Source organism: Lonchura striata, chromosome 1, assembly GCF_050655825.1.
Source record: "Lonchura striata isolate lonStrDom1 chromosome 1, ASM5065582v1, whole genome shotgun sequence".
In the NCBI taxonomy this organism is placed as follows: Eukaryota; Metazoa; Chordata; class Aves; order Passeriformes; family Estrildidae; genus Lonchura; species Lonchura striata.
Window position 1 is genome coordinate 102,206,926 of NC_140703.1, and position 103,424 is coordinate 102,310,349.

At 38.2% G+C, this 103,424-nt stretch overlaps 2 protein-coding genes across 4 annotated transcripts; one reads left to right on the forward strand and one right to left on the reverse strand.

Annotated features, from left to right (window-relative positions):
• Positions 1–25,951: 25,951 nt before the first annotated feature.
• CTPS2 (CTP synthase 2) lies at positions 25,952–83,061 on the reverse strand. Of its 3 annotated transcripts, XM_021532338.4 has the most exons (19): positions 82,825–83,061; positions 81,185–81,390; positions 79,667–79,837; positions 79,299–79,399; positions 77,399–77,515; positions 76,997–77,080; positions 74,411–74,491; positions 72,919–73,070; positions 72,530–72,662; positions 70,344–70,432; positions 69,522–69,616; positions 68,629–68,691; positions 67,959–68,002; positions 41,595–41,691; positions 39,748–39,803; positions 38,919–39,015; positions 37,412–37,556; positions 29,206–29,316; positions 25,952–27,581 (listed from the first exon to the last, which is right to left on the reverse strand). In XM_021532338.4, the coding sequence occupies exons 2-18, from the start codon at positions 81,366–81,368 to the stop codon at positions 29,247–29,249; spliced, it is 1,779 nt and encodes a 592-aa protein (XP_021388013.1). In that variant the 5' UTR covers positions 81,369–81,390; positions 82,825–83,061; the 3' UTR covers positions 25,952–27,581; positions 29,206–29,246. The 3 variants fall into 3 exon arrangements, with proteins under 3 accessions (XP_021388013.1, XP_085441234.1, XP_085441222.1); XM_085585108.1 differs by lacking the exons at positions 25,952–27,581; positions 29,206–29,316 and adding an exon at positions 34,669–34,901 and having other exon boundaries at positions 82,825–83,016; XM_085585096.1 differs by lacking the exons at positions 25,952–27,581; positions 29,206–29,316; positions 82,825–83,061 and adding exons at positions 34,669–34,901; positions 82,476–82,615.
• Positions 83,062–83,159: 98 nt separating this feature from the next.
• SYAP1 (synapse associated protein 1) lies at positions 83,160–102,015 on the forward strand. Its single transcript, XM_021532335.3, has 9 exons — positions 83,160–83,382; positions 86,478–86,596; positions 88,836–88,902; positions 90,286–90,359; positions 90,652–90,791; positions 92,327–92,472; positions 96,307–96,365; positions 97,325–97,469; positions 98,909–102,015. The coding sequence occupies exons 1-9, from the start codon at positions 83,175–83,177 to the stop codon at positions 99,034–99,036; spliced, it is 1,086 nt and encodes a 361-aa protein (XP_021388010.1). The 5' UTR covers positions 83,160–83,174; the 3' UTR covers positions 99,037–102,015.
• Positions 102,016–103,424: the final 1,409 nt, after the last annotated feature.

Below are 103,424 nucleotides of genomic sequence, written 5' to 3' on the forward strand. Positions count from 1 at the left end.
GATGTGACGTGGGCCAGGGGCAGTTCTTTCCTTGAAAGAGATTCAAGTTGAATCAAATGGGGTGAGGGAAAGTCAAGTAAGGCACTCCACACCACTTAAGAGTTGAGTCACTTTTCTGGGGTCAGGCAAAGAGGACATCAAGAGGGATACCCCTCTTGTCTCAGTTTGGTCTGACTAATGTAGTTTAAATCAATTGTTCTCCAATAGCCAAGGGAAAATCCATTAAGGTCACAGAGAACTGGTGGTGAACTCTTGAAGCACAGGGAACTGTGCTGGCATTACACAAGAACAGGCACTGGTATTGTAAATAGTGGAGCAAGAAACTCACTCCCCTTGTAGGAGCAAACAGGGATGTGATTTTTCTTTCTGTGTGATATCTGCCTCATTTTAGGATCCTATACATTCAATTCACTTGGAGCTATTTTATTCCAGGGTGTCACACAACTTGCCACACAGCTGTTGTCAATTAATAACAACGGGATATCATGAAAAAATGAACAGCCTATTAGTTCACATCCTGGTTTATTTTCACGCCTCGCTCTTGAGAAAACCAACAGGCAGCTGCACTGTGACTTTGAACTGGTCCCTATTCATTTCCTACTGGGATGTGCCTGGACATCAAAATGTATTATGCATGAACAGCAGCTCAAAGGAGCCTCGTTCTTGCTTCAAGCCTGTGGAAATAATACATTGGATTGGATGGTTATACAAATAGTAGTAATTATGCAGAAATCAGCCCATGTTCCCTTGGTAATGGCACCTCATTAATTTCGCTGAAACCTCCCTAAATTACACCAATGAATTCTCCTTAAGTTTGGGTTTGGGGGTTTTTTTGTTTGTTTGTTTTTCCCCTTTCATAAGCAAATTGTGCCATAGAAAAGTAGGAAGGGGACATTTCTGCTGGGTTGCAATAGAAAAATTTCCCACCAAATAAAACAGCAGTGGTGAGAATAAGAGTTGTGATGTCTAGTACACACTAACTGCTGTAGAGAAAGTATTACTTTGACAAAAAAAAAATCAAGAATTAGTCTCAGAAGTGGCAGAGCCCAGTTTCCATGGGATTTCTGTAGGCAGTTGAATTGCATGAAGTTGCAGCATGAACTCACCATGTCAGTAAACATGACAGAACACTGCAGGGAGAAAGTAATAATTTTGATGAAAACTGCTATTAGCCAGTTGGGTTGGGTTGGTTTTTTTTTATTAGTAGTAGTAGTAGTTAATGCTAGATAATCTCCTTAGGAGACAGCCTTTGACACAGAAGAGCCTGTACATTTTGCAGCTGAAAATCAGCCATGAAACACAACTCACAAAACTCACAAGAGGCCTTGAAGACAGACAGAGCACCCCTTGGCTCTTCACATGGATCCTCTGGCAAATGGTACAATCTGAGCTCTAGTTGGAGTAAGAAAATGAGGGGAAATGCAGTGCTTGAGACCTTCAGGAGTCTGGCAAATCTATTTAAAACTAAACAGCAATAAATAAACAGCAATAATTTAAAAATTATTGATAAGGGAGCTGATGGTTGACATATCTCTGCAGGAAAAGAGATTAAGTTTAGTTTCTTCAGGAACCAGGTTAATTAAGAGATACACTTTGATTATTGTCAGCTTTCACATCAAGTTTTCCTCACATTTTGTCACCCTGTCCTGTTGATGGAGGAGGTTGGTGGGCATCTGGCAGCCAGCCAAGGTAAACCCAACCCATTCACTTTTATGTTTACTCTTTTTCAAAATTCCTGCTCTGACTATTTACTCTGATAGTCTCCATATCCAATATTCCTTATTTTCTCTCTCTTCTGCTGAGGTGTTTCTCATGTAAATATATGATCACACATGTTTTTATTAAGCTTTAGTTTTTTATTTGCTTATTTTTAATTTACCGGTTGTACTACTTAATAATTTTATTTTGCTTTGTCTTTCAAAGTCTATATTCAGTCTTTGCAACTGCAACACATTGTTTATTTAATTCTTGAGGTACACATAGTACTTCTGACAAATGCAACAAAAGTCCTTCCTCTAACAAGCTTACAGCTCAAATGATGGATGATAGAAAAGCCTGAGCTAGGGGCAATCATAGAATGATAAGACTTTCACTGTATACACTTGAGAATGAATTGACCACAGGATGTATATAGATCATCACATCCTTTATGGCATGTAACCGTGTAATCAGTGTCTGATAACAGCTTTAAGACGTCAAAGCAATGAGGTTTTAAAACAACCTTCTTGTTAGAGTTGCAGGAACAACAAAATCAGTCATCCTTAAGCTGGAGCCTCGTTGTTTCTGGAAATGACTGTGAGATGATGTTGCCTGCAGCAGTGTGAGAGTGGATTTTTTTAAATTTTACTTTTTTTCCACAGTGAGCAAGGAGGGAAAGGGGCTTTTTACGGTGTAAGTTTACAGAAGGTGAATGTCAAAGCTGCATGCATAAGGGACAGCAGCCAAGGCACAGCACCCTGGGAATGGATGAAAAAGTGCCAGCATGAGCTCTAGCAAGAAAGCAAGGTCATTAAATGCCTTTCCACTGCCTTGTCCACCTGCACCTGTGGTAGTCCTGGCCATACCTAAGAGGTGGAAGTATTTGGTTTACTGCACAAGAGATGACATTGTGCATTAGACTGATCCCAGTCGATCACAGACTAACCCAGTGGCAGCTGTCAATCTGCCTTCAGAGCAGACAGCACCCGGCACTGCTAACTTGCCAAAGCACATTAAAATAAAGTATAAACTATTTTCCAAATAAGCAGTTGTTCTAGCTTTTAGAGAGCAAATAAAAGCAGGGAGGAGAAGGAAGGTGGTCTGCAGGTCAGAAAGAGTAGTAGGGGCACATGGCCAGAAGATGATCTCACAATGACTGCGATCTGCTTTTGAAAAATAGTTTCTACTCCATCTGCACCAGTATTTTTGATGATAAATTATACTGCTGGTAGAGAGGCTAGACATCTTAAGACAAAATTAAAGGGTTTATTTGATTATACGGGGAATAAAGCATTTGTGCAGGCAAAGCAAATTAAGTACCACGCTCTCTACAGCCCTCAGAATGGTGCTGCGAGGTTAAGGTATTGTCTTTCTGCCTCCCTTTTGCACTGATTGCATTTTGCCTACACACATGCTCACATACACAAAGTCTGTCAGCTCACTGGATTTGACCTTTTCTCCTGATTTGAAATAGTCTTTTCTGACTGGAAAAAATACTTTTGTACCACTGGCAATAGCTTCCCAAATACTGGTAGTATTCATGGAACAATGACAGGGGATGGCTTATTCATTCTGTGTGTTTCTGTCCCTTATCATACTTAGAAACTGAATGCTGTTTGAAATAGATGTGATTCCTGACTGTCTGCCTCGAAAAGCAGGTATCTGAATGACAAAAGCTGAAAATGAACCCGTGGTATAACTGTAGTCTTTCAATTTTTTATTGGATTCTAGGTCGAAAATTTTTTTCTGCAGTGCTACATGGCAGGGAAGTCCAGAAGTTTCTGCCCTGCACCTGCTCGATGGCTCTGAAGCCCCAGATCCCAGGAGCCAGGCTATGGATGCAGTGACTGATGGGGCACAACACGTCCCCGGGACCCCGAGCTTCCTGAGCAGTCACCGACAGATCGACGCAGAATGACGGGATGGGCCTTGCTCCTTATCTGAGGAGTGTTTATTAGGCCAAAAGGGCCAAACTAAAACCATCCATAACTCCAATACAGAGCAAAGGCAAGGACCACAACACAGGCAGGGCAGTGGGTTTTAAGGGACAGGACCAGGGTGGAGCTTGGGACTAGGAACCTATAACAAAGTAGCAGGGGAGGAGCATAAGGCAGGGATTACAATGCTTAAACCAATAGGAAGTTCCAGGGGAGGGGAACAGTTTAACTAAACCAATGGGGCAGCGAGGGATACATAAATGACAGGGAATTCTCTGGAACAAGGGGCAGGTATGAGGGAGGACTGACAGCAAGGACTAAGCCAATGCCTCAGGGGAGGGGAGTACAAAACCAACTCTTGGAAACAATAAAATAAGAGAAAACACACCGCGACATCTGGAGTGTGCTTTCTCCCTGTTTTCTGCCGTACCTGACCTAACACAACTGAATGTTTCATCGTCTGTCACTGCACAGAAGCCAGGCAACGCTGTTTTGCTGGAGTTCTAAAAGCACATCTAAGTGCTTTGGCACATAATTGTTTCTAGAAAAGCTCTCCTCAGCTTCTCCATTCTGTGCCTACTTCACTGTCCTCTTCAAGTCACCTTTTGCAGCATGGCTGCTGAAACTTTGACATGGAGAAGGGCACCTGTTCTTTCTGCAGTCGCTGTCTACTGCCCCGTTCATGCCTATCCAGGGAAGCTGGTCAGCTTATTGCATTTTCCAGTGGGGGCAAGATGGCCTTTGGTCAGCGCCCAGCATGCAGGGATCTTTCTCTGAGCAAGCATTTCCAAGCACAACAGCAACACAAACATATTAACAAAACAGTATTTGAAATAGAAACAGGATTCTGCCACAAACACTCTGGAAAGCTCCTTTCCCCTCTCTGTTGTGAGGAGTTTGATCTCTCTGTGCACCACTTTCACCAAATGTCTTTCACAGGACACTTAGGGGTTCTGAGTAATTTCAAGAGTTTCAAGTGCATTCCTCCTACGTTTTGAATGCAGGCATAATAGTAACATCTCTTCCTTGATTTTCCTGAAGATTGTTAATGCATTTCATAGTGATTTGACTTGCTCTCTATTTCATATTTTTGGCGTCTTTCTGGCAATAAAGATGTATTTTCCCTCATGAGAGATTGAAGAGTGTTTACTCCTCAGCTCCTTAGATCTGCTTCACCTTACTCCATCTCTTTTAGGATAAGCCATTGATAACAGGGTTGGGGAAATACAGTACATTAAACTTTCTGAAACAAGGCAGGAGCAAAAAAATCCGGAGTGTGATGGTTCTAGCATGGGGTGACACAATACTGGTGCCACGTCTTGGTGATGGAAAGAAGGATTTAGCAGTCATCACTGATGAGGCACTCAGAGACACTTCTTACTCAGATCTGGAATTGGCATCCACAGCCTGTTTCCCAGAAAACCACCAGTGGTTAAACGCATGGAGAACTATATAATATGTCTCTAAATTCTTGAGAAAAGGTACTCAAAATCTCTTATGTAGGGATATAACAATCCAAACTCCCTGAAGGGAGGGGGAAATGGGGGAAAATGCAGCATGGATGAGGAAGCAAGAGGAGCAGATGGGACAGCTCCTCTTCCAGCAAGACTTTTGATCAGTGAAAGGGTCTCCAAAGCAACGGCACAACACCACTGACCGTCAAACATCACCTTGCTGTTGAGCAGATATTTTGGCAGTCAATTCTGTGGGGAGGTTTTGTCCTGAAAACTGCTTAGTCACTACTTCATGTGTGGAATAAAAGCGGAGAGCCTGAGGGAGGTTTCATCCTCACAGGTTCAAAGGCCTTCACAGAAAACATGACTGGAGGTGACATCAAACAAAGTTCTTCTTGCCCAGACTTTGCCTGGTGATCCAGCTTCCTTCTTGCCACTCCAGATTCCACTTCATTTCACTCACCTCGAATAGGTAATGCATTATTCCTTCATGTTCGTATCAGATAATGTACACCCAGAAGGTGTAGTCACTATAATACCTTAAATTTGGCTCCAGCTTAGCTTTTTTCTTAAGTATGGACTTCAGACCAACCCAAGTAACATGTAAGCTCTTTTTGTAAGGCTGGTTTTGGACTTTCCAATAAGCAAAAGGCCTCTTTGGATACAGACCTGTGTCACTGCATCTGCCTTGATTTGAAAGGAAATTATTTCTAAGCTCTTGAATCTAAAACATATTTTTTGTTTCGTAAACTTAAAAACAAAGGAAAAAAGGGTGTGTTGATAGCTGCTGTTAGGCAAGAGATCAAAATGTACTAAAATAGAGGTTTTTTAGCAGTCTGCCAGAGCCTCTGATTTTTTTTCACCTAGTAAAAATTTGGGATAGTAACAAAGACTGATTCACACTGTTACTCCAGGCAATTAAGGAATTTTTATAATGTTTTGCCACTTTCTGAAGTATCTTAAGCCATATGTAATTCACCGTAGTTCTAACATCTGTCATTTCCTAGGGAATACTTCACTGTCAGAAATTAAAATGCATTACTACTAATGAGATATTCCGATTTCAGATTGTCATTTCCGATTCTAAATATAAAAGTAATTACCAGCACATATGACCCCCGCAACTGAACAATTTTTTCATCATTCCCAGAAGTAGCATCAGTACTTTTGATTTTTCTTGTAAAAGAAAAGCCTTTACCATAATGATACCCTTATAGTTAAGTGGAAGACATTATATAGGAAATAATTACATCAGTGATTTCACAATATTTTCCACATAAAAGAGAAAGAAATACAAAAGGACAGTTATTTAAGTTCTTATGTACAGTCATATAAGGCAGCTTTTCAATTTGCTTCCAAATGCATGGAAAAAAAAATACCTAAAAGCAGAGTCTGTGAAAACTGCAGCAACAGCAGGCAATGTTTCTGCTACTTGTAAATTTCAATAAATGAAGTGTCGTTTCTTTTCATCATACCAATATCTCACTTTGCAAACAACACAGCTATTTATGAGAGAACTTTTAAAACACAAGCAGCAGGTTCGTAAACAAGCTGGATTTCAGGGATAATTTTGCCATATGCAAACCTTATATCCATCTCCTGCAGTGCTTTTCCTTTTTCAGCAGACCCCTTGCAGTAGGCAAAAATTTCTGTTGGCATCGTCATCCATCTTACTATTTGGTCCTCTCAACCTTGATGCTCTATTTTGGATATCCTGTATTTGATATAGAGTATAAGATGTCTCAGAAGGGAGTCAACAAGTAAGCAGACTCTTAAAGACTCTCTCTTTATCTTGCACATGTAATTGGAATTATCTAAATAATTGCTGCATTTACATAACCTGCTCCTATTCTGTAATTTAGTGCCTCTGCACGTCTATACATTATAATACTCCTCTGTATGGCCCCTTCAATGTTTTACAAGTTGTTTTTAGATGAGTGTTAATAAGTGTATTGATAATGGTGATTAAATAAGTAATGTTTCTTCATACTTACTACTAGGTACTGAGAAATTGTATTTTGAACAAACTGCTCTGGTTTATTCTAATAGGAAAATATCACAGAATAAAGCAGTCTACTGGATATCTGCTTAGATCAATATTCAGACAGATACTATGTCCCCTTTTCCCATTTCATGCCCACTGGAAAGACGAGAAGTTGGCAGATTTTTGCCCAAATTCTTCTCCTTTTCCTGAGGATGAAACCATGTGAGGGGATTAAGAGAGAAAGGATTTTCTTAGGTCATCAGATCTAGCTTTCTTTTATTTCTATTAGCCATGTCACACACATTTTTCCATAAAAAGACAAGTATCTAAGTTTATTTTTCACTCATATCAGTGATCATCCACTGGATAGGAACATTGGACTCATTTCCACTTGGAAATTATTCTTGTCCTTGTTTATTTCCACTTGTTCTTGTATGAGCATTTAGGTCAGTTAAACACAGTAAGGTCCTTTGGTTAGCTGCCAGAAAATGGGGTGTCCTTTCTTCTGATTCTTCTCTCTTTCTTCCCCTTGTTCTTACTCCTATTCAGAAAGGACAGATCATCACAACCATGTGCTGTGTTTTGGGCAGGACCTTATCAGTGATTCTTAGAGGGGAAATAAGACTTTTCCAGTGTCTGCCAGATCCAGCCACAAGCCCCATGTTGGCCTTCCCACAGTTACATCTCAACCTGCTCACCCTGCAGCTGCTTAGAATAACAAAGTCTTGTTCCTTCTTCCTTTGTTTCCAGCTGATGAGCTCCAGCTCACAGCAGGAATTTTAGCTACTTAGCAACCTTGTAATTTTGACTTCTATAATGTCATTATTTCTTTATTATGGCAAGATTTAAAGTAATCCTTTTGTTCCTGTACTGTTCCTTCCTCCCAGCTGTTGCCACCAAGAACTCATCATCAGTTTCTACTTTTCCTGCCAAACTCTAAGATATTTGTGTGTCCCATATCCAGTACCCAAGGAATTCAGTTCTTCTTTTTTTCTACTACTGATTAGTTCCCCTCGCCCCTTGCATTTTGTTTATCAGACATTTCCTTAGATAGCATGTACAAATTAACACACAAAACTCCAGCCCTATTAATCATTTCCAGTGAGGAAATGTTTAATGTAAGTCCAGGCAGATTGAAGCTATTTCACTCCCCTTTTATCAAAATTTAATTGAATCATGAGGGATAAGTATTAAGTTAGACTGACAGAATCTACTGTTAAGAGATGGCAAATCTACATTGTGTTTTCTACCATTCCCCATCTAGTTCCTTTCCTTTAATTATGCTTTTAGAATTATGGGATGAATATTGCCTAAGTTTCTAGTTTGACTGCATTAAGCATTTTGAATTCAAATTTGTTTATGGGAATTGGCATATTTTATCAGCAAGAATTACTGGGCTCACTTGAAAACACAATAATGCTTAATTATTTGTAAGGCTTTCTGTGATGGAATATGTCTATTTGAGCACCTATTCTGCTGAATAAATTTCCTATTTGATTTAAAGTACATTACAAAGTCTGAGTGCCACTTTTCTGCCATCATATGCTTCTTAATTTTCAAATTGTCTCTTTTTTGTTGTTGATATGCTTTTTCATTTTTATCTGATCAGTCTTAAGAATGCCTGCTTCTCTATACAGAGAAATATATGGAGAAAATCCAGGAAAATTGTGCCTCACTGTTTTTGCCATGGTTCTTCATTCTACATCTGAGAAGGGAGTTTCCTCATTCATATTGTAATTCTTAAAATGTTTTTAACTTGAAGAAGTATTCAAATATTAATCTACTCAAATGCATTCACACAAGCAAGCACAGATATTAACACAAGGGTAAAAAAAACAGCCAAAGATGTGTGTGAATTAATTGCTAATCACAATTGTACAATTGTACAATAGTACATTTGTTTTTTTTAATCTAGCACAAAAAGCCTCTCTCACTGCCATCCTTACAAGTGTCTCTATAATCACCTGAAGTGTTTAGTTGGAGAACTAGAGGATTTGACCTAGTTGCTAGATTTAAGGGAAACAAGACATACAAAGGAAGAAGCTGGAGGTTTTCAAGACGAGATGTTGCCAGGGTTACAGGAGTTTGCTCATGCAATCCTCTCCACCACACTTGAACTATTCCAGAACTGCTTCATGTGCCTGCACACAGAAATAAGTGCATACACCAAGGTCTTGAGAATGTTATTTCTAGACAAGGAGAAACACAAGATGCTGTGTTTCAACACTGTTTTCAGCTCATTTTGTTCCTTATTCCATATCAAACCAAATATTCTATGGAGAAGAGAAGAGAAGAGAAGAGAAGAGAAGAGAAGAGAAGAGAAGAGAAGAGAAGAGAAGAGAAGAGAAGAGAAGAGAAGAGAAGAGAAGAGAAGAGAAGAGAAGAGAAGAGAAGAGAAGAGAAGAGAGAGAAGAGAAGAGAAGAGAAGAGAAGAGAAGAGAAGAGAAGAGAAGAGAAGAGAAGAGAAAAGAAAAGAAAAGAAAAGAAAAGAAAAGAAAAGAAAAGAAAAGAAAAGAAAAGAAGAGAAGAAGGAAAAAAAAGAAAAAGAAAAAAATAAGAAGGATGTGATCTTTCTTTGAGGGAGCTATTCGGGTGGTCAAGATGTTTTGTTACTATTCCCAGAATGACATCATTTGAGCAAAGACTTAATATTTCATACTGGACTTCATGGTAGTACTGAAGAGTTGCAGAAAAGTAAACCTACTTTTTAGTGTGTATTAATTTATATTTCACCTTATCAATACCAAATCAAAATAAAATACTTGTTATAAAATTTTGATAAAACCTTACTCTAAAGGAGTTTTGCACTGTAACTCCTTTAGAATAAGACAAATGTTAAGATTTGAACCATGTGGAGCTTCCCTGGCCCTTCCTGGACTTACACCACAGGTCCCTGCCCCCTGTGGCATCCCTTGCCACTCAGCATCCTGGTCATTGTCATGTCCCAGTCCTGCCTGTCACTGCATCTGTTGTGAACCTCAAAAGTCACAGTGCAGCAGTTTCTCTGCTGCTCACAGAGGGATTCTGGACATGACTTACTATCTTGCTTCCTCTGGGACTGTTGGTGGATCCTGCCACTGTCATCAGCCCACCCCTACTCAGACCCTGTGGGATAGTGCCCATTGCAGAGGGCAGACTAAAGGCACCAAGGGATGACAACTCTGTGCAGAGAAAGCTCAAGTCCTGTTGGAGCTGTGATGAGAATGAGACTTCCTCTCTCATTCATTCTTCTTGACAGCTCTGATTTTCTAGTCTGGGGATCAGTCCAACTCGGCCCAGTCTGTCAGGAGCCTGACAAAATTTTCTGTTGGACTGTCCTTTGAGCAAGAAGAATTATGGTAGCATATGCAGTAGTTAGTCTTGCAAGCCAGTGGAGAGGTTTATTCTGCCTGGAAAGGTGCTTCTCTTGCCATTTTACAACCACCACACCATGTAGCTGCCAGTTCTGCTTTGAGCTTCCCTGGGCATCTACAGGGCCCAGGAGAAGCCAGCAGTAGGTGAAGCTTGATTTTATCTCAGAGACATCCAAGTAGATGTGATTTATCTCAGATACATCCAAGTAGATGCTGATTGCTGCAGATCTTAGCACACCACAGGGTGTAAGAAACTAATCTCAGTTTCCATGGGCACCCCATAAAGCATCTCTTTGCTTCTAGTGACTGTGCTTCTAGTTCTAGTCTTTGCTTTGTTTTTCATGGCCAGTCAATAATTATCCCCTTGATTGATGCAGAGACCTGTGAGGATATGTTGCGTTTGGCATCAAGCAATTTTAAAAAAAAAATCTTCATTAAGGAGAGCCAGAGATGTGGTTTGTCTAAGGCCCACATGGACAGAACCAAAAGACCTGTTACACCCCCTAGTAAGGTTGAGACCAAAAAATCTCATGTGCTGTATCTTCATTATGAAAATGCACCTCAGCAGTACTTGAGCATGTCTTACCTGGGTTTTTGTGAGAACTCTTAGTGCACTCCTCAGCACACCTAAGCTTTGAAGGACTCACACAGAAAGGGGGCCGAAACAGGTCCAGCCTGCCACAGGCACTCTGCCATTGTGACTGTACTGTGGTGTTACACAAATGTAATCCCAACAGTCCCTGTGCTGTTCAGGCATGTACATCCAAACAAAATGCAGTGTTCAGAACAGAGGCATTACACCTTGCCTTGCATCATGGCATACAGCCCAGCCCAGCTGCCTTTTGCACAACCTGGCCCCAGAGCCTCTGGATTCCTGACTCCACAAGCAACTCCCAGTGCCCAGCAGCAGAGCAGAAGGGCAGAACGAGAGCTGTGCATTCACCACCTGCCCCTAAAGGCAGCTCTCCTCATTCCCAGCCCTGCCTTGTTATGGAGCGGGGTTCCTGTAGGGCACGGAGAAGGGATTCTGAATCCCTGGAGGAGGATGAGGAGGACAAGGAAGAGGAGGAGGAGATGAGGTTAAAGATTATGCTGGACCGAAGAGCTGGGGCAGGAGAACTCATTGTATGACCTTTAATTGCATTGTTCACTGTGGAGACACATCACAGGCTTGTCACCTCTTCTCTGTTCCTGTTCCAACTGAGCACTCAGTGTTCCAATTCTCTCCTAATCAGCATCACCCTTTGTGAGCAACACAAAAAAATTCCCATTTTCTAGATATATCAAGATAATGCCTTGATTTAATCTCCTTTCTGTAGAGAAACAGAGGGAAAAGGACCTTCTTCCATCTCTGTCCCTATACTAAGAGCCGTTTAGTGCAGCATTATTGACAAAACTCAGGAAAAAATCTAGCTCGCTGCCTTCAGAAATGAAAAACTGGACAATCAGGAATAGCACAAAATCTATGCTGTCACCACTTTAAAAGCCCTTTAATGGACAGCTCTTAAACCCAGCATCAGAACAGAGGCATGCCCAGGCTTAAGATGCTGTGTGACAAGGTTACAAAACCTAGGCCACTCCACCCCCTTTATTCTGAAGTTTTTCTCCATAGTCTTGGACTCACTAAGTAACTGCAAAGACCCACTGAAGAGAGATTGTCTTCTTGAAATGAGGATCTAGTACGGCGTGAGACGCAGCACAAGTAGAACCACAGTTAAAATCCCCCAGTTGGATAGAGACAATATATGTCTGCTAGGACAATAAATATATTTTTGCAAGCATTTTTGTATTGGAAATCTTGAAAATCATGCAATATGGTTATGTCAATTCTTGGCTCAGCTACTGAAAAGAGACAACTTCATATACAAAAAGTGGTAATTTTTGAGAACCTTATTCCATGGTCTGATGGTCTTTGGGGCAGCATAAGAGAACCTGTACATGAAAAAAGAAAACAGGCAAGCAAGCAGTGATCCTGACAAATGGCATAGCAACTTATTCTAATTAACTAAATTTAATTACTGGAGTCAGACAAACTGTCTTTTCACAACCAGCCAACAAAATCAATACCAAGGATTAGTCATAGCAAATTTAGTAGTGCTGCCTGTTAGGAAAGTGGATGGACATTTCTTATTAGAAAACCTGCTTTTGATCTAAATATTCCTTGCAGAGCTTCATCTGTCTGAACTGAAATTGTCCATATGTGATATCTAATTTTGACTAATTTTTCCAGAAAATCAAAAAGAATATAACCATTTCCAAGAATCAAAGTAGTGATCAGGATACTGCTTTCTGGGACAATTATTTTCACCTTCTTAGTCTCTGCTTCAGAGGGGGTACTTAAAATGCAGTAGAAAGTGGAAGCTAGCATCAGAAACTGGAACTGTGCTTCCCATAGGGTCTAGCTAAGCTCAGCTAGGCTTCACAGTGCTCAGACACTCCACAGATGCTCTGAAGTGTTGGACAGCTGAAATGCCCAGAGGTGCAGCCCTTCCTGAGGACAGTGCACCCATTTCCCTCACTGACACAATCCAGGAAAGTTCTCAACATGCAGGAGCGTTGGGAAACTCCCCTGAACAGCTGCTGTGAGTCATTTGAGACCTACCCGGGATAAACAAAGAATTTGTACTTAATTGTACCTTAGGTGGCACTCAAGCAACCCGAGGGAGGGACCAGCTCTTTATGAATAAGGACTGCAAATCAAAATAACAAGAAATCTAAAGACTGGCCAGGTACAGCAGATTCAGACCTAGGCCTGGGACAGGAAGAAGAGGAGGCTGGGCCAGAGGTGCCAAAGGACCAAAAGCTCAAGAACTGGGTCCATGGGAGCCTCATGAGGTTAAACAGGACCAAGTGCAAGGTGCTGCACCTGCATCAGGGCAATCACCAGTATCCAAAAGAAAGCTGGACATGAGTTGGCAGAGTGCACTTGCAGCCCAGAAAGCCACCTGCAGCCTGGGCTGCATCAAAAGCAGTGTGGCCAGCAGGGTGAGGGAGGCTCCTGGCCCTGTGCCACGCAATCCTGCATCCAGCTCTGGGGTCCCTGGCATAGGAAGGACATCAGCTTGCCAGAGTGAGACTGGAGGAGGCCAAAAATGATCAGAGGGCAGCAGCACCTCTCCCATGGAGACAGTTTGAGGGAGCTGGAGTTGTTCAGCCTGGAAAGAAGGCTCAGGGGTGACATTATAGCACCTTCCTAAAGGGAAAGGTACCTAAAAGGGGCTACAAGAGAGCTGGAGAGGAACATTTTACAAGGACATGTAGTGATAAGGACTAATGGCTTTGAACTGAATGACAGTAGGTTTTGATTAGATACTAGGAGGAAATTCTTGACTGTGAAGGTGGTGAGGCACTGGAACAGGTTGGCCAAAGAGATGGTGGATGCCCCATCCCTGGAAACATTCAAGGTCAGGCTGAACAGGGGTCTGAGCAACCTGGTTTATCTGATGATGTTCTTGCTCACTGCAGAGGGGCTTGGTCTAGATGACCTTTAAAGGTCCATCTTAGCTCAAACCATTCTATGATTTTATCTCAAGACAAGCAGCCAGGTGGTATCTCTAGTCCACTTTCTGTGGAGGCTCTCACACATATCAGTGTCCTCTCCAAGGTGGTTTCCATGTGGACAAAATTCCCTCAGTGAAAGCCAGACAGAAACTTCAATGCAGTCCAAGAGGTTCCTGAGTGCAATGAAGAACTCCAGGGCAAGGGGAAGAACAGGGACTGGAAGGAAGCAGAGGTGATGGCACACCATAAGGTAGGAGAAAATACTGCTATGAGTGACAGAAAAAGATTAATATTTCTTATAAAAGCAGAATTCTAATCAATACATATTAAAATGTCAGTAAGGCAAAATAAACACATTAATTTTATTAATCCTCTTCTCTTCTAGCATGTGTGCTGACTATTCTTGGCCCAGAACAGAAGAGGCTACCAAGCTTTATCCAACCAGGCAACAAAGCCATCAATAACCCTGTCACCACTATGCCTAGGGGAATTCTCTCCTAACCCATTTAAGTCTCAGTGAGCTTAGGAATAGCTGTCAGAGCAGACCCTAATGATCTTTCTAATAATCTTTTCAGGCCACTGGGGAAGAAATAAAATTGAACATTTTATTATCTGGCTTGCTGTAGGTTTGGGCTTGGTTGTTTTTTCATTTCTTATTTGAGAAATCCAGCCTTTTAAGGACTGTCTTCAAAATCTTTCTACTCATTTTCTTGGCTGGGGCCTTCAAAGGGAACTATAACCATGATCATACATGTCTACAGAAATGACTGTTGAACCCTTTTTTGTTTCTTCCCTACTGGAGAGGAACACTTCTCCATCCCAGTGAGGAGAACTGATTTGAGTTCTTAATCAATCCTGTACCAGCATTATGTTGATTGAATATTCACTAGAAGACAATTTAACCTGCTCTGGCTTACTTTACCCTGAGGTGGACAAAAACACCTAATATTTGCAATCACCTCTGAAATTATCACAGGTATTCCAGCAGGAGTGATCTGTCCTCAGCCTCAACTTATGATGCACAAATTCTTATCACAAGTTTTTGTTCAAGAACATCTCTTTGCTGCCAAAATTTAGTCCTAGTAATAAAAAATAAAAGAAACAAACAAAAAACCAACCAACCAAAAAAAAAAAAAACCCAAAAACAAAACCACAAAAAACAAACAAACAAACAAACAAACAAACAAAAAAACAAACAAACAAAAAAACAGAAAGAGAGAAATGAGGAAAACACAACAGGTGCTGCTGTATTTCAGTAGTTGTCGAATATTCGGGCTGGAAATGTTGGGTGGCATACAAACACTGAGAGATTAACAAAGTAATCTCCAATCTTTATTCATACTAGGTTTCTCTGTAATATCTATCTGTTATGGGAGAAGGCCAGCTTATTTCCTGTGTCTCCTCTTTTGTGAATCTGAATGCTGAAAATGCATGAAAAAATCCCAGCAAAAGCAATTCAAATATAAGTTAAGTCATGCTTTGTAAAAAAGTGACATAAATTTGCATGGACAAAAAGGCCAGACACAGGGAAAGCATTAGAATGCAGCACACAGGCAACTCTCATAGTTTCATGTCAAAATAATTTAGCTTTAGTGCTCTTAAAAAGCAGGTGTCATTGTACAATACTGAATCAGACATGCAGAGCTGTGACTGGTGAGAAGCTCAGCTAGGAGTCCAGCCTGGCATTCCTGCATATTTGCTTCATCAAACAGAGCCCTTGATGTGTCTGCTACTTGTCTATAGCAGTAATGGAGACAGGCATTGCCAGTTCTACACCATCTCCCTTCAGCTTCCCTGTCTGCATGGTGGGAAAGGAGCCATGAAACAACTGCAGACACACTTAATGCTGAGAATCTCAATTCACTCTTCACAAGATAGGTTGAAAACCTGAAATCTTGTTTCAGTCTATGCTAGCTATCAGATAACCTAATTTCTTTCAGGGCAGCTTTTTAGCTGACTCGCATCTTGGTGCGAGCCATGGTGCAAGGACTGTTCTACAGCCACCTTTAGAAAACTGCTGCTGTGGTTTCAGATGTAGCAAAGGACTAATCCCACTTCAGACAAGCATAAGGAGAGGGAGGGGAGAACAGAAACCCACTCTCCTCTCTTCACCTCCAATTGCAGCATTTAATGGTGTCAGTAGTGCAGTGGTCAAGTCTGGCTGAGAGGCTCTCACATAAGTTGTTCCATGGCAAAGAAGGAAATTCAGGAGATAAAAGCCCAGGCAGGCATCCCACCTGTGATTCTGTTCCCTTGGCAGGCACACCTGGCTTTAGGGAGTGTAAGGAAACTACAGCAAGCAGTGTGAATAACTTTTTTCCCTACACTAGTTCAGTTTAGATTTGCTGCCAATTTTTTTTTTTTATTTGGAGCATTGTTACAACACTTTGATACAAGAAAATAATCACTGATGGGAGCTAGTAATTATCTGTTGCAGAGATCACAAGAAAATAAAGAAATTATAAAGCATTGGCTGTGGCATAGCCCATTAACTTGATGCCTTCAAATTCTTCTCAGCTTTCATCTCTTTATTTTAGTTATTGCTACTCCTCTCTGTGTGGCCTCCTGTGGTTCCTGATCCCTTCCATCCAAAAGGCATATATTAAACCTTAGAACAGTGTCAGGCTTTTTCCCAATGAACAATTAAAAAAAAAAAAAGAAAAAAGAAAAATACAAAAAATGGACAACTTTTTAAAGTCATTGCCTAACCTTACCCTCTGGCTTATCTTACTTCCAGCTCCCAAACATCTCCTCTTCATAAAAGAATCAAATAGGGATTATTTTTGCTTTCATACAATGTGTCTTCCTGGTCTTATTCCAACACACATTTGTTGTCATCCTTGTAGAAATAAAAAATGCAGCTGTTCTTTATAAGAACATGAAGCTTTAGCAGGAAAAAAACTCATGGGGCTCATATGTCTCTGTTCCTTCTAGTCCTAGTCTCTTCCTTTCATCCTTGGGATGAGAATACAGGCAATATGGCTGATTGAAGGACACTATAACCTTCTCTTTTCCAACCCCAGATGGCTAAAATGTTCCCCAGTTAACGCCATAAAGAGTCCTTCCTTGCAGCTGCCTTGATGCAATGACTCTCTCCATGGGACTGGTTTGCTGGTGACAGGACAGAGCTGTGTGCTCTGTGCCCCACCCTGAAAGCCTCCAGCTAAAAGAAGAGCAAGGATTTGGATATTTAAGCAGCACATGCTCTCTAACCCTGAGCCCTGTGAATAATGACAAAGTTTAAGTGCCAAAGCTCTCATAGCTTGGTACTTTCGTCATCATGAGCTATTTCACTGTGATTAATTGCATTAGTGCTTCTGTGTGTCTCATGGCCAAAACCAGCCTTGATCTAAAGAGCCACCAGTTTTGGTGACAACTCATGCCCAGATTTTCACAGTGTGCTAAAATCTTTGTAATATCTGGTTCCATTTATACTGAAGAGGAGATCGGGCCTCTTAATGGGTCTAGCATAGTGAGACTAGAGAAAGTCTAATGAAATCCATGCTGGGATATTTCATTATCTTGCAGGCAATAAAAACATCAAAACAAAGCCATTCATTATCTTTCCTATTAGGGAAGAAAACAAGTGATCTATATCATTTAGATTATCTCATTGTCCTCCCTGTTCAAAAATGATAGCAGCATAATGAACATTAAAAAAGGCAATGTATATTATTCACTTGTTTCTTTCCACAGTAAGAAAGCAGTGCCTTAGAAGGAAGAATAAGCTTGAGGGCTCAGCTGCATAAAAATTGCCTATTTTACAGATCATTGCATTGTTAAGTAACATTATAGTGTAATTTGGCCTTTGGGATATAGTTTTACATAGGGTAGACTAGCACTTGCAATTTTTTTTTAATATTCTTTTCCCCCAAATATGTTACAGATACCCAAATTCAATATTTGTATTTTCAAATCTGCACTAAGTGGAAATGACTATGAGCATACATGACAGTAGGCTGCTTCTGCACGTCAATTCAAAACCATAGTTTTTTCTAAAGTGATACATTAAACACTTCAGAATTGCTCATCTCTACTCTCTATCTTTTTAAAACAGATTACAGGGTCTTTATGATAAGAGCTCTGTCACACTGACATGCCATAAGGCTGTGATTGTAGTAAGAGACTTGGGAGGTTTAAAAAAATACAATTATTATAATAATTTTTGTCCTGTTTTCATAAGAAGAAAATTATTTCTGTGACTGCAGCATTTTTCCCTATCCCTTCCTCAGTCTGTCAGTTCTTACAATTTTCAGGAAATTTTGAAAGTGCAGCAAAGATCATAGGTGTCAGAAATGTTGAATTCCTCCAAATTTCATGGAAATAGGTTAGAAATACCTATTAATAAAGGCAGTTATTAGTGCCAAAAGACACCAGAGAGTTGGGCAACACTGCTACCAAAGCAAGCCTTGGTAGGAGCACTTCTGGCCTGAAGTCACAGGCAACTGCTCTGGGAAACACCCCTCCTCTCTGATGGCAATGAGAATGCTTAAAAAGGGCATTTAATGTGCTCCATCTTCCACAGCTGTCTAGAACACTGGGCACAAATAAAAATAACACCTGGGCTGCAGAGTCTTCATTGGTAGCATGGGAAAGAGACTCAGTATAGACACCATGTTTAATGAAGATTACACTAGAAGCAGACCCAGGCAACTCTGGAATAAGTTTAGCAGTGTTTGAATTCAACAAGGCTAGGATTTTACATCTAGGGAATGCCTTTTCACAGTTTCCATGGCATTTTTATTTCAGTTAAGCCAAAATGAGATTCTAGTCTCCTTGGCTGTGGGAAATAAACTGAAGCCAAAATATGTTGCTTAGAGGCAGTGACTGAAATCAAATATAAATTCAGAAGAATGTGTCATTACATTGCCCACTTCTAGATGACTAAAGAAAACAGCATATAAAAGAGCAGGACCATATATTTTACTTTCAGACTGGATTCTCCTACGAATAAATAGCAAAATCCCCAGCTGGTAGTAAGGACAACCAGACTGTGTGAAAACAAAAATGTTCCTGGTTCCTCCTAATAAGAAATAGCCCTACAAAGAATAGGACCAGCACACATCATTCTTTACACATCACACTTGCAATATGACGTTTTTATTTAGTAGTAGAAATTAAAACTAGGAAGCAAACAGTGATATTTCATCTCAGATAAGGAGGGGAAATTCTGTGTCATGTTCTGGAATTCAATTCTTAATAAATGTATGCATTATTAAATAATTCTTAATTTAGGCAACTAAAATGGTTAGTCTGTAGCAGCACCTCAGTCCTATGTTACAGATTCACCGTAATACACAAATCTTTAATTGTAAGTTGGCAGTAGAAGGTCCTTTGTGGTAATTTGCCTTTAAAGCAATTAAGTCCTTAATGCCACTGTAGGATAAATTTTTCCTACCATTTTTAGCTTACCTGAAGGGAGAAGGCCAAGTGTTGCCTTTGGGCACCTGAAGCTGGAAGGAAGGAATGGGAACAAAACCTCTGCCTTGGATTTCTGAAGGGTGGACCTTGGGCTGTTCAGGACACTGGTTCAGAGAGTCCCATGGGAAATAGCCCCTAGGGTCCATGAAGGCAGGACATACTTTAAATAAGAAAATTTTGATGGCACGGGAGCAGCTCATCCCTGTGTGCCAAAAAGTAAGCCAGTGAGGAAAACCAGTCTGGCTAAACAGGAAGCTTTCCCTTGAGCTCAGGGGGAAAAAAGAGAGTTTAAAGTATTTGGAAGAAGGGGCAGGCAATTCAAGAAGAGTACAAGGATGTCATTAGGTCATGTAGAGAGAGAATTAGAAAGGCAAAAGCTCAGCAAGAACTCAATCTGGCCACTGCTGTGAAAGATAATAAAAAAGTGGTTTTATAAATGCATTAACAACAAAAGGAGGGCTAAGGAAAATCTGCATATTTTGTTAGATGTGGAGGCGAACATTGTAACCAAGGGTGAGAAAAGGACTGAGATGGAAAGGCTGGAAAATGCCTTCTTTGTCACAGTGTTCAACAGGAAGACAGGTTATCCTCTGGGCAACTGGCCCTGTGAGCTGGCACACAAGGATGGGGAGCAGAATAGACACGCTGCAATCCAGAGGACGTAGTCAGTGACCTGCTGTGGCACTTAGATGCTCACAGGTCTCTGGGGACAGATGGGATGTGGGGAGCTACAGGCCTGCCAGCCTGTCCTCAGTGCCAGGCAAGGCCATGGAGCTGCTCATCCTGAGTGCCATCGTGTGGCACACACAGGTCAGCCAGGGATCACGCCCTGCCAGCACCGCCAGCAGGGAGGAGGCAAGTCCTGCTTGGCCAGCCTGACCTCCTCTGATGACAAGGTGACCTGCCTGCTGGGTGAGGGGAAGGTGTGGATGTGTCTGCCTGGAGCTCAGAAAACCCTTTGCTGCATCTCTCACAGCATTTTTCTGGAGAAGCTGGCAGCCCTGGTGGCCTCCACGCTGGGTTAGGAACTGGCTGATGGCTGGGCCCAGGAGTGGTGGTGAATGAAGAAAAATCCAGCTGGTGGCTGGTCACCCTCAAGGCTCATTATTAGTCCTATTTAATACCCTTACCAATGATCTAGGTGAGGAAATCAAGTGTACCCTCAGTCAGTTTGTAGATGACACCAAGTGGTGCAGGAGAGAGTGTTGACCTCCTGGAGTATAAGAAGGCTCTGTTGAAGGATATGGATTTTTTAGGTGAAGTAGTGTTTTTATTAGATCAAGATATATTATTGGGAAAAACAAACTAAATTTCAAGTACACAAACAAGTACATCTCCTTCAGATGACCCGAAAGCTTGTCAAAACACTTCTAAACAAGTATTTTAATTTCATGAAAACAGTTACATCTGCCACCAAGTTTGCTTCTCCTCTAATTTCACAGTCAAAGTGCTAATCCATGTGCAAAGCAAAACAGATGGTATTATTTTAGACAGCAGCAGACACTCATTCTTTTATCAAGTTATGTTCCTGAACACTACAGCAAATATTACCAGCACTTTTTAAGCCTGTACAGTAGAAACAAAAATAACATAAATTAGCAGCCTTGTAAATTAAGACTCCTTACTGTTAAAGAACAGAACAAACAGATTGGGTAAGGGTCTTTCATCTTTTTCACACTCACATATTCTTCTCACACAATGACATGACCAACAGATGTTGAACAAATCATCTTGGAAAAAGCTGTTTCAAAGGACTGCCACTGGCACATTTTAATTTTTACCTAGCTTTTTACTTTATACATTCATATTTTAAGCTATGATCTTGGTTGAACTTCTACATTTGCAGCACTGCAATAATATAAAAAGCACACAAGCATGACCTTTGTGTGATTCCTCTGACCCACCCTAGTAAGCTTTCTGTCAAAAGTCTCAAATAAAACAATCCCAGGAGTTCTTCTACACACTGCACATATTAACAAGCAATCAAGTCTCTGTTCCCCAGCAGTCAGAGCTGCATTACCCTGAGTAAAGAGCAGATCATTACATTTATAGTCTCATCCCTAATTGACTTAGTTATGTGAGTAGCAAATCTCCTAGTTCATGCCCCTCAGGAGGTGTGATTCTCTCCTGCTCACGGTATTACGCTGCTATCTAACTTTGTGTAGCCAGGAAAGCTCTGTACCTTCAGTGAATGGGAGAGAAATCTTTGTTGGTCAAAATCTTTCTTTCTTAAAGCTCATGTGGGACTGAAAGGAGACACTCTCAAGAGTGATATCCCTGTAAGTTTGTAAACAAAATTTTGGCAGTAAGATAGCATACACAGAAACATCTTTAAATTGTTAACCTGCTTCAAACTCAACTATACACTAGCACTGTCCAAATTTTGTGAAAGGTGGCACATTGTGCTCCCAAGACTAAACACAGGGGAAGTACATTAGCCAGCCACACGCCTTAGAAGTCAATGTTTTGACTGTTCAAAATTTTGGATGCCTTTTCAATTTCTCAAACCTAGAGACTCAACCAAGACATATTATTAAGCAGGTATGTTATAAAGAGTTCAAGCTCTTCCAGGTATTGGAACTATGCTGAGAACAGTTTACTTTTATGTGTACAGGCTTCCTTCTATCCCTTTTTGGGAGAAAATATATTAAAATCCTGGGTAGGACAGATGATGAGTAGCATATCCAGCAGAGGAAAAGATAATAAGCTAGTGCCTGAGGTTGTGCCTAGCAGAAGCACAAACTGGAACAGGCTCTTACAAGCCAGCAGGGACAATAAACTGGATGGATGAAGCAATGATGCAGCAACTTCCATCCATGGGAGACAAGAAAGAGGGGAGGTGCTGTCACTATGTTCTGCTCATCTGTGCCACTCCAGAGAAAAGGGTTCAAGACTTACTTGCCCAAAACCAGAAAGTCTCTTTTTTATGGCACTGGTTTAACAAATGGGAGTCCTGTGCTCTGGCTCCTTTTCCAATTACAGTTTCTGTCTTTTGTTCAGTATCTGTTTAAAATTCATACACAGTCTAAAGACATGGGCTCAGGTGCTCTCCTGTGGAGGCTCTCAGTTCAGCCACAGAGAGCACAGGATTCTCCAAGGCTTCAGGCCTGGGAAACTTAGAGAGAAAGAATTTAAACAATTATTATCTCTCTTTCTGTTCATGTTCATGTTTATAGATATGCTCTATTACAGTGTGCTGCTATTCATAGTTCACCAATAGTGTGAAAGGTTTTTACTTTGAAATCAATGAGGTCTCACCTTAGTAAGGATGCTACTCCTTAATAATAAACTCTCTTTTTCACCTTCTAGGACTTGGAGTCTTTTCCTCCTGTCCCTGACTCAACAGCATCACTCTTCCTCCCTCCCTCTCAAGGAACCTCTTGTTGCCTCAGCTGCAGAATCATTTCCTTGCTGTTTTTCCAATACAGAACCAGTGGGGATTTTGGCAGATGGCCCTGATATTAGGAGAGCCATGAACATTGGTACTGAGAACTGGCTTTAACCTGGAGGAGTGGGCAGCCCCCAGAGGAGAGGGGGCCTGGCTGCTTCAGAAACCTAGGAGGAAACTGGTCAGGTCTCCTACATCCTGGGGGAGTGCCCTGGGAAACTGTTTGTTATTTTTCCAGGGAGGGAGGCACTACAAGACAACTCATGATGACAGATTCTGCTGCTGCTGCGTCTTGTGTGGAGCTGGTCCCAGCAGGGGCAGTCAGAGATGTTTACCCAAGCACCCACATGACACACAGGGACAGGTCCCCTGGGCTTCAACAAGAAAGGGTTTGACTAACACAAAAATGGCTTTGAGGCCCAAGAGAAGAATGAATTTTGTATTCTGGGGATGTTCAGGCTGTCCAGGGGTGAGACTGCTCAACTGAGCCCCCAAAACCAGGGAGCCAGATACATCTGGCTGATTAGTAACAATGAGTAGATGGTAGTGACTGATTCCCAGTTTGGCAGCTACACCTATCAGGACCGATCAGGAATAGAACCATACCCCTCACAACAACAACAAAAAGGCTGATAGGAAGGTGAATACAACACTCATAAAAAGGCATTCTGTGGCAGTGTTCTTCCCTGGTTGGGTCCAGAACTGAATTACACCAGGTTTTAGAATGAATCTTCAAATTTTATTTCCTGAAAAGGATCTGAGGTCTGGTGCACAACAGCTGCTGTGAGAAATCAATCACGTGTAGTAAGAAGGTTTGCTCCAAATCTGCACTATTTCTCCAAACTGCAAATCTATTCTTAGGCAATGAGGATCATGTTCCAAAGGTAGTACAAGCATATTTTTATTGCTCAGATTGACTCTGTGAAATGAGGGATTATTGAAGCTGCTATTGGATGAGGATATGTTATGCAGAAACTCAGAGCAGACTATCCTAACTATTCATTTAAATATATGGAGTCTTGGATTATGCTTTAATCCAAGACTTGGCTTGGTCCTTAAGTTATCCAAAACATGCTACTGTGAGCTTCAGTAGCATCTCCCAACTTTTAAATTTCTTAAATTATTAACTGAGGGTCCATAGATGTATAAAAGATAGCCTTACAATTCCAGGAGCATTCCTGAAACACACGTCGTCCACACTTCAGGAAAAACTGGTTTTCTAGGCTCTGATCCAAATTTGTGAGAGCATGTTACCAAGAGTCCAATAAGGCAACCAATTTCTTCAAATGAATTAGGATGTTACAAGCAGGGAAAATATTCCATATACAAACAAATCATCAAAGTCTAAAGATTAAAGTACACAATTTTTACAAGATGAAAGACATTTTAATAGACTTTATTCCAGCAGTAGGTCAGCTAGGTCACAGCAGGATGTTAAATCCTGCAATCCATGAGGTATTTTAGAGAGCAAGAAACCAGACAGTACTCAAGATTACTTACTTTTATATGAATAAAGAACAATAGAACTGGTCCACTTCTATGTTCCATGAAAAGTTAATTCACATTAAAAAAAAAAAGTTAATATTTACAGCTAAAATCAAGACAATCAACCAGAGACTGGAAAAATCAGCATTTCTGGAATTGCTATTCAGAAGGAATTTCCAACTGAGGCAACATAGACATTTTCTTTGGACATCTAATAGATGTAAATATTCTGAGCCATTTTAGGGGAGCCCTACAAATATGAGCCTGCTGCATAGTAGAACATATGCAGACTCTTTTCATGTGATTATTTTAGATGAGCTCTCAATTCATTTCACCTTGTTAGCACATGCCAGTTACCAATTCAGACACAACTGAATACCTGAAACATCTAGATAGTGCCAAATAAAGGGAGAAATATCTGAGATACTAAGTTCAATGTCATCAAATTCTCAGGCTGCCACCTGAGAAAATGTCAGAAATCCCTGAACAAAGTACCAACCATGCCAACAGTGAGGACAGGGTGAAGTGATAAGAGAAAGAGGTTGTCTGGAAGTTATCTCAGAGCTAACAGCTACCAATTCACTTTGCTATCAGGGAAAAACTAAGCACAGTATGGGATAAAATACTGAGGCACAGAAATACACCACAACTCCCATGCAGATCTCTCAGGTGAAAAGACTCCTTCTACTTGTGTGCAAGGATGAGGTATTATTCACTCCTAGGTACAGAAACAACAATATAATTTGTTTACTTCCCTGTCAAGCTCAGTGAGTTTCTGCAGCATGCTGGAAGAGGCCACATGTTCTCCCAAGGGCAATGTTTTTCTGATTGCCCCTTGCTCCATCTCACTGCCTTTCTCAGCAGATTTTGGTCACCTCACATATGCAGACAGCAAAGTTGTGTGCAGTGGCAGCTGTAACACAGCTCTCCTGAGGAGGTTAGCCCAGGTTGGGAAGTCATTTGTTGCTCTTATACTTGACTCTCCTTTATCATCCTCCACATGATTTTTGGGCAGGAAGAGCCTGCCCTTACAATTGTTGACAATCTGTCTTTTTTTTTCCTGAAAACTTCCTTTAGCTTTGGGCTGCAATTCCTGCTTACACAGGTTCTTGCAGAGAACTCAACCTCTGCTTTTAAGGTATTGCTCAACACTTCCAGTGTCTTCCTGGAAAGCCAGGGCTGAGATGCCTCTGCAGGATTTCCGGAGAAGTATGCCAGTCCCATGAATCTCAGGTCACAGTAAGCCTTTTTGGTACTACTCTGAATCAACAGTCACACTCTGATATTAATATGGCTTCAGAAAAACTGCAACCTAATGCAGCATCTGGCCCTCCCTCCCACGAGAACTGCCTGATGAGGAATAGTCTGTTTGGTCAAGCAAATCCTCTTCCTTAGATCCAAGCTCTGCAGACGTGACACACTAGCACATGAACGTTATGTCTCCAAGCAGTCAAATAAGGGGAAGCAACCTCATCTTCGGGGTAGTACATGTTAAGCACGTTAGGCAGGTGCTAAAGGAGCTCCCCTGTAAAGCTGACAGTGAAACAGGAACCCACGCTGCTGAGATGCAATACCAGACTGGAGACACTCAGTAAGATACAGCTCTGTCCACAGAATCAGTCAAGTGCAATACCTACCCTGCAGTCCCATCCAAACTTGAATGCTGCTCCCCTTCTTTACAAACAAGTGCAGCTTCATGTAAATGATGAATTCTTTCTTTAACACCACAGTTCACAATTGGTACCAGGATTCTTTAGCAGGTACCCAAACACTTCCAAATAACACAATTTATTGAAAATGTTTTGAAAATACATTTGCACGTTACAGACAATCTTAGGAAATTCTTCAGTTTTCACAAAGCAGTGGCCAGTGTCTCTCATTGGGAAGACATTCAGTGGCACCAATTCTGCTGTCAGTGTTTCTAAGGCACATATTCACAAACTACTTTAGGAAAGTGTGGCCATAAAAATACATTTTATGTTTCATTACCATTAAAGCTTCTTTTAGTGAAAAGAAAAATTTGCTGTGTAACCTGAGACTTTCTAGAGCAATGCACAGCTCTCAAACTTGCTGTTTTACAAAGTTGTAATATGGAACATGGTGCTTCTTATTTTGGTGTGGATATTGACTTTTGATGAATTAAAGAAGACATTTTACCCAAAACCAAAATGAAACCCAACTCTCAAAATTCAGAATTTTTCTTTATAAGAAAGTGTGCCCCAAGCATCTGGAGCCCCTCAGTTACATAGCTCAGGTTCACCTTCTGTGACAGGTTTGGTGATGCCCCACTGCTAACAGGATCCTTACACCACTTACACCTTAATGCTGCCCTACACCCAGAGCAGCACCTCTCACCTTCCTCTTCTGTCTCCGTGGTTCAAGCTCCAGTCCTGGCTTTGACTGTGTTGTGATGCAGTGGAACAACTTGTGATTTCTAAATTAAAACATTAATTCCATTCTATTCAGGAGTAAGTGCCATGATGATGGAGTGATCATAGGATGCAGGAAGACAAGGGTGAACCTTACTTAATTTGCTTCACACTTATTTACTGCAACTAACTGAGTGTGGCACAGCTGGAGCCCAGATAACACCCCAGGTTTATGACTGGTTTTCCTACAACTTTCACAAAAGTGTTAAAACTGGAGTTTAATATATGACCGTGTTTACTTTCTCTCTTACAAAATACAAATATGAAACCACCTTCTAATATCACTTCTGTAATTTTGTAGGTTAGAATTATGTTCAGCATTATCAGTCTTCCAGGAGAAATACAGCAAATGAATTTATGTGAAATCAAATTGCTTGTAAAAGCAAAGTGAAAAAACTTGTATCCAACATTAATTACTATAATCACATACAGTTGAGATACAGCAACCATTTTTCATTTGTACATATTGAACAGCAAAAAAGTAATAAAAAATATATATACAAGCTTAATAGGAAAAAAACCTGAAATGCTTTTCTACTGCTCAAGAGAAAGACAATTTTCTCTTAAATGCTTTAGTGCGTCCCCCGCTTCATTCCCAAGAATTAATGCATTTTTCTTCCTGTTCCAAGGCAAACTGAAACCAGTCAAATCTTCCTTCAAATCAAGAAAGCTGTGAACTAGTGAACTGATACATATTCACCTGAGATCACTCTGAAATATATGACAGGATAATAATGACTAACAGCTAAGGTGCAGAATTGTTTGGTAACTTTTGAAACAGCATTTACACAGAACAATTTTTGCTACAGAACAGTAAAACTGTCATCTCTAATGAGAATTATTGAACATAGTAGAGAAGAAACAGTATGAGAACTGCAAGCAGCTTACTCTTCTACTTTCTTCTATTCAATATTGTCATGTTCCCAAGTTTCTGTAACACAAAAAGAGGGAAAGAAGAATAAATGTAAAAATATCAATTATTAAAAATATTTAATCTTAAACTCAGTTTATTTCATGCTTATGTAATTTTCACTCAAATTTGTTGACTCATTTCAAAATAGTCCTATGTAATAGATGTATTTTATCCAAAGTGAAACCACAAAGCCAAATATAATCTACAGGCGTATCCAACTCTGATTAACAGGTAGAATTAAACATGAGATAAAATAAAGCCAATGCTTTTCTCATTCTTTGATATCTGGATTTAGTTATTTAATCTTTTCCAGAGTAATTCTGTTGAATAACAATTGTTATCCACTTGTGACATGTTCAAACTAAATCAGCTTGGCTACTGATAACCACTTAAAAGCATGTCAAAAGTGCATTTGTCCAAGCACTGAACAAGTCACGCTGCAACAGTAAACAGAGAACTACCATTCATAAATTCTACTGTGGAAAGCAAGGGCTTCTCCCTTGTGTTGGTCTTAAGAAACAGAACCATTGTGATGCTTGGAGGTGGAAAGGATCCAGGTAAGAGTGAAAAGGAACATCTTGTCTACTTTTTGGTTATTTTAAGGCATCAGTACTGTATGTACATGTACCAGGTCATTAAATCTCTTAACATTCTGTTCTTTGCTCTCATGATTTGGGGATGGATCATTATCTTTAACATGTAGTACAGGAGAGCAAAAAACAATTCAATTGAAAATCACAGAAGAAACCCATGCATCTAAGGACTGAACTCCAATTTCTAGGATCTCATGCCATTATTTGGATCAGGAGACCATCAGGCAGAAATGCTGGTTTCATGTAGCCTTAATTGTCTGCTTGGCACAGCTGCTTAGTGTCAACACCATGTGAGACATAATCAGAGGGGAAAGTTGTGTCCTCCTTACAGAAGTGCTTAGAAATATCAAGAAGCTGAATGAGAGTGTCATGCCAGCCCCAGCTCTGATGAATCTGCATAGGAAAAATAAAGTAGGACCAAATTTCAAGCCCAGATCCTGCAGAGATCAGGTGTCTGACAGGAAATACAACTTCCAAACTAAAAGGAAATCTATTACTACCATGTTTACAGCTGAATAAACAATCAATCCAACATCACTCTGGCAAAGCCTATGGCAAACAAAGCTATAATTTTATAAAACCTGTTTGTATCTCTACCATTCTTCAGATCAAATACAAGTATTTATGTTGGGATGTCTTCATCATATCAATGCATCAGATGCAATTACAGATGAATATTAAGGCAAAATAAAAAGTAATGTCTACACAATGTAGTTGAAGTTATTCCAAATTGTAAACTGAAGACACAAAAAAATAAAGTATAATTTAAAGAATTATTTTTAATCTATCTTCAAACACTAACGACTTGATTTTGTACAGCATCCTACATAAAAGACTTTAAGTACCCAAAATACTTATCAGACTTTAACATCTCAATTTCAGAGTTAAGCAGCAGAAGAGGAAAACAATTAAATGCTACAGACAAGAAAGAAGACATAAGATCTCAGAGGGGACTTGAAACAAATGCAAAAATTAAGTTAACTTTATCTCCTGTTTTAAATCTAGAATAAATCAGTGTCATAAAGCACTATCAAAACATTTCAGTTTACCTCAATAGCATCATCCATTTCTGTGCTCTCATATAATCATTTCAGCTTGTGTCAGAATAAGGAAACTCTTTTTCTGGAGAGCTGTCATCACTTAGGTCACTGTAGCTGTCACTGTTGGAATCAATAAGAATTCAGAAAGATCTAAACCAAGTATTTTTTTCAAGCCCTCCAACCCATGATGCATATGATCAACAATTTCCTCAAATGCAAGCCATTTCCAGAAAACTTCTTTAGGCTCAAGCTAAAAAACATGGTCTTTTAGAAACCTTCCTCTAAAGGAATGGGCTGAAGTTTGGAGTTTAAGACCTGATGTGAAATAATGCTCTACCTGATATATAGTATGTTTGATTTCTTTTTGCTTGACTCCTGTACATTCATTCTGCATTTTGCTGGTGCTGCATGTCTATGATCATGGTTAACAAGATAGATAATAACAGGTATTCAGAACTAAAATAAAAGGAATTTCTCCCTTATGGTAAAGAAGATCATTGTTTTAACACACACACACACAAAAAAAAAAAGTTAAGACAACTTTATTAGATCACAAGTCTACGTCTAAATTACAGTTCTTGCTCTTTTAGTTAGAACACAAATAATCTTCATTGCACTAAGCAATATCCTGACAGTTTTTCTAGAGGTTTTATCCCCTTTTGTTGCGTCCTGAGAGACGCAGACTGGTTTTCAGAGACCCAACTGCCATGCAAGTGATTGTTTTATGAGTGGTAAGAACAAGGAAACAGTGAACAGGAATCACCACAGTGACTGAGAGAAAGAAGTGCCCACAAACCACATTTTCAGTCAGTGTGATTGATGTCTATTGGGTCTCCAAGATTATCTTAAATTTAAGTGTGCTTCAGAAGAGCCTCCAGTCTCAACCCTTCCCTACTACACTTCACTTCTACAGTCTGTTTTCCAGATATTTTAATTTCCCCAGATGAGAAGCCAGCAAAGGCAATCCAGGGAACGGGTAAGTAAATTTGAGCAGCAGTAATTCTGGTCAGTCCTGTGACCCTTCAGAGCACAGGCCATATTCAGCACAGCACAGTGGGGACCTCAGACCTCATTTGTTGGGAGCATGATGACAGCCTTGGCTGCCAGCTCTATGCAGGCACTGACTGAGCAGCTGTCTTGTCACATCTCCCCTTCACCACACACCCCTTCATCCTCCAGACAGCAGGACCCCTCTCATGTCGTGTTCCCCATCTCTGGGCATGATCTCCTACTGAGACATCAAGCACATGGCCCACCCAGACAGAGCCTTATCAGTGTTTGCCTGCTGGGTGCTGCTCCAGGGAGCCATGCAGCCCTGCAGCTGGAGGTCTTTGATGAGACTGCCCTGTGGAACACTGAACCAACTGCACTCAGCTACTCTGCTGCTTTGTAGCCTGAATTTCACCCTCTCTTCTTCGAGGGAAAAGGACAACCGAAGAAAGAATAAGTAAAAAAACCAAACATTATGGGACGGGAGGAATGGCACCATTTCCTACCTCTGCTAGGAAAGTTTCCCACAGTTACAGTGAATCACTGTACCAAATTTGTGTAAAACAGTATGGATATTCTGTCTGTTCTAACATTAAGCATTCTGCCCTCTTCTGCATGACACACACACTGCTGATGTGCTTCTTATAAAGGGTGTGTCATATCAGGCTAGTGTGAAATGTTCCATTTGATCATTTCATCAACTGGTGATCAATTACAGTTCAAGTGAGGAAAGTGTTGTTAACAGTATGATCAAGCATGCCAGATGCACACAGACAAACACAACATCACCAACGTTGTACTTACTTTTTTCTGAAAGTACCCATGGAAACATGGAACAAAAATTCAGTATTATTAAAACAGTTTTGCATTTTCACATCACAGCAAAATAGCAAATACTGTCCACAGAACAGAGAGTGAAACTGTAGAGAACTGCATAATCTTATGACAGCATGATTTAAGTCCAAAGTCTTCAGAGAACTTATTTTTTTTAATTAGCTCTGCTGTCCAGTGGCAATCCCAGCCCAAAAACATGCCAGAGTTCTGTAAACAACACAGTATGGGAGTCAGATGCTTAAGTAGAAGTGCTCACCAACCAATGGGGTGAGTTGACAACTGCCCAGCTTCATCCCTTGGAGGCAGTCAGATGCTGATCCCCACCCAGCACTCTCCTCATAGGTCCTCCCCCACTCAGTGACACAGGCTTTAGAGGGATTTGCTCACAGAAGTAGTCAGACAGCCTGGATGCTTCTGTGATTTCACTGACTTACCACCCAAACTTCTTAAGCCTGTCTGCAGTTTGCTGAAGCTGAGGCTCATTTGGCCACTAGTGCAGAGGCTAAAACATTTAACTCAGCTAATGACAATTTTGTTCCTGTTCCCATGCTGCCCAATTTCAGTACAAGATTTGACACCAAATCCCAGAGAAGGGCTGTCATCATCACATTCTTGACTTCTGCAGTAGCACCGCAGTCTCCCCTACTTTAGGGCTGCTCTATGGAGTGTAAGTCAGTTTTATGTCTCACAAGCAGGCCACAGGGAGAAATACCCAGGTATGGATCAGCCCTTGGGCTCCAGACTCAGGTGGTTGTCAGTCTCAGTTTCAGCTGCTTGATTTGTCTACCAGAACCTGTGGCATCATCTTAAAAATAACTACTTGGGTCCCAAGGAAACCTGAACTTCAAGAGTTAGGCTGCCAGTGGACTTCTTGAAAGTAAACAGGGACTCGTGAAACTTGGCATATCTACACCTGTGTGTAACAGCTTCAAAGCAGCACTGGTGTCAGGTTTCTAAGATTTACTCTGATGTCAAACATATTAGTATCATGTGTAATCTGAAGGAAAACTGTAGGTGGCATTAACCAGAAGCAAGCTATCTTTTTACTTTGGAATAAATGTGTACTTTGTTCCAAATTACAATAAGTTGTACATAGATACTAAACACAAAACCCAAATGGATGCTTCGTGCTCACAGCTGGTAATATTAAGTAACCTCACTTAAATCTGTCTGTGAAAGTGGTGATGATAAGAAATCAAAAAAGCCCACATTTCCTTAATGAAATTATTTTTCACACTGAGCCAGCCACTGAAAAAATATGCTTACATTTTCTTCAGCAGGTTTTTTCTTAGTTTGTGTTCAAATTAATTAGTAATTCTCTTGTGCAGGAGCCTGACACCCACTTCATCTTATTTGTAACAATTCTTACAACAGTAGACTCCAACAAAAAGGAGCTACTGAGCATATCTGAGGCCAGCAATTCTAAGACCTAACCCCAACAGGTTTTTGTTTGTTTGTTTGTTTGTTTTTGTGGGACCTCAAGTATAAACTGGCGGCCAAGGAAAAAACCATAACAAAACTCAATGCAGTGTCACTGGATCTAGTTAGTCATTGTAGTCATTATGATGAAGAATATTGGTCACTTGGCTTCTGTAGAAGTACTTAGTGAACTTTCTGTTTTTCACTTGGAAAATCCAAATCAATATTCTTTAGAAATAAAGTATTTGGCAGTATCAGGGAATCTTTTTTTTCATTCATTTTTAATGTACAATTGACAAAAAACTCCTTTTCCAGAAACATAAGGTATTAAAACAATTACTACAGTAATGCTATGCCCTGTAAGGAGCCAAGCTAAGTGCACTTCTTCCTCAGTGCAAATTAAAGATAGATGAAGTACAGATAAATTTAGTACAGGCTGCAGTTTTTTAAGTTGTTTAACTTCTGAGGACTCAGCAAAAGGTCATCTGCAAATTATTATAATTTATTTCCCCCCAAAAAAGCGGAATTGTTAAAATTATTATGTCATCAAAACATTATTTTTAATAAATGCATATTTGATTGTGCAATGGTTAGAATTGCAGTCACCCTTATTCTTGGTACATATTTTTATGATCATTACATAGTCATAAAAATCATAGATATAATTTGTGGTCATAAAAATTTTATCTCTCATTTAAAATTATGGTCATCATGATACAACCCTATGATTCCATAAAATATCATTTCATTTGGGAATCCCTCAGCACAAACCCAAAACTCCCCATTTCTGACCTGTGAACTGCCTGCCCTCACATGACTGGACCTAAGATAATATCTTCATCTGGTACAGGTACCAGCAGCTCCCTACAATCACTGGAGAGAAATAGGCTCTGGCAGTGTGTAATGCATAACTGACCCACAAAACAGTTATAATGAGCTACTTGGTTCCTAAAAGTGCACTTTCACTTAACAACTGCAGAAAAAGTTTTGAGGTCACTAGCTCAGAAGGGTTTTTACTGTAAACATCTAACATTTCAATGACAAAGTTAACTGACATAACTAGCCACTACTAAGTGCCAGTATGGTTTAGAAAGGATCTCCTTTAAAACTTTTCTGTAGTTTTCTGTAAGAGCTCTGAGGGTAACAGGGCCTTTGCTGTCCCAACCATCCCCAGCTGGGACCTGCACCACTGGAAGGTCACTGGAGCCAGAGCACTTGCCTTCTGTGTGGTACTGAGGACACCATCCCCACCAGGACAGCTCCCACCCCTGGCTCCTGGAGTGCCACCTTTCATGGAGCAGCCCCTCTCTTGTTGCTCTCCTGACAATCTTCAAATCAAATTTCCATCAAATCACATGTCTGGATTTGTCCAATGGCAGAAGCATGATGCTGTGCCAAATGTGTCCTAGACTGGGGATAACGTACAGGGGACATCAGGCACCAGAATGTGTCACACAGGCTGTTTGCTGTTCTATTCATAGGTGCTTTCCTCCACAGCTGATCTGAGAGATAGCTGGACCATGCTAATGCAGTAAGCACCATATGGGCAAATTTCCTGAGTTTTTTGGTGTTTTATTTAATGCACCATTCTTTCTCTTCTCTGGCCTCTTTTGCTCCTTGTCTCTGAACACAGCTCATATGTCATTTTTCATTAAATTTTTTCTCAGAACTCCAAAGAGTACTCTGTGACTAGATGGTATTGGATTGGTGCTTCACATTAGCACATTCACTAATGCTTTGCAAAGGTTTTTTTTCTTGGCAGTAGTCAGGGTTGCCTATGCTTGCTCACTTAGGAACACCTCTCATTTTCTACATTTCCTCCCTTATACTGGATATTTGTGTTTAAATTATTTATCTTTAACTTCTTATCTTCTTCCTCCAAAGATGTCATTATATTCAGCAGAGATTACTAAATTCTCTACATATTTTTTGTTACTTCTTTGTTCTGAAAGCGCTTTCAGCTCTTATTCAAAAGACATTATTTGCAAATATAATTAATGCACTCAGGCTTACTCTTGCAGGCCACTAATAAAGGTGCTGGTTGTAGACAAATAAGAAATAAAGCCTGCTGATGCTAAACTGGATAAGGGAAAAAACCAAACCAAACCAAAACAAGCAACATGGCTTTATTGTACACCAGTGGCTTTGCAACCCATATTATGCTGTTCCCAAAGACAAGTAAGTTTTTATTAAAGTTTTCAAATTAAACTACGTAAGTCTCGGTAAAAGCCAAGAACATTACATGTGAAGTTCCCCTCTTCATCCACTTGTTTCCTATTAAAATCCTTTGTTTTCTCTTTTAAAGCAGTATATTTGTGGGTATTGTACACTTTGAGTCTCATGTAGCTTTGGTTTTCTTTGTCCTTGAAAATGTAAACTGGCAGCCTCCCATCACATTTCTCACTTCTGTATGAAATGGTGACTTCAGGATTTCCATGGAAAGGTTTGGAAAAGGCCATGATCTAAAACCATTCACAAGGAAATGAAGTGTAAGGCTTTGATGGTTGGGCACTCATGCCATAAAGCACAAGAAGCTGAAACCACAAAGGCAACTTGGTGCCCAATTAGTACTTCGGGTAAATAAGGAACAATTAATCACTGAGTTACTCTGATCCTTTGGTCAGTTTTTGACTGTCTCTTGGTGTATACACTGATGTTTCTAGGAATTAAATTCCTCCCAGAGGATGCATTCCAGTCTCAATCCAGGTATGCTCATGCCTATGTGAGCCTATGTCTAGGACTAGGCCTCACAAAAATTTAAGAGACAGCTTACTCACTTTCATTTATTTAGGGCACTCTCCCAGAAGTTGTAATGCATGCTTGAAGTTATTAGTAGCTTTGCTTATGAGCTAGGGCTTCTATCCAGGTGTCAAATATTCTAAAATTACACCCTAATTATGGGGCTATTAAATGTCCTGCAGTAATAGTTTCCTGTTAAACTCTCATGCTGAAATACATATTTCCTTTTGTCTCAGGACTTCATCATTCACTCTCTTTTTAGTGTTTATGGTAGCCTTGCATAGGTAATCTGTTCAGCTTGCTGGTCTCCAGAAATTCTCTCACAGCTTACTTTGCTCTAGTCCACAGCATGACTAAAACTCATGTGGGTGGTGCTGGATGAGGTGTGCAGAAAAATCCTCTCCTCAGATTTCTTTCAGCCTTGCTTGGACATGCCTTAGCTTCACAACTCAATGAAATCACCAGCATTCTGGGGTTTAAAGGTTTACACTGGAAAGCTTTCCACCCAGCAGGTGGGTATGTCAATATGAGTGTGTGTGCTGTAACTAACACTGCAATTCTCTCCTGAACATTCTTCTGTATAAAATCTTCCTCTTTTAGCCTCAGAATACCTTCCTATTCCAGTGATCCTTCTCAAGACACAGGGTATTGCTTGATTGCTGTGAAACTAAGTAAACAGCAAAATCTGCAATTTTATAGATTAAGTTTCGGAGTGTGGATTTTTGTCTTTGCTAAACGTTTGAGATTTGGTAGGAGTTTATTCTATGAATATGAAGAAGAAGAGTTGGCTATACATTTTGAATGATTAATTCAAGTAAATCCAAGGGGGGCAAATTCAGCAATGGCTGAAGCTTTAGGTCAGGGTTAGATAGAATACTTGTTATAATGCTAAGGGATGTGAATTAGCAGGATGCATACAGAGCACTCATTAAAAACAGTAATTTTTCTTTATCTCAGAGAAATAAATAAGGTTATGGGGCCTATTAAGTGAGATAAAGTGTGAGTCAGAGTGCCCACCAAGAGAGTAAGGCTGAAGATCACTGTGCTAGAAGACTCTGCCTTGCCAAGCACCACAAACATTTGATCTGTGTATTGCACCAGCACACCTTTTAAAAGGCAGCTAATGTTGTGACTGCTTCGAACAATAACAGGCTAAGGTAACAGGAGTGTTTCAATCAAGCTGTGGTTTGCAGATCAGAAATTCATTCTCTTTGTATGTATGTCACTGCACAACTGGGCAGAGTGAATAAAAACTGATACCCATGAAGGAGTAGGGAACCAAAACAGATTGGTCTGGTCTGGCTTGGCTGTTTTCCATTACTACTCAAACTTGAATAAAATTTCTATTTCTCTCGTAACAAACAGACCTTATTTTAACAGAATACAAGACTCAGGGGAAAAAAAAAAAAAAGCCCAACCTTCAGAATTAATAAGTTTGGTGTCTTGTTGAGAGGAAAAGCCAACATGCCAGAGTTGGATCTGTTCAATGTTATTATTAAGTAATTTTATGATTTTTTAAAATTTTTTTTTACTGTGCCCAAGGCTTCTCTCCGATTTCTTTATTATTGCTATTATATTGAAATTTCTACTGTTATTAATATCAATGAAATAGACAAGAATTAGTTAACCCTGGCTAAAAAAACATTGGTACCTTCAATAAACCAAAGCCTCTGTGTCCAAAAGACCAAGCATAGTTTTGGCTGGACCATCCAGTTCTGACCTAGATCCAAATCCTTCTGTAAGTCTAAAGGTATCCCAACTGTTTTATTTCAGGTCTGTCTCTGAAAGATAGTATTTATTATTTAGCTACTGCAAAGTAAAAATCAGTGTTTGTTGTTGTTGTTATCATCATTCAAGTACAACTAGGTAGGAATTTCACTTCATTGCTTGATCCTCTAGCAAATCTCTTTCCCTATGAAGCTATTGTCAATGGAAGTTAACACAGGAGGCTGCTATCTTAATTTGAATTTATTAATGTTTTTTAACTTTTTTTCTGATTGTAATGTGGGGCTCTGGCTTAAGCCCTAATAGTTCTGAGAAGGAAGAAGTGAGTAACTGTGCTTCCTGCTTACAGGTTATTTTACACCCAGGTATATGACAGGCCCACACAATCACAAATAAATCAATACATGAAGAACTCCTTTTCCTCTTCTGGGCTTCTGAACTGAAGGATGGGATAGTCCCTCTGAAAATGTGACTGTCAAACTACAGGCAAGCAACAAAGAAAGATTACCTTGGAGACAATTTACAGCCACGCTGCAGGTATGCATTCAGTGTCCCAGTTGCTGCTAGCAACAGTCCAAGGTATGGAGGTGAAGGTTTCATAGGTCTTGAGGAAAATTCTGGGTGGAACTGAACTCCCACAAAATATGGGTGATCTGCAAGGTAGACATCAAAGAAAATTACACAATGTAGGAAGAAGATAGTAGAAAAACTTTTAGGAAAAACCGTTATTGAAAATTTCAGACTAGTGTCTAGAAGCCAGAGCAGCACATGTCAAATTAAGGGTGAAGCAGCAGAAAACTTCTTTCCACAAAAAGCAACTGACAAACAACAGAGCAGAAGGTTAGTAAACTAAGGAAAAATCATCCTCTGATGCATAAAAACTGAATAATACACCTCTACCAACATGTAAGGGTGGGGGGAGAGTGGCACACACAAAGTTTACATTTATCATGTTATTTTCATAGTATTTTGGTTTCCAGTACCTATTTATGTATGCCTATTCAGAACAATATGCTCAAAGCAGGGAAAAACTCTAAAGTTAAATAAGTTTGCTGACAGGCTTTGTCTAGCCAAGATTTGAAGGTCTCTGCTGCAAGGATGAAAATTTCACAGATTCCCTAGGTAATACACTCTAGTAATGTCATATACTGGATGTATACACATTTCATAAATGAAACATGAACTGGGAAAAATGAAACACATGCTGGGACCTGACCAAGAATATTTGAGGGTCATGCAGGGTAATGTCACTGTGAAACTGGCATATAGATAAAATCTGTATAAGGCCAGAGATCTCTGATGACTGGAAAAAGGCAGTCACCATGCCCTTCTTCAAGACAAAAAGAAGGACCCAAGGAACCACAGAATATTCCTAACCTTCCGAACATGAAGGTCAGCAAGACTGGCACAACAACCCTGAGAAGAATCTGTCTTTGGATGCAAGAAGAGCACTGGCTTTCCTTAATTCTGACTTTAGCAAAGCTTTTCATATGGTTTCCTACCCCTTAAGTTGGAAGCTGTGGACTACAGCTAGGCCACAAAGTGTGTTAGAAAAATGGCCAGACTTCTGGATTCAAAGAAAAGTGGTGAATGCTTTGAAGTCCAAGCAACAGCATACTTGGAGGTACTGAAAACTTGACTGATGCCACTCTGGAGAACCTGACCTACATTTGAAGGTAGCCCTGTGCTGAAGCAAAAGGATGGACTACATGACCTCCCAAATCACTCGATGATTCTACACAGACAAATTGCCCTGAGCTAGATTTAGGGCCTTTTGGAAAAGGAGCACATTTGTCCCACATAATCAAATACATGCACAGTTCTTGAAAAGTGTAAGACTTTTCCTAACCTACTCTGAATTTTCACCCATTGTAATACATAAGTGGAGTTAGCAGTATCCCCCAAAATTATCTTGGCTGATAAGACAGCTGAATATTGTGTCTACATGTTGTTCAATGACCTATAGTTCATACAGTTTTAGCAGATGCAATATCACAAACAAGTAAGACACTCACTCTCCAGTTCAATAATTTCCATCCTGTTCCCTTCTGTATCATGGCCAACAAATTTCAAACCTTTCTCTTCAAAGCAATGAGTCAATTCTGGGTTCACCTGAAACATTGAAAGCAGTAACAGTGGTAGTTCTATTTATTTTTGGATTTAACAAACAGAAGCAGTTGATTGTAATGATTTTTACATGCATACAAGAATTAAGAGAATTGGGTAAGGGCTGGGAACTTGTGATTTCTTGTTTTAACAACTCTGGCATAAATTTGTAAAAGTGGACATGTTTATTACATAGAGCTGAATCAGTAATTTTAAAAGTTACTATGCAATACTCAAAAATTAAATCCAGAGTCCCTTCTGCTTGCTGCTCTTCTGAATCCAAGCAGCCTGAATTCCTCCTTTTTAAATGTCCCACTAGATGTCCACTGACCATCCCTTTGAACACAGAATTTCAGTGGTTATGACAAAAGCTGTGATGCAGCTCTTCCTTCAAACTGAGGAGCTCTGCAGTGAGCTGTCTCATTTCCTTGATAATGTTTTAACCACTCAGTTTGGATATTTTAACATCCAAATGTGAGCAGGTTTGCCACCATCACATTCTCCTCCCTTTTAAGGAAGGTTAATATTGTCTGAATCAGTTACAGCATGCACATATCTCATAGTTCAAGGCCCTTTAGAGACACTGATGGAACTACCTCAGAGAAACTCCAGGAAGTCCACCTCGTGTGTGTCTACTTGAATGTCAGTATTCTGAGTCAGTATTCTGAAAGTATTCAGGCACCTTATCCCAGATGTTTGCAAACAGAGGAGTGGACCCATACAAAGGACAGTGCTTACCTCATATCGATGCCTGTGTCGCTCCTCTACAAACATTTCATCACCATAAAGCTTCCCTGAATATACAACAAAAGAGAAATTAAAAGCCCATGTGTTGTTTTAATAGTTGCTATAATTATTCCTTGTAATTTAAACCTCAAAGAAGTCACATTTAACACTTGTTAAACACAACAAGACATTATTCATCTCACTGTGTTTTTCTGTTCTTCCTGAGTGATGACTAGTTTCTTTTAATTCACTGTTCCCTGAGTTTATTCAGGATTCATATTCAACATTCCTTGACTAGAAATAGCTTAGGCAAACCAGAATCTAAACACACTTTAGCTCATTTAAATTGTAAAGCTTAAAAAAAAAAAAATTCAGAGTGAACCAGCAATGTAAAATCTCTTCAGGGTTTTACAACACTTGCACACAAAAGATGCAGGGAAGGAAGCCTTTTAGGAGCATCTGTTCCATTTTAATAGGTTATGCATGGCACCTGGCATAGTACCTCCAAAGAACAGAGAATATTGCTTTTCTCTGTTTTCCTGATCTCATTACCCAAATGACTCTGGCAGTCTTCTTTGCGTCATCTCGAACACTCCACATTTCACAGCAACAAGGAGCAAATCTGAGATATGCAGTAAACCAGATTTTAATCATATCTCTTACTTATAATCATGGCCCAAACTTTGCTCTCAATTTACGCTACGGTCATGAGAATTACTGTCTTGCTAGGGGGTTGGTACATTAATTAAACTGCAAAGAACATCTTCAAAAATTGTAGAATAGTAGTACTGCCATTTTACAAAAATGGTGCATTTTTTAATTTTAAGGGACCACCTTTTCAAAACTATTATTCCCATCCAAGTTATAAAGCATAAGAAAAAGAAATCAGATTTCCTGATTAAACTATGATAGCTTTTTATTATTATTTCCAAAGACCTAAACAGATCTAACCAACTCTTAATACTGGTCAAGATTTACAACACATGTTAATTTTTATTAACTTTTTCAAGAGGTGTTAGGTCACACAACAACTTGTACATTGTGACATACATATCTATATCAGACATAGGCAAAGTATTACCCAGGCTAGTTAGATCACTAGTATGGGCATCTCTAGAATTGCAGATTTTTTTATTAAATGTGTATATGGTATTACAGTATGGTCTCCTGCTGAAGTAGATTTTTAAATACTCAGAAAGATACATTCCTTAAGTTTAACATAGCCAAACAGGGAATAACTCAGATCGATATCAAGGGCGGGGCAATATAAGAAATAAATACATATTTAGTCAATGGACAAGAAACTACTTTTTACAATTTTTCAGCATCATCTATATTACTACTGTATGATGGGCTGATTAATAGAAGACAACTATTACTTCAATTTTAAAGTACGCAGAGATCAAATTAAATATTTTTTTCTATATTCTGGTTGCTTTTATTTTGTTATCTGAAGCATCCAGTTACAACAAATAATTTTCCTTTTCTCTAGCAGATACTTTGCTTTCCCAAAACAAGGCTGCTTCTGAGGCCAGGCTAGAAAATAGGAAGAAATCACTCTGACCTTCCCAAGAACATAATTAATTAAACTGCCATGAAAAGGATTTCAGTTTTCTCAACATTTTACTCATTGTTTTTAAAAAAACATTGGACGCCCAATGACAGTTTCACTGCAAGTTACAGAGGCCTCTCATTTCTTTTTTTCACTCCAATTCTCACTAAATTTAAATAACAGGATCAGAATGAATGATCTCAGGGAAGCTGCCACCTGTTTGCTTAAGATTATAGCACTTTTGATTTTCCATGTTACAAAACTCCTTTCCAATATGCAAAGTCATAAGAGCAGAAAAATAACTTACTTAAAACAGAATTTTCAGTTTTAAAAACAGTCCTCCTCTTCCCCAGTCTCATTGTTCCTCCCATATCTCCAGGATTGTGTTCTGGCATGTCAATAACCTGTAGAGAAAAGTTGCTCACTGTTTCATTCAACAAATAAAAAAATCCTAAAACAAACAAGCCTAGCCCAGCAAGTTGCATAGATTTTTAAGTGGCAACTTTACATATTTTACCTCCAACCATTCTCAATCATTATTTCTCTTTTGTTTTTCTAATGTTTGGTTCTTCACTACTGCATTGTAATAGACTGACAGTGTTAACTAGTTCGTGAGAAATGTTTTCATTTAATGTTAAGATTAACAAAAGCAACTTACTAATTTCTTATTTTAATTTTTTGGGGTGGAAAAAACACCTTTCTTTTAAAAAAATATACCAAAATGTTCCAAATAGGATAACTCTGCCCAAAGCTATTCTTTGTACTAAGACAGTACACAGATTTTTAAATATTCAAATTCATAGACCAAAAATGTCCACCAAGTGATAAAGACACCAAAACAAAGTCCCTGAACCTCACAGAGGCTGAAAGATTATACTTATTAAATATGGGTAAATAACTAGGGTAAATAGTCACGTATTTCTTATATTGCTTCTTCTTATGCTAAGAGGCAGAAACAGCTGTGGTATCAAGTGGGAAGACAACCAACCTCTTTCTTGGGAAGCAGGAAGAGGGGAAGGGCATGCAGCAGCAGAGGGAAAAGAGGACACTTGTAGAGAGAGGATAATGTTGTAAAAGCAGAGTATGGGAAGAGGTGACTCCAGTGTGTGTGTGTGCTATTTCAGATTATACACATAACTAATTTACCACAGAAAATAGAAAAACATTCCTCCCCCTTCAACTCTAGTAAAGGTTTTCTCAGATTGCTGAAGAATTAACAAAATACTGGGTTGCCTTGTACTAAGAATATGCTATTTAACATAAAATGTAAATACAAGGATATACAAATACTGTGTTTGAGGACTGAAGCAGATGGGTCAAATGGCTTCTATGTGGGTCAAGTGAAATCAGGATACTGGGATTCAGGCCATGTGAGAAATCACAACTTAGTGGAATAAGTGTACTTAGTTTTGCTTAGTTTGTAAAACCTTGCAGGTCTCACAATTCAGTTTAGAGAAATCTGTCTAAGAGAGATAAAATAGTTTGAAATTGTAGAAACATGAGCTGAAGTCTTGACCTATGTACTTGTATTCACATAAACACAGTCAGTGAGAAATGTAATTGACAAAGAAAAGTTCTAAAAATACAAATATTCACACATATGGGTAATCTCAAATGGATTTATATTAACCTTAATTTGCCCTCTGAGAGTAATGAAAACAATTTCTGATGATACACTTCATAAAGTGAAGTTATTCAATTTAGGAGGGATGGTGGAAAGTGCTTAACCTTTGGCCTTATGCCAATGCATTTCAGCTGTGTAATTATCTCTGTACAACCTTATAACTTCAAAATGTTATTTATAAGCAATATATTCATTATAAAATGTCATGAGCAGGAGTTGTGATCAAACCAATGGGATATTATGGATTCTTCAATTACCTCTCAAATCACAAAAGTGAGGACTGTGCAAGACATTGAGCTAAGGCCTCCTCGACAAATACAAAAAATAAAAGAAAACCCATTCACCGAATCCTTATTATTTTAAAAGCATGACATTTACTGAATTTATTTTATTTCCTTTCATTTAATTTCACTTTTTTTCCTGAAGCAGTGGTCACAGAAAAAGAGGAGGGTCTCAGAAGTAGAGCATCTGCTCTACTCAAGGCTTCGGTCATCATCTGGGTCAGAGCCCCACATGGCACTGCCAGACCCTACAAAAATTTGGCTGGAGAAATGGTCTCACAGGGAAGGTTCAGGTGAGTTTCAACACTGTGTCTGTGTGTTTTGAGCTCTCCATCTCTCCCAATACTGTCACATTAGTAAGAAATGGATAAGGTTTCATACATTAACTTTTGTTGTCAGGTCAGAAAAAGAGCTATTTATGAATTGATACCTTGGAACTGATTTGGCCCTGTGGCCCAGATGAACTCCAGCAACTACAACAGAACAGCCCTCAGTATTACTTGTTTATGTATTACTTGACTTTCTCTGCAACATCTGTGCAAGGAGCTTTTGAAACTAAAGTGGCACTGCTGCCCTACAGCCCAACTGAAGTGATGAAAATCAGAAAAGCAATGCCATATTAATCGAATATTTTGCCATATTATACGGAATTTATTTGATCAGAAAAAGAAGAGCTTTCAAATAGTGGTCATTTTGAACACCTGTGCGACTGAATAGATTCTTCAAAGAGCTTATGTTTCCTGGCACAGAATAAATCAGCTCTTCCTATGCATTAGCTCTTTGAAGGGCAGAGAATAGCACAGAACAGGCACCACAAGCAACAAAAAAGTATCAATAGGGTGGATGCAAGAATATATAAGACATCAATTAGGTCTTTCTTACCCAAATCTCTGAAAACTGCCAACACTACAGGGATTTTATAGAGATTTTATATGTATTATACCAGACAGCAAACATGAAATTAAGAATGAATCACTGTAACACAACACAAAGCACATTCTAGATATAAAGCAGTCTGATCAGTATTAATTCATATTACTAATGAATAGTGACTTCAACTATCCATGAACAGAAATATTCTTTCAGATATCTACTGCCTGGATTATTTCACTGTTGATAGAAAACATAAAAAAGCTAATGAGAAAACCTTTCAAGCCCTGACACTCAACACAGAGCAGCCAAGGCTTTAAAAGCCCCACACTTACCATTTTAGCAATCGTGCCAAGACCATTACATTTTATCTTTGTTTTGCCTCATGTTCTGCAATGCCATTTTGAGAAATTAATCTACTCTGGTTACCTTGGCAGGAGAGGAGGAGGGAGTAGGGGGTGTCTGGCTGGGTTTTATTTGCAGGCTTGGTTTTTGAGGAGTTGAGGAGGGAGATGAGCATGACTTGAACAACTGATAGCTCAGCAGCTTTGGAAGCATGCTTTTACAACTTTGGGGTCTAGGTGGTTTTGTCTTTTTACTCTGCCCTCGACTGGTGAGCATAAGATTTATCAAAGCTGAAATAAATTACTACACGTGTAAGTGCTGATCAAAGCATCAGGAGATGCCATGGCCCTGGAGATTACCTGAGCACTGAGAAGAGGCTCTGAACACAGCACACATGAGATTGTGTAGAGGGAAAGCTGACAGGAACAGGGAATGCAGTGACAGGTACTGATGAATACTAATCCCTGCTGAACACAGCTATGAAAAAAAATCTAGCAGCACAAACTGACCAGGACTCAACCCAAACTTAAGGAACTCATTCTTTTATTGGCCCTTCCATCATTTTTCTGCTGGATTAGTCAGTAGTTGCTAGATTTGATCAAATCAATCAATCATAAAAAAAACCCCCAGACACCTACAATGGGATGTTTATACTAACATCTATTCTGTTTTAGAAACAAACTTAGTACAAATATTTTAAAGAAAAAGTTGACAACTGCAACAATACCAGGGACACTGGGAGCTTCCAACTTGGCAAGAAAACCAAAATGACAGACTTCCCCTGTTCATTAAAAATGAGGGTTACATTTTCAGTTACTGAAAGAATGTGCAAATATTACACCTAGCTCCCTTGCTGCCTTTTCCCCAGAGATGTCCCAGTTCCAAGCAAACCACATCACTCCCACCCATATGAAGCACTCAATGCTCTAGGACTGAATTAACTGACAACAAAACCACTTGCAGATTTCAGACTATTCGGTGCTCCATTACTCTAACTGAAGTAATGTTGTTTTTAAAAGGATGTCCACCATCATGTGTAAAATCAAAGCAGAAATTATCAATAGCTGATTCATGCAATTACATACTGATACAAGTAACCAGCTTGAAAAATCTTCTCTTCAATAAACTACAGCACATATCCAAACATTCCAACAAGTACCTGTTTAAATTTCTTAAAACTCTTAAAACCCCATAGAATACTACTGTCAACTGTTTTCCAGTTTGGGTCATCGTCCTCTCCACAGATTTGTTGTTTCCTATTTTAGAATTAAGTAACTGCCATGAAGCATTTATTTATTACAGGCTAAAAGCTCTCTAAGGATTCTGTCTAAGCAGAAATTCTGCTACAGAATGTTTTGTAACATTTTCTCTAGAATTCATAAAGGGTGTGGCTACTTTTCAAACAGTGCTTACTCACTCATAAGCAGAGTGCAATGAACTGAGGAAGTTAATGGAGATGTTGATATGCAAAGCCCATAAAGATATTGCTTAACAGCATTTTGAGAACTCATTCAAGTTATTCCAAACACATGTCCCAGAGCTGGCTTAAAGACTTAATTAAGCAGAAAGTTTCAGACTGTTAGCATTAGTGAAAGGCACAGGATCAGATAGTGCTGGCTATAGATATACACTGGAGTGTCAGTCACACCATGCCACCAAGGGCAGGATTTGCCACAGACTTGAATAGCTAAAAAGGATGTGCAGGAGTGCTCTCAGACTTCAGACTGGTCCATCTCACATCTTAACTAATGACTAAATACTTATTTAATTTCAGAAAGATCAGCAAATCTATAGCTAGGTGAAATCCTTCATTGTATCATATACATTTTTAAAAAAAACAGAACTCTGTCACTGCCTTTGAAGAGGACTTTTCCAGCTTCAATTCCTAGTAGGTATAATTCTGCACCTACTAAATGCCCTTAAATCTATATCAGGTATATCAGAAAGAGGAAGGCATGAAGCAAGTCTGTGTCTCTGAGCATCCTAAAGACAGGGGTGAACCTAGAGTGTGAGATAGAGCCTGCTGCTGTCTTCACCAAACACCCCACCCACAATGGTGAGACAGGAGTAATCAAACACAGCCTGGGCTGTTTGAACAGTAGTGTGCTTGGGTGGTCTCTGACTCAGAGAATTATATCCTGCACACAACTGCCATGGAAGAATGGGCTACAGACAAGCCTCATTACCTAAACTACGCAAAGCAGCCATGGAAACATGAGATTGTCCCTGGTAGAGACAAAGCACAACAGATGTTTTACCCTCAAAATTGTCTAGTATTCTGTACTTGCTCTTCCCCGAGTTATCATGCCTGAGCAAGCATCCATTCCAGTTGTTTCTCACTCATTAACAGACCTGTGTTAGTTTTAACCATTCCATTATCAGTTATCTCTGCCTTCTGCAAGCAAGACAGAAGGAAAATTGTTTACTTCAAGGAAAGGGAGTAGGAGAACTGATTATTTCAAGTGGACACTACTCCAGACCTTCACTGAGTATTACTGATACAACCTTTCAGGCAATGCTCAGTGCCATAACCTATACTCCCCTAGTACTTCTTGAAGAAATTCTGTTCATCTGCCATAAAAACCAGTTCTCACAGGGAACTTGAGGAAAGCTAGCAACTGTTTTTCATCCCATTTCCCTAAAGTAATCAGACAACCATCAGACTTATAAGAGAGACTGCCTGGATTCCTACCACTGATCCTTCACACAGAATGGCATCACCACCCATTTTGATGTTCTGTCCACCTTCCAAATTTGCTCAGTGATGATTTGGTACTTGATAACCAGGGACACAGGAACTGAGGCATTTCTTTTGGAAAGGAAGTGAATGGGCAGCAAGTGGAAAACAACAGATTGACCCATTTTAATTCTTTTTCCAGTTGTAGTGTAAAACTTCCCAGCTAAATGTAGAGCTGAGAAGAAATCCCTGAAAGATCAGCTGAAAGACACCTGTGGAGTATTTATTTTATTTCCTGAATATGGAAAAGCATCCTATCAAAAGGATAGCTATTTGAATAGAAGAAAAAAAAAAATACAAGTCCCTTATTTGAAAAGTGGAAAAAGAGACAAAAAATTTTCAAGTAAGACCTCTACTCACAGAAGAAAGAAGTGCAAATGCTATCTGGAGCGTGAAATTCATGTCAGTTTTAAGAACACAAACCTGAACATCTGTATTTTTTGTGGCTTTGCTTCTGTTTTAAGAGAAGTTACTTTATTCTCTTTTGATTCACCCTGCTCACTCATTTTTACATTATCTGACAACACACATTTGACCAAAGCTTAAACAACTTATAGCAGCTACAATGATATCACCAACTAGGTTTAGTTGAATCTTATTAATATATCATAAAATTGTGGTTTTAAACTGAAGGACAAAAATATACATTCACACTGGTTGATACTGACACAAGAAAATTCCTTAACTTAAATTTGGAGCAAACAAATGAAACAGAAAGAAAGGATTCTCTGCTACAGATATGTAGGAAGCAGCCCAGTATCACTCCTTCTAATTAGGGTATTATGCTTCATATTATGCCCAAAGATCAGTGGCTAACCATCACTTTAATGGCTGATTGATCACCTTTCAAAACAGACACCAGAATTTAAAATCTGATATTTCCACACAAAAAAAGAATTTTCTACTAGTTGAGCTAAATTGGTATCTCTGATAGATGAACATTCTATGAAAATCAGCTGAATAGAAGGAAGAATAATGCACTTACTCAGAATAAAAATGCTGATTTTTAACTCTTCAAAGAACAAAACCCCCATGGTACAATTCAAGATCCCAAAGAAAAGCAATGTAGTGAGAAAATATCCTGAAATGTGTTAAAGACACCGCTGAGCAAGCATGTTAAACCACTACAAGGCATTATGCAAGCTGTATGTCTTTGGAAAAAAGTCCCACTAAAGGCAACTGCAGACAATTGTGAAAGTAAATCTTGATCTATACCCAGTGCCAAAAATCTTGTGCCAATCTGACTCCTTCAACAAGCAGCTCAGCTGAGTCCACTCTGGAAAACCAAAGAAAGCAGCCAGCTCATGTCACCACTATAACCTTTAATTGAAGCAATTTGTTCTCATGCACAAGTCTATTCTCTTTCAACTGTTCTTTTACATCTAAGCTGTAACTTTTTAGAAATAAAACTAGATATAGATAATGAAGCTCTCATACTAATTAACAGTATAACCATGTTTCTTCCTACCTTTCACCCCATTCCCTTCTTCATTTACATTTTGCATTTTGAAACAGGCATCTCACAGAGGATCACAACCAGGAAGAACACCGTGCAAGCTAAAGTAACTGGTGTTGGAAGGTATGCAGGATCACCTTTACTGTTTAAACTGATTCATATCTACCATGCAGATATCTTGTAATATTTTACATGCATTTTTGTAATGTCTTCCTTCTCTCTTCCTCTTTGAAAGCTTCTGGTATGATTTAACTCCTGTTTAAATGTCATGCCAGTTCCCTCACCTCTACTACCTACACCCCACAACAAAGCATACAAAATGAAAGGCCCTCTAGAACTGAAGCTGACCACTTAATTTCTTAGTGGCACTCCCACTTAACTTACTAATTTGAGACATTCTAGTAATGTTAATCTTATGGATTAAGATCAGAACAGACATATTAAACAGGGAATATCTAGGCAGAAAGCCTCTGGCTCAATCACTCTAATTTTAAATACTACTCTTGTCTTCCATTGCATGCCCAGAATAATAAACATACTTTGATATATCTGGTCTTTCATGTCTATAACTTTTCCTAAATTACAGAGAACAGGAATGCTGGGTATCTTGTTAGGCATACCGTATTGACATTTATTCTTCTGGAAAGCTCTCCAGCAACAAGCAATGGGATTTTCTTTCCTCCATGAATTCAACAGCACATTACTTCCATGAGTCCTTATCCTCCCTCCCATACCTACATCATAATGTTTCTTTTCTCATTCTGGAAAAACTAAAGCAAGAGCTGGATATCATATAGTGCTCATCAAGGTACTGACTTGTAATTATAGGATTTTCTAAATCCTACAGTTCCCTACTGTAAAATATATTAGAAAAAAAGATAGCATAGGGAGATAATTACAACACAACTTTAAACAGATTATCTTGTAAGTACTTTGGTATTTCCATTACTGTCTATCCAACAACAGTAAACATCTTTTCAGCTTCAGAAAACCAAAAGGAATGTTGTATATTAATATCAGAGCAGAGATTAATTACCTTGATTACCTCTGCCAGGCATTTCAGGGATGCTTTGAGACACATGCTCTACATTACATTTAATAGCTTCCTGCTTCCACTTCAGAAGAACTTCAGTTGGCCAAAGACCATCTTGTCTGGAAGACTATTCTGATGAAACACTTATGACCTACAATACTTTTTTTTTAAATTTCAAGTAGAAACCATGATGCCTTCTTTCTGAGCAGGATCCCTCCCATCTCATTTTGTCTGTCCTACTTCCTCCAAAAACCTAATAAACATCAGTGTTCAGATCATAATTTAATTCTGTACTTCTTGTGATCATCTCCCCCAGCACGTTAACTCTATCCCCTTTAATATGAAACTACAAGAATTCTTTGGAATTTGCTTTCCTTAACTGTGTTTATAAGGTATAATCAGGGGGTCAGGTTCAGACACCATTCAAAAGGACAAGTGGCTTGACCAGCTGCACCCACACCACGTACATCAAACACTAATCACTTCCTCTCCCAAAAGGGCCCCAGCGAGCACCTCTGGGATGCCTGGATTCATGTAACAAGGTCCAGAGTTAACATGACACTACAGGCATGCCTGTGCACTTCTTGCTTGCTAACAGATCATAAAAGCAGAATTGCAAATCTTCATATTCATTTTTAGGGATGGACATAGTACACGCTTTTGAAATACAAACCAAAAGGAAGAGCTACCTGTGAGGAAGAAAGAAGAGAGAGGCAGAGAGGATGTGTGTATGCATATGGAGAACCACTAGCAAAAAGGTCAGAGGGGAAGAGAAATTGATCTTCACATCACTTCTTATTTAGCAACAAGATGGTGAAAGCCTATAGGAAAAAAATTACCAATATTGTTTCTAAGAAAGTAACATTTATAGAATCGACTTTATATTAGTGCAGATCAAGCAGGCATTTAACTAGCATGACATCAGGCAAACACACCCAGCAGAGTATTTCCTCTGTGAAACGTGTGGGTGGCCAGGTACAGATTAACTCAAGTGATCAACTCAAATGCTACAAATGTTTACTGAGCAACCAAAGGACATTGCCACATAGCCAAAGTTCCAGGCTGCATCACCACAGTGGCACACAAAGGCACCTAACACAGCCAACCTCACAAAGGCAAAGTTTCCCAGTGATACTTTGCTTATTAAATCAAACACTGTCAGACACTCATCTACATGTACTTCATTGTTTTGTACACAGCATAAATTTCCCTATTTGATTTACAATTAGTTATACATAATTCCTTTTGTAAGTACTGGAAAGGGCAAAGCTTTTTTGATAATCTAGCAAGCATTTCTACTTAGAAAAATGTTTTTTTATGAAGAAAATTTTAAGAAAAGAGAAAGACTGTAGTTCATTAACAGCAAGAAGGCATTTTTCACAGAAACTAAATGTCCAAGTGAAGAAACACAAATACTTTTAAGTTTATATATATAAATACCAAATCACTAATCCCATCCCCCAAATATTTAAGAAGAAACTTGTAAAAGGCATCAATAACTGAGACTAAATTATTTTTATTCATTTTCATTTAAGGAGAAAAATGGCATTATGAAATTAATCAAATATCAGGACTAAAAGAAGAAATAGAACTCATACACAGAACAATGACCATGGCAGAAAAAACATGAGCATTCTGCTTCTGTTCAGTGTCAAGGAGTTGAAAGACATTGCCAAGCTAAAATCCATCTTCAGGGGAAACTCTCAAATTGAAGTGTTAAAAGAAGTGGATATAAAACAGACAAAACAGACAGTAAAAAATCACCAAAAACAGGTGGTACTCATTCAATTTTGAAGAGACTGAAGGGTGAAACAGTGGATCTAGTACCTGTGGTGGATAACTGCCCATCATGACACACCCACAGCCACCCAAGTGACAAATGTCTCAATGGAGATAGAGAGACCCAGAGTCTGAACCACCTGATGGCCAGGCCAGGCAATGTAGCTGATGCTTTAACAAAAGTGCAGAAGTACAGGGCACCTGGGCAGCTGTAACAGGTTGGGACACTGCCAACAAAGATTTTGTAAAGGGAGAGACAGGTCAAGTCTGGCCAAGGGGGACTTTGGTCTAAATGGAGCTGTGGTCCCACCAAGTGAGCTCTTGTTAAAGCAAAGGTGATACCACAATATGCACTGCAGAGCACCACACACGTTGCCTTCCTGTGAAATAATTATAGGTGTGCTTAGTTCACAAATCTATTTCATCAGCTCAATCTGGGTTCTAAGAGGAAAGCAGGGTTCTCTCCTGTTAATTCTTTATCTAAAATAAAGGTCCTCTCAGTGCTATTTGTCACTTGACCTTCACGTTTTGCTGAGTTTGCAAGTATGTGGTGGAATTAATAAGTTCACTGAAAAAATGATTTTTAGAAACTTTTTCAGTTGTTTGCTTAAGTACCGGCTCTCTAATTTCTCCAAGAAAACAGATATTATTTAGCATCTCATAACTTAAGTTTCAGCTCAGAAAATACAGGTAAAAATGAGGTAAGTTGGGTGAGAAGGTGATAATATAAATATATTTACCACATACTGGTATTAATGATACTAAATCTCAAAAATGGCAATTTACTTTGTATTAGTTAATTCATACAGTTTCTTTACAGTCTCACTTAAACTTCCAGATTCACAGTGAGAGAAACAGCAAGACAAAACAAACCTTGCAAGAACTCTATTTATCACTACTTAAAATGGATTATTCTGAGAAAGAATAGAATATTTCTTTGCCACAAGATAAAAAAGTTGTACACAAAGTCAAGCTGTGCAAGAAAATCCTGTCACTGATCTGCGTCATTTGCAGACGCAGCAGGTCTGCTGTGATTTGTCAAACTAATTTTTCATTTTATGGTTTGAGCAATACTGAGGTTTTGGTGGTTCTTCCAGGCTCTTGGGCAAATGCTGGGCTTCCTTCTCATCAATGAAGACCAAAGTTAACAGTTTCATGACAAATTATGTTTCTGATGGCTACACAGGCTCTCCCTAATTAGCCAGGTCAAATGACATTGCCAATGGAAGCCACAGCTAATAAATCTGTATTATCTTTTAGTGGCCATGCAATAATCACCAAGTGGTTTTCAACCACTTGGTTATTATTTTCAAATGTATAATTTATTATTTAAATTATTTTCAAATTTATAATTCCAGATTCTCCACAGCCAGATATTAGGGCTTTTTAATACTAGGATCCAATGGGCAATAGAAGGTGACTGTGCAGAGGTGCTGGGAAAAATTGACTTCTCTCAGAGGACAACCAATGTCTGGGAAAAATGTCTCATAGGAAAAGCAATGTTTCTCCTTTTTTGATGTTTCAGCATAGCATGCACAGGTATCTTGGGGTTAACACAGGTCTGTTTCAAACTGGTGCCACCCTTAAGGTTGAGCTCCACATGGTATCTTGTGCACTGCCTCACAAGCTGAAGACACTTAAAACTTTCTTATAAAATTCTCTCCATTCTTCATTCTGAATCCTAAGAAATTACTTAAAGCTACATTTTGTTACAGTTTAGATGTTAACTCCTGTGTATTACAGGAAGGAAAAAAAAAACAAAAACAAAACAAAAAAGGAAATTACTTTTGTGTTGAAGGGAAGATTAGTCACTAACCCAAAATAAATGAAACTTGCTTTAAGGCAAATTCTACTTAATTGATAGCTGGTTTCCTCACCAGCACAGCTGAGAAGTGAATTATGGCTGAGGTGGATAATTCGTTAATTGCAGTTTACAGCAAAATGCAAATCTGCTTCTTCAAAGTTCTGCTTTATAGATATTTAAATATGATGCACTTGTCTAAACTGAGAAATTCCAAACTACCACTCCAGTTACTTACTGAACCTAGAATAATTTGGTTTTGATTTAATATTCAAATTGGGTGATTAGAAAATCTAAAATTAAGATAGGAATACAAGTACTACACCTTTCTTAGCTACAATTTCTGTAAGTAGCAACAGCTTAATTTCTTTCAATAGGCCATAATCACATACAAAGTAGTAAGAAAACTGATTGGTCTATACTGTTTGTTAGACAATTGCTACTCTTCTCATAGGCCTCATTAGTCCCTCTAATTTCTTTGATTTTTCCCTGATGTCTCCACACTTACTTGGTCAAAATAGAGAATAGGGGAAGACTTTTCTAGGAGCTTCTTGCTTCCATTGTCCTAAATTTCCTTTAAACTTTCAGAGAGACCTGAAAGTTATTAATGGTAATTTTGACAGTTTTCCTTTGGAAATAATTTAGCAAACATCTATTATATGTAGACACTAATACATCAAAATGCTAACAAGATGAGGAATTTCTATGCCAAAGGTAAAGACATTACTTTGTAGCATGACTTTTGTTATGTTTCCCATTGGTTATGAAACATATCCCAGAATACCACTAATAATCTGATTTTACAAGGTATGGCTTACCTGCAGACTTCTGATTGAGAATTAGTAACTTCTGGAGCTCTACTGGTGCATATAAGCTCCTCTTTCTCAAAGAGAGCTCCAACATTCTTACCACTGTTCTATTTATTTCTCTCTCTGCATTTTGTACTGCTGAGTCTGATCAAACCAGCAAGGCTGACCATCCAGATACACAGTGCTCAAGGGGAAGAAACTGAAAAGATTCAAATGTTTCTACAAAAAATTACCTGAATTTCTTTCTGTTTAAGGGCACCTCTCATGGTTGCTGCTGTTTTCCCCAAACTTACCTTTTCCTGGCAGAATGTAGCTGGTCATTATCTAGCACAAGCACCTTCAGCTCAGTATTGTGGCATTATCTCAGTAATTCCCTTCCACTTCAGCAGCAAAGTCAGCACAGCTCCAGCAGGGTCACAGGGACCTAAAGGGTCACTGCAGCACAATTCTGATAAAAGACCTCAATCACTGATTTACAGGGGCTTGAACATGGTTAACTGCTGAGAGCCCCCTGTCCCTACCCAGTGTACATCCACAGAAGATTGCACTCTTGTTCATGGGGTGAAAACACCAGAATACTCTTTCTTTCAGCTTCTGCTGTTTAATAGAAAAGCCAGAACTGTTCTAAAGAATCCAGAACCCAGGATTCCCCATCTTTCCCACATACACACAAAGCTAATCAAGAGGATCCTATCGTGTCACCACACCTATCACCACTCCTATCACCACACCATCATCTCAAGCTGTAGGCTTTACAAGAAAGCTACACAAACTCATATATTATCAGACTCCTGTCTGTCAAATAATTTTAAATAAATTCTAAGAATACAAAATGGATTACACCCTTCCAGGATCAAGACAACTAGATATGACATTTCTGACTCACCAGTAGGATTAGTACATTGACAGACAATAGTCCTAGACTCACATGAAAGCAGATTATAACTATGTCTAGCTAAAAAATATGCTGGGCAAGGGAGTTTCTTAGTGGTACATTTCCCCTTTTGAGATCAGACATCTCAGTGTGATGTAATCCCTAAATTAGGTGCCCATGTGTATTATCAGATGCACCTCTAGACCTCTTTTGAACAGTCCATCAGGTATGTACTGTTGAGAGCAAAAACAATGGTCTGAAAATTAACTACAAACTTGATTCCCACTCTCCTCAGGATTTTTCTTCAGGGTTAAGAAAGGGTTTTAGATACAGATGTGACATCCAGAGACTCCAGGCATCTCTATCGTCAAAGGGTAGCTGAGAAAATACCTCATCTCACCAGATAAATAGACTCACTAGTGCCTCTTGTACAGCATTGTTGTACTTATATTTACTTTGATCTACCTGAAACTCAACCAAAGCCACTCCTCCATAAATCCATATATGCTCTGCTGGAATGGAGATTTACATGTTTTTGATCACTCTAAAAAATTTCAAAAAATAAATCCAAGTTTAGTATGGAACAGAAAGGTTTAGGGTTTTAACAACTACGTAACTGCAAATTTCAGCTGCGGCACTAACAACCAGATTGCACTGCTGCAAAAGTCAAGGTTCACAAATGGAAGGATAAAACCTCTTACTGAAACACAATCTCCCTCAAAATTATCTTGTGCAATATCTACATCACAGGGAGTTTCAGCAATAAATTAGTTTGCCAGATGTGTATATATGGCAGCAACAGCTGACACATATAGTTACAATGAATAACACATGACCAATTTAAAGCTGACTACAAGCAATGCATCTTATTAAATAATTCATCCCTGTAGCAGTCGCACCCAGTCCTGTTTAGGGAGACACCTTCAACATCTCATTAGGTGTATGTCACAAGGGAGGGCCTGCAAGAGACTCTTGTCAGGATAACCCATATAGCTCAAGTTTAATTTGTGAAATGAGACAACCCTTTTACACGTCGCCACTACAGGTTTTACAAACAATGACAATTTTAACATAGGGAATGCATCACCTGTGACACATAAAGGATTTTACAACTCATCCCCAACTTCCATCTAACAATTCCATCCCTCAAAGCAATGCCATGTTCTCTACAATGGCTGTAGTGCAGTTTGCTGAACTTCTCACCCGTAATAATTTGATCTTTTTCAGAAAGTTTGTTCACTGAAGGTTCCTTTTCTCTCAGTCAGTCCTTTGTCTCCTCCTAGGCCAACAGTAAGAACCAAGTGACAACACTGAAATGTTCTATCACAACCCCCCTATTTGCACTACAGAGATAGTTCCCACATCTGCCAGCCACCACATATCTTGGAAAAATTACCCATGGGTTAGACTGGCTTTCAGTATCCCAATTTTAAAAGCCTTTTCTTTTTTGTAGACAGGTCAAGAATGTCTGAATATGACTTCCTGCAGTTGTGGGACTGATGCTCTGCAAAACTCACCAAAGCCCTTAGAGCTGAAATGAACACACACCATGGTAGCAGCAGACATGTGCATCTCTATGGATTTCATTATTTGCAAATTATCTACAGTACAAGGTATCCCATATTTCATTTCAGATGCAGCATGGGGATTGGTAATTTACAGAGGCACAGACACACATACATTCTTATACCAGCACTAGTTCGATACAAATTCTGCACTGCTTTTTTACTCAATAAGAAATCAAACTTGACACCTTGCAAGATTGCTTTGCAAATCAGATAGAACTCATATATTCCATAGAGTACCCAGTCCACCCCAATTTACTTTAATTGTCCCATCATCTTTCTCCCACATCTCCCATTTTCTCTGCTACAAAAAAGTTAACAAAGGGCTTTAATCTAGTGATGGATGTCTGTAAGCCTGAGATGATGCACAAGCACTAAGTGAACACTAAGCACAAAGCCGCTTCCTGCTCTTTCTTTTCAAGTGCTCAACATCCACAAAGGCATCTTCTCCATTACAGCAAACTTCACTTTGACAGCAGACATTTCAATACTCTGTCTAGGCTGTAAAATAAGCATCACAGAGATCCCTGAAATTGCTTAAATTAGCTGGGCTTATATACAAGTGAGTCTGGTGCTGCTACAATAAAATATACCAAAGAAAGTGGAAAAATACTGGAGGGTTAGGGTGTTAACCCATCACCAGGAGATTAAACAGGATGATTTGACATAGTCACTGCCCTCAGGTGACAGCCCCACCCCTGTGGAGGGTGCCCTATCCCTTCCAAGAGTGTCAATGAATGGCATAGAAATCCATCTGCAGACCAACACAATTTATAGTCCAGCTTGTTAAGGTAAACAAGGAGCACTGATTCACATAACATTCAGCCATCAATGGTGGCAGGAAGGATGTGACAAGGGCAAAAGAGAGAGCACCTGGGTTACCATCCCATTTAATCCATCATTAAATGCACATGACTGTGGTGCCATAAACTTCACTCCTCCTACCGCTTTGGTGGTGCCCAAACTTCAATCATCCCTGCATCTTGTGTTCCCTTACTCTCCAATGTGACTGGAATTGCTAGCTCCAAATATCCCAACAAACCAGTTTGCTAGGGAAATATTCACCAACAGTCAGTTTTGAGTGAATACTGAATCTCTGCACACAGAAAATGACACACAGCCATCACATGGATATGTGATGTGCATCCCTAAACAAACTTACAAGACATTACCAAATTAGTTCTCTTTTTGCTAATGCCTTTTTATCTAAGCAAAATAAAAATGTCAATTCCAAAAGGATACTGTACTTACTATGACTTCTCTAGACCAGGGCAAACCCAGCTGAATTATATCATAAACTGCAGGAATTATATATTTTCACACATGCAAGAAAGAGCAGCAAGGACTGGAACCAAAGTTGGATTGCTGCTTCTACACTGGAAGTCAGCTTGCACAGACATCAAAGCTCCAAGTGCTGTTCTTTAGCACAGATAAATGCTGACGTCTGCTAGTCACACATCATCTAAGGGCAGCAACAGTAACATATTATCTTCCCCTACTTTTTTCAAATTCTTAGCGAGCAACCAGAATTCCTTACACCTGGGTATCATTCTGCCATTGCTGGGCTGTGCTGGATAAGATGGATTTATTTCAGAATAGCACTTAAGTCCTACAAAGAGGTCTTCTGGAAAAAACAATGTACTGGGGCCTGTCAAACTGAGTTCTGTGACTGATTCCAGAGTTCAGAGATGCCACACAAACTGTTGGAGCAGGGCACTGCAGGCTAAATGAGAATGAAGAGGATGAAGAGTCAGGAGATCAAACTGCAAATCCCACTTCTGCCTTGAGAACAGAGGTGGTCTGAGGACACTGAATTCATCCCCAGATTTGGCACACAACTCTTGAGGAATCACCCAAAATTTCAGAGATTGGTCTCTCACTTTCCCAGGAAGACATTTCAGTAAAGCTGGTTATGCTATTTTGCAATTAGGTGGTGTTCTTTAATGAACCTTGGCAAACTAACAAGACTGATGTGCTGAATTCTGAGTTGTGATCCCTCGAAATGCAGCTTTTCCATACCACTAAGCATCTTACTACTACATTTTGTACTCAGGGAGGTGCCTTAGGTACAAAGAGAAGTCATTTGAATACTTAAAACAAATCTTGCAAACACTGTAATGTCAACAATACAGATCAGGAACACCAGCTTCCCAGCACTGCTTCCAAAAGGGATAATGCAGTAAGGATGGTGAAGCCACCAGACTGCAGCTGCAGAGAGGAATTAGCAGGTGGAGAACAGAAGCCTTAGCAGATCACCCAGTCACACAATACTACTAAAATTTGACCACCTACCAGAGGTGGAAAAGAGGATGAAAGAAGAAAGTAGAAAATATTTTTTTTATTTTGTTGGCAGAAAGAAAAAGACAAAAGGATTTATGATTATCTTATTGTCATGAACAACCATGGAGTTCATGCCCCAGTTTGGTGTATGGGACCCACCCTAACCCATACAATGCATTCCAAGCCACCAGCCCCATGGTTGCTTGCACTGCTACTCCCATATCCCACAGCAGGAGGAGAGGTTCTGTTAGGATAGACAGCAGCAGCTCCTGAAATCCTGTAGAGCCAAAAAAGCAAATCCTGTAGAGCTAAAAAAAAAAAAGGAGAAAGTGCATTACCAGCTTTGTCCTTCAGCTGGACTGGACAGATACTGGGAGATGCCTTGCCCCAGTTCTGTGAATTCCAAGCCAATGCCAAGCTTTTGCACTGAATTTTAAATCAGTGTATTTGTCCTCTCCACAACCTTGAAATTAAGTGTCAAGAAACCTGACAAGTCTTCCACTGTTAAAACCCTGTAGCTGGACACCTCCCTGTAAAATAACACAGGGAGATTGTCCTCATCAACCAAATGCCTCTGTAACTATTAAAATCTGCAATACCATGAGCACCCAGAGAGGTGAACAAGGGCCACAACTTTGGACATGGCATCTCAAGCAGAATGGGAAACAACTGCAGAAAGAGATGAAGAAATTACTAGATCTAAGTAGCAGGACTCACAGAGGAAGACTAAACTATCAAAGATTTCTGAATCAAAAAAAAGAAAAAAAGGAAGATGGGGAATTTCACTGATGTCAAAGGCCATTTTAAGAAGGAAGATGTCTGTTCTGCCTATCTGCAGGGACAGGAGAATCAAAGGGCTTAAGGGCATCAAGGCCTGTGGACACACAGAAATGCACTCTAAGAAAACCCAGAAGGGTAAGATAAGGAGGCTGTAGATTCCCCATTATTTAAGGCACTTAAGAATATATTGAGCAGACATCCAGCATAAATACTGAAGACCCCACTCCAGGGAAAAGGAAGTACTTATTTATATGATCTCTAGGGACTCTTCTAACACTCTTCTGACACTTGGAAGTGAGTGCAAACACATTCAAAAGGGCTGCTAATGCAATATTTACATAACTCATCTACCTAGGTTTGCCTGGTTTTCTCAGGAAGCCTCCTACTTGCCTGTTATGGAATCCTACACCCATACATCTGCAGTTCCAAAAACATCCCTTCTGCCCCATCCATCTCCTACAGACCCACAAAGCTCTTTGTTTAGAGTTATAAATGATGAAATGACAACTGATTCTGAAGAAGTGATGGACAGGGTGAAAAATCTAGTCAGTGGACCTGGAGCCAAGCACAAAAAAATGACAACAGACAGCAGGCAGATTAGAAACCACAAGGAGAAACCACAGCCAGAACCAGTAACTCAGCAGCTGTAAAATTAACAATGTTGGGTCATGAAGCATCAACCACAGGCTGATTATCAACTCCAGGATGTCCCACAGACCATCAATGGAAGATGATAAAACCATTGGAACATTCAGAATGGAACATTCTCAATGGAACATTCAGAACCTGCAGAACACAATAATCAGTTATAAAGGTGTTCCCAAGAAGGGACTCGTTTTCAGAACCTCACATAAAACTTTCTCATTTAGAACACTTCAGTTCTTTACCATCCACATCATGCAATGTTTTGTTTTTTAACACTAGCAACCAAAATATTATTCCACAGGAACTTCATCTTTTTCCTGTGCTAAGAAATAGCACAAAATGTGGAGAAGTGTAATTAACTACTCACACAAAGAGCAAGTGGCTCTCTTAATTTTATTTACGTATTTGGATATGTTTAAAAATACCTTATAATTGCCATTTTCCAAAAGGCCACTACAACAACAAATGTTATACATATCACCACAGGAGTCTTTATCACACTTCTCTGAGTGTAGTTCACCTTGAAGTGAAGAACACACAAATTCAAGCAAGAAGACCTCTCCAGTATCACCTATAAAGATAAATATACATCAAGTGCAGTGGAGGATGATGACACATTTCAGAGATAAAAAAATATTACTAATTTCTACTGCTAAAGTATCCTACTCCTTTGACTACTGAAAACACAATAACTAGTGCACTGACTCAATGACACATGCTAGTTTCATAATTAGGGTGGAGTATTCAAGCAACTATAAAGGTTGCCCCAATCAGAGACTCTCACTGCTGGATACATCTGAAAGCTCTGGGTTCCGAGTGAGGTAAGCATAACCGAAATATATTGGGTCTTTCAAACCCTTAAACCTAACTTAGATAATTTCCTTTCTTGGGAAAGTTGATCAATTTTACAGGGAAAAAACCCAACTCTTTTCATCTAGGTTAAGTATTACCCATTAGATGGTTAATTAAACAATGAAGAGAGTGTCATAGATATATTTCAAATTGTGATTGTTATTGTCTGTTTTGTTTGCAGTTGTTCTTCAAGACAACATCTGAGAAACATGGAACATTTACTCAATGAAAACCTTCTGAAGTATTTTACCCAGTATGCTTTACAGGAGGGCAGCACCAGTGCACTGTCCATTGGTGGGCTGAAGAATCTACTTCAGAATCAATTTGCACAGTACCTGAAGGTGAGTTTCACTCTCTTTGTATTCACTATGTTGCCATGGAATGCATGAGAAAAAGGGCAGATTACTGTGCCCAAATGGTTTCACTAAATCTGTAATTCTTAAATAAGGTTTGGCTTATAAAACTTCATTTACATTGGATATTTGATATTTGGATATATTTTATCTGTTCATCAAACAGACACTTGAGCACAGAGTTTATAACAAAGTTCCTATGAAATCAAATGCAAAAAAATCTAAGAGCTGTTCTGTTTGGGTTTGGTTTTTTGTTGTTTTTTTTTTTTTTTTAATGCAAGCCATATTTCACCTGAAATACTGTATCTGAATCTTATAAAATATTTTTCATTTCAATCTAAATAATGAATCTCGAATCTATAAAATATATACCAAAAAAATCTATAAACCAAGTAAAACAGTAGAACACATTTAAAAGCAAGAGACCTCAGGCAATTTCTATCTAGGTTAAATTACCACCATCACAAAATAAAAGAAGTTTGCCATTCCAGAACAATGCCACTGAGCTAGAGGGAGAAATACCTATATCCTGTAGCTATAAAAAAAAAAAAATCTATGTTCTGATTTTATATATATTCTCTGCTAAATCTTTCCTAAATTGCATTAGGACTCAATTTAGATTCTTCTGCTAGACTAATCTTTAAATACTGTGTTTTGGATAGCTCACATAAGCAATTTTTGCTGAAGGTCTGAAATAAGTGGCACTCCCATAAAAATTACAGTATTTTGAGAATTAGAAATTTAGTCATTTCAATTAACATGAAATAGCTTATTAACAACAGACTCTCTAAAAAACCCTAATAAAACACAAAGGGTTTTTTTCTTTTTCTGAAAAGACAGCTTAGAAATTGATTGCCAAAATGTAACAGAAATGTGATGGCAATTTCAGAAATATAATTCTTTTTATAACACTAAAGACAATTCAACATCATATTAATTTTCCCAGATATGTGGAAATGGAACTGTTCAGAAAGAGCAACACTGATGTTTTCTGTCTGGACCTCAGACATTTTCAAGCAACAAATCTTTTGGCAGATATTTGTAGCACCATAATAAATCAATATCAAAACATAACAGATTATTACAAAACATGCAGAACTACATGGTATGAACAAAAGAAAACATTTTATGAATTTAAATTATAACTTCAAATTTGGTTTATATTATTTAATTAGCCTTATCAGAGTTGTTATCAGAATATTCACTGCATCAGGATGCTACATGCACTCTTACCAGACATGACAAATAAAAGAAGCTAATAATCTAAACTAAATTTAATATATTAGCAAGATGTTTTTAACAGTGAATACAGTATTCCTACTAAAGAGGGAAAAAGAGAAAAGAGAAAATGGAAAAGAGATCCTCAGATCCTGGCCCAAAGCATAAAGAAATTAGCAACATTTTTTCAAAACGTGCATGCAGGACCCAATTTAGTTTCTAATAAAGGAGTAGGTCATATGCATATTATTTTTTACCAGTGATTATGCACCTGCCACAGCTATTTCACCTGCTCCATTTCCCAGATTCCAAATTTACCCAGAAGACTGAAGTAAGCCATCTGAGTAATACTTTGTCTTTCACAAATGGTTATACATCTTTGTCAACATTTTTGGCAGACAACAGCAGACACTGTCCTACTAGTTGAACCAGTCAAACCAGTAAATACAACACCACCAGTAACACCTCCAAGTAACACTGACTGTCACTGAATGCATCATTTCTTGGCAACATGCTTTGTAGAAAAATGCTCATTGTAATCTAATTATTTCATTCTCTTTTTTTTTTTTTTAATTCTTGTCCTATAAAAACAGGATCAATTCTCACTTGATAACATAATTAAATCATTGGACAAAAATAAGGATGGATCTGTCAGCTTTGATGAGTTTTTGATGATTGTAAAAAAGATAACTGGTACAGGACAGTGAGGCATCTGGAAGAACGAGTATCACTGCCTTGAAGAAGACCCTGGTATTTGTTTACATAATGTGTACATCTAAACCCACAGATTTGTTATTATTTTAAGGCATATGGAATAAAGATTTAACAGAAAAGAAAGCATGTTTGTGTTGTGTTTCATCCACAGTCACCAGCCACACATTCCAGCTAAAATGCCATCCAACTAGTTCAGAATTACTGTTTCTATTTCATGCTACATTTGAGGTGTTATTTAACAAATCCTGCTTTACCTGGGCTATCATTTGGACGTCTAGAGAATTTCAAATCACACAGTTTCTAAAACACGCAAAAAGAAAGATGCAGCATTCTATTTGAAGAGTGTTTCTTAGAGTATCCATCCTATCCAATACTCCTCACAGATCAGTTTCATCATTCACAAAAGATGACACTTCGTAAAACAAGCAGTTCATTTTTTTTTAAATAAAGTACTTATTTTCAATAGCAATGTAACAATGCCAAGTATGATAACTGCAACACTGGATACTAATTTTAAATTATATTTACATAAGTATGTACTTTTTTGTTATGACATGTAAGTATATATAAACTGAGTGACTTGTTGCAGTTAAAGCTCATTAACCTTATTTGATGCAGTCTTACCCTTTTCATTGCATGATTCCTGAAACAGATGTGTTTTCATGGACATTATTATTTACTTCAAGAAGAAATTAGTAAAAGAGAAATATAAAGAACAGATATTTTGAAGACAAGTAATCAGTGGATTAGGGACTAATCCTACTAGAGAACTTGGAATTTTGGACTGAATTTTAACACCAACATTATCCATTATATTGATAAATCATGTCGATCTCTTAAGTTACTTATGCACTTAAAGACTTGGCTTAATTGCAAAGCCCATGAAGTGCATTCAAGATCCCATACTACTGTAGTTCCTATCCCTGAATTTCCCCTCAATGAAGTGAGGAATAAATAAAGTACTCCACACCAGTGATGCATGAATAGGAGCCTTAAAATTATAATGTTTAAACATCATATGATTGTCCTAAAATGCTTCCAGGTCACTCTTTTACAAAACCTCTTTAGTTGTTGAAATGTGTTATTTCTTGGAATAAAGAAAATTGTATGTATTACTTGTTTCCTGGTCTATGAAAACATTCTAAATTAACAATATGGTTTGATTTAAAAAGTAAATACACCACATGCACATTATGCTAACCAAGCTCCACCAGCAACTTTACACACACACCTAAGTACAATCACAGAATTTTAGGACATGCTTTTTGCCTGTGTGAGACATACATTCCTTTCGTCTCTTAGAACAACCTTAGAAATTTTGGAATTCAATCAGGTTACTGACATCCTGAATAGGAAACATGGGCACTAGGAAATTAACATGTTTTAAGAGTGTCACCTACTGGTAAAATATACTTCTGCACAATTTCTTGAGTATATAGAAAATGCAGTTATTTTACCCAGTGCAGTAAGCTCAGTTTCATAATCCTATACAATGTGTAATTGTTCATGAAGAACAATGATCAAAATTAAAATTAGCTTTTTTAAATCAGAGAAAAAAAAGGAAAATTATTCCCAGAAAGTATTTTTTTTCTTCCAGAACAGTATTAGATGCAGTTGCAATAAAACCAACAAAGAACATCATTAAAAGAATAATTTCAAAAGAGCTAAGTTTAATAGTAGAGGAAGATGAGGAAAATGGAACAAAACAAATAACTCTTCATTCATCCAGTGAATGTAGTTCACTAGAAGTTCAAACCATAGTTTCCCTTTAAAGGACTTACTTTTGAAATTACCATTTAGGTGAGAAACTTCACACCAAGCTCTACACTCAAGCAAATTTGTTACCTTTCTGAACAGCCATCCTCCTGCAAAGAATACTAAAAATTTATCTACCATTATTTTTCAAAAAGGCTAGGAAGTAAAGCAGAAAGCTTAAAAATATATAATGGAAACACCACCTGCAAATAATCAACCAAGAACTTGGTCTCTGTTCAGAGCTCATGTACCTCCTTTATCTTCCCTTCTGAGCTAGGGCAATGCTCCAGGCTTGCAAAAGGGCATTGAGGTTCTGGAGTATGTCCAGAAAATGGCAACAGACCTGAAGAAGCGTCAGGAGCACAAGTCTGACATGGAGCTGTTGAGGAGGCTGGGGTTTAGCCTGAGAAAGGGAGGCTCAGGGGTGACCCCATCAATCTGTACAACTGCCCGACAGCAGCACGTGGGGACCGGGCGATTCTCCCAGGCAGCCAGCAACAGGATGAGAGGAAATGGCTTCAAACTGTGCCACGGGAGGTTCAGGCTGGAAATTAGGAGCAACTTCTTCTCTGAAAGGGTTCCTAAGCATTGGAATGGGCCACCCAGGGACGTGGTGAGGTCATCATCTCTGGAGATGTTAAAGACACAGATGTATGTGGTACTTAAGGCCACGGTCCAGTTGACAAGGTGGTATTTGGTTTAAGGTTGGACTTGATTTTGCAGGTCTTTTCCAACCTAAATGATTCTGTGATTCTGTGTAGTACTGAGATACAGGACTACTTGATAATTGTAGTTTTTATTTGCAGCAAAAAGGTTCAAATTTCCATAGATGCAGTCAACAAAGAGAAACAAAAGAGACTAAAATATTTTCTAAGCACTTTAGATGAAACTATCAACTTTAGTAGTACAGTTCTGAGTACTTGAATGCTTAGCAAATTAAGAAGCAACATAAGTAGTTGTGTATTTTATGATGCCCCTCAGTTCCCCTGCCAAACTACGCGTCAAGTTCTGTCTCTTTTTTAAATAATAAAAGGAAATGTAACTACTGCCTCACCAGTATCCTCCTTTTCCCTCTTCTGTTTTCAAAGGAGGGGAAACCGAAAGAAAAGCACACTACTTCAGTCCTAAGTTAGTGCACAGTAGCATCACAAGATATTATCAGTGCTGATATACTCCAATTAACTTTCTTAGATAAATGAAACATAATGAAACATCTACAAATAATGAAACATCTTAGATAATGAAACACCTACATCAGTTCGATAGTCCAAAAGCTTCAGTAATCTGTTTCTCTTCCAACTGTTTTTATTAATTATATAGGATATCTAAACAGCTTTCAGCACAAGATGGACTCTGCTAAGGCAGATTATTTAGCAGCTGTAATTATTGGTAGTGCAAATCTCCCACTTGGAATGATTTACATCTGTTTCTTGTCCAGAACTGAGGCATCAAAGATCAGATTAAGATGCTGAAATATGACTGTCAATAACCAATTTCAGAACCTTAATGCAGCTCAGAAAAACAGAATACCCATTACACATACTGCAATGATAACACTTCCATTGTAAACAAAGTATTAATCTTCTATGACACATTCACTTCATTATTTTCTTAACTTCATGTCCACACAATTTTCTCTTTAACGTATCTACCTTACTTGCCCTTGAATCTAAACTGCAAATCACCCAGTTAAATACCATTAAATAAAACTGACAATCAAAAAGCTCTAGAAATAAGGATTCCCCAGAATCAGTCTTCTGTGCTCTACCTTCTTACAATCTAAAAGTTTACAGTAAGCTTTCAACACCCGACACATTTTAAAACACACTGCTATTATGAAATTGACCCCTGCAGTGAAAGAGTACATTTTTGCACATAGTCAAGGGGAAAGGAAGAGACCTCTAACTATGTCAAGACCACAAATTTGATGCCAAAAGCAAAGTTGACCTTCACTCACCTGAGGACCCCTCCCAACACCACCAAATTCTAGCATCAAGTCTCACCTGAAACACTGAAGGTCTTTAATTTACCTTTGAAAGTTCAGACTAGATTATCCTTCCTATGCAAATAAGCAACTTTGACAAACTGAGCAAATGTTCTAAGAACCCGCTTATTTGCACATTTCAGACAGAAAAAAGTATGTTTTACTTGCAAAACCCAACAAAATTCTTTTGAAGGAAATTCATACAGAAACAGTAGGTATTGTGAGCAAACCACTTCCTTTGTCACTAGAACAAATGTTTACATCTCACACCAAGATACTGCTTTATTTCTCATATTTATTTCTGTTATTTTTCATTTTCTTAAAACCCTCTTTCCCTGATCACTCTTAAGTTTTACTACATTAATAACGGTGCAAAATCCACTCTGAAATCCCATCATCAGCATATGATGCAGAGAGCACTGCCATATCTGGGACATTGACATTTCTATCAAAAGGAGGACCATAAGATGCATGGGGAGGACAGGTTTAGTGGTTATTTATATTATATATATTTAGGAAATATAATAATTTTTCAACCCATCTCCACTTAATTCTTATCTTTCATACAAATTTTTACTTTGGTAATAGCTTGTGCTATACCTTTCAGCTCCCTTTTATATTTTATTCCCTAGTAAAGACAACTTAAGCATTATTGTCTACTCCCAGCATGAGTTTACACAAAAGGAAACCATTAGAAAAATTACAAAAATAAAGCTAAGGCAATTCACAGAAGAAAACAGGCAATGGCAAGAGACTATCAGAAAATACCTTTTAAACAGTACAGAGTAAGGACAGCAGATACCACCTCATGTCTGACCATGTAAAAATATAGATAGATTTTAGCTAACACAGAGGTAACTCTTTTTAAGGAAGATGTATGTTCACAAAATACATGCAGGGAAAAAACAGTACTTACAACTGGGTTTTTTGTGTCTGGGTCAAATTCTGTAGAATTTGCATCTGGAACAGAAGTTCAAAGTAAACACAGTACATTTGCTCTACATGCGCTACAAATGCATAACAGCTCTGTGGCATTTCAGGGCTTGTCTACATTTATGTTACAATCTCATGAGTTGAAACACATCCTGCACCACTTCTGAAGCAATCACAGGAAGCATGTGACCTCAGACACAAGTTCCCTTTTCTGCTTTCCAAAACACTTTCCTCTCAGCTCTTACTTAGCATTAGAAATTCATTGATAAGTTAAATCTCTTCATACTACTACTGAACGGCTCTTGTTTGGCCACTCTGGCTAATGAAGGCAAGTGAGAAAACCACTTCTCAGCTCTTACTTCTCACCACCAGCACACTTCAGAAAGTGACTACAGAGGTGAACTCTAAGCACATTTTCTTTTACACTCTTTAGATCAAAAAGCAGGTTTCAAACAATCCACATAACAAAGAGTTCTTATTCCTTTGCACAGAGAGGTAGCATAAGGTACTTAGCTGAAAATGATCTTGCTGCAAGAGCTAAGTATCTAACAATCTTGGGATCTGTAAACAGTTCTAATAATAGATACATATTTCACACAGAGAATAAAAATTCCTCAAAATAAATCATATTCACACTAACATACTGAGCTCACCTTCCCAATTCAAACAGTTTCTTGCAAATTCCACAACTGCTAACTGCATTCCCAGGCAAACTCCTAGAAGAGAAAACAAAAACTCCAGATTTTCCAAGCCACAAAGTAGGACTTGCTGTTCTGTCTTAAACTTGACTACTTTGAAATCTTGGTATTCATTGCATATACACAGATTTACAAAAAACCTAAACCAAAAGTGGTTGCTCAATGTAAAACTCACACTTCAAACTTGGCACAGTATAAATACATGTGAACCAATTATGTGCTTTAAGCCCTTTCAAAGATATTTTATTCCTCTCATCTATTTTACTAATAATTACTGCAAAGACAAACAGAAGCTGAAAGCCTGGGTATATCCAGATTCAAACTTCGCTGCTTTAGCAACTACTCAGACACCTAAAAGTAAGGAATGTGGAGTAGGAAGCAAAGCCTCAGAGGCATTTACACAAATAGCACATAGCTTATAGGCCAGGCGATGTCTTTAGACTTTACCGTAATAACATACACCAGTAAATAAAAAAAAAAATAATATAGCAAAGTGGTCCAAAGACATCTATGTTTTCTGCATACTGTTTAATAAAGAGAATTCTAGTGATATAATTACAATGAGAAGTAAACTCTCTCCATTTTTGTACATGCAAGCTAAACCTTTGCAGAAGGGATTGATTTTTTTCTTCCTCATATAGCAGGTGTAATACAAGACAATGCTCCAGGGGTACTTTATATGGCAGATAGTCATAACATCACACATACTTCCTTAAGACAGGATCCTTCTGTAATGTGGGAATTTGGGTTTTCTGTTGCCTTTTTTTTTTTTATTATTTTCTTAATAAAATAAATTAGCTTGCTATACATCTCCTAAACACAGTAATTTCTCACTCTAATGATCTTACCAAGAAAAGGTTTTTTCTTTGTTCTTGCCCAGGAGATAGCTTGGAGTTTGCCTTCTGTTCCCCTAATTCCAAAACCTCCTGGGACCAGAATGCCACTGTAATAACATATATAAAAGAATTAATGTGTAGAGTCAAGCCAGCAGAGGAATCCACACAACTTGAAGACTCTTGAGGTTATAACTAAGCAAGCACAATTCACAAAAGGCATGTTTTATATGACCATTCAGAATACAAAGAAATCAAATTTGGAGATTTGTTTCATCTACCTACCCCAATTCTCATCTGACCAATATCACACTTCACAGTGATTCCCACTGCTTAAATAAATATTGCTCAAAGAAACTAGCTACATATTCACTGCTTAAAATCACAACACCCAAAGTTCAGATCTTCTAATACCAAAAAAAGCTAAATGCATATAGACAAGAAACAACATCCCTTTAAAAATACAAATTTAAATCCTAGCAATGATTCTTAACAGAGATATTTGCAGTGTGCATGTTGACAACAAAAAAACCTTTGACAACTGATCTGCACTGTAAAGGATATCCAAAAAAGCAAAACAATAATAAAACAATCAAAACTCTAAACCAACAACCAAAAAAAATGCAATTTTTCTAAAAAGATTAAGCAGACTTTGAGAATACACACTGATACTTCGATTTGCTGAAGCTTTTCACCACCCATGCAATTTACCCTTTCCCATAAGGAACAAAAATCTGGATGCATGGAGAAATTATTTGATTTACTGAAGCATTTTTCATCACGTGAAATAAATATTATGGTCTGCACTTGGGATACAGAATGCCCAATGTCACTTACTCTGCTTTGCACAGTTTGTGCCATGCCTGGTGATATTTGACTGAGTTCTCTGCTTCCGTAGAACGTTCGAGTTCTGTTGAATCTATGTACTAATAAAGAAAAACATGCAATGAAATGGTCTCTTCTTCCACAGAAAGAGCAACAGACAGTATATGGTCAAGTGCTAAGAGAAATTATTAAGATTTTCAAGTGCATTTGCCAATAAACCTCTAACAACTTCACTGAAGACTTTTCAGCAAATGCAGTATTTGCTTTTAAAACCAAGTGTTTGCTCTAACTGCAGCAATCTGAGCCCTTTTCTTTGCACACAGCTCAGGAGCTGTGTCTGCCTATAGCCCTGTATGGCACCTTCCAGGTAAGCAGATTAACTAGAATGCTTTGTAACTCTGAACCCAGGTTACCTTCCTAGGGCACCCAGGGTCAAACAAGGAGTGGTGCTGATTACCTTCCTGGATTTTGGGTACCACAGCTGGTCCAATCTTATTATAAGACTGGAAAAATCTGCAGTCTGTGAGAAAAGTGTTCCTGGGTACTCTTGGGTAGAAAGGGAGAAAGAATCATTATCATAGATAATGATTCTTTCTGGAAATACTGGAAATACTCCTGGAAATACTGCATTAGAATCTCTAGAGTCCTTAAAAATCACAGATCCTGATGCACCAATAGAGTGAAGTGAGGGGATAATGTACAGCACTGCGGACATAAAAAATCAGAGATTGATTCTGGGTTTGTTAATCTGTTTTTCTCAGATTAACATTTTGTTAATCTCTTTTTCTCATATTAACATAATTAACCACATTCTCATGTAGAGTCTATCCTCCGTAAAAATGAGATCATCTGAAATGGCAGAACTCACCTGTGTGCAGAGAAAGGCAACTGACAAGGTGATTGCTGAAAGTTTCCCAGACAAGATTGCTTTCTAGCAAACATTTTCTACTTTTTCCACATTCCAGAAGGCATCAAAAATACAACAGGAAAATAACTACTTTTGTATGTTGCTATTCTATACTAGAAGAATATTACACAACCAACTAAGAAGACACTATGACACCACGAGGTTGGAAAGAGAAACTAATGAGTTGGAGTTAACAAGTATTTTCCTTGCCAAACATATTAAGAAGGAACATTTATCAGTTAAAGAAGCATCAATTCATCATTCAGATTAAGCAGTTCCTTCAGAGCATGGGATTATACTGACAGCCTTTGGGTATAAACGCTAAAGGGAGGTCTGGACATGAGTTAAGCACAGTGGGAGCTGTGTCTGTTAACATTTCAGCACTGCACTGGAGCTCAGCAACCATGAGTTTTCATGCTGATTAATGCAGAAGCCCCACCAACATTAAGGCCAACTGCACATGAAGCTTGCTGTGGATTTTCAGACAGGGCACCTTTCATGTTTTTTGCTAAAAGCAAGGCTATTTTTCATATCATAAAAGTCTCCTACTCTGCAGCTGTTGGTACGAAACACTACAGTGACACAATCATGTAGGTCAGAAAGGACATTGGGAAGTCTCAAGACTCACTCCCTGCTCAAAGCAAGTCAAATTAGAGCAGGTTGTTTAGGATCATTTCCAGTCAGGATCTAAAAATCTCCAGGGATAAATTCTGGCTGTTCCCACTTTCTTGTTTCTTCATGCACACCGAAACAACATTTTAGAGTATTAGCAAATACTCTTCCCAGGGAACAAGAAAAGGCTGACCACCTGCCATTTACCCAATTTACCTAATTTTGGTCTTATCTTTTTTTTTTTTAAGACTGGTACATTTGCTCTTTTCTAATCATAAAATAATTAGGTTAGAAAGGATGTCTAAGATCATTGAATCCAACTGTTAATCCAGGACTGCCAAATCCACCATAAAACTATATGTCATGAAAACAAGTGAAATCTAGCTATGATAATAAATAAAAATTTGCAGATAAAGTGTGTTTTTTCATCAGATCCAGTTTTGGGAAATTTCAGTGTTCCTTTCAGGTGAGTTTAGTTCCAAATAAAATAATTAAATCTGAAAACATTTATTTTTAAAAATGAGATGCTTGGCCAGTCTGTATTTATCTGCCTGATTTGTTTTTTAGTTTTCACATGAATTAAAACTGCCACACACGATGGGAACTAGTAGGTTACCACAGATTGATACAATAGTAGAATCAAAGTATTCCCAAAAGCAAAAGCCAGAAATATGCTCACCATTAAATCCAGTTTGTAATTAATTGCCAGTGCAGAGTGTTCCAGAGCTTTGAAAACAGATGCATAGCAGTCACTTAGCTTGGTGTACTTGCCCACAAGAGCTATGGAACACACCTTCAGCAACCTTTCGTATCTGACAAAAACAAGTTCTTCAGTCACTACACCAAATTTCACCAAAAAAAGAAAAAAATATTTTAACAGCATTTGCTTTTTCTTTAACTCCACAAAATATCTCCTAAAATTTCCTAACTGCCAGTGTTTTTAAACCCAGACCATTCACAGGTGTCAACCAGCACTACACCCAGCCAGTCCAGTTTGGTGACTTCATAGCAGATAAAACCTAATTTGAATTACAGCACTTCTAGAGAAAGCAGCAGAACATAGAATACCTGCAAGCCATTTTCTTCCACTTCATTAGAAGATCACTTGGCTGGTCATCAATAGGCAAATTTAGCCTCTGTTTAAAATACTTAATTATGCCTTGCTCTTCCAATAGGATAGGTACTCGGTAAGTAGAAGAAACATCATGAATAAATATGACCTAACAAACAAAGGCAGAACATAAAAAACTTAGGTACATTTTTCATAGGAAAAATTCATTCCACTTTTTGATACTACATGCATTTTTTATTCTACACACATTCTGGTTTTTAAATACCTTCCTTTTGAATGAGTAGGACAGCACAGCTAATATTTAAGGTTCTGTTAAACCTACAAGGAAAAAGTTACTCAAAAAGTAAAAATGTGTTTTACTTCTCCTTCACACCATCATATAGGCTCGTCAAGCCTATCAATGCATCAGTTTTAATGCAAACATCTAGCCCCACAAGCACTCATGCTTGCTAGCACTTCCTTCCTCCCCTCTCACAAACCTGAGGAATATTAAGCATGAAAGCAAGAAAACAAATGAAACCTAACAAAACAGTCCAAATTTGGTTGTGACAAAGTCTCCTAAATGTATTTTGTTAGTGATCTAAACTATGTAATTACTGAGTACAGTCTATTTAAGGACCATTTTGTTCAGAACACATTTATAAAATGCATCCAAGCTGCCAGCAATTAAGGTGATTGTGCTTGGTTTACCTGAGATCACAGAGCTCAGAATCCTGAGCACAAGTGTTTTCAAGACATGAACAGTAAAGGGTACTCTCTTTGCTACCCTCGAGCTGCTTCTGTTCATCACAAACTGTACATGTGTGTTCTGCCCCATGCCTCTCTATGTGCCCATTCAATCTTAATCTCTTGAACCTTCAGCATTATCCATTACATTGAAAAGTAAAATGCTCTCACTTGCAAAAATATTTAAAGAGAAGTCAATTAATCAAAAGTAATATTTGAATACCAATTAGTTGCAAACTATTAGGGGAAAAATTACACATGAATTACAGAAGAATATATAATTACACAGCAGATGCATGGTTAAGGGCATAAATAGTCTATTACATATAATCACAGTAAGTGTTCATGTGGCTGTGACCATGTGGACATAAGTAAATCACCTAGCTTTAACCACACTTTGCTCATCCATTATTATAATCACCTGAGATGATTTATGGGCAATAAATACTTAACAATAAATAATGAATAAAACCAGCCATAGCTGTGAAAACCGTAGAGTGTCATGCTATGTATAACAATTAACCATGTACTTAAAATCTATTTTTTATTAGCTTTTACACAACATGCATTTAAATTACTAATGACTGTTTGACATAAAACTTAACATTTATACTCCTGATATTTTGAAAATGCTATAGCATCCATAATAACAAGATAAAATTTATAAAGACAATCACACATGATTGAAGCAGTCAGAAGTTGAAAACAGAAATGCAAAGAAGTATTTGTATACTTTCCCACATGTAACATTGAAGTACAGACCTGCTCAGGCTCCACATGACAAAACATGGAAATCTTCTCCTTCACAGCCATTTCTATAGGTTTTGCACTTCTGCAGACTATCTGTCATAAGAGAAGGAAAAACTTCAAATATTTACTAGGTAAACCAATAGAAGATCCTCAACATTTTGTAGTGAAATTCATCTCCTTTGGAAGCAGAGCACAAACAAATGTGCCTTTTTTCACTCTTTCCCCCCTGTTGGAGTTCTACGATGTATCAGAGCTCACAAATATCTACTAGCAAAGCAGAAGCAAATCCATCATCTGCCCATACTGACCAATTTTCTTTCATCTTTTATTGGTATTCTCTGTAATATTCCTTCCTCATATTCTTCTTTCTGGCAGCTACTATTGTAATACTCTTTCCCTCAAGTCTAGCATCTCTACAAGTATGAATATGATGAATCAAAGGAAATATTGTAATCTTATCAATAGGATCAGATTTAAATTAAGAGCAATAATACTTATCCTTACATGCATGAGTATTTCGGTATTTCAGCATCTTCTTAATTTAGACATCATGACAAAAACAAGGCCAAAGAAGAAAAAACTAATTCATAATTGTATGGAATTTTTACTGGTGCTAGTATTTTGCTGATACATTTAAACCCCAGTAATTTCAGAAAATATTGATAATTTTTAACTGATGAAAAAAATAATTATACGCTTTGGTGTTTGTTGGAAGGGTCTTTTTCTGCAGTATGTAACTCCAGGCAACTAGATCAAAATGCAAAACTGCTCTAGTAAAGTGCCTACTAATTACTCAGTCTACTCCCTTAAGTTATTTTGAAACCTGAAAGTGTAACAAAAAGTAGGATGATCCTGTTACAAGACTACTTCGTTACTTTCCCGATCTTTCTAGCAAATGCAACTACTTAATTCATCAAGCCCTTTTGCTCAGAAACTTCCAGCTGCCCTTTGATCACCTTGCTTAGCTACCCTGATTCTGATGGAGTCTAATTAACTTACCCTAACCTTAGAAGTAATTCTAGAAACAGAAAAAAAAATACCAAGTATAAGGGAAAGTTATTGTGCTTTTAAATCAAAATGCAATCAGGAAACAGTTTGTACATTCTATTCACTTAAGCACAATTCATATGTAAAATTTGGCACAGTTTGAAGCTGAAGTTATAATTCATAAACCTTGATAGTATGAGCACGAGTAAACCCACTTTGAAATCTGCTGTCTGTCTTGCAGAGACAAACTTAAAGTTAATGCAGACACAGAAATCAAAAACATCAGAACCAGCACGAAAATAACACAACTACAATAAAAATGGGAGAGATGCACCGCAAAGGCCCATAACACATAACAGAAAATGAGGAAGAATTGAATCCAACAGGGCAGCTCTGACAAGTGCATACTAAAGTGCTGCCTCAGAGTACAGGATCTCTGCAGCCACAGCACAGCATCCATCTGGCACACAGAACACCCCAGGGAGAACAGAGAGGCTTGGGCACACAGAGCTGAGCTACCCCAGGGATGCCCGGGAGCAGGCAGGGAGGCAGCAGGGATTCAGAACTGGATGAAATGGGCTCAGCTGTAGGAGCTGCCCCATGTGCTGCCCTGACAGCAACCATTTAAATGTTGTCCTGAAGCAGCACTCAAGGAGCTTTATAAGGGCACCAAGAGGCTGCACCTCAAGTGAGATCTGTCCCTGCTTCAGGTGTCAACAGCAGCAGTCAAAAACCAAAAATGATACTGTGCTCCTGGCAGTCCCGGAACTGCGCCAGGCAAGAACCCAAGATGCAAGACAGTCACCGTGTTTGTCCGTTCTCCTTTTATTACACACACACACTTAGCAGGCTTTTTAAAGAAAATTATTTTTTGGAGTGGAGGGAGAAGTCAGGCCCTGGCAATTGCCTTAAAAGCCTTCAAAATGAACAGGCAACTTTCCCACTTCAAGAGGGATTTTGGAGATTAGGCCCTGAAACTTGGAACACAGTACAGCATTACATTAATAAAAGTCTTTCCTTCCACAAGCTGGTTACAATTATCCTGTCACATCCATTTGACACCAAACACATCTTTCACATACCCTATTTCCAAATCCATTGCTTTTGTAGTTAAAAACACATTCATTTATAAAAGTAAAATGAAAGAGCTGAAAAAAAAACTTCAGAAAGAAGCACAACACAAAATTTAGTTGTGTGACTATCTTAAGAGTAATTTTTATTTTTTGAAGATATATACATTGCTTCTTCTTAATAATGCATTAAAAAAATCTGGATGTTACGAGACAGTAACATTCTTGGTCTTTCTACAAAGTGAGTTGAGATTTCACTTATTTTTAGCAGTGAAGAATTATTTTTGCAAAAAAGATGCCTTTAGAAGAACCTAGTTACAGTCCCAAGATATTGCAAGAAGTTAGTTGAAATAAGTTTGTGATTAGAGTGATTTTGACTAATTTGATTTCTGTGGCTTTAATGGAGCTTTGCAGCACATATTTTGCATTTCTTCTAAAATCCTCATGTCTCTTGAGAGACTATGGCTTATTCTTTGAACACAAGTTATGCAAGGATATTTCTAGATGACCTATAAATAAAAATCTGTATATATTGACTCACCAAATCTGGAGACAAGCCTAGACCCCTCAGTGCTCGAACACTGTTCTGTGTTGGTTTTGTCTTCTGTTCACCAGTAGCATTGGGCTGAAAAGGCACATTTTGAAAGCTCAAATAGCAACTAACATCTGCTAACAAAGCAGTTGCAGATTAAAAGACAAAATTCATTGCAAATAATAATAAACATATCCAAAGAGAGCCATAATACGCCAATAATATTTACAGGAAATAAACATATCCAAAGAGAGCCATAATATGCCAGAAACAGAAATGACCCCACTGTTTTTACTTGTATATGAAATACTGAATTCCAATTCAAGTCAAGTTGACTTTGTTGTTTTTGTTTTCAGAGAACAACATTCCATATAATTGGCTCAGGCAGAAGAAGAATATTCCAAAACTTACCTGTGGTACTAGGCTAACATGAATATTACAGAAGTTTTCTCTTTTTGCTTTGAACTGAAACTGTCTAAATGCTTCAACAAATGGCATTCCTTCAATATCTCCAATGGTTCCACCCAGCTGAAAAGGAAATGGATATGTCAGTGGCAGAAAGCAAAAACAAAAGAAAAAAAAAAAGTCTCATATATTTCAAGATATTTTCTGAAACTTTTATCTGAAAAGTACCCTGACAATTGAAATTTGCAAAGATACTCTACAAAGTGCTTTCATCTACTCTGCACGGCTTGTTTCTTGTGGAAAACATTATAAACAATTTTCAGGTTTTGTTATGTTCACTTTCCACCAAATACATAAGCTTCCCATGGGAAGATGGGTGGTGTTGCTCAATAATACATGCTTCACACTGCCTTCAAAGTGGTGAACCAGTAATCAATAGCTAAGTTGATGCAAAGGTTTTTATATAGGAAAACTTTATTTCCTGTCAGATTAAAAAATATTTGTGATTAACTAGAGACAGACATTTCTCAGTATTATCACGGCTTTCCAACATCAATAATTGTTTATTACCAAACCAAAATGCAATACAAAATACATGCTGAAATTTATTTATAACAGAAATCAAATGCCTTTCAAAGACACAGTGAGCTATAGCAGACTAAGCACTGAATAAAGCAGCTTTGCAAACAAGTCTGATGAAATAGTTGTATTTCAGAATGATCTTTTTGTGCCACCAAGTGGTTTTCAACAGAATTACATATTTCCAGAAAAACTGACAACTACATTTGTAAATCACACACATTTAGTCTAACTCCTTCAGGATTTTACAATGGAAAAATGTTACAATTATTTTTAGAGTACTAAAGAAAAATAATTTTATCAGGCTGGAGGTTTAAATGTAACAAAATACCAAAAAAACCTTAAAAACCCCAAAACAAACAAAAAAAAAGGTGAAAAAACTGTAGTTAAAGTACTGATATGACCATCTCTTATTAATGTTTTTGTGCAACTTTTGTATTTAATTTTTCATATTTTTTAAAATGAAATATTTGACTCCCACTGTAAATATCATAAAAAGATCTATAGGTATATTGGTAAGCGTATTTCAATCAAGGCAGATTCTTCTGCGTAAGAAATACTGAGTAATTCTGTTGCTGGGTCACAAAGCTGATGGTACTATTGATTGCAGTAGTCACTTCTGGCATTAAATCTGTGACATCTTCTGTCAAATTCTCAACTATAATCTTTTTTCATTATTTACTGGTGTAATAGTACTACAAGCAATTACTGGCTTTCATCCAGCTGCCTCAGTGGCCTACTAAGGGTGGGAAAACCACTTGTTTCCATTGTGCAGAACATCAGCAAGTTAAGTAATTAACAGAGTTGCCACCAAAGATCTCAAGGACAACATCAGAAAGTGGGAAACTAACTTACACATTGTTTAAATATATTCTCTTAAGCATGACCACAAGGAACAAGATGAATACTTGAAGTTCTATGGAAGCTGGAATGTTAAAGCTCTCCTACAGATCACAGGAGACTTCAGGTATTACACAAGTTTTCTCAGTACTATTAACAGATAAAGCTTCAGTCAAACATCTGGATCTTGAAATAGACAGTTCACATTACACTAACTGCTTTAATTCTCTAAGTTCAAGGACTCTAAAGAACCTCAATTTCAGACGTATTCTAGAGTGGATTTAGTCAAGTTAATGGAAGCTGTAGAGAATCAAGACCAAGCATATCCCTTTAGGAACAAATTAAATATAGAATGTGGTTTTGAATTTCTGCTCTCCAATAAAACTTCAGTCTGACCTTTTTATAGTAAGGAGCAAAGAGAAAGCAAACGAGCTTATTGTGTTCACTGTAGATACCTAAAAGGACACCTAAAAGGTTCCATACTTACCTCAATTACACAGATTTGTGGCTCTTTTTTGTCATCATCCACAGGAACTTTTGCCTGATTCATTACCCATTCCTGAACTGCATCAGTAATGTGTGGAACAACTACAAAACAAAACCAAAGGCAAGCACAGCTTACTTTAGGTACATACACTCATTTTTGAATGCAAAAGGGGTAAAGTGAACAGAAAGCCAAGAAGAAACTACTAAGACCTTTCTGTAGTTCTCCTATCCTTGAGCCCAGGAATATGTCCCTACCTTTTGGAAGGGAGAAAGGAGTAAGGTGATGGAGCAAGAAGCAGCCTGTTCTAGCTGATCCCTTCTTTTGTGAAGGCTGAATGGACTAGTATCCCACAAAATTAAAAATATTACCTTGAACGGTTTTTCCCAGATAATCACCATGTCTTTCTTTATTAATGACATGCTGATATATCTTTCCAGTGGTGATATTGTTATCTTTATAGAGACTGATGTCCAAAAATCTCTCATAATTTCCCAAATCTAAGTCAACTTCTCCACCGTCATTTAATACAAAAACTTCACCTGAAAAAAGAAAGCAAAACAGACAGAAAAACAACAAAATAATCAGAAATTATTAAGCATACAGCAGGAATACCACAGACATCTTAAAACAGAAGAAAGAAAATTAAATTATATATGACAACGACACAACAGTAAAGTCCATACTGCAACCCAATTTGAATAGTCATTCTGTATGACTTAATATCTAAGTCAGTTTTACATCTAATATCCATCTCTCAGATACATATAGTTTTGCAAATAAAATGTAAGTTACATTGCCAAAATATTGAAGTAACATAAATATTTAAATAGCATTTCAACAGCAGAATAATCCTTCACTGAAAGAAAACAACCTCTAGGAATCGTAAATCAGCAACAAATAAAATATTAATTTACTTGCAGGAGAGAAAAACCATGCTTTCATAAGCAGGAATTATTATACATATTCAAAGTATTTCATATAAATTCTTGTTGATTGGATCTAGTTTAATGATTGAGGCTTTGATCAGAAGTAAAGTTATGATGAACAAAACTGCTTCTTCAAACGTAATCACCATTTCGGAGTCAGTTGTTTCAGTATATTTGGTTCACCATGTCCACAGAAAGGGTTATTTCTGACCCTGAAAAATCCACTTAAATACCCTTCAGGTATTTAATACCCTTTTCTCAGCCCTCTAAAGTGTCTCTAAATTCTGAATCTAGTCAACTTCTGACAGAACTCAAGTTACCAGATCTTGAGGTAAGCCTGGAAAGCTCTTCAGAAAAACTGTATATGTTTTGTCATGACCCAATAAATCAATGGCAAAACAAGTTACATTACTAATGCAGAAAATAAAATGTGGACAACAGAAATGTATATCCCATCAAAGCACAGCACTCCAATTCAATAAATTTAGGTTCTCTAAGCTTCACTAATGTTTTTGGCTAGATTTTTTTACTAAAACGAGAAATTAAGGCAACTCTAATGAAAGCACTTATATCAGAAGGCACTGATACCCACAGAACAGCATTCTCAAGTAACTCTTAAGGACTTAAAATTACAAGTAAGTTTCATAGCACTATTTATAAAGGGGTTTTAATCAAGTTGAACTGAAGACAGCATTAACTGAACAAGTCATGCAGCTAGGATTTTCCTAGTAAAGTGGTATTTTATAGAAAGGAAGCATCTGCTCATAACAGTATCTTCAAAAAAACAGGCTTCTGTTTCTTAACTTAGAGCAGACAGTGTCCTTGAGAACACAGAGTAAGCAATAAACTTTCAAAATAATGATAAAACAGGTTGTAAACACCATACTATTGGTTAAAAAAAAATCACATTCTTATAAATACAAATGTTTACGTGTAAGAGAATAACACTTATCTTCATACCATGTTCATATGGTGAAAAGGTTCCAGCATCTATGTTTATGTAAGGATCAATTTTGATTGCAGTGACACGTAGACCACAGGACTTCAGAATGGTGCCAATGCTGCTTGCAATGATCCCTTTGCCAATGCCCGAAATGACACCACCAGTTACCAGGATGTACTTCATTGGAAAATCAGCACACATGCACAGACCTTGAGCTGGAAATCTAAAACAACAAAGATGTACATCTGATGAATGTAAATTCATGTCTGGGAAGATCACACACTCAATCTGTAAAGATCTAAATGGAAATGACCTTCAGCAACATACAATAAAAATTACCATTCTGGAATCTGGGAGCAGGACTCATCTCTCCCAAGTTATACACCACTATATAAGATAACCAGTCTTGTCCCTATCCTAGGTCCTGATGAGGCTGATCAACACACAGAGCTGAGGTATTAATTTGCCGTTCTAGACTGAAAGGGGTGCTGAGTAGCAAATCCATAAAAGGATTTCAAAAACTTTTTACTATTTATACACTTTAGCAAACAAAGGCACCGGTGTTGATCAGATACAAGCTGCATTTTTCCACCCATCTGAAGCAGGATGACACGTATCTCATCTGTAAATGAATTCAATTCCATTCAGGTGGCTGTGGAGGCTAATCACTGAATAGTGACAGCATGGCTTACCTAAAGCAAGAACTCTAGGGCCAAGAAAACCCTTCCTTATTTAAATATCCAATTCATCCAAAACAACAAGCAACAGCACTTAGTTCTAACGGTCCTCAGTATAAATCAAAGCAATTCAGCTGCTGGTATGAAGCAGTAGATACCCAATGAACATTTAAATTCTTCTTTTTATTAAAGTAACATAAATAATGTTTTTTTATTAGATCTTCAGGAGACTGAGTTCAGAAATGGAACAAGGCATGTTATCAATGCTCTTACATTTCTGGTAATAGGAATTAATAAACTATTTGCTTGTCGATATGATCCAAAAGACGACCATAACCATTAAATGCATTTAACTCAGAAGAAAAAGGAACACCAGGGATTAATTTTTCCCTGCCATTTAATATGTAATTCTTTTAACAGCACAGATTTTAAGACTTGGACCCTCTGTTACAGGCTATCCTACCTCTGTTTCAGGCTATTCCTTCAGAACTCAGCCAATTTAGCTGTCAACACTAACATCATAAAACATCTGTCATTTTCAAAGCTTTTTTAAGGAAAACAAAGGGGATAATTTCAACAACAGGATAAATCTTGCGTACATGCCACTTTATAATTCTTAAATCTTGCTTACAGAAACCAAAATGAAAAGTTTGCTGTGATTTGAGCAAAAACGGCGTTATCCCAGCAGCTTCAGGAAACGTGTTTACTTGAAATAGGTACAGAGAACTGCAGGGTCTCTGCAAGTACAACTGCAAGTCACTTGTAAAAGATGAAGGAAATAGAGTTAGGGGAGGGAGCGCTGAAAGCGAATACTGGAAGAAATCTTTTTGCGGACAAGTGGCACACGAATTACTCCGTCCAGCCTTATCTACAGGAGCTGCCGCCTCCAGCAGGGATTTGCGGGCGCCGCACCCCAAACGTGCCGCGCCGCGGGAGCGCTCGGGGCGCTGCGGCCGAGCGGGGAGAGGCCTCAGACTTACGGAGCTGCTAAAGGCGGCTGCTCCCACCGCAGCCCGGCAGCGCAGAGCAGGAGCGCCGAGCCCGAGCGCACCGCCGGCGGGCCGGGGGGACACAGCGCCCGCAGGCACCGCGCCTCCGAGCGGGGCGGGCGAGCAGGGCGCACAGCGGCCGGCACCACCCCTCCGGGCCACCCCTCCGGGCCAGCCGCGGCGCGGCAGGTGCCGCCGGCCCGCTCCGCCCGGGCCCCGCTCCGCCCGGGCCCCGCTCCGCCCCTGGCGGCGGAAGTGGCGCTCGCGGAAGCGGCGGCAGCGGCCGCCCGCGGTTCCGCAGCGGCGCCGGGCCGGCGCAGCGCGGCCGCCGCCCCGCAGCCATGTTGCGCGGCCTGGGCAGCTGGCTGGGGCTGCAGCGCGCCGGCGAGGAGGCGCTGCTGCCCGCCGGCCGCGGCAGCGGCCCCGCGGAGCAGCAGCAGGACCGCGGCGAGGAGGAGGAGGAGGAGGAGGCAGCGCCGGCCGGGCAGGAGCGGGGCGAGCTGCAGGGGGACTCGGAGGCGCTGCTCAGCCAGGCCAAGGGATTCGGCAGTGAGTGTGCCGGGGCCGCCGGCTTTCAGATATGAGCTAAGGAATCAAGGCTGCGAAGGGCCTTTCGTTGTCGCTTCTTTCAGAGCTGTTTCTAAAGGAGCAGCGTTTCTTAAGTATCTGTTCTGTTGGCACTGTGGGAGGAGGTCTGTGTGTACAGATCTGTCTACGTAGAATAATGTACTTCCATTGCACTGTAGGCGTTTGTGTTCTTTTCATAGGAAAATAATGGTGCTTGATGGTTTTGTTGAACATGTCTTGGAATCACAGAATGGTTTGGGTTAGAAAGGACCTTGAAGATAATATCATTCCAACCCCCCTGCTGTGCCTGCTGGGCCAGGCTTAAAGCTCCATCCAGCCTGGCCCTGAACGCTGCCAGGGATGGGTGAAGCTGTAATTTGCTATAAGTAGAATTCCTGCATTGCTGTAGTGAGTTCTTGGATATAATTAATCCATAGTATAGACCTATACTCTAATTACTAAAGTTTTGTTTTAAGGAAGGGGTTTGGGTTTTGGTTTTTTTTTTAATTGATGCTCTGAAATTCTGGATCAGTATGATTTGAGCTGATTCTGTACTGTGCATTGTCTTGAGCAACCAGAATTGCAGCAGTTTAGTCTGTGTAGTGTGCTCAAATACCTGTCTAGTTGTGGTAAATTGATACTAACCTGCTGCTGACTCTGATTATTCTAATCTGCAAACTGTTCAGGAAGGAAAAAGGAATTTGAGTTTCAGAGGAAAAATAGGTATTGACTGTTATCTATATAAAGATCCATTCCATAATTTGCTCTGTAAATGAAAATTTGATTTAGTGTTCAATGGGTCCATTGTCTGTGACACCAGAATAGATTACGGTGGAAAGGCTTTCTTGCTGTTTTAACACATAATCCTAGAAACCTCTGCATGGACAACAATCTGGGTAGCTGTGTAAAAAGAATCTCCTGGCAGATAAAGAATTTTAGTGGTAAAGCAGAAGCCTTATAGACATGATTTTTGCTCATTATCATGCCATTACAGAAATTATGAGCATTTTGCCAGTGTGAATAATAGAAGTATTGCTAGATACATATTCTTAATATAAGCATACACTTGTGAGATGGAAGATGAGTTTTTTGGTCATTTGAAAGTGTTATTTTCCACCACAAATTCTGTTTTTCTAAGGCTAAGTACCACCTTTTCTGCAGTTTTATAAATAAAAAGCTTTTTGCTCTTCAGCAGTTTCAGGACTGGCCAAAACCACTTTATGCAATAATGCCAGAATGTCACCAGACAGCAAATGTCTCTGCACATTTTGCACCTAGAACTGTTGCATACAGGAGAGGTTCCAGGGATACATGAAACAACCAATAAAAGCTGGTGGGGAGTAAGCAGTCCAGTAGGTTGCTGTTTGCTCTCATAAGAGGAATAATGTATTTGTCTATGTCTAAAATATAGAACTTAACCTTTTTTTACTCCTGAATCATGTGGTGGGTTATAAAGCTTGATAATGGGTATAAAAGATGCTAGTAAGTACTTGAAGGATGTTTGGTTACCACCATTCTGTGACTTGTTACAGATAAAAAAAGTTACACATAAAAAATTGTCTTAGGGCTTGGCTAGACCTCTGCATATTTTGGTATTGATTTGTGATATCATTACAAGAGAACATTTTATCCAACCCAGAGAATAGTCAGCTTTCCAAGAAGTGACATCAGTGTTCCAAACTAACTCGTTCTACCACGGGCTAACAACCATGTGTTAATTTTTATTTTTTTTTTCATTATAAGATTATTTTTTACATTTCTAACCCATAGGGAAATAGTATTTTTTGAGAGTCCTTGAGAAGGAGGGTGGTCATTTGTTTGAAACTGAAGTGCTGGGATTTGGTGGGTTTTTTTTGTGTTGGTTGATTTTTTTGACAACTCCTGTATAAAAGGCAAAGGTGATTCTGCATAACTCTATGTATAAATATGTGACTTCTATTGAGCTGACTACCAAGCAGTACTCCAAGGTCCCTTTCTGCAGGGCTGCTCTCCAGACACTCCTCCCTCAATTTACACTCATCCCACATGCAGAATCCAGCATTTCTTCTTGTTAAATTTCATGCCATTGATGTTTGCCCAGATGTTCCAATCTATCTAGATCTCTCTGCAAGTATTTTATTTACCATGGCACTGACACAGTGTATGTACTGGAACTGAGGTACTGCAGTGAAATGCAGTCATTCAGGTATATTAAGTGCTTCTGACATCATGCTATCTGAGAAATAGTACCAATGTTTTCAAATCTTGTCTGTAAGCTGGTACTTGATGTTTCTGAAGGTTTATTACATACATCTTGCTTCTTGCAAGATGCTTCTTGCACATTTGTTCTCCTTATTTAAAATAGAATAATATGGTGCAGATGGCCATGCTATGTGTATGCAGTTCTTTCCCTGCCACCTCTCTTCAGCACTGTTAACAAAAAGAATGTGAATCTTTGAGAATATTCTTCATTGCCGTTCTGAAACTGTTTTCAGAAAATATGGCTCAGAAAAATGAGTGAACAGGACCACAGTGCTTTTCTTTTCCTAAAGAGAGGAAGATAATGCAAAATAGATAAGGGCAACATCAAGGGCATGCTTCTATGTGAAGACTTTTAAAGGAGGTGTTACCTGCCTGAAATTTTTAATGTATTTGCTGCCTCAGTTTATAAGACTTTATTCTGCATGTTGATTTTCTTAAAAAAAAAAAATCTGTTTTAATACTGTAGCTAAGTTACTTTATGGCTTAATGTCTCCAAAACACTTATATGAAATAGGGAAAGACATTGCTTCAGAAAAGTCATTGGAAAGAAGTATTTCAAGGACCATTAGCAATTTTTGATTTAGTAAACAAGGTTTGTGTATAAATATTTGGTTTGCAGAAAGTTGTAATCATCATCATTAAATAATGCAAACTAGAAAAAGATAAATAGAATTTTAGGAGTTTTTTGTAGGCCACAAGCTGGGTTAAGTTATTTTGAAAGAAACTTTTAAGTAGGTATCCAAACGTCTAAAGAGAAGGTAAAATAAATGTAGAAAGAGAACTGGATGTAAAGAAATCTATTCTCAGGTCTTTGTTTTCTTTTTTGTCTGTGAAAGGTTACCTCTTCAATTTTGCCTCTGCTGCTACAAAAAAGATATCTGAGTCTGTTGCTGAAACAGCACAGACAATAAAGAAGTCTGTAGAAGAAGGAAAAATTGACAGTATCATCGATAAGGTAATTTATTTCTAGACACTTGATCTGAAAGATCTGTTTGCTTGCCATTGTTACAACATGTGGCAAATCCGGCATTTGATAACATTTCTTTAAACTGTCTTCAGATATGTCTTTCAAGATACTCTGCATCTCTTGTCATGATGAATGACGTGACTGAAATGTTTATTCATGGTAGAGTTTCCAAAAAACGGTCACCCTGCTTTTCTCAGTGCTGCACCTGTGTTTGTTCAGTTCCCTCAGGATGTTGATAGACTGGAGAAATACCAGAAGGAAATATGAAAAATGCCAATGTAGGTGGAAGGGCTGAAAGAATTTGAGACAGGCAGTTGGGGACTGGTTTCTTTTTGCCCCATGGTTTATTTAGTTTGAAAAACGAATGAGGTAGCTTGCATCTTATAGGCACCTCTGTGCAGAAGTCAGATTTAGCTTGGTATTGTACATATTGTATCCGAGGACTCTAGGGGTATACAGGTACAGTTCCCTAAGAACCAGTGAGCTAATGAAACACCTTGTTACTTGTTTTCCCCACCCTGACCCTGCCCCGTAGTTCTTACCCTCTGTTCCTGTCTGTCAGCTCCAGTTGCTTAACTTGGGCCAGCAAGTGTTCTTCCAGTGCTTTAAGCCACAAACCTGGCAGAAGGAAAAGAACTAAAAAAGAATAAGTGCCATTAAGTGTTCTGTGGTTGCTATTGAGCGATCTGGGAAAGGAAGGGAAAGGGGACCAATCAAAACCATCCCAGCAGTAGTGGGACTGTACATCCAGGAATGTCTGACACACCCTTTTCCTGCTCCTGTCTCAGACATCCCTTCTGGGGAACTACAGCATTGCCTGCTTATCTTTTTAATACAACAGAATCCTACTTCTTGATATAATTAGTGTTCATGTTGTCTTCCATCAAATTAATTTCTGTTATAATCACAGTTTACATTTTTAGATTGTCTTCATATTTCATAGGCAGTTGTCTATATAATAATAGCAGAGATCTATTTCCTTCTACAGTAATATCAGTCTAATGTAATTTTGATATACATCAAAGGGGAAAAATCAAGTAACAAGCTCATTTGTTAATTTAATACACTAATAATAATGCTTCTAAGAAACTGTAGCTAAGTACCTACAGCATATTTTATGCCAAAAATACAATTTTTTTTTTTTCTGTAAATGTTTTAGAGTAATATGAATTCCCCATTTCAATTAATCAGTATTGCATACAGGAGAAACAAGATTATACCTGTATCATCATGAAGCTTTCTTCTTACACCATATAAATTGTTTTATTCCATAAGTAGGAAGAAATTAACATAATTTTAAACCAGAAGAAACCACAATATAATGGTATAACTGACACTACTATAGTTCTCTCACTGGTAGTAATCTTAATTTCAAATACTCAGTTGCTGAAAGGAAAAAAGTAAGAAATTTATCAGGATTTAGCTGGAAACCTCTGTGCATTTTGGCAAGTTGTTAATCCATAGACCTCACTGTATAAAAGTTGTATTTTTGTGAGTGGTTTAAGTATTCATTTCTAGCGTTATCTTTTTTGCCTCTGCTTTCAAACACAGAACATTTGCATTCTTAGTTCTAGATTATGGCATACCAAATTCTGTGACCATTCTCCATTTTTAAATTCTAAATTCAACATTCTAAATTTTAAATTCTAAATTCAACATAGGATATTTCTAAATATGATTTTTAAAATGAAAATTTGTCAACAACAGAAGTGGAGAAGTTCTTTTGTTTCAGCTAAGCACGTGTTCTGAAATGCAACTTTACAATTCTGAAAGTCCAATTTCTTGCCATGGATATATTTCTTAGGCAACTCTTGAAACTTCTGTAAGGCCAAGAGTATCTCTAACTGTTAGTGCTTTAAAAACATGTTTAAATAAATCTAAACAGTATGCATTGGCTGAATTTTATACAGTGAGACAGTAAGTGGATGTGCATAGTATGCCAATTCAGATTATCAGCTAAGATTCTCCTTTTTTTCCGCGTCCCCTGAAATGGATAAAACTATAAATATAATTTTGAAAGCATACAGAATAGTTTTAAATGCAAAATCAAATGTTTCAGTAAAAGGAAGTGTATGACTGACATGAGACACCTTTAACTAACAGGAAGGGCCACCGTGTATATAAGAATATGCACGGGATTTTAAAGCACCTTCTGACTGAACATAAAACAAGAAGAGTGAATTTTAATTTTTTTTTTTTTATTGTGGTTCCCTAATTTTTATTTTAGACAATTATTGGAGATTTTCAGAAGGAACAGAAGAAATTTGTTCAAGAGCAGCAAACCAAAAAATCTGGTAATGTATGCTTTTCTTGATGATGTCTAACATCCGATAAGTGAAACCGTGCTGAAAGCTGGATAATTGAGCTCTATCTAAAACTAATCTATCAAAACACTATTTAATGAAATACATTAAGTTATGACAGAACTTAATGCACGTGGTGGAATAGGCAGATTTAATTTTTAAGTGAGGTTAGTGTTACATTATGTTGTTGGTTTAGACTTGCTTTTTAACTAAATGCTGCTTTGTGAAATAAACTCAAAGATCACTATGCTAGCAAAGTTGTTTTCTCACATTGTGTCTCATCATTGACTTTTATCTTTTTAAATGTATTACCTGAATGCAATAATTTCTGACAGTTTGAGTATGTAGTGACTCTGTTAATCTTTAAAATGTGCTGGTTTAAAATGGATTGTGATAAAATATTTCATGGTGTTTTTAGTTAGTGTGTTAGTCTTGTTTCTATTTGCAAGATTGTTTATGGGATTGTGTTGACTCTATTTCTGTTTTGTCTGTTAGTAAACTTAGGATTCTCTTAATGTATTTCTAAAAGTTCATGAAAATAGGTACCTAGATTGGCCAAAGGAGGAGTGACAGATGCCTGACTGAAAGAAGCATGAGCATCTGATGTGTAACCGTGTGGGTGAAAGATCTTACTGGTATCAGCTGCACAGGCAAATAAGTGTTTAATATTAGTTTAAGGGCACAAGAATTCTTCTTCTGCTACAGACGTGTCATAGTGTCTCTGTAGGCTGAATTTGCATTGACAGTGAAGAGATTGATAAATATCTGTACCTCTACAATAGTTTATTTTCCTCTCTCTACAGCCCAAGTACAGTTTGAAAGTATCTGCATAAGTATATAAAGCAGCTGAACTGGAGTAGGCTTACTCAGAGTATAACAAGTTGTAATTCATAACAAAATCTTAGCATGTTTCTCCGTTGTTAAAGAATTGGTGTCTTCTGGGTGTAAGTTACTTTGCAAACTTAATTTAGACAAAGTTTGCATATTTTAAGTGGATCTGGAAATACTATTTGCAGGCACTTTAAACAGTTATACAGCACTACTTCAGTTACTAAACTAAGAGGCACCAAATTCTGACTGATGCATGCTACAAAGAAATCCCCACAGATCTATTTTTACAATTACAGAGATCATTAACTAGTTAGTTGTTGTTTTGTTGTTTTGTTTTGTTTTGTTTTTACTTCTGATAAGCAAAGATCTATTCCTAGGGTTTCCCTTATGCCATGGACTTAGTTTAGGAAAAAGACACAATGACTTGGCCTACTGGTGTAACTGCTTACTTTTTTGACATTGTTACCTTATGTAAGGTCTGTTATCTGGAGTGAGTTTTTTTTCAAGTAATATACATGCAGTTATCTTCCTCCTTTCTACTAGAAGCAGCAGTGCCTCCCTGGGTAGATAGCAATGAAGAAGAGACAATTCAACAACAAATACTGGCTTTATCAGCAGTAAGTATTTCATTTCCTGTAAGATTTGAAATGTTCTCTTGGAGAAATTAAAACTGCTGGGTTTTTTATGTAGGTTTATTAAATTATGTGTTTTCAGGATACTTTTGTCTGTCATGACACCAATCATGTGCAAGAGTAAATAGTTCTATCAGTTTCAACTTGAACCAAAGCAGAGCCTCAATATAGTTTTTATTTTTAGAAAGGCTTTACAGATTGCTTTGCTGCTCTTGTGTGTGAAATATGGTGTCCTTTTTCTGATATCATTTAATGGCTACAAATATGTTCTTCAAAGGATAAACGGAATTTTCTGCGGGATCCTCCAGCAGGTGTGCAGTTTCATTTTGACTTTGATCAAATGTACCCTGTTGCACTGGTCATGTTACAAGAAGATGAGCTTCTCAATAGGATGAGATTTGACCTTGTTCCCAAACAGTAAGTAATTTCTGCTGGTAACTGTACCATCGTGCTTTTAATGTGTCTGTAAATACTCATAATTTTTTTTTCCTTTCACTTCCTTTAGTTCTTTATGTTCTTCCTATGTGTATATACATTTTTATGCTAGTGTCTTAACACATGCAGTATTGCATGTGCATTGCAGTTTAGCAATTTGAGGTAAGAAAAAAGTATATCAGTGAGACAGATCTAATAATGATCTGTTGACTTAAGTATGGGAGAGGTCCTCAGTATTACCATGTCCAGTGTGCTAAATTTAATGATTTTTTTTCCCTCCAAAGAAAGGCAAAGGCAACAATCAAAATGTTCAGATCTGTTGGTATAACTGACATCCCAAAAAGGTGATTACAGATAGTCAGAGACCACCCCTGGAGATCTGGTAATAGAATGTGTCACAAAAAAGCAGCAATACAAGCAAGAAAACTGGATTTGGATAGGAAATGAGAAAAGCTCTGTGTTGCAGAGCTTTATTCTGTACCTGTTATTCCTTGTCCAGTCCTAGACTCTGTTCCTAATGCTTATTTCACAACTCAACTTTCTATTTAAGTGGGAGTTCCTAACATTAGTCTCCTCGTCTAAGCATGAAAACAGAAAGAAGATCTCTCCTTGTGACATTCTGTCTTAAATCTCCTCCTTGTATAAACCTTCCCAGCTCCTCATTCTGTTTACCTTCTTCTCTGTTTGAAGATCTGCCCATATTCTCTCATGCTGTCTTCAGCCTCTGGTCATGCTATCCTTGCCTTTTCTACCACATTGCTTAATTTTTTTTCACCTGTTCATAGTCTTGGTCACTGTATGCCTGAATAGGTGTGAAGGTAACTTCATTCTTTCCCAACCTACACAAGTTCCTCCCCACAGATCTTGCCATTTCTGTCTTCTGTGACCCGTGGGTTAAAGTTGGGTCTTGTCTTTCTTGCTGGAGGAATTTCAGAGGGAAATATTACCTGAGACAGGGGATAGTCTCCTACTTACCAGAGCTTGCCATTTCCAAGATGGCAGTTTCTCATTTCTATAGATTCTGTGGATGTGCTGAAAGATGTGCAGATAGTGAAATAGTACTGCTGCAATCTAGGAATGGCTTCTGCCACCACACATGTTCCAGTTCCACCTGATGTCTAGGGAAGATGTAGACAAGTATAGTTTGACAATAATAGAGTGTTTGGCTTAGAGGGGAAGAGAACAGGGATGCTTGGCTTGTTGAGTCTGTTTACATAATTTTTCAGGAGAGATGGAACAAGATAATATTTTTATATACCATGCATTACTGCATGTTGTTTAGCTTTTTCTAGAGCTATAACATTACTATTGTAGGTTCAAGTCAATTGCAAATGTCTTGTGAGAGATCAGAAACTTCTAAAATAATGGACTTTTTAGACTGTGTTACTGTCACAAATTTCTCTTTTAAGATATCACTTAAATATCAGCAATGTCTATTCCTCCTCTCTGCATATTTAATTTTATTTCACTGCTTGATATTCCAGATGTAATAATCAAAATCTGTTTGTTCTCTCTAGTGTAAAGGAGGAAGTGTTCTGGAGAAATTATTTCTACAGGGTGTCCCTAATTAAACAGTCTGCACAACTCACGGCACTTGCAGCTCAACAGCAAGCAGCAGGAAAGGAGGAGGGCAAAGGCAGAGAAGAGGATGGTGAACTGAAAGGTACAGGAAACATTTGTTTTAGCACAGTTCATTAATTTAGTGTAATGCTGTTATCTAAAATCGAAAGAAAAAATTTTAAAACAGGATTAAAATCGGTAAAATAAAAGAGCAGTTTTTTAATGAAAGCCTTCAGTTGCACATATAATACCTATATTCATGTGCAGCACAAATTTTCACAATTTGTATAAGTTTAATTAATTAGCATGTCTAGCAAGTACATCCAATAGGGGAACATTTGCCCTGTAACCCACCCTTGGATCTGCCCCATTGGAGCGCGTCCAAGGATTCTTAGCCCTATATCTTGTTATATCTACAAAGTATTTTATTATTTCAGCCCAGGTGCTAGTGCAAAACAGGATGTCCTTGTTAGAAACTCTTTTTCTTGAAAATAAGACCAAACAATTTCAAGAATGTGGCATAATATGTGAGAAAGGGTAACTACTGTTCTAAAGTGTGAGAAAGTGCTAAAAACTATACAGCTGTATATTAAAAATGTACAAAGCTACAAATATGTTAAAAAAAGCTAAAAATCTTCATGCATCAACAAACGCTCACTGTATACATCAGGTGCCATCGCGTTTTTATGTTGGATTGCTTATTAAATCAGGGCCTCCTCACCATACTTGGTGTCTTTGTGTAGATTGGGGAAGAGGAGGCTCCTGGTGCTTTTAAGCTGTTTTCCACTTTCAGCCATCTTTGTCAAAAGAGTGGAAGTCTCAAGGGGAGAAGTGTTATACTTGGCTTATGGCAGGCAGCTCATGACCATTAGTGTCTTAGGGTGTGATTTTTAACTTGTCACAAAGAAGTAGGAGATACCTTTGGTTTACTTAATCAGACAACAGGTACTAGCCAACCCAGCCAGCTGGCATATGGATTGCTTTTGAGTTTTGCTTATCCCTCACGCCAAACAGAAGTTAGTGAGTGATACAAGGGTAGAACTACTGTGGTGGTGAAGTGCAGGGTATGCAAAGGCCCATAATATATTGTGGAAACAGACAAAAAGGGGGCCAGGAGGCTACCTGGGATTCAGCCTTGAGATGAAAAAGCTGCTTCACAAAGGTGTTTTCAGTTACATTGATCTACAGGTGATTCTTACTGGCCCTCTTACAAACCACTGGACCTCTTTTCACGTTAACAGATTCTGCAAATAGGAATATCTGTGGCTTAAAGAGTATAGAGTAGTTAGTTACTGGCAGAAACACAAAAGATAACCAGTAGCTCATTAAATCTTAGCCTAACCCAGGTACTCCCGCCATCCCAGTAAAACACCTGAAGGATCTTGGCAGGCTGGGTAGGGATTGGGCAGAATGAGAAAGTCTTTTCTGCATCTTGGAATTGTTCTCATATCCCCAATATCAATGAATTGTCATCCATGAAGTCCAGTAATATTTATGTTCTGTTGACACTGTTGGCCTGACTGACAATCAGGTGATTGCTGCCAAGTTAACTCGTTTTTCCACTTTTTTGAATATAATATCTTTCCATATAGGTATTTTTCCTCTTGAATCACCTTTCTTATTTACAGACTTTTTCACAGGTCTTTTGCACAGCTTAGTAGTCTTCTGCACTGAGCTAATGTTACTCAGTTGGGCTTAGCTGCCCATCCAAGGAGCAGAACTTTGGGGTGAAGGGGAGGTTACAGACAGAATTACAAAGCTGGGCTTCCATGTTGCCTATGTGCCTTTGTTGTCAGTTTGTCTCGTGCTTCTCATTAGGTTTTGTTTGAAGTGTGCCTGTGTCAGTCTAGGCAGGGTCCCCATATAGAGGGGAAAAAGTAGTTTTCTCTGAGTAGATTTTGTAGTAGCCTGTCCTGTCAGCATTGTCATCCAAGTAATGCTGACAGAACAGGCAACTCCAGAATATACTGTAGACCAAGAGGCACCAGTTCCCACTAGTTTTAGTCAGGACAGTTGGTTACTGTCCCAAAACTATGGCTGTTTTAACTGGTGTCTCAGCTTTACAGGAGAGATGGCATCTGATCTATTGAACAACAAAAATGTTATGTTTGAGTCATCCAAACCCTTGGAAAGTACCATTCACTCAAAGTGAAAGTTGCTGATTCTAGTAAAATTCCCATTGTGACTAAAGCAAAACATACCTTCATTAAAAAAAAAAAAAAAAAAAAAAAAAAAAAAAAAAAAAAACAGAAAAACTCCATTGTCTTTCTTTTGGCCTGTTGCAGCTCTTCTACAGTTCAAACCACCAGTATTTTATGTGCAGATAGAGTTACTAGTGGCTGCATGTTGTGAAATGGCAAAGTTACATGTACCAGACTGTAGTAAATACATGTTTTGTTTGACTCAGAAATTGCATAGATTTGGGAAGCTCTGAATCATATGTGTTATTTTTGGTTTAAGTAACCTTTTTGAAAGTTTGATTCCCTAATTGGAGGCTAAAACTGGAAGTAATTGCCTGTTGGTTGTTCTTCATAATGTTCAGGGTTCCTTCTTAAAGCTGAGTGTCTATAAAATACAATTGTTAGCCTTCCATTTCTGTGTCTCCTTAGCTGCTATTTTCAGAAAGTTAAATAAGCGTGGTTGATGTGAAAGGAGAAACAAATGGAAGACATTCCACATTCTAGTGTAAAGGCTATATAAGATCTATAAAAAAATGCCAAGTTGTAGCCCTTCTCTAGGTATTGGTAGCTCTGTAGTTAGGCAGTAAGTCACCTTGGGATGGGAGCACACTGCAGTGGAGGAGATGATGCCAGGCCAGTAGTCCAGAGTGGTGCTAATGCTGTGTCAGTCACACCTGTGCAGAGCAGCTGTGTCCCTGCCTGAGAGCAGCAGGTGGGGTCTGAGGCATCTCTCTTGAGCAGCAAACAGTCACTGCCATGTCCTACAGCTTCCCCAAGCAGGGAATGCTGGAGCCTCTTTGGCTGCAGTGTTGGGTGCAGTGAGAGATCCTCTGTCGATAGGAAAGTGAACGAAAGAGAGAAGATGGGACAGAGCAGTGGGCATTGAATAAATGAGCTATAAAAGCAGGGACAGCTACCATTTAGGGAATGATTTTAATTAAAACTGACCTTAATTTTAAAAATTAAACACAAAGAATCAGAAATTGCTGAGTTAGCAGGAAGGATCCAGCTGGGCATCCTGTAGAAAGCAGAGCTGCAAGCTCAGAGCTGCTTTGCATGTTTAAGCAAAGGGAAGCACTTGATCACTACCACAGCCTCCCCTGAATGTTAACTGTTCTTGCAGCCACCTGGCTCTTCATTGTAACTCTTCTCCCCTCAGAGTTGCACAAGGGAAAAAGTTTTCCCTTTACCTGCCAGACAATTGTCTTCCTCGCACCATGCTCTAAATACAGAACACCAAGTTTTTTTAGGAAATTGAGACCATCTTTTAGGGTTTGTTTCTCAGAGACTTCCTTTGGCTGTGTGAAAGGTCAGGCTGCAGAACACTGTTCCCATGTGCCCTTAAGGGTGTGCTAATACGTGTGCAGTCTCGTCTGCCCAAGAGCTAACTGGCACCCATATGAGCAGTAGAACCCAGCCAGGGGAGTTTGAAAACTTCTGTGATAGACAGTGACTGGATTTCAAGTCTATGCATTTGTAACTTTAAAGATCTTGGGATGTCATTTCAAGGGTCAGAGGGATCCTGTCTATTAAGTTTGGAGCCATAATGAGGAAATGGCTTGCTAAATTTGTCTTAATTAAGAATAGAAAATTGTTTTGCTTTGTTTTTGAAAATGGTTCACCTGTGGCTAAATTCAACCTTTAACCACAATGATTCCTTAAAATACAGTATTTCCTTGTATATTTAACAGCTATGCAAATTAAATTAGATTTTTATATATTTAAATGTTATCTACCCTTTTTTTTTCCCTTGATAGAAACAGTACGGCCAAAAACACCGCCTGTTACAATAAAGCCTCAAATAAAATCACAAGAGGTAAAAATGCTGTTACATTTTATCTGGGATTTAGTATGTGAAGCTGTTCCTTAAAAAATAATTATGCATCTTTTTGAGTAAGTTCTGCTATGAAATCATAATAATAGAGTATCTGACAGCCCTAACCTGGTGCTGTTCTGCTGTGATACTAATTTTCAACATATAATCTTGGAACTTATTTTTAGTAGCAGAAGCAGTAGTTTATCTGAAAAATGTTTTTCTTAGTATCCTGCACATTATGATGTGATTTTGCTGTCAAGAGTGAAATTTCCAAAATGTTTGGAGTTGGAAGGTTAGCATTGCATTGAGACATGAGCAGTACCTTCATAAAAATATATCTGTGTGCCATGTTCTGTCCAGCTCTTCAAGCAATGGTCAGGCTGACGTATAAGGAATCTAAATGATGCATTGCAATAGCAACACTGCTTTATTTCACTTTTGCTCAGTACTGCAAAAGCCTTTACCTTAGACACATAATGACCTTTGATCATTTCTGGATTGTAAAATTGGTGCCAGAAAACACTCTTGGCAGAAGCAGAGCTGTGCATTCACTTGCCAATAATATGCAGCAGGCAAAGATTTCCAAAGAACAGTCCTCTCTTAATATTACTTTGATGAAGAAAGCTGTTACTGAGTCAATTTTTTAATATTTATGTCCTGTTCTAAATCACTCAGGAGTTTATTATTGTTTCTGAAGATTACAAACTCAGAATTAAAGTTGTTAAGAGAACACAAAGGCAGCCTAGAATGTAAACCAAATCATTTTCAGTACTGCTATCTAACATTTTTGTTTGTACAAAAATACTTGTAAGGAAAAGTAGCCTATAAAGAAAAATAGTTGTGAGAGTAATGCACTTCAGTTTAGCCAACTCTAGTTAAAAGCAGTCATGAGTGAAAGTATGTATGGTGACTTTTTTTACCCTGTCTGGATAAATTTATACTGAAGTGTCTTGTTGCAGGATGAGGAAGAGATTTCCACAAGCCCAGGTGTATCAGAATTTGTGAGTGATGCTTTTGATACCTGTAATCTGAATCAGGAAGATCTAAGAAAAGAAATGGAACAACTAGTGCTAGACAAAAAAAAAGAGGCTTCAGTGGTAGAAGGTAAAGCTACTATTACCTCTGTTTCTTACAGGCTGATTTAAAAGAAAATAAAAAAGTTGTAAATCAATATGGAAACATAGATCTGTGACCGTTTTTTCCAAAGTGTATGAAACAACCTTCAGTGAGATACTGTAGAAATTAATGGTAATTTTCACCATGGTTAAACCACCTCTTACAAAGAATGTTAACTGTGAGTGGTTTAAATCTAAAGACCCTAAGAGTTTTAGGACACTCTTCTATGAAAGTGAGTGTGGGGTATTTTTTTCTTTTTATCTCCTCCTTTCTCTTTCATAGGTTCTTCTGCATATGAATTGTTTTCTTTAATTTACATCCTTGTAGGTCAAGTATGGTATTTGAAAATCAGGCTCTGTTTTCTTCTTTTGGCACCAGCTAAAAAGGCAACATTTGCACCATATTATGTGCTCAAAGAGACTTCTGCCTATAAAGGTTTATAGGCATTTGGAACAGTTAAAATTTACCAAATAGTTCTGAGAATGATGATAAGAAATTAAGTGGAGCTCATTAATTAAAATAATTCAGAAGAACTAGTTTCAGTGTAAAGAGCACAAAAACAGCCTGTGATGATACAACTCTAGCCATACATAATTTACTTTGACAACACTTGAATGTGTAGATACTTACCACAAAATTTGCAAAATTTTCTTGGAATGTGCTTTGGATTTTCTTGCATCTAGTTCTTCGATGAAAGTGTTTCAATAGGTCATTAATGTGTTACTTGTTCAGAGAAATCTCAGCTGGCCCGAACTGATTTGGACTCTGGAATTGCGAACGTTCCTATGCAGGCTGAAGTACCAGCCAACGTGGAACACATCAAACGCCCATCTCCTCCCCCACACTCTTGCCTATGATAGGCAGAGCTAATTAAAACAGAGATTAACAACACAAGAATGCCATCTGACTAATTTTTTGCCCTGAAGTATGAAATATGATTACCTTTAACCCTGATTAAATGAGCTTGCCTAGCTACAAATGTCAGTGAGGAGAGTACCTTCTTCTCTGTTTTAAATTAGCCACAGTATTTGATCTTGATTTCTTTTTTCCATGACTGTATATCCACACTTTTACAAACTTTATTTTTTTATGGAGATTTAAAATTGCAAAGGGATATTCAACTGGAAGTAGAGTGAAAGACTGTAGAAAATTATCTTGCAAAGGGACACTCATGACTTTGCTGTGTATTTGCTCTTTATATTTTTATTATAGTATACATATAGGAATATAGCTTTTTATATTAATTAATTCCTACTTGTGATCAATAGGAAGGTGAAATTTCTGAAGTGCCTCTTGTTTCTAAGGAGAACAGTCCATAAAATATAGGAGATAAAAGAGAGATTCAGTACAAATTCATCTAGTTTTATATAAATAAGCAACATGCAACATTATCTGTTAAATTCTTACACATCATTTGTCTCTTTTAGAAGAAACTGCTGATTGGGAAAAGGAATTACAACAAGAGCTTCAGGAGTATGAGGTGGTGACAGACTCAGAAAAGCGTGATGAAAACTGGGATAAAGAAATAGAAGAAATGCTGCAAGAAGAAAATTAAACATTTTCACAAAATCACTATAACCAAAGCTCTTTTGGAGGACTGACATGGATTTCTGCTTTCTTATTTTGCTTACAAAAATATCTTCAGAAGACATAAAAGAATCTAAAGTCATTATAATTCCATATGGGAATATGACCAGTATTTCTGTTCTTTATATGAGCAGTTTCTGAACTTCTATATTCTTCAAAAGAAAAAAAAAAAAAGGGGAGGCAGATACTGCAGGTTATAATTAAAAGTGATAACATTAATACATGAAGCAGTGGTTCAGTTTGAAGCATTTTTAGGTGATCAAGAAGCTCTTCAAAGAGATTTCTAAATTTAAGAACTGCAATTTTTTTGTCTACAGCCTTCTATTTGGGATGTAAAAATGGATGTTGTAAGTAACTTAGTCCTTGGCAGCAAGTCTCTCTTGATATTTGCACTCTGATTCCTGTATAATCTGTAAATGTGTACTATTTTTAAGGTACTTATAGTTGGTAGATTTCACATGTATTTAACTTCTTTAATGTATGTAGCCAAAGAATTTATAGAAAAACCTATCAAATAGCTTTCAAGGATTTAGTGAAACATACTAATGCAGACTCCAAAAGAAGCTGGTTATTTATCAGTTAGGCAGCAAACATTTAAGCATTTAAATTAGTAGAGTTAGTAACTGCTTGAATTAAATTTGGGTTTGTTAATCATATTGATATACTGCCTTTCCCCACATAGAGAAATGGTTTAATGCATTCTTTCTGCAGAAGGGTGTTATGTTTCCATTTAATTTTACTGTCTAAGCTGAGAGCAAATTAAATGCTTCTCCTTAATTTTAAGTGCTGAAACATTTATGTGAAAACTTCCACTGGTTTGGACATCTTTATTAAATATTGTAAATATGTATAAAATTGACTCATTTGTTTGGAGGGAGGGCAATGAGGAGTAAATATGCTTCAGACACAGATTTTTAAAATACACTTTTTCACAGTGCTTAAGACAGAATTTAAATTTAAAAATAGGGTTTTTTTTCTCTAAAAGGTTTTTGATTCTTCATAGCCATCTGGATGTTTCATGTAGTTATACCATTAAGTGAGTACCTTTATGTGTAGATAAATGAAAATTGTATTAAATTTTCAGTTCAGTTTGCCATCTATCTCATAAACTTCTATAACAAAGCATTCATGAAATTCCAAATACAAAAGAAAATGGGTAAAATTAAGTAGGTCGGAGCCATTAAGCACATAATTGAATTATAGGCATGTTACATACAGTAAGCTGTGTCTTAATGACATAATTCTGCAGAAAACTTTTGTAAAGAGACTGAAGAGATTATATCTGTAATTACTCAGTCAATATTCATCCTGTGGGAAATGAAAAGACCTAAGTAGTTTCCACTGCTGTTACTGTAAGAAAGGAATATTTTAAATTGTCTCATTAGCAACTTGGACAGAAAGTTCTCTATTTCTTGCTATGGAAAAGGAATTGTTTTAAACCTGCATACATTTGGCTTCTCAAATAAGTTCATTGCCATACACTTTTTCAACTTCAAACATTTTAAGCACAATTTGTTTAAGGTTTTTCACTTAGTTTACAGATGCAAGGTAAGTCATGGTAAATAAGATGTACTTAAGGAGCTTTTATATCTGGGATTAATTAAAGACGACAAAAGTTAAATCTGTTATTCTTATAAAAATAAGTGTATTCACAGCTCAGTGCTTACTGACAAATACAATTGCTGTAGATTTAAGCTGGAGATACTAGGATCTCTCTACTATACAGTTTGACATGATGCCTTCTAAAAAATGGGTAATTCTATTCTGATAGTGACAAATATTCCCTGGATGACAGAGAGCTCCAAAATCACTGCTCCAAAAGTCTGCTTTCTTAAAAACAAACCTAATCATTCCTAATGATTTCAGGTGTATGATGGCCTTACTTGCATGGGGCTTGTACATCAAGCCTGATCTTTCTTTTCATGTAATCATAACCTATATAGTGGTCATAGATATTAAATTCCTTTTCTCATAAAAGATGGTTCCTTCATATAAAATTTTCATTTTTCCCTTTTTGTGAAAAGCAAGTACATATATAAAATAAAAGAAACCAACCCACTGATTAAATTTGCATTTGAAAAGACAGTAATGTAGCAAGGCTGAATCTGACTTGAGCTCTTGATATTTAAAGTCTCTTATCAAAAGTCATATTAGTATTTTCAAATCTGGGTATCTGGTCTAAAGCTGGGAAACTGAAGTAAATTCTCCATAATCCTGCATTTTTCAGGCCTGGCCTATGCCTTTCATTTAGGTAAGTGCTATAAGTGCCTAGCAGTTCTTATTATGCATGGGAAGAGGGAAAGCTTCTGCGTTCTATTGCCACATGAGAGGAACACAAGTAGCCCTTTTCATGTTCATGATGAATTTTGCATGCCTTTGTACCCAAATGTGTCATAATAGTATATTACATAAGCAGGAGTGCTGGTCTTTTCTTAACAACATCATTCCAAGCACTGGGATGGTACAGATGCTAAAATCCAGCCAAACAGTGCTACAAAATCAGTGACAAAATGAAACCAAAAATTAATGTAAATAACAGCATCCTGTGGATACAGTGTGACAGAAGCATTGAGAAGAACCAACAACAAAATAAAAGATAATCAACAAATTTTCTTGGAAGACAAACTTGCAGATTTTTTAATTAACTTTTGGGAAACAGGGCAAAAATCACCCAGGAATCATGTAGGTTAACTTAGAATAGTTCTGAGATACCAGCAGCTCCAGTTATTTTGTGCACTGAACAATCATATTCAGCTATTAGTTTATAATTCCAGTTGATGTTATTAATTCCTGTATGGAATTTTTAAAATTTAATAATCTGTCCTGGAGGAAAAGATCGTAAAGTCTGCGAATAAGAAAAGTGTAGTGAAAAGTTCCCCTACGTTTTTATTTGACCACTTACAGATGATCTGTTATCAAAGTTAATAAAATTTTTCAGTTTCCTGAATTGCTTTAGTAAACGTGTAATTTTTTTAGGGGTTTTTGCCTCAGTATTTTTTTTCCTTGCTGTGTGGTGATCTTGGTGGTCAGTGGGGTGATGTGTGTAGTACTGACATGCAGGATGTCAGTTTTAACCTCATGCATTTAAGTAACCCTATGTGCAGGAGTGTGTTGCTGGACTCTGAGATGCATCCTTGAACTGTTGGCCACTCACATATTATTGACTTTTACTTTGCAATATCTATTGCACAGAAAGGAGCAAAGTGTGTCTGGTTACTTCTCTGTGCACTGCCAAGCAGCAGCAGCCACATCAGGCCCTCAGTCCCAGGGCTGCATCAAGAATGTGGTTGTACCACTGATGCCTTTTTCTCTAGTCCTAAAAATACAAGCCAGACACAGGGTGATAAAAAGGGTGATCCTTTGTATAAGGATCCGTGGGTGCACAGCTGGTTATGTGGAAAACACTGAAGATGCATACCCTGCAAGACGCTTACACAATTTTTATAGATCTCGTAAATTGGCATATCTGACAAGAGTCCTGCAATTAACAACTGACCTGGTGAAGTAGTCCCCCCTAGTTCTAGTACCTTCTAAATTCTCTTCACCTGCAGTGGGAACCAGGCCCTATTTACAAAGATATGCCTCAAAAAGCTGGTTTCAACCTTGGTTTCTAAGGAGAACTAAGATGGCATAGGGGTTCCTGGAATTTGTTTTGTCTTCCTGCCTAGGAAAATGCTGAAGCTAAGCTACAATAAGAAGCTACAAATACATGTGTAAAGAATACAGACAATAGATAAAAGAAGAAAAGTAAAAACCAAAACCATTTACCACCCTGATAACGGACTGCGTTTCAATTCAGCAGAAGTCTACAAGATGTATTCTCTGGCCTGACACTCTTTATGTCTCAGTAAGAGCTGAGTGATATGTCTGTAACAGCAGTACAGTAGCCTAGCCTTAAATAACATTACCCATTACATTTTTCTTCCAAAATACTAATTTTCAATGCTTTTCTCCTTTGTGCTAAACATTTGGATTGTTTGTGTGTGTTCGATCATCATTCTAATTTTTGTAACAAAATGGCAAGTCAATTAATTTATTGGTGTATTTTCTGTATATATTACAGTTAACTATTGGAGAAAACAACAATTTCTGCAAAAATACCAGAGGACATACATGGCTCTGTTTTATTCTCAGTATAGCCCAGCATTTCCTATAGATCAAGACCGTGCATATATATAAATGCAAACCCACATGTATTATAGTATCTAAATATATTAAAGAAATTATGATGTACTTTTCAGCTGTTACTTTGAACTAGATACCACTGAGAGACAAGGGGCAACCAAAATAATTAGCATTAGTTTGTCACGCTATCATTTGTAATGAGATTACTCTCTGTAGAAATGAAGGACAAAA

Excerpts from the sequence above, each read along its gene's own strand:
- CTPS2 (XM_085585108.1), bottom strand. The coding sequence starts at position 81,368 with ATGTGTGCTGATTTTCCAATGAAGTACATCCTGGTAACTGGTGGTGTC. Across the intron at positions 70,433-72,529 it reads ATTACAAACTGGATTTAATG|TACATAGATTCAACAGAACT; the intron begins GTGAGCATATTT and ends TTTCTTTATTAG. Across the intron at positions 68,003-68,628 it reads AAACTGTTTGAATTGGGAAG|ATGCAAATTCTACAGAATTT; the intron begins GTGAGCTCAGTA and ends CTTCTGTTCCAG.
- SYAP1 (XM_021532335.3), top strand. The coding sequence starts at position 83,175 with ATGTTGCGCGGCCTGGGCAGCTGGCTGGGGCTGCAGCGCGCCGGCGAG. Across the intron at positions 86,597-88,835 it reads TTGACAGTATCATCGATAAG|ACAATTATTGGAGATTTTCA; the intron begins GTAATTTATTTC and ends TTTTTATTTTAG. Across the intron at positions 97,470-98,908 it reads AGAGGCTTCAGTGGTAGAAG|AAGAAACTGCTGATTGGGAA; the intron begins GTAAAGCTACTA and ends TGTCTCTTTTAG.